This window comes from Aquarana catesbeiana, linkage group LG01, assembly GCF_042186555.1.
Source record: "Aquarana catesbeiana isolate 2022-GZ linkage group LG01, ASM4218655v1, whole genome shotgun sequence".
Classification (NCBI taxonomy): Eukaryota; Metazoa; Chordata; class Amphibia; order Anura; family Ranidae; genus Aquarana; species Aquarana catesbeiana.
The window spans coordinates 641,682,012-641,826,190 of record NC_133324.1 but is presented as its reverse complement, the minus strand read 5'-3'; the positions used below and the strand labels follow the sequence as shown (position 1 = coordinate 641,826,190).

Genomic DNA, 144,179 nt, shown 5'->3' with positions numbered 1-144,179 from the left:
CAACAAGGAGAGGGATGTGGCAGCAGCAGGTGAGTGGATGTCCGCTAACAGGAGCTGCCATGATGGATCTGAACTGATTTGGTGCTCTTTAAATGTAAGGAGTCAGTCTTGTTGGTAGTTAGAATCTTTAATATTTGCAAACAAAATGAAGGTTTCCTATTTAGAATAATAAGCTGTCAGGTTAGTAAAACAGCGATATCAGAACCGATTCAATCATACAGTTTGTAGTGTACATAGATTTGAAAAACAATTGGATAAAGGAATATTCCTGAACTTTGTCTTATCTCATGGTTACTGTAAAATTGCAGTGCACTGCATCAGTGCAGTGCATGTTCTCTCAGCTTGCAGAGCTTGGATTCATTGAATGAGTTTACCAAAAGTGTAAATGTTGCAGAATTTACAGCCTCATGCTACATAACTAAGCTCCATTTCATGCTGAACATACTAAATTATTAATGTATCTTGAATAGAAAACTATCTTTAGATAGATTTTTACTTCAAAAGCATTTCATTAAAATAAATTTGCTTTAAAAAAAAAAAAATCGATTTAAATTAAAAAAAAATCTGATTTTTTTTTTTTCCTAATAAAAGCATCGTTTTTTTTTTTTTTTTTTTTTTTTTTTTTTTTATCCACCCTGGTGTGCACTTAAAACAATGCCCAGTATTCTGTACTTTTGTTATTCCACAGCGTGGTGCAAGAAAATCTATATTGCGCCACACTGTAGCCAGCAGAATTAAATGAAATATCACTTTGTGACATTTCAATATAGCTCTCACAAAATGAGGTTTCAGTGCATCAGCACCCTCTCCTTACACGCTGCTGGTATGAATGAGCCTTAAGCCTAGGTTCACACTGACGTTCATTCCTGCATCTCAGCCCCGACTTGCAGGGCAATTTCAGAGATATCTGTGCGGGTTTCTGCACAGATGTCTATTGAAATCTCACCCCGAAGTCGCCAAAAGTAGTACAGAAACTACTTTTTGGAATCGGTGCAGTGCCGCAAAGTCGGCGTCACACTGATTTGGACAGTGCCATTGCCGGCAATAGCCGCTGATTTGGCATGTGATTTTGACATGTTAAATCGCATGCCAAATTGCTGCAATCATAACCAGGGCTCAATGTAATTTTGAAACTTTTAAAATCTACAGCTCTCGATAAATAACACCTGGTGATTCTATTATGAAGGATGTTGTGAAGGCATTTCCTATTATAGGGTAACAAGCATCTCCCAATTGAGCTTCAGCACTGTCACCTGTTGAATGCACTCCTGGTGGACACAACATGCTCAAACACTGATGCTGGAGCAAGAGCATGCAGACAAGTAGGTGAAAGAGGCTGGAGGAGAAAAGCCACACTGAGATGTAAAAAAAAAAAAAAAAAAGAGACAAAACCAAGGTGAAAACTGAATTTTAAGAAAAAATAGAAATTAGTTAAAACAGCAATGCTTTGATAAACTACATGTCGCATAGTTAAAATTTAGATGTGCTTTAAAAACATATTGGCTTGTTTTTGAAAAACGTTCAACCACAGGTTTTTCTAGTAATAAGGGCCGGTTCACATCTGTTTAGTGTGATTTAAAGAGGAGTTCCACCCAGGGTCGGGTAAAAAAGAAAAAATTAAAAGTCAGCAGCTACAAATACTGCAGCTGCTGACTTTTAATTTGATACTTGCTTGTCCCAGGGTCCAGCGATGTGGGGGATCGAAGCCCCGCTCATCTCCCCCTCCGTTCAGTGGCGCCGGCATTGCAACTGTGGGCACCGGGCTGTGGCTTCACAGCCTGGCACCCACTGCGCATGCGCGAACGGCGCCGCACGCCGTGATTGGCCGCTCAGTCTCCTGGGACCTGTAATGGGTCCCAGATGATTGACAGCGGCGAGGGAGCAGAGCGGAGCCCTTCCTGTGCTGAGAGGGAAGTGATGTCACCAGCCCAGGCACTGGAAGGGGCAGACTACGAGGGACCCCCTAGCAACAGGCATTTAGAGGTAAGTTTTTTTAGGATTTTTCAAGTATTTTTGTTTTTTTGGGTGGAACCCCACTTTAAGGTGTGTTTTTACAAGTATTTTAAGCATTTTACTATTGAAAATGTGTGTTTTTATGAAAGCTCAACGATGCAGCAAGCAGACTTTTTTTAATGCACTGCACCTAAAAATGCATTGGTGTAAAAGAGAACTAAATGTACACATCTGAAATGGTACTTAACCACCTCAATACAGTGCACTTACACCCCCTTCCTGCCCAAGCCAATTTTCAGCTTTCAGCGCTGTCGCTGTTTAAATGACAATTGCGCGGTCATGCTACGCTGTACCCAAAGAGGATTTTTATAATTTTTTCCCAAATAGAGATTTCTTTTGGTGGTATTTGATCACCTCTGGGGTTTTTATTCTTTTCTAAACAAATAAAAAAAGACCTAAAATTTTGAAAAAAAAAAAAAAGTTTTTCTTTTGTTTCTGTTATAAAATTTTGTAAATAAGTACGTTTTCTCCTTAACTGATGGACACTGATGAGGTGGCATTAACCACTTGACAACTGGGCACTTAAACCCCCTTCCTAACCAGACCAATTTTCAGCTTTTGGTGCTCTCACATTTTGAATGACAATTACTCAGTCATGCAACACTGTATCTTTATGAAATTTTTGTCCTTTTTTTCACACAAATAGAGCTTTCTTTTGGTGGTATTTAATCACCGCTGGGTTCTTTATTTTTTGCGCCGTAAAAGAAAAAAGACCGAAAAATCTGTAAAAAAAATACATTTTACTTCATTTCTGTTATAATATTTTGCAAATTAGTAATTTTTCTTCATATATTTTGGCCAAAATTTATACCGCTACATATCTTTGGTAAAAATAACCCAAATCGGTGGATATTATTTGGTCTTTTTGAAAGTTATAGAGTCCAAAAGCTATGGTGCGCATATCTAAAAATTGATCACACCTGAATTACTGACGGCCTATCTAATTTCTTGAGACCCTAACATGCCAGAAAAGTACAAATACCCCCCAAATGACCCCTTTTTGGAAAGAAGGCATTCCAAGGTATTTAGAAAGATGCATGGTGAGTTTTTTGAAGTTGTCATTTTTTCCCACAATTCTTTGCAAAATCAAGGTTTTTTTTTTACTTTTTTTTTTTTTCCACAAAATTGTCATATTAGCAGGGTATTTCTCACAGACCGCATATGCATACCACAAATTACACCCCAAAACACATTCTGCTATTACTCCCGAGTATGGCGATACCACATGTGTGAGACTTTTACACAGCGTGGCCACATACAGAGGCCCAACATGCAGGGGAGCACCTTCAGGCGTTCTGGAGCACCCAGGCCAATTCTGACATTTCTCTCCTACATGTAAAAATCATCATTTATTAGCTAGAAAATTACTTAGAACCCCAAAACATTATATATGTTTTTTTAGCAAAGACCCTAGAGAATACAATGGCGGTCGTTGCAACTTTTTATCTCGCACGGTATTTGCGCAGCAATTTTTTTAACGCGTTTTTTTTGGAAAAAAAAATGTTTTGTGCTTTACAAAAACCAAAACAGTAAAGTTAGCCCAATGTTTTTGCATAATGTGAAAGATGAAGTTACGCCGAGTAAATAGATACCCAACATGTCACCCTTCAAAATTGCACGCGCTTGTGGAATGGCGCCAAACTTTGCTACTCAAAAATCCCCATAGGCGACGCTTTAAAATTTTTTACTGGTTACATGTTTTGAGTTACAGAGGAGGTCTAGGGCCAAAATTATTGCTCTCGCTCTACCAATCGCAGCGATACCTCACATGTGTGGTTTGAACACCGTTTTCATATGTGGGCGGGACTTACGTATGCGTTCGCTTCTGCATGCGAGCACACAGGGACAGGGGCGCTTTAAAAAATTTTTTTTTTTTTTTTTATTGTTCATTTTACTTTATTTATTTTAGTTTGATGCTTTTTTCCAAAAAAAAAAATTTTTGACCACTTTTATTCCTATTACAAGGAATATAAACATCCTTGTAATAGGAATATGGCATGACAGGTCCTCTTTACAGTGAGATATGGGGTCAATAAGACCCCACATCTCACCTCTAGGCTGGGAAGCCTGAAATAAAAAAAAAAAAAAAAAGACCCTGGCTTCGATCGTAGCGGTGAGTCGGTAGAAGCACCGCAAGGCGGCGGGAAGGGGGGACGTCCCCTCTCGCCTCCCGTAAGAACGATCAAGCAGTGGAACAGCTGCTATGATCATTCTCATGGTGTTGGGAATCGCCGGCTGAAAAAGCTGATATCTGAATGATGCCTGTAGCTGCAACCATCATTCAGATATCTCCGCACAAAGTCAAGGACGTTGTATGACGGCCGGCGGGCGGGAAGTGGTTAAAACGCTTTTTTTTTTTTTTTTTTAACACAAAGTTGTCCATTTATACAATATTTCTACCACATAACATGTACATACCAAAAATGACACCCCGAAATAGATTCTCCTACTCCTCCTGAGTATGGCGATACCCCATGTGTGAGACTTCCACAGCCTGGCCACATACAGAGGCCGAGTACAGCTGAGCATGGCTCAGCATGGCGGGGTATTGCGGAGTATGGCAGGGTATTGCGGAGTATGGCGGGGTATGGCGGAGTATGGCGGGGTATGGCGGGGTATGGCGGGGTATGGCGGAGTATGGCGGGGTATGGCGGAGTATGGCGGGGTATGGCGGGGGGCATTGCAGAGTATTGTGGGGGCATTGCAGAGTATTGCACAGCATTGCAGAGTATTGTGGGGGTATTGCAGAGTATTGTGGGGTATTGCAGAGTATTGCACAGCATTGCAGAGTATTGTGGGGGCATTGCAGAGTATTGTGGGGGTATTGCAGAGTATTGCACAGCATTGCAGAGTATTGTGCTGGTATTGCAGAGTATTGCACAGCATTGCAGAGTATTGTGCTGGTATTGCAGAGTATTGCACAGCATTAGTAGTGAGGGATGGCTGAGCATGGATGGATGGATGTCTCTGTGCAGCGCTGTGGGCACTACACATCCAGCCCACAGCGCTGCAGACATCCATCCATCCCCCTCCCCGCTCACTGTGTACCGATCGGTACACAGGAGGGGAGGAGAGGAACCGGCGTCATCAGATGACGCCGGTCTGTTTACATGTGATCGCGCCGTCATTTGACGGCTCGATCACATGGTAAACGGCCGCGATCAGCGGCCATTCACCGGGATCCGTGATGCGCCGGGTCCCCTGGACCCGGCGGTCACGGATGTGTTCGGGTGCGCGCCCCAGGGGGCGCGCGAGAGGGGAATTCTGGGAGGACGTCATAGTACGTCCACCCAGAGTTATCCAACCGCCCTGCAGCCGTCATTCGGCTATGGGCCGGTTGGTAAGTGGTTAATGAGGTGGCACTGACGATGGGCACTAATAGGCGGTACTGATGGGCACTGGTAGGCAGCACTGATGGGCACTGATAGGCTGCATTGATGGGTACTTATGGGTGGCACTGATATGCGGCACTGATAGATGGCATTGATAGGCATCACTGATTGCACTGGCAGGTATTTGGGATGGGCACTGATTGGCCTGGTGGTCTAGGGTGGTCCGGGGTGGTGCCAATCCCTAATGGTCCTGGCGGCATCCTGGTGGTCTTGGGCGGGCATCCGGGGGCATCTCCTCTACTCGCGTCTGTCAGACGCAAGTGAGGAAAAGCCGATCAACGACTCTTCCTGTTTACATCGTGATCCGCCGTGATCGGACGTGGTAAAGAGCCTCCGTCAGAGGCTCTTTACCGAGATCGGTGTAGCGGTGTTTCTGACTGACACACCGCACCACCGATTGCCGCGATGCGTGCCCCCAGGGGTGCGCGAGAGTGGTCGTTCTGGGAGGATGTCATATGACGCCCGCCCAGAACGAGAGCTGCGCCGCCTGGCCATCATTTGACGGCCGGCAGGCGCGAGGTGGTTAAAGGCTAATTCTATCTTTCGCAGTGTAGTACCTACCCTGATTTTCTGGGTGTAGGGATGGCTGACATACATTCTCTGGGTGCAGGTTTGTGGGTATGGTGGTGGGTGATGAACAAGAAAGAACATTGGGTGCCAGTCACTGTTATGCTTTAAACAAGAGAGAAGTTTATTTCTCAAACAGGATCGGGCACAGGACACCCTTACTAAGGATCAGCAACAGGCAGGTTGGCAGACTCCTTAGACAAAAATAGGTGAGGTAAGGTAGACAGCAGTACAGGAACAAGAGCCTTTAAGCTGAACGAGCACATCTGTACTTTGTAGGACAGACTGGCTCCTCTAGTAACTGAACTTTACTCACTTCTTCATTCACGCAGATTCCCTTGGATGAGTTCTCTCTAAAAATCCTCCATAGCCCCCAGCTCATGAAGAGTCCCCTCTGGTGTTTCCTTAGAACTCCATCCCTCTAGAATCAATTCCGGATCTTTGGCAGGCTTTCCTCTGCATACACCTGGATAGGCCTCGGACAAGCCTGGCAGCCACCTGGATAGGCCTCATGCTTCAGGCCTAGCAGCCAGGAGCTGGACACACATCCACCCATGCTGAAGTCCTGGACGGGAAGACTGGCTCTGATCACCTGACTTCTTTTCATTAAATAGCTTTCACCAGCATGCTTAGTCGCAAATGTGATTGGCAGGGAAAAGTATGTTTATCCATAACTTAAGTATACTGTAGCTCATTATACTAATGTCAAAGGCAACAGTGCCACCTACTGACAAAAGGGAGAAGCCACAATTGAATAGAACTGGAACATAAATCATTTGACACTTAAACACTACAAACTAGCCAGGCTGGCTACCACCCAGCATAACTAAATTTACCTGTAGCCCTATTCTAGGGACAAGGGTGCTACATGTGATTAAGATTGGAGTGCATTAATACTTGGATTACCACATTGTGCAGGGGGAGGGATGGGGGGGAGTCGAGGAGAAGCAAGAGAGAGCACAGGAAGGCACTGCGCCACAGTGCCGGCCTGACCCCGGAATCCTCACTGGTGCAGTTAGAGCAGAGCACCCAGAAGAGCACTGGCTCCATTCCAGGGCCAGAATTAGATTTACTTGAATTTGTCCCAGGATGGTTGGACTGTACTGGAGGTATGTATGTCTGGGTTTCAGGTGGACTGAAACCTTGACACAATAGTCAAACCCGGAAAGAGGATAACCCTACACTTCCCAGCCCCCAAACTGCCCCCACCCACTCCACCATTACCTGAATTGTGGGGTGCTTCTCCTTGCAGGCTTATACTTATTTTGGAATTTGGCATGGCTCCATCATCCATTCACAGAGATCTGTAAATGTAGACACTAAAATTCCCATCTTCCACTGCGACAGAGGGACCCTTGGTTCTCATTGGTGATATCACCACACTGGTAGTCCATTGATAGTTCCTCCAGCTCCATAACTAATGTTTACCATTCTAGTAGTGATGGACTCAGGTGTGTTCGGGATAGTAATCCCAACCCACCTGAGCAATCCCGCCAGGAAGCCGACCCTGCACACCGCCAATCATAGACAGGGAGGCATTTCCCAGTCCACAGACTGGGAAATGCCTCCCTGACTATGATTGGCGGTGTTCAGGGTCGGCTTCCTGGTGCAATTGCTCTGGTGGGCTGGGACTGTGATCCCAAACCTGCCTGAGTCCATCACTACCTTGTTATAGACCTGAGGCTAAAAGAAGTCTGCACAAGGCTGTGCATTAAACCAACCATACACTGATCACAGCTGCAGCGCTTTGCAAGCTTCAAAAATGATACTACTAAAACTGATAACTACATATTTATTTATTTATTTATTTATTTTTAAAATGTGAACTTAGCTTTTAAAGCCCCCTCTGGGCAACAGCAAAAAAATATGCTTGTATTGAGGCCTCCCTGCACTGCAAGGGTTAAATACATGTTAAGTCTAGGAGTAGAGGAATACTTTGTAATACTTACCTTATTCCCCTACTTTATTCCTCCCTTCTGTTAAATCTCAGGTTTTCTGGAGAAGACTCTCGAATGTATGACTATGTAGGTGTCACGAGCCAATGCCTCCCTCTCACCTTGACTGTCAGTTAAATGCAGGTTCAGGTTCAATGTAATAAAGAGGCCCTAACTGGCTGCCTCTACCTGTGCAACATATAAGGCCCCATTCACACTTGGCTACTCTGAAAATGCAGGCAGAATCACACATTTCTGCGTGCGTTTTCAGAAATGTGGCAAAACGCGCAACACGCTTGTGGTGCCATTGAAATGCCACCTCAAATTAGGTGCGATATACAGTGTTTGTCATGCAACGAAACATGCAAAAATCGTGTCTTTGGCATGTTTGTTGCACATAGGCAGTTCGTTAAAGTGAATCATCTGCCTTATGCATGATGTGTGGAAATGTGTAAAAAAACACACAAAAAAAATGCAAGCGGGAATGCATTGCACACGCATTTCACTGATCATGGTTGCAATGGTTTGCAGGCACATTTGCAAAAAAAAAAATATTAAATGCAATAGTTTTTTTGTTTTTTTGTTTTTTTTTTGCAGGGTGGAGGTGGAGTTGGCCTTTAGTTATTAGTCCTGCTGCTGAGAGATTTAACTGTTCTCTTTAGTTTCACTTTGATTTTAGTATACAGCTAGCAAGAAGTGGTTGTAAACCCTTACCTATGCCCAGTGAAGTGACTACCCTTCAGGTCTGGTATGGACCCCCACACCAAAATAAAAAAAAATGGTGTGGGGTCCCCCCCAATATCCATACCAGACCCTTATCCGAGCATGCAGCCCGACCGGTCAAGAAACAAGCAAGCGCCCCCCCCCCCCTCCCCTTTTGAACCATACCAGGCCGCATGACCTCAACATGGTGGGGACAAGGGCCTCTTCCCCACAACCCTGGGCTAACAACCATGGGCCCACAACCCTAGGCTGTGGTTGTGGGGGCTTATCAGAATCTGGAAGCCCCCTTCAACAAGGGGGTCCCCAGATCCCCCCCCCCATGTGAATGAGTAGGGAGTACATTGTACCTACTCATTCACCAAAAAAGTGTCAAACCACAGACAGTTTTTGACAATTTCTTTATTAAAAAAAAAAAAATAATGTCCTCTAATGTAATCCATCATCGATCACGTCGCCTGCCACACCCAAAAAAAAGGGTCCGCACTCGTCAAAGCCGCACTGCCTGTTAAATTTCGAGTGCGGAGCTTTTTTTTTCGGGTTCGGTGGTGTGGCGGGCGGCTTGATCGATCTACATTGAGGGACAATATTTTTTGATTAAGGGGGGGGCAGGATCTGGGAGCCCCCTTGTTAACCACTTGCCGACCGCCTAACGTAGATATACGTCGGCAGAGTGGCACGGGCAGGCAGAATCACGTATATATACGTGATCTGCCTCCCGCGGGCGGGGGGTCCAATCGGACCCCCCCCCCGGTGCCAGCGGCGGTCGGCATCTGACTGGGAGAGTCGGGAGGCGAGGGGGAGACCATCCGATCGTGGCCCCCCCCTCGCGATCGCTCCCAGCCAATGGGAATCCTCCTCTGCCTGTGTGTAGTTTCACACAGGCAGAGGATGTGATGTCATCTCTCCTCGGTCTGGCAGTTTCCGTCCAGCGCCGAGGAGAGAAGACATGTAAGTGCACACAACACAAACACACACAGTAGAACATGCCAGGCATACTTTACACCCCCGATCCCCCCCCGATCGCCCCCCGATCCCCCCCCAATCACCCCCCCCCCCCCTGTCACAAACTGACATTAGCAGTATTTTTTTTTTTTTTTTTTTTTTTTTTCTGATTACTGCATAGTGTCAGTTTGTGACAGTTACAGTGTTAGTGCAGTGAGTGTTAGGCCCCCTTTAGGTCTAGGACACCCCCCTAACCCCCCCTAATAAAGTTTTAACCCCTTGATCACCCCCTGTCACCAGTGTCACTAAGCGATCATTTTTCTGATCGCTGTATTAGTGTCGCTGGTGACGCTAGTTAGTGAGGTAAATATTTAGGTTCGCCGTCAGCGTTTTATAGCGACAGGGACCCCCATATACTACCTAATAAATGTTTTAACCCCTTGATTGCCCCCTAGTTAACCCTTTCACCACTGATCACCGTATAACCGTTACGGGTGACGCTGGTTAGTTCGTTTATTTTTTATAGTGTCAGGGCACCCGCCGTTTATTACCGAATAAAAGTTTAGCCCCCTGATCGCCCGGCGGTGATATGCGTCGCCCCAGGCAGCGTCAGATTAGCGCCAGTACCGCTAACACCCACGCACGCAGCATACGCCTCCCTTAGTGGTATAGTATCTGTACGGATCAATATCTGATCCGATCAGATCTATACTAGCGTCCCCAGCAGTTTAGGGTTCCCAAAAACGCAGTGTTAGCGGGATCAGCCCAGATACCTGCTAGCACCTGCGTTTTGCCCCTCCGCCCGGCCCAGCCCAGCCCACCCAAGTGCAGTATCGATCGATCACTGTCACTTACAAAACACTAAACGCATAACTGCAGCGTTCGCAGAGTCAGGCCTGATCCCTGCGATCGCTAACAGTTTTTTTGGTAGCGTTTTGGTGAACTGGCAAGCACCAGCCCCAAGCAGTGTCAGGTTAGCGCCAGTACCGCTAACACCCACGCACGCAGCATACGCCTCCCTTAGTGGTATAGTATCTGATCGGATCAATATCTGATCCGATCAGATCTATACTAGCGTCCCCAGCAGTTTAGGGTTCCCACAAACGCAGTGTTAGCGGGATCAGCCCAGATACCTGCTAGCACCTGCGTTTTGCCCCTCCGCCCGGCCCAGCCCAGCCCACCCAAGTGCAGTATCGATCGATCACTGACACTTACAAAACACTAAACGCATAACTGCAGCGTTCGCAGAGTCAGGCCTGATCCCTGCGATCGCTAACAGTTTTTTTGGTAGCGTTTTGGTGAACTGGCAAGCACCAGCGGCCTAGTACACCCCGGTCGTAGTCAAACCAGCACTGCAGTAACACTTGGTGACGTGGCGAGTCCCATAAGTGCAGTTCAAGCTGGTGAGGTGGCAAGCACAAGTAGTGTCCCGCTGCCACCAAGAAGACAAACACAGACCCGTCGTGCCCATAGTGCCCTTCCTGCTGCATTCGCCAATCCTAATTGGGAACCCACCGCTTCTGCAGCGCCCGTACCTCCCCCATTCACATCCCCAACCAAATGCAGTCGGCTGCATGAGAGGCATTTTCTTTATGTCCTCCCGAGTACCCCTACCCAACGAACCCCCAAAAAAGATGTCGTGTCTGCAGCAAGCGCGGATATAGGCGTGACACCCTCTATTATTGTCCCTCCTGTCCTGACAATCCTGGTCTTTGCATTGGTGAATGTTTTGAACGCTACCATTCACTAGTTGAGTATTAGCGTAGGGTACAGCATTGCACAGACTAGGCACACTTTCACAGGGTCTCCCAAGATGCCATCGCATTTTGAGAGACCCGAACCTGGAACCGGTTACAGTTATAAAAGTTAGTTACAAAAAAAAGTGTAAAAAAAAAAAAAAAAAAAAACACATACAAAAATATAAAATAAAAAAAAATAGTTGTCGTTTTATTGTTCTCTCTCTCTCTCTCTCTCTATTCTCTCTCTATTGTTCTGTTTTTTTTTACTGTATTCTATTCTGCAATGTTTTATTGTTATTATGTTTTATCAAGTTTGCTTTTCAGGTATGCAATTTTTTATACCTTACCGTTTACTGTGCTTTATTGTTAACCATTTTTTTGTCTTCAGGTACGCCATTCACGACTTTGAGTGGTTATACCAGAATGATGCCTGCAGGTTTAGGTATCATCTTGGTATCATTCTTTTCAGCCAGCGGTCGGCTTTCATGTAAAAGCAATCCTAGCGGCTAATTAGCCTCTAGACTGCTTTTACAAGCAGTGGGAGGGAATGCCCCTCCCCCCCAACGTCTTCCGTGTTTTTCTCTGGCTCTCCTGTCTCAACAGGGAACCTGAAAATGCAGCCGGTGATTCAGCCAGCTGACCATAGAGCTGATCAGAGACCAGAGTGGCTCCAAACATCTCTATGGCCTAAGAAACCGGAAGCTACGAGCATTTTATGACTTAGATTTCGCCGGATGTAAACAGCGCCATTGGGAAATTGGGAAAGCATTTTATCACACCGATCTTGGTGTGGTCAGATGCTTTGAGGGCAGAGGAGAAATCTAGGGTCTAATAGACCCCAATTTTTGCAAAAAAGAGTACCTGTCACTACCTATTGCTATGATAGGGGATATTTACATTCCCTGAGATAACAATAAAAATGATTAAAAAAAAAAAAAAATGAAAGGAACAGTTTAAAAATAAGATAAAAAAATAATAATAATAAAGAAAAAAAAAAAAAAAAAAAAAAAAGCACCCCTGTCCCCCCTGCTCTCGCGCTAAGGCGAACGCAAGCGTCGGTCTGGCGTCAAATGTAAACAGCAATTGCACCATGCATGTGAGGTATCGCCGCGAAGGTCAGATCGAGGGCAGTAAGTTTAGCAGTAGACCTCCTCTGTAAATCTAAAGTGGTAACCTGTAAAGGCTTTTAAAGGCTTTTAAAAATGTATTTAGTTTGTCGCCACTGCACGTTTGTGCGCAATTTTAAAGCATGTCATGTTTGGTATCCATGTACTCGGCCTAAGATCATCTTTTTTATTTCATCAAACATTTGGGCAATATAGTGTGTTTTAGTGCATTAAAATGTAAAAAAGTGTGTTTTTTCCCCAAAAAATGCGTTTGAAAAATCGCTGCGCAAATACTGTGTGAAAAAAAAAAATGAAACACCCACCATTTTAATCTGTAGGGCATTTGCTTTAAAAAAAATATATAATGTTTGGGGGTTCAAAGTAATTTTCTTGCAAAAAAAAATTATTTTTTTATGTAAACAATAAGTGTCAGAAAGGGCTTTGTCTTCAAGTGGTTAGAAGTGTGGGTGATGTGTGACATAAGCTTCTAGATGTTGTGCATAAAATGCCAGGACAGCTCAAAACCCCCCCAAATGACCCCATTTTGGAAAGTAGACACCCCAAGCTATTTGCTGAGAGTCATGTTGAGTCCATGGAATAATTTATATTGTGACACAAGTTGCGGGAAAGAGACAATTTTTTATTTTTTTTATTTTTTTTTGCGCAAAGTTGTCACTAAATGATATATTGCTCAAACATGCCATGGGAATATGTGAAATTACAGCCCAAAATACATTCTGCTGCTTCTCCTGAGTATGGGGATACCACATGTGTGAGACTTTTTGGGAGCCTAGCCGCGTACGGGACCCCGAAAACCAAGCACCGCCTTCAGGCTTTCTAAGGCCGTAAATTTTTGATTTCACTCTTCACTGCCTATCACAGTTTCGGAGGCCATGGAATGCCCAGGTGGCAAAAAAAACCCCCAAATGACCCCATTTTGGAAAGTAGACACCCCAAGCTATTTGATGAGAGGTATAGTGAGTATTTTGCAGACCTCACTTTTTGTCACAAAGTTTTGAAAATTGAAAAAAGAAAAAAAAAAAATTTTTTTTCTCGTCTTTCTTTATTTTCAAAAACAAATGAGAGCTGCAAAATACTCACCATGCCTCTCAGCAAATAGCTTGGGGTGTCTACTTTCCAAAATGGGGTCATTTGGGGGGGGTTTGTGCCACCTGGGCATTCCATGGCCTCCGAAACTGTGATAGGCAGTGAGGAGTAAAATCAAAAATGTACGCCCTTAGAAATCCTGAAGGCAGTGCTTGGTTTTCGGGGCCCCGTACGCGGCTAGGCTCCCAAAAAGTCCCACACATGTGGTATCCCCATACTCAGGAGAAGCAGCTAAATGTATTTTGGGGTGCAATTCCACATATGCCCATGGCCTGTGTGAGCAATATATCATTTAGTGACAACTTTGTGCAAAAAAAAAAAAAAAAAAAAAAAAATTGTCACTTTCCCGCAACTTGTGTCAAAATATAAAACATTCCATGGACTCAACATGCCTCAAAGCAAATAGCTTGGGGTGTCTACTTTCCAAAATGGGGTCATTTGGGGGGGTTTTATGTCATCTGGGCATTTTATGGCCTTCAAAACTGTGATAGGTAGTGAGGAGTAAAATCAAAAATGTACGCCCTTAGAAATCCTGAAGGCAGTGATTGGTTTTCGGGGCCCCGTACGCGGCTAGGCTCCCAAAAAGTCCCACACATGTGGTATCCCCATACTCAGGAGAAGCAGCTAAATGTATTTTGGGGTGCAATTCCACATATGCCCATGGCCTGTGTGAGCAATATATCATTTAGTGACAACTTTTTGTAATTTTTTTTTTTTTTTTTGTCATTGTTCAATCACTTGGGACAAAAAAAATGAATATTCAATGGGCTCAACATGCCTCTCAGCAAATTCCTTGGGGTGTCTACTTTCCAAAATGGGGTCATTTGTGGGGGTTTTGTACTGCCCTGCCATTTTAGCACCTCAAGAAACGACATAGGCAGTCATAAATTAAAGGCTGTGTAAATTCCAGAAAATGTACCCTAGTTTGTAGACGCTATAACTTTTGCGCAAACCAATAAATATACACTTATTGACATTTTTTTTACCAAAGACATGTGGCCGAATACATTTTGGCCTAAATGTATGACTAAAATTGAGTTTATTGGATTTTTTTTAGAACAAAAAGTAGAAAATATCATTTTTTTTCAAAATTTTCGGTCTTTTTCCGTGTATAGCGCAAAAAATAAAAATGGCAGAGGTGATCAAATACTATCAAAAGAAAGCTCTATTTGTGGGAAGAAAAGGACGCAAATTTCGTTTGGGTACAGCATTGCATGACCGCGCAATTAGCAGTTAAAGCGACGCAGTGCCGAATTGTAAAAAGTGCTCTGGTCAGGAAGGGGGTAAAACCTTCCGGGGCTGAAGTGGTTAAAAGGGGGCTTCCAGGTTCTGACAAGCCCTCCACCCGCAGACCCCCACAACCATAACCCAGGGTTGTGGGGAAGAGGCCCTTGTCCCTATCTACATGGGGACAGGGTGCTTTGGGGTGGGGAAGAAGAGCCCCCCCGCTGCAAAGCACCCCCCCATATTGAGCGAATGCAGCCTGGTATTTTTTGGGGGGAGCGCTCGCTTGTCTCCTCACTTTCCTGACCTGCTGGGCTGCATGCTCAGATAAGGGCCTGGTGTTGATTTGGGGGGGCACACGCCAATTTTTTTATTTCGGCGTGGGGGTCCCCTCCAAATCCATACTAGACCCCAAGGGCCTGGTATGGATTTGGGTGGGACCCCACGCTGTGATAAGAAGGTTGGGGTGGGATTATAACGGTGCCAACAGATCCTAATAGAAACAAGGAGTATTTAAAACATCACATTTATTGTAGACATGGCATAGCAGAATGACGGCAGCAAAGTGGTTGTGCTATCCTGATCAGAACGTCATATGACATAAGGATAACAGATCCAGCGCGCGCCCGCAGCACGGTAATCAGAGGTGATGTGTGTCAGTCTGACACACTGCAACTCCGAACGTGGTATGAAGCCTCTGACAGAGGCTTCTTACCACGTGATCAGCTGTGACCGATCACAGCTGATCATCGCGTAAACCAGGAAGTGCCAGTAAACGTCTTTCCTTGGTTCGTGCTGACAGGGGGAGCCGATTGGCGGCTCTCCCTGTCAGAGGGGTCTGTGCTGATACTCAGCACATTGATTATCAGCACAGCCCCCATCAAAAGGTGTCCATCAGCTGCCATTCAGTGCCCAACACCTGCCAGCCTGTCCCCATAATAAATGGATGTCGGTGCTAATCCCTGCCCACAACAGTGACCAAAAAAGTGCTAATCAGTGCCATTCAGTAATGCCTGTCAGTAGCTCCTCATCAGTGCTGCCTATCCATCCAGTGCCACCTATCAGTGCTGCCTATAAGTGCCCATCAGATTTTTTTTTTTTTTTTTTTTTTTTATGAATTGTCGGTCTTTTTTCGTTTATAGTGCAAAAATGAAAAACCCCAGAGGTGATCAAACACCACCAAAAGAAAGCTCTATTTGTGGGAAGAAAATTATAAAAATTTAGTTTGGGTACAGTGTCGCATGACCGCGCAATTGTCATTCAAAGTGCGACAGTGCTGAAAGCTAAAAATTGTCCTGGGCAGGAAAGGGGGGGGGGGGGGGGGAGTGCCTGGTATTGAAGTGGTTATACATCTCCATTTTGGTGGTCAAAGTGAGATTCCGTTTATATGGTGGCTAAGGGTTCATGTGTTCACATTATAGAGGGATATGCTTTGTTCATATTTGATGTCTGAGGTAAAATCTCTCAGCAGAAAAGAGATTCAAGTAATAAGGGTACTTTCAAAATGAACTTATCCTTTTTGATATCCCCTGCCCCCTTTCTTTACTTGCTCAGCTAAGCTACCTCCCTCAGGAGCATACTTCTTGAAATTATGCCCACAGCCCCCTGAAATGAATGGGATGCCAATGCACCCTAATGTGCTAAAGATTGGACATGTGCCATTTTTAGCAAAGGAACTCACCGCACAGCACTGGCGCTGCAAATGGCCCCTTAATGTTTGCTTTCTTGTAATTAAGTTTTCTTGGTAAAATTACACTTAAATAGGCCATTTTTCCCTATTTGTGATGTGGATATCCCAGAAGGCTTTGGGCAAGGTGGGGAATACATTGGCTGCACTCTCCAATGAAAAAAAAAAAAATTTCCTGAAAGGAGGGGGGGAGGAGTAGTAATCATTAACCACTTCCTTACTGGGCACCTAAACCCTCCTCCTGCCCAGACTAATTTTCAGCTTTTAGCGCTGTCACTCTTTGAATGACAATTGTGTGGTCATACAACACTGTACCCAAATTAAATTTTTATCATTTTTTCCGTACAAATAGAGCTTTCTTTTGGTGGTATTTGATCACCTCTGTGTTTTTTGTTTAAAAAAATTTAGAAAGACAGAATTTTTTATAAAAAAAAAAATACAAAACCGTTTTATATTTTGTTAATAAATTTTGCAAACAGGTAATTTTTTTCTCCTTCATTGATGTACGCTGATGAGGCTGCACTGATAGGCTGCACTGATAGGCTGCACTAAAGGACACTGATAAGCTGCACTGATGAGGGGACATTGATAGGTGGCATTGGCGGACACTGAGAGGTGGCATTGATGGGTGGCACTGATGGGCACTGGTAGGTGACACTGATAGGCAGCACTGCTAGGTGGCACTGATTGGCACCACTGGTGGGCATAGGTGGCACTCGTGGGCATTGATAGGTGGCACTGATTTCTGGCACTTATGTACTGGTAGGCACTGATTGGTGGGCACTGTGGGCATTGATTTGTGGCACTGGCAGGTACATATGAGGCAGCTTCGCCTGTTCCTCTTTGGGACCGATCTCCCTTCAGCAGAAGCTGGTGATCGACTTTTTTTTTCTCCTCACGCTGTCAGCGTAAGGAGAAAAAAAAAACGATTACCAATCTTCTGTTTACATCACGTGATCGGCTGTCATTGGCTGACAGCTGATCACATGGTAAGGGGTCGGGATCGACCCCTTACTCCGATCTGTGATCACCCGAGTCTCGTTGACTCGGCTTGATCACAACAAGCGCCGTGCGCACCCTTCAGGGGAGGCGTGGCAAGCATGCAAAGGGGAGGCCGTCTATTGACGGCCTCCCGGCAAAGCAGATCCACGCTGTAGCCGTCATTCGACTATAGCACGGATCTGAAGGAGTTAAAGTGCAAATTGGAGCGAAGGTCCACTTTCATTTTATTTTTTTATCAGTGAATCACAAACATGCTTTAGTTACATTACTTACCTGTAACGATGAATGTCCCAGGTGCGCCAGCTGCTGAATTCTGTAGAAATCTTCACTTCAGGGCTGCCCTGTCCTCTTCCTGCTGCTGAACATCTGATTCTATGGGGGGTAGCCACTTCAGGTCTCCATGCTAAGCTGCACTAAAGATGATCCTCCATTGAGAAAAGTTCTTCAATGATTACACTGCCTGTAACATAATCTGTGAATGGAGGAGAGTCTGTTCAGTCACAGGATTCTCTCCTCCATTCAAAGACCATGCTACTGGCAGAGTAATCAGTGAAAGAACTTATCTCATTGGAGTAGGGGCCAGGAGGGGGCGTGTCCCCATTGGATTATTTTTACCGCAACTGAGCCCAAAGACCCGAAACTGTTAACCCCCAGAGTGATGGAAGAATCCCTGCAATGAAGATTTCTACAGATCCAGCATCCTGCATGACATCAGACATACTTACAGGTATATAATGTAACTAAAGCTGTAGAAAAAAAACATTTTAACCAAAACTTCAGCTTTTATTCACACCACAAAGCATGCATTAATGCATGTGCGTTGCTTTGCATTTTTTTTGTACCACTGTGCCCATCAAACACAGCCACTGTGCCCATCAAACACAGCCACTGTGCCCATCAAACACAGCCACTGTGCCCATCACACGCTGCCACTGTGCCCATCACACTCTGCCACTGTGCCCATCACACTCTGCCACTGTGCCCATCACACTCTGCCACTGTGCCCATCAAACTTGTATTATATTGTCCAAACGTTGTGTTAATGTTTAAACACTGATTTTTTGGAAGTACCAACAAATATAGCCTTATTGATAATTAGTATTTTTATTCTCGTGCGTGATTGTGTAGACAGGGCCCCAGTGCACTGTATTGCCCGGGGGCCTATAATGCTCTTAAGATGGCCCTGACCATCCCTTCTGAAGAAAGGCATGAAGTTATTTGCAGAATACAGATCTGGGCACTACCCAGCGGAGTCGCCACAGGCAACCCAGAATGAGCCAACTCCTGATCAGAGAAACCATTGTTGCTGTATCCCCAGGTCTGGTAAGAGGGCTGGTCGGCCATTATCTATTGCCATCTATAGGAACTGCCCACCCTGTTATTTTTTGGCCCTAATACTGCCCGCAGGCCTTATTAGAGCGATTAGAGATGAAGATTTAGGATTTAGTGCTAGTTCACACTGCAGCGATGTTCAACATCGGATGTGATTTGTACCACTCTGTGTGATGCTATTTCAGAGATACAGATTGTATGGCTGAATTCGTATTGCATTCGGACCAAACTCGCACAGGACCTCTTTTCTGATCGGCAGCAGAATCGGAACGCATGGGTGTTCACACCCATGTGATCCGATTCCAGTCCGAATTTGCAGTTCACACTGCGATATGCAAACTGATTTGGGGGTGTCATTAACTTTGTATTGACACTCTCAGCAGTTCGCATAGGGCAGTGTGAACTTCCCCCGGAAGCCATGCGATGAGGGAACCCGCAGTGGATTCACAGAGTTCCCACATCGCTGCAGTGTGAACCAACACTTTTTTTTTTTTAGGCTCGGTTCACACTGGTGCGATGCGAAAGCCCTGCAAATCCACTGCGGGTTCCTGCATCGCACCTGACTCGCAGGAAGTTCACACTGCCTTCTGCGAACCACTGGAAGTGTCAATACAGTGATACTGTCAATACAGTGTAAACTGTCAATTCAGACATGAATCGGATCACATGGGTGCGAACACCTTTGCAATCCGATTCTGGGTGGACCAAAAAAGGGTCCTGCATGACCTTGGTCCAAATGCGATGCAAATTCAGCCATACTACTACACTCCCAGCCCCCATAGCAGCTGGGAGTGTGTGTACTTTAGTAAAGCTGACTGTTGCCTTTCATCTGGAAGTGTTACAAGTGGCTGGGAAGCCGCCTATCACTTCCACCACTGACACGATGTGCAATTCCCTTCACCATGTTTACCGGGCACCACTGTCCCACCTGCAGGCCCGGTGCTGTCATGGTGGGTGGCACTGGGAAGGGCAACGGGAGCTCAGCAGACCTTTGTCCACTCAGCCACCCTCTTGTACACAGACCGGCAAACCTCTGCCTTTTTTTTTTTTTCTTCTGTAGGAAGTTGGGCTGGCGGCCCAGCCAGCCACTGTTGCATTCCGGAAGTTGTAGTCCGCGCTCAAACTCCCGAGCAGGGCAGAGGAAACTACAACTCTGGTGAGCCTGCATTGATGGACACTGGTGAGCCTGCATTGATGGACACTGGTGAGCCTGCATTGATGGACACTGGTGAGCCTGCATTGATGGACACTGGTGAGCCTGCATTGATGGACACTGGTGAGCCTGCATTGATGGGCACTGATGAAGCTACATTGATGGGCACTGATGAGGCTGCATTGAAAAACCAGGTGGGCATCGAAGAGCTGATTCAGTGGTTCAGTGGGCCACTTGACTGGACTGGCTGCCAGCCCTCCCCGGTATGACATCACTTCTTGGACCAGGGATAAGTAAACAAAAATCCTTGCACCGGCCCTGCGCAGTTTGTTGTTGCCATTTAAAGGGGGACCCCACCTTCTCTCTTGTTTTCGAGTGCACTCGAAAACCACTAGGAAACCTCTATTCCATTAGACACGTTGTGGCAGACCTATCCGGGACAGAGGCTGTTGGAGAGGACTGAATGCAAGGCTCTTGCCTTTTGATTATGGGCCCTGGATTTTCAAGGGAACGATACTCTTTGTGAGGTGAATTAGAAATCTGGTCTGATCTGTACTGGTCATACTCAATCTTGTATATATCGTATATTGTCTCATTCTGTTGTGGACTCTTTGCTGTGATCATTTGGGATGTGTGTCCCTGTAGAGGGAGGGGGGATTCCTACAGCAGCCCCCCTGCTGATAAGACTGAGGAGAAGTTTGAACACACCTGACCTGTGTGTCCATTGTCTTTGGACAGTTTAACCCGCTCTCTTTTCCAAGGGTGGGGGGGAGTCTCTGAGTTATTTTATCTGTTGTGTCCATGTGTGATGATAAAACAGTCCATGTTAGCAGTGAAGCAAGTGTCGCCTTGTTTTGTGCTCAGAGCGGTTGGAATATCTAATATTTGTATCCAGACTGGGAGGCAGTGGTATATGACGGAAGCACTCACGTGGAGTGTGGGACGTTCCGTGACATTGGTGGCAAGCAGCGGGACGCTTCCTGCAGTCTGGGACATCCAAACTTCCACCTGGATCCAAGGTCTGGATAGCAGGAGAGGAGAAGAGAGGTACAGATACCAGCCGCCATGGAGGAGGAATTCAGAAGGAGGTTGAGAGAGTTGCAAATACAGCACAGAGGACCAGTATCAGAGCAGGTCCTGCTGGGATGGTGTGATTCTATTCGCTGCGAACTCTGGAAAGAAGCACTAGCCCGTGAGCAGCGACACCAGGGAAAAGTTCTCCCCTCCATGCAGGAAAGGTACTGGTCGCAGTACGGATTGCGGGTGCAGTTTTTGGGAGAAAAACCGCACAAGGAGCAGACAGCTGAATTAAGCAGGCTGGTCTGGCCAGAGATGAAGCTGGATGAGAGCTACAGAGCCCTCCGGTGGCATGTATCCCAAGCATGTCCCTGGATAGTGGATGACAGCCCAACAGAAGTCTTAAGCTTGGGACTGTTGTATGTGAAGCTGACAGGGGACCCTAACTTTGGGAGTGATTTGGAGTGGCGGGTGGACGAAATCATGGATTTCAGAGAAGGGCTACTGAACATTTCGGAAGTGCACTGGGCACAGGAAGATTTGGAGTTTCTGGCCTTTCAGGAATGGGAGCTGGAGATCGCCTACAGACGGCTGCTAGACATTGCTCAGTGCCAGGACTGGGCTCCCTTTGCCTGGGACTATCAGGAAATACCAATTGACAACCCTGAAATCCTGGCTGAGGAGTCGGCAATATGGCAGAGTAATAGTGTGCCTTGCCAACCTGCCCCCACAGCTATGGAGGCGGAGGTCTTATGGCGGATGCAGCAAGTGCTGACTGACCTTGATGATCCTGTTTCTGCATGGGATGATCTTGGATGGAGGAATGTGCCTGTCCAGCAGCATGCCAGAGAATCAGCAGTGGAAAACCTGGAGATTGCCATCCCCAAAGCTGAAGTTCTGACAACAGGGCAGAGCTCTGCTAACCTCTGCTCAGCACCGATAGCATCTTCTGGGTTTCATGGACAGGAGATGGTGAACCTCTATCCCCAGACACCAGTTGCAGAGACAGGGGATTTGATAGACTTTTCTGCTGAGAAAGAACAATCGGGTGAGCCCCCAGCAGAAGAGCTGGTATTGGGGCCAAACTTCACTGTGCTCTGCCCAGCACCAACCGTGGCTTCGGCCTTCTTGAGAGAAGAGATAGTCGGCCTTTCTCCCACAACACTGACAGGGACATGTGATTTTCTGCCAGCAGCATCTATGTAGTTACAACAAACTTCTCCAGCTGAAGATCTGGTAAACGAACAGAGTGTCCAAGACCTCTGTCCCACACTTTTAGCAATTCCAGAGACTGGGGATTTAAGACGTTTCTGTAGAGGAGGAACCACCTAGCAAACCCTCAGCAGAAGTGCTGGCAACCGAACAGAGGGTCCAAGACCTCTGCCCCATACCTGCAGCAATTCTGAATGCCCAGGGTGAGGAGGTGGCAGTCTATCGCGAGCTGCAGATCAGGATCCAAGGAGAGAATGCAGTCATCACCTCACAACTGCAGCTTGATCTGGTGTCAGTGGATGGGTCTTCAGTCCCCACCTGTATATCCCAGGGATGTTGGGCAGTCGGCCCAGATCCCCAACAGCATGATGGAGTGAGCCCAGTCCCCCTGACTTCTCTCCAGCGGCAGAAAGGACTCCAGGGAGAAGGGCCAGTCCAGGCCTCTCCCCAGCGGCGGATATGTTCTCTGAGAGAGGCAGAGGTTGGCTGGGTGAGTAATAATCTGTTTGGAACAATTTGTTTGGGGTACTGTGTGGGTACAGGCAGTAGAGGACTGGAACTATGGACTAACTTCGGACTCAACCCATCTGGGGTCTCCTCCTATGTTAGTCTCCTGCCGAATGGGGAGAAATGTGGCAGACCTAGCCGGGACAGAGGCTGTTGAGGACTGAATGCAAGGCTCTTGCCTTTTTGATTATGGGCCCTGGATTTTCAAGGGAACAATACTCTTTGTGAGGTGAATTAGAAATCCGGTCTGATCTGTACTGGTCATACTCAATCTTGTATATATTGTATATTGTCTCATTCTGTTGTGGACACTTTGCTGTGATCATTTGGGATGTGTGTCCCTGGAGAGGGAGGGGGATTCCTACAGCAGTCCCCCTGCTGATAAGACTGTTTACTGAGGAGAAGTTTGAACACACCTGACCTGTGTGTCCGTTGTCTTTGGACAGTTTAACCCGCTCTTTTTCCAAGGGTGGGGGGGGGGGGTCTCTGAGTTATTTTATCTGTTGTGTCCATGTGTGATAATAAAACAGTCCATGTTAGCAGTGAAGCAAGTGTCGCCTTGTTTTGTGCTCAGAGCGGTTGGAATATCTGATATTTGTATCCAGACTGGGAGGCAGTGGTATATGACGGAAGCACTCAAGTAGAGTGTGGGACGTTCCGTGACACATGTTTAGATTACAGTTGTGTTGCTAAATATTGATTTACCTATTCTCTTGTCTTATTGATTTTTTTTTTTTCTATTGATCTAGAGCTGCTTTTATAGATGTATTTGTTTACCTTTATTACCTGAGGGCAGTTCTACTCTGCTTTGTGAACTGCACTTTTTGTCATTTATGCAAGTTCCTAATTCTAGACAGTGTCTACCACTAAGCACGTGTCTAATTGTTTATTGCCTATATCCTACAGTAAGGTGAAAGGTACTATATGCTACATGTGTCTGTAGTGATTCAATCAACTAGGTGTGTCAGAGGGGCTGAGGGTGTTCTTGGAGTTAAGGCGCAGAACAGGGAACCCAAAATTACCAAGCGGCTCCTTCAGAGGTAGTGCGACACACATTACCCCAGTTTTGATTAACAGGGGACCTTAACACTGCTGTGCTCAGGCAGCGTTAAGAGCCCTCTCTCACTTAAGCATGCCAAACATCTGCAGCACTTTATTTTAGAGATGACAGGACATCTTAATGCCGCTGTGTGCAGGCAATGTTAAGAGCCCTCTAACACTCACTTCTCGCGTAACCTCCTGATGTTCTGCCAGCCAGCCTATGAGGAGTGATGTTGCGTCAGCGCACATCACTTTTCCCATCCACCGCACGAGGATCTCAATCTGGGAAGGCCTGCTGCGTATCTCAAGGGCATCAGTGAGGTCTCATGTCTAAGTTTTGCCTAAGGCCTCACAAAACCTAGAGCCGCCTCTGATCCCAGTTCCAGGGCAGAATAAAACAATACTGAAATTGTATTTTTTTTTTTTTTTTTTTAACTTATACGGCTGTTGCTTCGTAGGCAGCAGTGAGAAACCAGTACAGGTATCTGGACATTGATAGGCTCAGAAGAAATGTGTTGGTAAATTAGTGAACTTGTATACATTTCTTGGTGACGGAGACCCTTTGAGAACACTAAGGCTCTATATACATAGACTCCAGGTATAATGTTTCTGCTCTGTTCATTTGGTTTTTCTGCATGACTTGGGATCATTCAGGCGCTTTCACAAACAGAATGTTTGCCACCATAGATGACTTGTAGTAAACTTTCAAACCTATGACCTCTGCTCAATGCTACATTGTGTCTAAAGGTCCTGTGGGGATTTCACACTTCCTGTGCAGACTAGTACACAGAGATACAAAGATCCCTTCAGTGCTGCAGCAGCAATGATAATGTATATAACAAGCATTACATGGTAAGTTTTGTCCATAAGGTTAGCCTGGTTTTAGTTTTATAAATGTCCCTCTGGGCTTTATTTACTAAAGCTGAAGAGTGCAAAATCTAGTTCTGCATAGAAACCAATCGGCTTCCAGGTTTTATTGTCAAAGCTTTATTGAACAAGCTGAAGTTAGAAGCTGATTGGCTACCATGCACAGCTGCACCAGATTTTGCCCTCTCCAGTTTTAGTAAATTAACCCCATTATGTCTGCTGCAAACAATATAGCGATTAACCACTTCAATACAGGGCATTTTCACCCACTTCCTGGCCAGGCCAATTTTCAGCTTTCAGTGCTGTCACACTTTGAATGACAGTTGTGCAGTCATGCGATGTTGTACCCAAATTAAATTTTGTTAATTTTTTTCCCCACAAATAGAGCTTTCTTTTGGTGGTATTTGATCACCTCTGCGTTTTTTCTATTTTTTTGCACTATAAACAAAAAACTAGCATCAATTTTGAAAAAAACACAATATTTTTTTACTTTTTGCTATAATAAATATCCCAATTTAAAAAAAAAAAAATTTCCTCAGTTTAGGCAGATATGTATTCTTCTACATATTTTTGATTAAAAAAAAATCGCAATAAGCGTATATTGATTGGTTTGCGCAAAAGTTATAGCGTCTACAAAATAGGGGATAGATTTATGTCATTTTTATTATTATTATTATTTATTTATTTTTTTTTTTACTACTAATGGCGGCGATCTGCGATTTATTGATTTATTTATTTTATCATGACTGTGACATTGCGGTGGACATATCGGATACTTTTGACACTATTTTGGGACCACTATTTTGGGATCAGTGCTATAAAAATGCACTGATTGCTATATAAATGTCACTGGCAGGGAAGGGGTTAACACTAGGAGGCGATCAAGGGGTTAAATGTGTGTCCTAGGGAGTGATTCTAACTGTGGGGGGAGAGGACTGATGAGAGGAGGAGACCGATCGGTGTTCCTATATACAAGGAACATACGATCAGTTCACCTCTCCCCTGACAGGACGTGGATCTGTGTGCTTACACACACAGATCCACGTCCCTGCTCTGTGATGAGCAATCGCGGGTGCCTGGCGGACATTGCAGGGGGCCGGGCACGCGCATCGGGTCCCCAGTGATGCGGCGAGCACACGCTTTCCACAATGCCTGGAAGCCGAGGATGTCATATGACGGCCGCCCGGAGGGACGAAGGGTTCCTGCGGGCGTCCTATTACAATACGGCGGTAGGCAAGTGGTTAAAATGATACTAAATACACAGTTTGATCTGCATTATCCCTTCTTTTTGTGTACTGTATATGGATGATGGCACTCTATTTCAATAATCAATATACAGCTGTCATATGACCGAGCTCTTTCCCAGCCCATCTGCAGGGAAACATCTGCGGGAGGAGCTTCTAGTCCTCCATTAATGTAGCACCCTCTACCATAAGTAAGTGCTAGAGTGAGGATTTATGGTAGGTTCTGTCAGTACAGGTAAATTTAAGCAGGCCTATTCTGTAAGCTAGGCCTGTTTGTTTTTGATCTGAGGGCAGGGAGTGGTTAGTGTAGCAGTGGGTGTGACCACCTGTACTTTAGTTCTGAGGCGCCTCCCCTGCTTCCAGTGAGAATGTTCTGGAAGAGGGGCAGGGCCTGGAACTGGAGTGGCAGGCAGCTCATGTGAGGAGCTCTGATCAATCCCCAACTGGAATTGGCAGGGGGCAGGCCTCCCATATAAGCTGAGGTAACAGGCCACTGGGTGGAGTTGTCAGCCGGGAGAAGTGGAAATTGGAGTACTAGACAGCAGCAGGGGGGGAGGGGGGTGCGCCGATCGCAGGAGAAGGCCCAGGAGAGCTGTGAGGGAACTTCACCCTTACATGGTCATGGGTGAAGTCCTCATCATTACACGGTCATTGATGAGGAATTCCTGGAGAATGGACAGGAGAAACTGTCGGTACGTATGGTCCGGTTAAGTTCTTCACCATGGACTCAGGGCAGAAGAAGGTCGGTGAGTGTACCACAGTGGAGGGCTGGATGTGGAGACATGCCAGGAAGTCTGTGAGGGAACTTCGTCCTTACACGGTCATGGATGAAGTCCTCATCATTACACGGTCATTGATGAGGAGTCCTGGAGCAGAAGAGAGACTGTTGGGAATAGTGTCAAATAGATGCAGCCCGAGGGTACAGGATTTGCAAGCTGGGCTAGCTGGGAACAGTAGTCTACCATTCCGCACATGCTATTAAACTACTAGGCCCCTGGGGAGAGGTGCTGCAGACCTCTGGCCTAGTAGCAGCAATTAATCAGAGTCCGCATTAGAGACTATTCAGAGTGGGATCTTTTGCATATAGAAGAGGATGTGACAGAAAATGTAATGTAAAACAGAATAAGTTTGTGCAGGAGGGAAGGATTCCTGAAAGCAATAGTCTGCAGGAGTTACGCAGAGGAGGAGCAATAATCTGCATGGAGATGCAGGGAAGAGACTGTAGATGTTATACATGTGCATCATTTCTTCAAGGCTCAAACAAAGTTCTAAATTGAGAAACATGATGGCAAAGTAATTTGATCTATGGGCATCCCATATACCCCTTTACCTCAACCAAGTTATATCCCCCCCAATAAACAAAAACAAAGCAAATGACTAAAGGTCAGAATGCAGCGCTTAAATAAAATAAATGTCCAAATATAAATAATAGTCCATGGAACTCAATCGGCAATAAGGATGACATGGAAACCTCCACCAGACTTCAGTGTGTAAAAGAAAAGCACAACTAAATAATAAGAGGACTAGTGCGCAAAAAACCACACTGGTAAAGAGAATATAAAACTAAAACACAATAGTGAGGTACTGAGTAGAGAGCTGCCAGCATAGATAGGGTCCCCTCAGTTCCCCCAGGAAAGCAATAAATAACTGTAAAATATGTAGCGCTACTCTAACAAACAGCACCAAACTAGCATAAAACTGACCAGGATCAATAAGAACAATGATCAGACTGCCAAACACTCTAATCTTCATATCTCCATGTAGGAATGCATCCCAACATAAGTGCCACAACAGGACATAAATAAAATAGAATACCAATCAAACTCGCCAAAGTGAAGTGAAGTGAATAGTATAAAAGCCACTCTGTTTAAAAGGAACGTGACAATATTTCAAACTAAAAATAATGATGCTAATCTAAAAGCACATAATCCCTGGTGCACACCAAAATAACAATATTACCTACCATAAAAACGCATCAAATCGCAAATGAATTCAAATGAATCCCTAGTGCTAATACTTGTAAAGTATACCAAATATACTATTTGTATACCACAAATGGATGTGCAATAAAGTGATTAAACTAAACTATACCGTGCATGAAAATTCCACATAAATATTTTTAAAGCATAATCAAAAAATGTGATAATAATAATAGCAGTGCAGTCAAAAACTAATAATGCATGCACTGATGTACTAAAGTGGATAGCTCAAACTGTAATGATATATGGACAAACAATCCCACAACAGAGATGCTGTCCCAAAGTGCTGATAGTGCAAAACAGTCCAAAAAGTGTATAACTGTGCAACAGTGATGGGTAATGTCCACAGGGAATGAGCTGTGAATAAGGTGCCAAATGTGCAGTAGCTGGTGATAATCTTCATATAAATTCTAGTGCACCCATCAAGCGTTTCCCCCAGCCTCTCACCTCCAACAGCGGCCCCCAATGGGCCTAGTAGAACTGATATGTGATCCTGGAGGGGACGGATTCCCTGGAGTGTTGTCAGTGGGTCTGGCTCTTTCGGTCTCCTCCCGCCGCTCACTCCAACAGCGGCCCCCCGTGGGCCAGGTAGAGCAGATGTATGATCCCAGAACGGATGGATTCCCTGGAGTGGGTCTGGCTCTCTGGATCTCCTCCCGCCGTTCCCAGTGATCCCAGTAGTAGTGATTAGGGACAAAGGAAAGGTCTCATAGTGTAGTAGTTTAGCATAAAATTTTATTGAAAACGTAGTAACTTACATCTAAAATGCGAACGAACAATGGATGTAGTGTGCTTCCGGGTTCGGCCGTACCCTGGAAGTGTCGGCACCTGACTCCTCCTACCCTGACGCGTTGCGTCACACCACATCTGAAATATTGGGTGCTACTTGTAGTTTAAGGGGGGGAACACCTCTAAAAATAACTTGTGGCCGATCAGGAAGTACCGGACCCAAAATCTTATCATTTTTAAGAACTCCCCAATGTTTGGTTAAAATCTTTTTAATATCAGAGTGTTGCTGAGAGTAAGTCGTGACCATTGAAAAATTATAATCAATCTCTCTTGACATTGATTTATCTTTAACTTGTAAGATGGAAGCTCGATCAATGGCACCTACTTCCTTGATAACTGTACTCAAATCGTTAGATGAATACCCTTTTTGCATGAACCTTTCTTTCAGAGTAGCAGCCTGTATAAAAAAGTCCTCTCTAAGAGTACAATTCCGCCGTAGGCGGAGGAATTGGCTCCTAGGTACCGATTTGAGCCATGAAGGGTGATGACAGCTACCCTGCCCAATATAACCGTTCCTATCGGTACTCTTAAAGAAGGTAGACATGTTAAATGCACCATCTTTAACTTGTATAGTTAGATCCAAGAAATTAATTCTACTAGTGCTGCTCTCAAACTGCAAAACAATACCCAATAGGTTATTATTGAGTTGATGCATGAAGGTAGTAAATGACATCATGTCGCCATCCCACAGGAGGAGGATGTCGTCTATATACCTCCCCCAGAAAACCAATTCCGGTCGTCTGTTGGAATAGACGACATCCTCCTCCCATTTGGCCATGAACAAGTTAGCCATACTAGGTGCAAATTTTGCACCCATGGCAACACCTCTGTTCTGGAGGTAATGAACCCCCCCAAACCAGAAATAGTTATGGGTCATAGCGTATCTCAATAGATCCAGAATAAAATCCCGTTGGGCAGGGATCAGTTCAGCATCTCTATTTAAGAACTGTTCTACCGCTTCTAATCCGTCTACATGAGAAATGATGGTGTAGAGGGATGACACATCGGCAGTGGCCATAATGTATCCCTCTTTCCACTCTAGATTTTCAAAAGTACGAACCACTTGTGCAGAGTCCTTGATATAGGAAGGGGTGCCAGATACAAGGGGTTGTAAAAAACCATCAATATATTTACCGATTCTGGAGGTAATAGAATCCAACCCACTAATAATGGGCCTTCCCGGGGGGTTAACCAAACATTTATGTACCTTCGGCAAAAAATATATAATTGGTTTTCTAGGTGCTAATGGGATTAAAAAATCCTTTTCTTTCTTATTGAGCAAATTATTACGAAAGCCAGATTCAATAAGACTAGTGAGTTACTTCTTATACTTAAAAATGGGGTCATGGCCAAGTGGTATATAGGTCTCAGTGTCAGACAAGATTCTATTCATTTCAGAAACATATGAACTCTTGTCCATCACTACTATCCCCCCCCTTTGTCCGCAGGCCGGATAATAATGTAATTCCTCTGTTTCAAAGATTCTAATCCTTTCTGAAACCTCATATCTTTGTAGTACTTCCTTATCTTTAACTTATCCAGATCTTTTAAAACTAATTCCTTAAACACAGATATAGAAGGTGGCATAAACCCTGGCGGGTTGAAGAGAGAAGCATTACTAAGGCCAGAGTGTCTAACTCCATCCGTCTCCTTAAGAGAGGTGGTGGTGACTTGGGATAAAAAGTATCTTTTAATACTAACCTTTCTGATGTATTTTTGTACATCAATAAAGGCTCCAAATTTGCTCAGGGGTTTATACGGGGCAAACTTGAGTCCATGGTCAAGCACAAAACTCTCATTCTCTGTGAGTGTACTACTGCTGAGAGTGAAAATCCCGGCATCTCTTACACTCTTCGCCTTTTTCGATCGGTTCCTCCTCCCTCCTGACCTTTTGTTTTATGTTTGATGAAATCTACAAACTATGCCAGCTGCTTTTTGATGCTTTCTTTTAGTTAGCGCAGATATTTATTTTTTGTTTTTTTCAAAGCAAATGACTGTTCATTGTCTCAGAGGTGATAAATGGAGGTCTGGCAGCACGGTGATATGGTGGATGTTAGTAACTAGTGGCAACGCACTGCTACATTTGGAGGTCCCACCGAGATCCGCCTTCACTGTTAACCTGCTGGCGGTCGCCCCTAGCAACCACTAAAAGCCAGGGGGTATAACGAGGAAAAGGACTGTGTTTTGCCTTCAAAATTGACTTTTGCCACATGCTGTTGCCCATAGCAACCGCCCAGGATCATCGCTGCCATCGTGCCCCTGCACCCAGTTGTTTCAATGGACACTCACTGCAACCAATGACTGTAACCATGTGCTATCAACCGTGGCAACCATGGCGAGCGATTGCGCTCTGGATTAGAAATATGTCCAGCACTCCGTATGGCACGGGCATTACCCACTGCATTGCAGAAAATTCAAGTAACCTTATTAATCCTGCTTAACACAGTAGAAGGATTTTGTGAATGTCTGCTGTTGCCCCTAGTAACGGAATGCAATGAGGGAGTGTCTATGACGGGATGCTGCACGGTCAGTCCCACACAGTAGGATGTTACAGGAGAGACTTTATTATGTTACTGGTGATCGCTGTATAATTTGCCTGCCTAAAGTTTTCAGCCTCGGTGATGCAGTTTTTAAAATTACATGCCTGGGCAGTGCCTGCAATTTATCAGCGCCTGCCACCAGGTATCACTCCAGCACACACTGCCTGAAGCCTGCTTACAGTTTCTCGCATGCTGAACCAACGAGTGTGTGGGCAGAGTCATGCCCCAGCGGAAAACAGTGAAGGAGACCAGCGTGCTGCGCACACAATGAGGCAGATGAAGGTGGCGGAGGGTGGTCGGATGATACCCATGTGCAGCGGTCACCTGAATTGCAGAATCGCGTGCTGGTCGACACCGGCATCCGGCTGAAGCTCTGTGGAGGACTTGCCTTGGGAGTGATCGGAGGATTGGAGCGATTGTGTGTGCTATGCCCCAGGTGCCATATACCCACAATCGGGGTTAATGCCTGGGCCCTGTGCGGCCATTGACCCACTTAGGGCCAGTGCAGCGGGAATTGAGATACTATTCTATTCACCTGCTCACAGGACTATGCATACCGCAACCACAGGAAGCTCGGAGGGCCGAGGACCACCTGCCAGTGATGGAGGAGAGCTGCCATCAGGTATGTCCATCTCAGAGGTCCGGGACATATTGGGAAAAAAGACTGCAAGGAGACGCGAGGCCTGGCCAGGGGCCTGGAGGCTGCAGGAGTCCGTGTGCAACCTCCGGTTGATCTCCCTGAAGAGCTGGCTCCAAGTAAGACCCTTGCTGTGCCCATCCGGAAGGAGCCCATGCTGCGGGAGGAGAGAGAACCCTCAGGTGAGCTGGATGAGGTGAGCGAGGGACGGGTCATAGACTGGGGTTAGCCCAGAGTGCTGGAACAGTTTGGGTCAGTGGAGAGACTATTCTCTTGGTCTTTCCCAGAAGAGGACTCCAGTGAGGAGGAGTGGGAGACAGGAGATTCCCCATCTGCAGATACCCCATCTGAGACAATGGAGGAACCACAATCCCCAGCATGGACCCAGTACAAACCAGCAGACTTTTTGTTAATCAGCCCACCACTACCCAGACCAGGGCACCCACATATAGGCAGTGGGTCATCAAGGCCCCAGATACCTATTCTTGCCTGGAAAAGGAAAACTTAAAGAGCTGCCCGTCACTCCCGTTTCCAGCGGGAGGTACAACGAAGGGTTCCCTTGGAGTGGGGCTTAGATTACCCATATGTTCCAGCCTAAACCATGGACATCATTGAAGACTCACGGGGACAGCGGGAGGATGACTTGGTTTGGGACTATTTGCAAGTGCCCAAGCCACTCCAGGTGCCAGAAAGTGAAGTCTGGGCCCGGTTTAAAGACATTCAACAAGAATGGAAGCTGGGCCGTGCCATAGACCGAGTCCTGGTTGTAAAGGCGGGTCGCCCTACCAGGAGCCACTCGGTCTCCATCAGAGGAGAAGGGGATAGTGGTTTTCTCCACTGACAGTTTAAATTCTTGCAGGGACAGTCCTTTGCCTGCCACCCAGGGTGCCTGATGGGAGGACAAGTGCATCATGGACACTAGGGTGTACTGTCCCTACCAACCTCTTTGCTACCTGCTACTTTGGAAGGGGCCTCTTCACTCAGGAGCAAGGAGGGGTTATCTCACATGTATGCATGTCTGTTGCTCTACAGGAGGTTCCCCTAGATCCCTCCTGGTGGAGTGACAGCTGGCGGCTAAATACATGATAGAAGTGTAAATTGATGTTTCACCACAGGGAGGATTATAACCATCTCTCAGTGGTGAATTACTTGTAAAGTTAGCTTGTATAGATAGGTTGTATGTTTGTTTGTGTCTTCTTTTAGGAATTCCAGGGATGTGACGGCTGTCCATCTCCACCGCAGGAAGAGATGAAGACCTGTGATAGGCAGAGTATTCTTCCCAAGGGAGCAGTGCTCTGGCTTCACTTGTATGTACCTAAGCTGCAGGGACCTGTAGTTAGGATGTCTATGCTCAAGCTGTATAGTGTGAATATGTGAACAGATTGTACTTATTATATTTTGGTATTTAATTTATTTGTGCATAGTCCCGTCCAAGTTTTCACCCTTTCCCCATTCAACCAATTGATATGGGATGCCTTTACTCCTGGGTCCAGGAGGTAATTTTTGGAATTTTTTTTTTCCACAGCTGGGGACCAGCTGTAAATTGGTGGGGGTGAATGTAGCACCCTCTACCATAGGTAGGTGCTAAAGTGAGGATTTTTGGTAGGTTCTGTCAGTACAGGTAAATTTAAGCAGGCCTATGCTGCAACCTAGGCCTGTTTGTTTTTGATCCGAGGGCAGGGAGTGGTTAGTGTAGCAGTGGATATGACCACCAGTACTTTAGTTCTGAGGCGCCTCCCCTGCTTCAAGTGAGAATGTTCTGGAAGAGGGGCAGGGCCTGGAACTGGAGTGACAGGCAACTCATGTGAGGAGCCCTGACCAATCCCCAACTGGAATTGGCAGGGGGCAGGCCTCCCATATAAGCTGAGGTAACAGGCCTCTGGGAGGAGTTCTCGGCTGGGAGAAGTAGAGAATGGAGTACTAGACAGCAGCAGGAGGGCACCCCCATCTGGGGGGTGCACCGATCGCAGGAGGAGGCCTGGGAGAGCTGTGTTTAAATCCAATTTAGGAGTCTCCAAACAAGACAGATTATGAGATGGTGAGTCCAGATCTTAAGATAATATAAATAAGTGCTTTATTATATACACTGCAGTGGAGAGACACAACACACACACACACACACACACACATATATATACTTTATGAATATGCACAAGCAATAGGCGTGTTATAGGTGTGATCACTTAGTTTAGTCCAATCAGAGTCCTATATATCTAATCTTTCTCTATATCAACATTATCTGACCCCTATAATTCTACTCATTTCCCTCCTCTTGACCCCTATGGAGGGGTCACTACCATATCTTCCCTACCCAGTATGATACCAGAGGGTCCACAGTACTACTTCACATCTATGTGGTGTAAAGTTCTTCTTAGGGAGTATGTGGATACATATTTTTTACTCATTCGTATCACCCATCTTGGCATCATATGAATCTGCTAATCTGACTATCTGATAACATTCTATCTCTTCCTTGGGGTCATCTTCCTTAGCTCTAACTGCCATTGTAGTAATGCTTGTATTTCACATTTAGCACACCTTAAAAAAAAAAGCAAACAAGCAATCCTATAACGATGATACCTATGAGGACAAAAAATATTTGTTGAATCCATGAAAATTTACCATTTCTAAACAAAGTGTAATCTGGGTTTGTCATATTTCCTATCATAATGTCACATTGTATACCGCTTTCCCTTACTAAACAAGGGGATATTCCCAAAGGCCTTAAGTTATATTTTGCATAAAATGTATTTTCACAATAATAGAACATTTGTTGTATTTCTAGACATACTGGTATTTTGGGCAGCTTTGTATGGCTTAAACTCAAAATGAAAGTAAATGGGTACCAGGTGTGTGCCTTTTTTTTTTTTTTTTAACTGTCTGGCCTATGTGAACATATCTAGCAATTACTCAAATTACTCCTTATGCCTGTTAGCATGTGTAATTTGTACAGGTGATTTTCCTCTATAGCTTTGACTGCTAAGATCAAGAAAAGGTATAACAGTAGTTTACTCATCTTTTGAAATTAGCTGTAATTTCTTGCAATGGCTGGCATGTATCAGCATCACTTTACAGCTGTAGCAGTTGTTGGGAACACTTGGTAGGGTCCTTCAAAGTTTGGTCCCGAAGATACTTTCACATGTTCTTTTAGTAGGACCCAATCACCTGGCTGTAAATCATGTATTCCAGTTACTTGATCTGGAATTGAATCAAAAACAGACTTGTGCATCGCAGTTAGTTGCTTGTATTAGACAATTACATAACAAAACATATACATTACAGCAGTCTGATGTGGAAAATACAACCCTATCTTAGGTGGGCCTAAGATAGGGTTGTATAGGGTTATAACCCTATCTATAGGTTCTCTGACCTATAAGTAGGGGTAGTCCTGATGCTGTAAAGAACCAGAGGCAACAGTTCTGGCCACTGTTTCTTTACTGACCCTTCCTCCCGTTACTGCATTTATTTAGCTAGCCTTTCTTTAATGATTCCACTATATTTTTCTACCTTCCCTGATTTCTGTGGATGATAGGGGCATGGAAGGCCTGCTCAATTGCCAAGTCCTTGCATATAATTTGCATGATCTGTCCAGTGAAATGTGTTCCTCTGTCACTCTCTATGGTTTCAGGGACTCCAAAGCAGCATATTACTTCGGAAAGGAGCTTCTTTGCTGTTGTCTCGGCATTTGTTTTAGCCATCAGTCAGGCTTCTATTCAGATTGAAAACATGTTTAAGCACAACAAAACCTAATGATATTGGCCTGATATGGGCAATTGGATGTAATCAATCTGAAGTCTTTGTAAAGGGAATAGTGGCTTGGCCAAATGTCTTTTTGTTACTCTGGTCAGTTTTCCTGGGTTGTTTTTAGCACAGATTATGCATCCCTCAACAAAGTCTTGACATGCATTTCTGGTGATCGAATAAACCATCCAGCCTTGATCATGTTTCTCTCCATTGCCTTAGGGCCTACATTACTCGGGCCATGGGCTAGTTGCATGATCATCTTCTCCATATGAGGTGGGACACATATTCCATTTTCCTTGCACAAGAGTCCTTCTTGGTTCTTCTTCTTTGCTCTGTCCCTTTCCATGATTTCATTCCAATCATCAGGTGCAGATTCTTGCAATTTCTTAATCAGTTCTTTTACTTTGAGGACTTGTTCTCTTCTTTTTCTTCAATCAGTTACGGGCTTCTTATTCTTTTGCAAAATCAGTGATTAGGGTCATGATTGCTTCCACTGGTGCTTCAGCAGTCTTCCTGGCAGAAGGATCAGCCAATTAGTTTCCTTTTTCTTACATGGGTTGTCCTCCAGTATGTGCCTTGACCTTCAGGATGGCTACTTCCTTTGGGAGGGTGACTGCTTCAAAAAGCTCTTGAACGTATTTCCAGTTTTGAATTAGTTCTTCTGCAGCAGTTGTGAATCTTCTGTTCTTCCTTTATGGGTCCATAATCATGGACTACTTTGAGAGCATACTTGCTATCGGTGTAGATGTTGGCTGTTTGATCCTTTGCGGTCTCACAGGCTCTTGTGAGTGCTACCACTTTGGCAACCTGCGTTGAAAGTGATGAAGGGAGTAGTTGGGTCTCAATCACTTCCTCCAATGTTGTCACCACATATGCCATTCTTGGGACTTCATCTTTGTACAGTCGTGAACCCTCTGCAAACAGGATCAGACCAGAATTTTCAAGAGGAGTGTCCTTTACTGGGGAGATTTGCTGCATTTCTTCTTCCATAAGTTTTAAGCAGATGTCCTCACCCTCCTCTTCGAGGTCTTCTTCTTTCTCTAGAAAAAAGCTGGCAGGATTGATTGAAGTACATCTTTTCACTTCTATTTCTCCTAATTCAAGCAGGATTGCATCATACTCGCTCAGTGTTGCTGATGACAAATGTTTTGTCCTTGCTCTTTTCAAGATTTCATTTGCATATTTATTCATAACATCCATTCTAAAACATATCTTCCCTTTTGTACACCACCACTGGCACAGGTTGCAGCTGCAGTTTTCTTTGTGTTCTTACCACAACATGGATCTTGGTGCATCCACCAACCACATCTATTTCATACACGGTTTGAAAGGGTTTGTGGTCAACAGGGCATTATAAGGAGGTTTTGCACCATTTAAAAATACAGGATATACAGAAAACGTGACAACATATTTCTGGAAAGCCAGCCTCCAGGGAAACACTGTTCAGACAAATTGGACACCTCTCAGTTTAACTTAATGCTAAAGTACTGGCACCAGTCCCATCTTTGCCTTCGTCACCATCTTTTTCTTCACGTTGCTGGTCTCTAGCATCAGATGAGCATAAACATTTGCTCCTTCAAACTGGAAAACAAAGAGTTCTTGACTCTCTTCATCCAAGACACTGAAGAAGGCATTTGCCAGTTCTATTACGGTGTATACCCGTGTTCCTGTAGGTATGTCATTGAGCAAAGTACTGGGATTTGGGACAGCAGGAGTGCCTTACTTCTTGATTTGATTGATGGCCCTTAAATCACGTACCATACAATATACTGGTTTTTCTCCCTTTTTGACCTTTTTCTTTACAGGTAACAATGGCATCTGTGCCCTACTTTCTGTTTTCTTTATGACACCCGCTTCAAGTAATTCTTTCAATTTGTACTCGTACACCAGTGAATTGATCTATTGACAGTGAATACTGTGGTATGCGTGGGGATTTGAGCTCCTGCTTTTATTTTGACTTTAACCAGAAGGACTTGTAGAAGTCCTACATCATATTTTCCCTTGGCCCAGAGAATATCAGGTATTTGAGGAACAATTTCAGGTGGAATATTACCTCCAATCTCTTGCTCTAATTTATTTGCTGTCAATCCACATATAATTTCTTTATCTAATTCTCCAACATGTACTTCTACTCCGTTGGGTGTATATTGTACACAGGCTTGTAAGTAACACAGTAGGTCTCTTCCCAATAGGTTGCATGGCACATTGTCAGAGACAAGCAGCTTATGAAACATTTTGTGGCTTCCAAATCCAATTTGTATGGGGGGTGTTTCCTTGAGAGGGGGATGTCTTTTGGTAGGTGGACTTTTGAATTATAGTCCCGGCAGAGCCAGAATCAACTAAGGATTTCCTGATTTCTGAGAAACAGCTTCTTGACCATCATTTTGGGCTATAAAAACATCAAGTCTGTTGTATTCTCTTTTCTCTCCTCTCTCTGGGCTTCAATGCTACTGTACACTTCTCTTAGCATAGCCCATTCAAATCTATGTTTCCTTCTTGATTTTGCTGCCATCAACCGTTTCCTTATTGCTTCTCTGAGTCCCATCACAACAGCATCCTTACAACCTATGGCAGTAACGTTAGTGTGGTCAGCCAGATCCACTCCTACTGTCTCTGCCATGGACACGTTTAAAGTAATCAAAAACATCATCAGTCTTTTCTTGTCTCACATCCATCAAGCCACTTGATAATAATTCTACAACATTCTGTCCACTTTCTTCTGGTGCAATTCACTTTCATATTTCCTATCTACTTCTTTAAACCATCAATAACCTTCTGATTTCTCTCTTCTGTACTGTTCAATTTTCTCATTTACAATTTTCTATAGTACTTAGATTTTAAAAAATCTCTGGCTTTAGACGGGCACAATCTTATAAGAAAATATCTGCAAGGGGATACCTCACTCCTTTATTACACAGAAATACAAACGAGGAGAGGAGGGGAGGAAACTGCAAAGACGAACAGTCTTTAATCTCCCAAAATGATTTCTCGCACTTATTTATTTATTTATTTTTTCAACCCAGCCATACTTGGCTATCTTTCTGCTTCTCAAACACTTGTTAAACATTTAAATAACACTTGCATTGTCTGGTCTAATTCTCTTTTGCTAGACCCATCAGTGATATGCATTATAAAAACTTTGACAGGCTCATAACTAGTTAAAGTTTCATCATATTTCATACTTTCAAAAATCCAATATTGTACACATTTAATCACCTTGTCCAACTCTGTCAATCTGCCATAAAATTTAACATACACAGAAACCCAAATTGATCATAACTCCTTCTGGTATTAGATCAGCTCTGTTTTGTCATTTCTTAACCACTGTCCATATCTTTCTGTCTGTCATGTCAGTCATAGGACTTACTTGTGCCACATCTACCTTTCCCGGCTTGAAAGGTCAATGGGAGCGCCGTACTCCCAATCTAGAGTGCTCACTTTCAAGTCTCTAACAATTTGTGGATCATAAAAAATGTATATATATTTCTCACACAGTAGCCGTCAAATGGCACTTATTACACTTGGCTACACAGGCCTGTACACTTGCCACATAGGCATTACTCGCCACACAGGCTCACTACTACAGTCCTCTGGTCAGACTTTCTCACAAGTCTGTCTCATAAACCTATTGACACCCCAAGCATAGAAACAAAACATCAACATTGATAATTTATTATCAGCTCTATTATTTCTGCAACAGGTAAAGTAAAGGAGTTATTTGGGTCAAACTGTAACATCAACATTACTCTAATTTACACTTAATTTTTACCTTAATCTCACCATCTCAAAAGCATAAGACTCCTTCAGCCAATGGACCCCAGACACCAACTAATTACTCCCCATGGAGAGCAGAATAATTAAGAATAACTGTTTCTTACCGTGGCCACTTGTCTGCTTAGTGTGAGTTTCTTGTCTCTCTGGCCGGGAGCCCACTGGACTGTATCCAAGCTCAGGCACCAGCTGTTAAATCCGATTTAGGGGTCTCCAAACAAGCAGATGATGAGATAGTGAGTCCAGATCTTAAAGTGGAGTTCCACCCACTTTTACTACTCTTCAGCATCCCTCACTAAACTGTGCACTGTAATTGGATATTTTTTTATTTTTTTTCTCAGCACCTACTGTATATCTGCTGTATTCATTTTTCACTTCCTCCTCCCTGGCCGTGGCCCATCGCATCATTCCCTGTTTGCAATGCCTTCTGGGAAGGGGCAGTAACTTCCTCTGACACTGCCGTTGCTATGGAAAACTGACCTGAAACCAATTACACTGCTTGTGCTGCACTGAGCATGTGCAAGATCTGCAAGGATGAGATCCAGGAAGAAATACAGTCTGGCTTCAGATGCCCACACTTAAGATGGCCACGGCCTGCTGTAAGTTTATAAAATAACAAACTACTGCTATAAACTAACAAAACCGACCTTAGTTTACAGACTAACTTTACTAGAATACATTAAGCTTGTGTATTATAGGGGTATTTTTATTTAAAAAGTATAATTTCGGCCGGAACCCCACTTTAAGATAGGATAAATAGGTGCTTTATTATATACACTGCAGTGGAGTGTCTCTGCCTTAAAAACATCAAGTTTAATAATATATACTTTATGAATATGCATAAGCACTAGGCGTGTTATAGGTGTGATCGTATAGTTTAGTCCAATCAGCATTCATGTCTTTATAGTAGCAAGGGAACAGATAAATGGGTGGTTATATCACGTGACTGGCGAAAAAATAGAATTCAGCAGTATCTGATCAGTTCAGACTGGTTTTGGCACAAAAGCCTATTTTGAGCAGCTTTCTGGGTTCTTATCAGTAGTTGTGTCGTCACATATCCAACAGTTTTGTTGAAACAAATTAGGCATAATATAAATTCTTAAAGCGACAGTCTCTCTATCTATGTATAAACTCAACATTATCTAACCCCTATAATTCTTATCAGCTATGAGGAGGGAACTTCACCCTTACACGGTCATGGGTGAAGTCCTCATCATTACACGGTTATTATTAGCAGCAATTAGAGTCAGCATTAAAGACTATTCAGATTGGGATATTTTGCATATAGAAGAGGATGTGACAGGAAACGTAATGTGCTACAGGGAAAAGTTTGTGCAGGAGGGAAGGATTCCTGGAAGCAGGAGTTACGCAGAGGAGGAGCAATAATCTGCATGGAGATGCAGGGAAGAGACTGTAGATGTTATACTTGTGCATAATTTCTTCAAGGCTCAAACAAAGTTCTAAATTGATTAAATATGGCAAAGTAATTTGCTCTATTGGCATCCCATATACCCCTTTACCCCAACCAAGTTATATCCCCCAATAAACAAAAACAAAACAAAGCAAATGACTGTTCTTTGTCTCAGAGGTGATATATGGTGGTCTGGCATCAGGGTGATATGGTGGATGTTAGTAATTAGTGGCAACACACCGCTACATTAAACATTTTATTTTTCAAATACCATGCTTGCCACTTTCTGAGACGAGAAGGGATACCAAAGTGTGTTGGTATCCCTCTGTTACATTGACCATGAAGAATAACAATGCACAAAATAGTTTGTTTAAAGCAGAAAGCCTGCTAAAAATACCAAGATAAAAATGAATAGCCAATAATTCAGGGAAAACAGTTTTTCTGCAATATTTTTCTCCAGAGTTTTCCAATACATATATTCAGCGTTCTCAACTAAACGTCATCTAGTTGATGTCCAATGTCATTCAACTTACTTTTTCTGAGCCCAGGCCCTCCTGGACTCCCCCCAGAAAGGGACTGGACAGTGAAAGAAGAAGCAGCACAGTGATGAGTTCTAATTTTTTTCTTATCAGAATGCTTCTTACCAGCACAGGAACTATTGGCTGTTTTGTGCTCATTCCTCTCACACTCCAACTCTGCTGTATAGGGACTGCAAGAAGCTGATATTGGGTCAAATTAAGGGTTTTACACTTTTTTCTGTGTTTTTATATATAACTTTGTATTAATGGTTACCAGGGGACGGGAACGTGGGGGAACGCAGTACCAGTACCTCCAGCATTTAATGCATATAATGGCAAGGAGTGCTGGGGGGGGGGGTCTATTGTTGCTGTCTGCTAAGGGATATATTGTTGCAGGGAAGGATCTATTGTTTTTGGGGTGTCTCTGCTGCTAAAGCACAATCTATGCTTGATCAGCTTAGCTGGAGTTCATAAGAGACATCGGGGTCTAAGAGATCCTTGATAAGAGGGCCTGTCACCTGAAATATGCTATCATTTTGGTCTCCTATGTCAGGATCTGGATCTGAACCCAGGAACTCCTGTTTTTTTTAGGGTTTTTTTTGTTTATTGAGATAAGGAACAACATGTTAAAGGTGCATTTACATCCGGTGCAACAACATTTCACCAACAACATGCCCAGGACCTCTGTTGCATCTGGCTTTAGCTCTTGTTACTGTGCCACCTGAGATGCTGGATAGTGCCTTTCCTGATCCATTGGACAGCCTCACTTTCTATACTGTTTCCAGTGAACCTTGAACTCCTTGCTCCTCCTATTTAAGCCATGTCTTTGCACTTCCTGTTTGCCAGATCATTGTGCACATCTCCAGCCAATATCTTGCTCCTTTCACTCCTGCTACCACCCGTATATTCACTACCCCTCATTACCATTCATGAGTTGTTCCTCGACTACACTTCTACTTGATCCCAACCTGCAACCACTTGTTATAAACCTTCGGCTTGTTTGCAGACTGCTTCTGCATCTGTTACCAGAACCTTGCTTGCTCACCTCCTGATGGATTGATCCTGAGGACTGTGGCTTGGCATTAGTATGCAGTGAAACCCATCTCCACCATCAGGAGATCTGGTGAAAACCAGTTAGTGCTTAGACCCTGCACCTCAAATGAGCCAGTGTCATCCGCCAGGGTGACCTGCTTGTGTATTAATTCTGCTGGTTACTATGTGAACATTAACACTGCTATAGTTTCTATCCCCTGAGTCTAACCCCCTGATCGTGACACCCTATTTGATAGCAATAAAGTAAAAAAGACAAAAAGTTGAAAAAATGAAAGTATCAAATTAAACCAAAAACGTAAAACCCTCTGCCCCCTCGTACATAAGCATACAAACGTAAATGCGTGCATCAGGTATGGCTGCATACGAAATCGACAACTGCACAAGTTACATATATTGCTGCATTTGTTGGAGTGAGAAATAATTCTAAGGTCATTACCTACAGCCAGAGGCGTATCTAGGGTATGGCAGGCATGGCAAGTGCCATGGGTGCCATGGGGGGGGGCGGCAAAAAAGCCACCCCTGCACACAAAAAAAAGTCCCACCCGTCCTCTCGCGGCCACCTCCCGCACAATCTAGTCCCCAGCGCCACGGCCGGCCTGCAGGAGCGCGGCGCTGGTACAGCACTTCATTAGCTAGTGAGGAGGAAAGCGACAGGCGCCCCCATTGCGGCCGTTGAGTTGGCTCTGGTCAGAGTGAACGCCCGTAGCCATAGGGTAACTGGCGGAGGCGGAGCCTAAAGCTCCGCCTACCTTCCTCTGCGCAACTGCTGTCTGCTTCATCTTCTTATCTTGGGGGTCTCCCGGATCTGTGTGACGTGCCGTGACGTGGTCGGTGAAGCCGGAACCTGAACGGAGGCTGGAGACTAGGAGGAGAGAGACGTCACTAGAGAGAAGAAAAGTAATTGAAACCCCCCCCAGGCTGCAGCAGGTATTAGTACAGACAGTAATTGTCACCACGATCTTGATCATCATGTGCATGCAGCATTTGTACAGTGTACCAGTAACTTGTAACCAGTGCCAACTGCAAAGCAAGCAATCAAATCTAGTGCTCAAACTATTTGGATTAAATAAATATGCTTAGCCATAGATATCATAAATAAAGTGAAATAAAGTGATTTGTGTTAGTAGTACCTGCTGTTGCACAAATCACTTTATTACACTTTATTTATGATATCAATGGCTAAGCATATTTATTTAATCCATATTAAGCACTATATTTGATTGACTGCTTGCTTCTGCTTGGGCCTGGCACACAATCGCACATGATGATGACTTGGACCCCTTTCACACTGAGCCTGCCCCGGGCATCAGCGGTAAAGCGGCACTATTTTTAGCGCCGCTTTACCATCGTTTTAGCGGCACTATTCGGCCGCTAGCGGGGCGGTTTTAACCCCCGCTAGCGGTAGAAAAGCGGTTAAAACCGCCCGCAAAACACCGCTGCAGCAGTGCTTTTCCGGTGGTATGGCAGCGCTGCCCCATTGATTTCAATGGGCGGGAGCTGTGTAGGAGTGGTGTATTCACCGCTCCTACAGCGCTGCAAAGAAGCTGCTGGCAGGACTTTTTTGTGACGCCCTGCCAGCGCAGCGCCCCAGTGTGAAAGCACTCGAGCTTTCACGTTGGGTTTGCAGCTGAGGCTTTTTTTCAAGCGCTATGCAGGCGCTATTTTTAGCGCTGTAGCGCCTGAAAAACGCCCCCAGTGTGAAAGGGGTCTTAAAGTCATCATGTGTGATTCTGCGTGTGTGCCAAGCAGACGGGGCTGGCGCTACCACTAGGCAAACTAGGCAGCCTAGAGCACCCGGCCGCTGGTGATCCTACTCCCTCTCTACCTCTGTACAGTGTCAGAGGTGCTGGCGCAGCATTTTTGGGTGCTGGTGTTAGTGAATTTATGGGTGCTGGTGAGGCCGCATTTATGGGTGCTGATGTTACTGCATTTATGGGTGCTGGTGAGGCCTCGTTTTTAGGTGCTGATGTTACTGCACCTTTGGGTGCTGGTGAGGCCGCATTTATGGGTGCTGATGTTACTGCACCTTTGGGTGCTGGTGAGGCCGCATTTATGGGTGCTGATGTTACTGTATTTTTGGGTGCTGGTGAGGCCGCATTTATGGGTGCTGATGTTACTGTATTTTTGGGTGCTGGTGAGGCCTCATTTTTAGGTGCTGATGTTACTGCACTTTTGGGTGCTGGTGAGGCCGCATTTATGGGTGCTGATGATACTGCACTTTTGGGTGCTGGTGAGGCCCCATTTATGGGTGCTGATGTTACTGCATTTATGGATGCTGGTAATGCCGCATTTATGGGTGCTGATGTTACTGCATTTATGGGTGCTGGTGAGGCCACATTTTTAGGTGCTGATGTTACTGCATTTTTGGGTACTGGTAATGCCGCATTTATGGGTGGTGATGTTGTAGTTTTGTTAGCTGTTTTTTTTTTTTGTTAAGGTTATCTGAAAGCTGGGTTTCGAATGTTTTGACAGGGGCGCAGTTTTAGTGCTTGCCATAGGCGCCATTTTCACTAGATACGCCTCTGCCTACAGCTAACTCTAAACTGATGACTTGTAAAGGCCTTTAAAGTCTTGCTTTTGGACAATTTTGGGTACTAAAGTTTTTTTTTTTTTTTTTTTTTGTTTTTTTGTTTTTGCCATTTCACTGGCTTGTGCAGTTTTAAGACTTGATATGTTGGGTATCTATTTAATGCAACCTCATCAAAAAATTGGTAAGATATTGTGTTTGTGTGGCATAATATGAACTTTTTATTTTTACTAAAAATATGCATTTGATAAAAGATTAAAAAATACTGTAATATTTCCTGTAGCTTTCGGAAGACTGCATATCTTACATTCCTACTAGGACACATGAAATAGCAATGAAAAATATTTCTTGGAATTATTGTTGTGCTTGTATATCCTTGAAGTAGTGTTGACAGGAGTAGGAATCCATTATTCCCCCCTTGAACTGAAAGCTTGTTCTTCTTTGCCAGAAACAGATAATTCATGTGTCCTTGCTAACAGTCTATTGTTATGTTATCTACTTGGAAGTTGATATGCCTTCCTGCTCAGCTTGTGGATCATGACAAATCAGAAGTTAAGCCAGCCATGAATGGGCACCTTGACTTGTGTACAACCATTCTATCGACATACAGCTGTGGGGTGAACAAAAAAAAAAGAACCTAACAGATTCCTCTTTTTAATTTCGATCGATGCAGATCAAGAAATCTCTGCCAGAAAAAGAAAAAAAAAACGTATATGCTGAGCATAGGAGCTACCGCAAGTTGGCCACCCTACACGCCTCATGTTGGGCATACATGTGTGTTTTTTTTGTTTTTGTTTTTGTTTTTAACTGCAGATGGAGAGCAGCTCCCTGTTGCTTTCAGCATGCACAGATCAGTGCTGCAGCTGATTAGGGTCCTTGCAAAGCAAGCAGCAACAGTTAACAATAACACACAGTAATAATATTACATTAGCTCAAAGTTTTTTGTGTTTTTTGTTTTTTACTTTATTTGTAACTTAACTTTTCAGAACTATAACTATTGCAGCCTTTGATTTTATTTTCTCTCAAAATGTGATGGACAGTTTTCTGACTATCTAACCTCTTTAGAGACCCTTCTTGTATAGAGTTATGTGCTGGAAGCAGTCATTGAGGCAGAGGTCAGGTTGGCCAGGACAGGAGGGTCAAAAAAGAGTGTCACACCTTATTCTGCATTTACCACAGACACGACATCCTTTTTGGGATGCCTTGGAGGATATCTAGAAAATGGCTCTCATGCAGCCGACTAACTGCATCTGGATTTGGGCTTTGGACCACAACACCCTCTGAATACAAAAGGGCTGTGATGATTGCTTCCTAAAATATACCCAGTTCTTCCAGTAGCTTTGTAAATTACAATAGCGTTATATACAGCCAATTGAAATAGGTACTTTTTTGTACCAGCATCTAACTCTGAGGGAGTCTAAATATGACTTCATCATTTGATCGTTGAAGTTTACTCCTTCCATATGTAGATTATAGTCATAGGCACAGAGAGGCTTTTCAACGTCACCAGGCACTGTGGTAATTTGGACCTACATGCCTGCATGAATTGAAGAAAGGATGAATACATGACGTTTGGCTTTCCATTATATGGCTAGTAGTTCTTCAATGTGAAAGCAAGCTTTGTCCCCCCTTTCTAAGGAGGTGTTAACCAGCTGTTGGGAAAGCCCCTGGAATTAGGTTGCACCGTGCCACAGAAGCCATTTTCCTTAATGAACAAATGTGTAAAAAGTGGCATGTTTTTATAAAAGTTGTTCTCGTAAAAATGGTAGCCCTTACGGAACAAGATGACGACAACAAGTTCCACTTTATCCTGCCACTGCTCCCCATGTAGTATGGGCATCCAGGGGGCTCCACTTGACTGTCCTTTCCCTTAAAAATGCTAAAGCAATGTGTGCAGCCTGTGGCCCTCTCACAGAGCTTATACATTTTGCCCCCATTGGGGGCATATACAATGTGTAAATTTCTGGGACAGGTAATTTGAGGGGCCAAATTTTGTGAAGCCCTCCATAGTCAGGGTCACCCCGCGACGACAGTGGGTATTGTCACTGAAATGCATAAAACACATTATTTTCTCAGATTTTTTTCCTGCCCTTTGCAGCAGAGAACATGGGCATATGATGAATCAGGTCTGTGCACCAATACGACCACAATTCATTCTTTTTTTGTAATGCCCATGTTAGGGGTTAGGCCTAAAAATGTATTTTAAATGCGGAAACCGTGATAGCTTTCCACTCAAATGGTCTGGCAAGGTTTGAATTTTGGTTGGCGATTATGTACTGTTGGGTATAAAGGTTATTTCGGTCCACAATCAGATCATAGAAGTCTTCAATGAAAAACAGCTCAAAAAAGTCAACGGGTGTTTTTTAGTTCTCTGTTTCCACCTGAACCCTGGGCTAGTCTGTGAATGGGCGGATAATGTTGTTGAATCTAGGGGCAGTCAATTGGGCTTTGCAAGCACCTCTGGAAGGCTACTATGGGCTCTACGGGCCTGTGCTTGAAATTCTTGTTGGCTGCTTTGCATTACGCTATGAGTGCTAGCCACCTCATCAGCTTGTACTGCACTGCTGGTGCTCACCACTTCACCATGAAATACTGCAGTGCTGATGTCTAAAAGGCCAGGATGTACTAGGCTGCTGGTGCTTGCCAGATTACCAAAAATTAGTGCAGTGCTACTACTTGTGCCATGCTGCATATGAGCATTATTATAAATTTTTAGCACTTCAGAAACATGGGGTCAGATTTTAACAGGGACTTCTTCACCATCATTTGAGCTAGCTGTCAGGGTGCCGCTGTTTTCTACAGGTTCATACTTTTAGCCTGATTCTGACAGTGAGGCTTCCCCTTCGCTCTCATCTGTCATGCTCAGAATCCTGTAGGCCTCCTCACTAGTATACCTTTTTTGGGACATTTTGGGCAATAAATTTACAGGTACAGTACCTAGTGGCTACTATGGGGGAAAAGGGCTCCTGGATAGCAATTGGGGACTGCTTGCGAACTAGAAATGAACTGCTGGTGCTAGCAGAGCTAGGCCTGATCCTGCTAACACTGCTGTTATGTGGACAATGTATCAGAGGTGGGAGTGATCAGAAAAATTATACTGACACTGCACTTGTTGGGGGGCGGCTAAATGAAACTGCTGGCAGTGATCGGGACTGATTCTGCTAACTCTGCATATTTGGGGACACTTGTATAGTTCTGTTTGTGATCAAGATACTGATCTGTACAGGCTCTATACTAGCAACGGTGGTGATCAGCGACTTATAGTGTGACGGGAAATCCAGTGCTAACTGATATCAACAGTGACGCTAATACAGCGATCAGTGATAAATACTGTACCCTGAAACTGCACTAATGGCTTTGGCTGGGTGACAGGAGAATCAACAGGTTTACTGGAGGGCAATCAAAGGGTTATATGTGCCTAACAGGTGTATGCAATTGTAAATAAACTGGTTCTACTCACTCAGGTCTTGTCTTGTTTTTTTCTTTGCCTGAACCTAAAGGGGCTCATTTAGAGAAGAACTGCCCAGATTCTGTGTCTACAAGATCTTGTTTACAAACAGGACACAGGACCATGCTCTGATTGGCTACAGCCAACAGGTTCATGGCCAAAATCATTGGCTGAAACCTGCTGACAAACTCGTGCTGTAGCCAATCATGGCCCAGGTTAATAGAAGGCTTGTGAATGCGTGCTGCCGCACCAGGAAGTACACCACGATGTACGGGTATGTCGCAGTGCCTGGCTGTGCCGCCTGCTTGCAGTACATTTACTGTGAGCAGGTCAACAATAGGTTAAATGACAGCTGATCGCTGGCTAAAAGAAACAAAAGCTCATGACTTCTTCCATGACGTTTGTAAGGACATTTCTAAACGTACCTTGGTAGACAAGTGGTTAATCACCACAGTTGTTTCATATGACGAAATCCACAATCTTTTCAGAAATGTATTTGATATCTATATAGTGAGTATTATGTACTGTATTGAAATACAAAGAGTATTAAAAGGTAAATGCTTTCCACTTGTTTATAGTGCAGGGTTCCCTTATGATTTTAAATTTGTCATTAAGATTGTTCTAATTTTTACAAACATTTATAGATCACCAAAATGATTAAACTTTTATTCAATTCCCTAAGGAAGTGCATGTAGCACTTGATCCTGTTCAGATCTGTCCAGCTGTTGTTAAGCAGTGTTGGACATTTACCCGCCTGTTTTTGACCAAGCCGCTAGTAAGGAAACAGAATTGTGAGCGACCGCTTTGGTCTCAGGCAGCCAAGTCACTCTGGTCAGTGCTGCCTTTACAACAGATCATTCAATGCTGTCTTACTGTGGGGCTGTGTGATCTATCTGCCAGGGCTCTGTCTATAAGCAGCTGCTTGTAAACATACAAACAGCCTGCATGATCTTACATCATTATGAATGAGCAATCAGCACTGCCTGTTTATTCAGTCAGTGGTGAATTCATTGTATGTCATACAGCTTGATGGCAATCTGTCTCTTTGGTTACATGTTAAAGCTGCACTCCAGACATCATAAAACTTACCCATGGCTTTACAGCCTCACAAACCAAAGCTGGCCATACGTTTATTTTTTTTTCTTTCATCATATGAGCAGAACAAAAGAAATCTAATGTTCTCCTTGTGCCTGTGTACTTTCCTTTGGGTACTCCAGGTTCCTCCCACACTTCAAAGACATGCTAATAGGTTAATTGACTCCTGTCTAAATTGACCCTATGTGTGTTAGGGACTTTAGATTGTAGACTCCTTGAGGGCAAGGACTGATGTGAATGTTCAATATATACAGTATTTAAAGCACTGCGTAAATTGTCGACACTATACAGTGAGGGAATAATTCTTTGATCCCCTGTAGATGTTGTACATTTGCCCACTTACTAAGAAGGGTCTATAATTTTTACCATAGGTGTATTTTACATGATAGAGACAAAGCCAACCAAAAATCTAGAAAAACACATAAAACAAGTGCTATAAATTAAGTTGCCGTTCAATGAGTAAAATCAGTATTTGATTCCCAAGCAAAACATGACTTAGTACTTGGTGGAGAGCACAGAGGTGTGTTGGCAAGCACAGAGGCAAGACATTTCTTGTAGTTAGTGACCAGGTTTGCACACATTTCAGAAGGGATTTTGGTCCACTCTTTACAGATCTTCTCTAAATCCTTAAGATTTCTTAGCTGTCTCTTGGCAACTCAAAGTTTCAGCTCCCTCCATACATTTTCTATAGGATTAGGGTCTGGAGACAGACTAGGCCACTCCATGACCTTAACCACTTCAGCCCTGGAAGATTTGGCTGCTGAATGACCGGGTCATTTTTTGCGATTCGGCACTGCGTCGCTTTAACAATTGCGTGGGACTGCGACGGCTCCTGCAATCAAGGGGTTAACCGTGTTCCCTGTGTGTGTTTCTAACTATAGGGGGAGGGGACTGACCTAGAGGAAGTGATAGATCGTGGTTCCTAGCGAATAGGAACTCACGATCTGTCACACCTCATAGAACAGGGATTGGTGTGTTTACACACACACTGCTCTGTTCTGCCTCTCATGCCCGCGATTGCTCGTGGCCGGTGGTCATCGTGACCACTGGCCACGAGCATCGGCACCCCCGCTGTGCAGCGGGCGTCTGCTATCCCGATCCTGTGAGCCGACGTATAGCTACGTCGGCTCGTGGGATCGTGCCAACCTGCTGCAGTAAAATGATGGTGGCTGGTCGGCAAGGGGTTGATTTGCTTTTTGTTGAGCCACTCCTTTGTTGTCTTGGAGGTATGTTTTGGGTCATTGTCATGCTGGAAGACCCATCCACTACCCATCTCCAGTGTTCTGGCTGAGGGAAGGAGGTTCTTTTCTAACACTTTACAATACATGGCCCCGTCCATTAGCCCCTCAAAGCGGAAAAGTCGGCCTGTACCTTTTAGCAGAGAAACAGCTCCAAAGCATCATGTTTCCACCTCCATGCTTGATTGTAGGAATAGTGTTCTTGGGGTCCTAGTCAGCATATTTCTTCCTCCAAACACAGCGAGTCGAGTTATTGCCAAAAAAGATGAATTTTGGTCTCATCTGACCACAGCACTTTCTCCGAATCCTTCTCTGAATCATTTAGATGTTGATTGGCATGACTGTACATGTGCCTTCTTGAGGAGGGGGACTTGCTTTGTTTCGAGGAAGAAATATGCTGCTGGCAGAGGCTGTGCTGCACCAGCCTATAAAATGCCAGGAGCTGAGCAGGAGGAATGGAGGAGCCTCGTGGTGGAGAGTGGTCAGCTGTAGTGATAATTACGGGGGATAGAAAAGCTGTTTCACTCACTGTATAAAAAGACTGAGTGCCTTAATAAAATCAAAAGTTGCTTCAACAAAGTATTAGGTTAAGGGTGTGCACACTTTAGTTTTTTATTTTTACTTTCCTCTGCCTAAAAGATTTCAGTTTGTTTTTCAACTAGTTGTACAGTTTATAGGTCACAGTAAAGGTGGAAAAGGTTCTGAAATGATTTATCTTTGTCAATTTTTTTTACATCACAGAAACCTGACATTTTAGCAGGGGTGGGTAGACTTTTTATATCCACTGTATAAAGCCAATATAGCAATGAAAGGAGGTGCTAGCCCTTTAAGTGTTATTTGTTATTTATAACTGTCAGAAGTTTTTTCACCTTAATGCATAGGATGCATTAAGGTGAAAAAAACACAAGGGTTTATAACCGAAAAGTTTTGGTTTTATATAGACTTGGGGCATTAACATAAATAAATTACTTTTGGTGACAATTATGCTTTAATGATCATCACTTAAAGCAATTTTAGGGCCTCATACACACTGGATGTTTGGCTATCTCTCCTTGACACCTTTCCTCCTGGCAGTAGCATTTTGGCAGAAAAAAACGCTTGGTGCTTGTAATGCCTTTAGACTCGGCAAGTGCTTGGGTGTTTCATTGGCTAGAATAATCATTTATTCTGGCCACTGAAATACATTAACACTGAAGCGCCTAGCGTCAACGCATGTTCAGATGCATTTACATGCTTCAAGCATTATTTCTGCAAAAATGCCGCTGCTCCTTGACGCGCTGGCATCGGGATTTTCTTTCTGCCTTAAACCGCTTAAGGACCACCCGCCGCAGTTGTACTGCGGCAGGTTGGTTCCCCTGCGCGAATCACCGCCGTATGTCGGCTCACGCAAGCGACGCGCTCTCACGCACGCTGCGGGAGCGTGCCCATGGGTCGGGCAAGCTCAATCTCTGCCATTGTAGCAAAGTGTCATTTCTTCAGTGTTATCACATGAAAATATATAATAAAATATTTACAAAAATGTGAGGGGTGTACTCACATTTGTGTATATCATATCTATGCTGCCATGGAGTATGAGGAAAGGAAAATGACGGTAAGTATTTAATACAAATTTCCTTTTTCCAGCTAACCGCGGGGAGTGATTTATTTAATAAATACTTCTTTTTCAGGAATAAATCATGTCAACATACAAGCTCACCTATTTCACTTTCAGAGGAAAGGCAGAGCTCATTCGCTACCTGTTTGCCTATATGAATACAGAGTATGAAGACTGCAAAATTGATATGAAAGACTGGCCTGAACACAAGTCTTGTAAGTGGCAAGATATTCTATTGGTTTTTCAACAGATTATTGTGCTGAGCTAAACCTCATCCTTCATCCTTTTCACATAGTGTGCATTTTAATTTGAGCAGTGTCACAATAGTTTAAATAGCTAGTGCCACTTTAGAAAAAAAAATGACAAAGTAGTGCCCATAGGCACAAGCCTACTATGCCTACTGTAAAATGTGATCCTGTTTGAATCCAACCAATGGTATAGAAAAAGTAGAGAAGTGTTATATTTTATTGCTTAACTGTGCTTTTTTTCTTCTCCAACAGCTTATCCATTTGGAAAACTCCCGGTTTTAGAAATTGATGGGATTGTTTATTATCAGAGCCTTGCTATAGGCAGATACTTGGCCAGAAAAGCAGGTAAAACGGTTGTCATATGATAAATAATTTAATGGGGCATATCGGTTAACATAAATATATAAAAATATATTTATATATTCTATACCCCATTAAAAATGTATATAGTGGGTGTCTTTTATATTGTGTGTGACTACCTGTATAAAAAAGTATAGAGGCCACCATTGTTGACCCATCATTCTAAAAGTACTAGTTCCACTTCCCGGGCTGTCATTCTGGCCCAAAGGCTTCAATACTTTCGGAGCTCAAGAAATGTATTTGGGTTAAAGCCTTTGACTTTAGTCTAACTGTTTAGATACAAATTCTTGATTAGTTTCAGAGAAAACGGACTCTTTCAAATATATCAAAAAGCATAGACTGGCTTCTGGTTTATGCAGATCTTTTTTTTTCCTTCCTGTTTATCGTCAGGTCTGACAGGGAAGACGGAGCTGGATGACCTTCATCTTGATGCCATATTAGACACCATTGATGATTTTGTGTCACAATTGCCCTGGTACACGGAAGACAAAGTAGGGTACTTTTATTGTACTATAATATGTTTTATATGCAATATATTCCTTCAATGCTTTCAGACCCAACTGTTTATGTGATTTTCCTGCAAAATAAATATGCAATGTCCCCCATATCAAATATTACTTTTGTTTCCCTACATATGCATTTTATATTATTAATTCAGGGAAATATAATCTGTGATTGGTAGGTACTAAACAGAGTTGCATACATGCTGGTGTAGCGCACCCCACATAGGAGCCGCTGGTGAATAGGAGTCCCCCACCCTGCACAGCCAGGCACACTGAATCTTCACAGGCTCCCAGAGTCAAGAAACAGTCCAGTGCTTGTTTTTGTATGTTATTGAGGGAATAAAACTTAAATAGGCATATTATGGGATGCCCACTTGACTTTAAAGAACTCTTCAAGGACAACTCTTCTATATACAGTCTATATACACACTCCTCAGCTTCCGTCAGCACACTTGCTTGCAGAATCCTAGCCTGCACACTGATAGTTTATCTGGCAAAAAGGCACCAGTGAGATCTTGTAGCAAAAGCCCTTTTACATATAGGGACCTTGGGACCCTTTGGTTGTGTAGCAAAAATACAGTGTCCAGTTTACATCCCTGTGGCTACTGATCCCAGCACCACCTCTTCAGGCACTGCCTGCCGACCCTTTCACTAACCCACCTGGCTACTTCTCCACAGTCCTCCCCGACTGCACACTCACCAACCACTCGGCTGACTTCTCCCTGGAGATCTCCAGGATGTGCTGACTCTCTCCCACTGTCTTCACACCATCTCCCATGCATCCAGGACAGGACTCCTGGACCCCTCCTGGAGTCACTCACCCTGACCCTGATTCAACCCAGCCTGACTCTCAGCCAGGCTAAATTTTCCTACACTACAAAACTAACTATGTACAGCTAGCACTCCACCTAGAGGGTGCTACACTAGTAATACCCATACATTATATATAAAAAAAAATTATACTGAAAATGTCTTGGTGCAGGGTGTTTATCTATTAGACAGCTATTGTATTCCTTTTTGTTCAAAATAAACATGTGCTTTGCCTATACAGTGCAACAGACTTATTTTAATCCCCTCTTCCCAACAGTACATGCTCATCTTTCCTTTACCTCTCCACTTCACTGTTCATCTAGCAGGAGCAGAAAAAGCTGGCATGTGTAAGCTTTGAGAAGCTCAAGGTATAGCGAACAGAGGGTTATGGAATCCTCCCATGTGGCAGCGCTGGTTCCCATGCTTTGCTATATCCAAAACTACCTGGTATTTTCTTTGCTTCCTGCCCTTGAACAGACCAACATGGGAGGAAAGCAAAGGTAGGCCTTAACAGGGAGTGTGGATAAAAGAAAACGTGTTGCTTTCCCTTGCATAGGCAAAGCATGAGTTTGCTTTAAATTGTATCTGCTATTCTGCTTTGTAATTTGGTAATCTGTTCATCACATAAAAGCAGACACCTCCCAGTTCCATCTTCCTGAACTTCTAGCTCTTACTGAAGTGGAATTTGCCAGTTTCATTTGAAAGCCTGATTCCTACCATCTCCTACAGCAGTGGTCTCCAAACTGTGGCCCTCTGACCGGATGTGGCCCTTTACTTGCCCCTGTCCAGCTCTTGGGAGACTATTCCATCCATGACTGACACTAATGATGAGGCACCATTCCTCCCACTGACACCAGTGGTGGGGCCAGGGTTAGGACAAGGGGTAGGCAGAAGGGGAGACTGCCCTGGGCGTAGCGTGTATTGTAGGGATGGGGGCGCCCTAAGTTCCTTCTACTATAAGGCCGATAGTGGTAGTGACAGCAGCATCACTACTTCTGTCAGCCCAGCACTGGAAGTGTCAGAGAAAGGAGGAGAGAGCCGGGAGGAGGTGCGGGCTGTGCTCTCTCTCCTCCTCAGAAGCTCACACGTAATGAAGGGGGGGTGTGCAAATTTGGCGTCTTTGCCCTGAGCACTGAATGTTCTTGTCCCAGCACTGGGTGGGGCAGTATTCCTCCCACAGACATCAATGATGGAGTGCTATTTATCCCAATGATATCAACAATGGGGCATCATTCCTTCCACTGATGCCAACAACGGGGCACTATTACTCCCACTAAAACCAATGATGGGGCATTGTTTACTTTCACTGATGCTGGGGCATTTTCTATTCCCACTGGCCATAGTCCAGCCGACCTAAAGTCTGAAGGATAGTAAACTGGCCTTTTGTTTAGAAAGATTGGAGACCCCTGTCCTACAGCTACTCATAGCCACCCATCACTTGACCAATAAGGTGGACGGGGGGCAGTTGGCAACTTCCTTGGCTAAAGCAAGATATACATACTTTTAGAACTGGCATATTTTGAAATTAGTATATGATTCATTGTACATATTTGTGACATAAATGTCTAAATGTAATCAGTCTGATTTGTTTATTTAGATGAAGGACTATGTGGATAAAAATAGTCCTGCAATCCTGTCTGGTTTAGAGAAGGAATTGGGGGAAAAGAATTGGTTTGCGGGTGATTATGTAAGTATACTGTACTATGGTCTCACAGGCCTCAGGCATGGGTATATAAATCCTCAGTACACATCCATGCACCAAAAGAAAAATACCTGACCCATTTTTTCCCCAACTTGATGCTATACATATTTTTTCCATTAAAAATTAATGGGAGTATCCCCAAAATATACACAACATATGTATGGGTCCAAGATTGACATGCATTACAACATGTACACATAGGCATGTTCGACATTTACATAATTGCCACTGTTTTCACCCCAAAATTGCATTGGTTGAGAAAGTGGCTCTACATTTCAGGGGAAGAATACTCAACATCTTTGATATTTTTATTGATTTGTTACAACAATGTTGGTTGTTTTTTTTTTGTTTTTTTGTTTTTTTCTAAAAACACAAATTTATATTACAATTTAAAATGTTATTTTGCTTCAAAAACCATCATGAGAAAATGTGTTTTAAGAATTGCTACTAAAAGCACAAACAAGCCCATAATTTTACATTTCATTTCCGTGACAGCGTGGCGATTGCTGTGTTGTTGAGCCTTGACTTATCAGGACAAATAACTAAATTGTATCAACATAATTCTGCCGAGGTCTCCAAAGCAAAGAATTATCAGGGGGTTCATTCCTTCAGAACTAACATAACTTCCCAATTCCTGAATAAAATCTCCCATGTATTACGCCTAGGAAAAATTATACTTTTTTCTTTAGTGCGATAACAAGTTATATCCTTGAAACAGAAAGAAAAAGATATAATTATGTGCAGGCCTCGGGCCAAAGATATCATCTGTACAAAGAATGGTTTGTTTGAACCCATGACACCAAAGGAACAATAAGTAACAAATCTTTTAAATCTGTGTAGGCTGCATTTACTGAAATGCCAGCAATACAGTAGAAGATAATGCTTATTAATAATGTTCTTCCTTTTTTTTTTTTTTCTTTTTTTTTTTTTTTTGGTCAGGACCAAAAAAAGATACATAAAAAAGCGGTTTTAATTTTTTTAGTAAGATCACTTGCCCTCCAGAAGGTTTACCCCCCTTCATGACCAGACCATTTATTGCGATACGACACTGCGTTACTTTAACTGACAATTGTGCGGCCGTGCAACGCTGTACCCAAATAAAATGTATATCCTTTTTTTTCCCACAAATAGAGCTTTCTTTTGGTTGTATTTGATCACCTCTGCGGTTTTAATTTTTTTGCGCTATAAACAAAAAACAATATTTCTTACTTTCTGCTAATAAAACGTATCCAATAAAAAAAAAAAAATGGAAAAAAAATCGAATCAGTTTAGGCCAATATGTATTCTGCTACAGGTTTTTGGTAGAAAAAATCCCAATGAGGGTATGTGGCCTGGTATAGTTCAGGAGGCAGGGGAGCGTTCACCTTCTCCCCCTCCCCCCCCTTCATCCTGGCCTGTATGCTCGGATAAGGGTTTCATATGGATTTTGGGGGGTTCCCCTTAAAATCCATACCAAACTAAAGGGCATGGTATGAATTAATTTTGGAGGGGACCCCACACTTTTTTTTTTTTTTAACTCCTCATTGTTAGGATGCCAGTGGGTGCAGGCTCCTTAACAACTGATGACTCATACCTGCTGCTGACAACAGAAATAAATTACTGGTTGTTAGGACGCTGGTGGGTGCCAGTACCTTAGCAACCAATGACTCATCCCTGCTGGCTGACAGCAAGGATGAGTCCCAGTGGTAAACGGTATTAAAAAAATTAAAGATACATTAAATTAGTCAGGTGTCTTAAAGGAAACACTTATAAGAAAAGGAAGCATGGTGCTGCATAGCACCTTAAGATGGTTGCTCTTACCTTTTACCTTTCTTTAATCTGATGTCATGGCTTACTGTGCACACCAAGTACATTATTTTGGGTATGGAGCAAACATCTGTAGCCTCCCTGCTTCCCACAATGCAGTGCTCCATGTCAGAGCAGCCAATTGCTAGACTTGAATACTGTTATGTGGGTGGGGATGGTGGGAGGAGGAGCTGGCTTAACTGGTTACAAGTTTTACAAGAAAGTTGAAATTTGTATTAAAATTTTGCCAGCTTCACCCGTGGTAAGGGAGTTAAAAATAAGAGCAGGAATTTTACGAAGCCTGCTTTGCAATGCCATGCTTAGTTTGATTTTTCCCTATAGGATCACTTTAACTAAAAGAATATTCAGATATATGTGGCATAGGGTGCTTACTCAGCTGAAACTGGTCTGCTAACATAAAAGGTTTTAATCTTCCATAGTCTTTGAGACTGTAAATATTGTACAGAAAATTCCCAAAGCAGGTTGGCCAGTACTGTTTACTGCTAAATTCCCTGTGAGTGGATCCTAAAACCTTACTTGTTGGAGCAATATCCCTGCTTTTATGTTATTTGAATCTGGTACGGGTTTTAAAAGTCAGAAACTGGACTCGCAGCTATCATTTTTTTTTGTGACATTCTGGTTGACACTGCAGTTGTTTCATTCTCAACATATTCAGTGACGTGTGTGTGGGTTTAGGTCAGGGCATTCCTTGCAACTATTATTCTAAATTCTAGGTTCAGTAAGCATATCTGTTTTACACCAGTATTTTCCAGGTTCTGATTATTTGTGTATCACCTTTATGACAACTAAGCTAATAAAGGGTCTGGAGGATATTAGTTATGAAGAAAGGTTGCGAGCACTGAACTTATTCTCTCTGGAGAAGAGACGCTTGAGAGGGGATATGATTTCAATATGCAAATACTGTACTGGTGACTCCACAATAGGGATAAACCTTTTTCATGAAAGAGAGTTAAAAAAGACACATGGCCACTCATTAAAATTAGAAGCAAAGAGGTTTAACCATAAACTACGTAGAGGGTTCTTTACTGTAAGAGCAGCAAGGATGGGGAATTCCCTTCCACAGGCGGTGGTCTAAGCAGGGGGCATCGATAGTTTCAAAAAACTATTAGATAATCACCTGAACTACCACAACATACAGGTATATACAATGTAATACTGACATCTAATCATTTGCCTTCTAACATCTGCTTATTCATTATCCATGTAAAATTTTCATGGACAAATGAAAGCATTCTATAGTTATAGGTTGAGGTCCATGCTTGCAGAACCATTTTCTCTCTAGGAATCCATGACAAACTATTCTCAATGTAATGAGTATTACCTCAGTACCAATACTGCTCGGGCAATTGTGTGGGAGTGCAATGCTGTACACAAATAAAATGGATGTCCCTTTTTCCCACAAATAAAGCTTTCTTTTGGTGGTATTTGATCACCTCTGCAGTTTTTATTTTTTTGCCCTGTAAACAAAAAAAGAGCGACAATTATGAAGAAAAAACTATATTTTTTACTTTCTGCTATAAAATGCATACAATAAAAAAATGTAAAAAATTAAATTTCTGCATCAGTTTAGGCCAATGTGTATTCTGCTACATATTTTTTGTAAAAAAACCCAAAAAACTCCCAATAAGCTTATAATGATTGGTTTGCGCAAAAGTTATATCGTCTACATACTTTGAGATATTTTTATGGAATTTTTAAATTTTTTTACTAGTAATTACAGTGATCAGCGTCTTATAGAGGGACTGCAATACTGTGGTGGACAAATTGAACACTAAGTGACACTTCTGGGGACCAGTGACACTAATACAGTGATCAGTGCTAAAAAATATGCACTGTCTCTGTACTAATGACACTGGCTGGGAAGGGGGCTAACAGGGGCGATCAACAGTGTTAAATGTGTCTCTAGGGAGTGCTTTCTAACTGTGTGGGAGGTGCTTTAACTGTGGAAAGATAGAGATCTGTGTTCCTGCTTAGCAGAAACACAAGATCTCTATCTTCCCCTGTCACAGAATGGTGCCTTGTTTACATAGGCAGACCGCTGTTCTGCCTCTCTCGGGAATGATTGGCGGGTCCCAGCGGACTTCGGGTCCATTGGACCTGCTGATTGGCTCAAGCTGTGTCCAATAACAGCGGAAGCTGGTCACCGGCAGCGCGCATGTGCACCACAGATTCGAAGAGTTAATTCACGTACAGGTACGTGATTTCGTACAGGAAAGCCGCCGCACACAGTACATATACATGGGGTGGTCGGCAAGTGTTTATGCTTGCCTAAAAAAAATGTTAAAAATATCCCTATGATTAAGGCCCGGTATGGGGGTAAAACATGTCAGGGGGCATGGCCCAAGGAGCATCCATACTAGGATCAGCTAAGGCGAGTGGTGGTTTCAAGCTAAAATGTTTAAAATAGTATTTTATATTCCTCGTAAATAATTAAAAATAATATAGATCTGTTTTCTCGACAGGTAACATGGGCTGACTTTTTCTGGGATATCTGCAGTGATAGTGTTGACTTTTATGTACCTGGCTTTGCAAAAGATTACCCAAAGCTGATGGCTCTTAAAGGAAAAGTAAAAGAAATCCCAGCAATTGCAGAATGGATAAAGAGACGCCTGTAGACACCCACAAAAATATGCTTGTTACAAAATAACATAAAATCCACAGAAATTGTATATTTAAAAGCTGAAAGTGTTTGATCAAGCTTTTTATTTTCATGTAGATCAACATCCAACAAATGATTAAAAATACATTCCACATTCTTAAAGGAAATACATAGTGGTACTGTACATTATTTTATTATGGATTAAAAATAAAGCAGTAAAGTGTGTTGTATAAACGGACAGCGTTAAAGTGGTTGTAACCCTCTGACCCAATAAAAAATTACCAAAGCATATTCCTCAATAGTATGTGCTAGCCTCTATCCAAAGCACATAGTGCCCCCCCTTCAGCACACAGCAGGTGATTGACAACATCAGCTGTGCATGGTTTTCCCATTGAGACTGTGTAGAGGAAGTCCTTTCCCTCCACTTACACTCAGCTCTGTGCTCTTTGCTGTGCATTGTTTTATATCAGATCCCTGCCCCCCTATCTTCTGTAGAAGAGAAATCCTGTGTGCTTTAGGAGGCTGCATATAAACAGGTACAACCTATGTAAGAGGACTTGATTACTCTTTGTGTATCACCTGAGGCTATGAAAGCACACATCTATGAATGCACACAACTCAGCTCGGATACTGGCTGGGCCATTTGGCCAGCTACAACGCCAATTCCAATTAAGTTGGGACGCTGTGTAAAATATACATAAAAACAGAAAGCAATGATTTGCAAATCTCATAAACCCATATTTTATTCACAATAGAAAATAGAAAACATATCAAATGTTTAAACTGAGAAAATATACCATTTTAGGGGAAAAGAAAAAAAAGATTTAAAATTGATGTTAGCAAAGTTGGGACAGGGCAACAAAAAGCTGTCGCAAAAATGGTCAAAATCAGAATAATGTTACTTAATGTCAAATTGCAAAGACTTTAATTATATCATCATCTACCATACATAATATCATCAAAAGATTCTGAGAATCTGGAGAAACCTCTAGGGACAAGGAAGAAACGCAATATTGGATGCCCGTGATCTTTGGGCCTTCAGAAGGCACTGCATTAAAACAGGCAAGATTCTGTGATGGACAATAGTGCATGGGCTCAGGAATACTTCCAAACACAGTTTGTGAACACAGTTCACTGTGCTATTGAAAAATGCAAGGTAAAGCTCTATCATGCAAAGAGCAAGTCATATCTGAACATGATCCAGAAATGCTGCCATCTTCACGGCCAAAGCTCATTTATGTGATGTGTTCCTGCCATCAAATTCAAAATTACCTTATTTTCTCAGATTAAACATTTACTATGTTTTCTATTGTAAATAAAATATGGGTTTATGAGATTTGCAAATTATCCACTTCCAAGTGGAATCTAAGCCATTTAAACTAAGAAGGATTGAAGCCAAACTGGCTATTTACAGTTTGATGTAACTAGTTTTTTTTACCAAAACATACCATTGTCCTGTATTTTATCACTCTGCCACAAGATGGTGATATCAAGAATGTATTTCTCTTTGTGAATGCCCTCTAACTTATAGGCATATGTTGGGTCTATTGAGCACACTCTTGAGTGAGGGGTATGCCTCACCGTTTTTTTACCAAAATATACTATTGGCTTATATTCTATCACTCTAACACACAATGGTGATATTGAGCATTTATTTCCATTTGTGAATGTCCTCTAACTCTAGTGGTTCTCAATCTCGGTCCTCAAGTACCCCCAACAGGCCATGTTTTGGGAATTTCTCTTAGATAAAATAGCTGTCCAAATTACCAAGCCATTGACACTGATTTAAAGCACCCGTGCAAGATCAAGAAAAACCTGAAAACATGGCCTGTTAGGGGTATTTGAGGACCGAGGTTAAGAACCACTGCTATAACTTATAGACATATGTTGGGTTTTAAAGCACACTCTTGAGTGAGGGATATGCTTGGTTAAGTGCTTCCTAGTATATTTGTTGGCCCTGAATAGCATTGGTCTAGATTTTATTGTTTGACATCTGTCTTATCCAATGAACATGATCCGTCTTGGTTGGATGTGTCTATATAATCTGTGCTGTTAAGGTGTGTGGCTGTCCCCCTGATGACATCTGTGATAAAAACAGTAGGGCTGAGCCCAACACCTGCTACTGCACATACGCGAGGGAATGGTGGCCATAGTTGTTGCTGGAATCCCATACCACAGTGTTCAGAGACATATTGTGGCACCTCTTGGCATTTGTAATTTTTTTACGCCTTAATAAATGTCTTTTTATGAGCAGGTTTACACTATGTGGAGCATTATTTCTATTATATGCACACCGGTCCTGCTGAGTATATTCCCAGTAGATTAGTGGTTCCTTTGTATGCTGTGAATGCATGTGATGATAGCTAACCAGCTAAATTCCTGACATTTCCTGTGAAGGAGGGAAGGTTGGAAGAGTGTCTTTTTCCGTGGGGGAATTCCAAATTACCAGTCATAAAATCTGGTAAGCATGTGTGTGACTATAGACCCCTGGGAGACCTTTAAATTGTTACTAAACCCAGGACCCTGCATTCGCTATATCTGATCTCCCACATTACACAGAACATGGAAATGCATTTATGTTAGTAAATATAAACTGTTAATACCTTTTCTCATCAGCAGTATATAGCAGTCTTGTGACTTCTTCTATCAGTGTCCGGTCAAACACTGTTTAAAGTGTGTAGGAGTTTTCATTCTCCTCTGACCATCCTATGGGGCTTCATAACCCCTGGCACTCTGTCTGGACAGTGCTGATTGGCCCTGTGCTGATCACATGCACCCTCCCAAAAAAAAAAAAAAACTCTCTAGCAATACACACCACACTGAGCATGTGCAGAGTGCCTCCACAGCTCTGTGCTATCAGGAGATGGATTAGGGACAGTAAAAGAAGGGGAGGATCAGAGAAGACGGGGTCAAACAACCTTTTTACATAATGTGGAGGATTAACTCCTTAAGTTCCACAGTGAGTATAACAAGAATGCCTTACTGCATATACAGACTGATTTTACTGTTGTAGGTTTAGTAACACTTTATACATTTGAAGGTGATGGCTTGAGAAGTCCTTCCTATATTTTTATCATTGCCTGTGGGACTTTGTTCTCCTTTTTTACCCTGCTTTAGGATTATACACCTTCATATGAACTCCTCTTATTTTATCAAATCAAATTTTCTGTTTTCAATATAGTGCATTTGTTAATTATCACATTTTTTGGGAGTTTTTTGCACTTACATTGCAACAGCATTGGATTTATGCTTATTGATTGTCTTACACACTTGTCACAGTATTTAATGTGTAGTTTGTGTATTGTTTATGTGTATTTTGTGTTTGATTTATACTACTTTAGAGCTGTCTGGATGAGATCAGTGGCGTGTTTTTTTTTTTTTGTTTTTTTTTTGGGGGGGTGGCAAACAATGCACCCACAGCCACCCCCCCGGTTGGGTCTCCTGCACCCCCCACCCCCCCCCCCGGTGGGTGGATGGGTTTCAGGTCAGTTGCACCCACCCCCGGTCGGTCGGGTTAACATCCCCACACTTACCCCATCTATGGCGTGGGCAGTGCTTTCCTCCGGGCTCCGGCTTTCCCTGTATCACGGAGGGCGTGCGTCTCCTCCCTCCTCCTTGGCCAGTAAGATTGCTTCTTTTTTTCGGCCAATCAGGAAACAGGTCTCAAGACCCACTTCCTGATTGTCCGGGAGGAGAATCAGTGTTACAATAGCGAATATTCATTCGCTATTGTCACACAACTGGGTGGGCTCTGCGCCCCAAGCCCACCCTTTTTTTATTAGAGACTCTGGCTTTAATCACGTGCTTCAAAAAAAAAAAACCCATTGGAATCCATGTGTCTGCATTATGGGCCACCATTGGATGAGATCCTGATTTATATTATAAGTGTGCTCAATCAATCAATGTGACTTTCTTATGCCATTGGGATCCCACAGGATCTTTTGAGTCATTAGGACAAGGTTTTCCACTGCACTGTATGCATGTTTGTTTGCAATTATTAATAGTCTAGTCTCCTAGGACATTTTCTGCTGCAGGTTACCTTCTCCTGAGCTCTCAGCCCAGTAGGTCAGGCAGTGTGGCGCTGATCCCATTTCTCCCCTTTTTTCTTTCATTGTGGTTGCAAAGGGGGTGGGGACTGCACCCTTGTGACATCCACCAGTGGTGGCCACGAACTGACTGTTCGGTGACAGGGGAGCAAAGCAGAAGCAGGAGGCGGCGATGGCTGCAGCTTCCAATCCCAGAAGTAGCCTAAATGGCTGAGACACAGCAGCGGTGCCATTGGCTCCTGCAGTTGTCCATCAAAATCAGTTATCCAAGCAGGAGAGAGAGGGCGTGGGGCCGAACCACAGCTCCATATCTGAATGGACACATGGAGCTGCAGCTTGGCTTGGGTGCCCCCATAGCACGCTGCTTGCTGTGGGTGCACTCAACAGGAGGGAGGGACCAAGATCACAGAAGAGGGACCTGAGAAGAGGAGGATCTGGGCTTCTCTGTGCAAATCCACTACAACAGAGCAGGTAAGTATAACTTGTTTGTTATTTTTGTTGTAGAAAAAAAACGAGACTTTGCAATCACTTTAACTTACCCAATAAACCATAAAAATGTACTGTATGTTCTCTGTCGAGGTTTTCTGTATTTTTTTTCTACTACAGTAGTCACAATTACTATGGACACAAGCTGACATACATTGGCTAATGAAGAGATGGTGAGAAATAGATTCATATATACAGAGAAATACTAACAGAACATCTGTCAGACAGCCTAAAAGAGATACTTAACATAACAATTGTAGCACTACCCCTGCATGAGCCACTGGTTGTATTGGGTCCTCTGTTCTTGCCTTGACCTCTACAAAGATCATTGTACCTCTGATACACATCAATAGACAAAGACTGGTAGCTTTTGGTTAGTACCTTAGGGTCATCCTGAAATGAGACTCGAGATTTTGGAGTGGAAGCACAAAATATATGGAGAAATTGAATATTCCCAAAAAAACAGGATTTTGCAATGTGGAACACTTTTTGACATATACAGTTCTAATTATCAAACAATATAGTAGCTGTCCACTTTAAACTCTGGTAAGGTCAGCATAAACTATAGCTTTTCCCACTTAAAATGGACAGCCTAAAGGCCCGTACACAAGATAAGAAAATCGGATTTAAAAATTTGTACGACGAGCTGTCTGCCGATTTTCGGATCGTTAGTACGGTGCTTTCGATGGCCGATTTCGCTTTTTATTCAAACTAAAGCTGGATGTGCAGACTATAAAATTTTTGTCAGCTGTGAACTCAACGTCCGATTTTCATTTCATTAGTACGGTTTTCGTACGAAAAAATCGTAAGAGCAAGACTACGCATGCTCAGAAATGAAAGAATACATACAAAACTATTCAACACATTACATCACTTCTGACGTTGTAAAAAAATGTTTGTATTGTTAATAACCTCTTCACTTTCAACATGAGACTAGCATGCCACAAAAAAACGGACTTTCTGTCACCTGAAAATCTAAGCGTGTGTACGAGGCTTAAGATGACAGTAAAATTGGTATTAAGAAAATAATGGCCTAGAGTCACTTGTGGTTAGGAAGCTAGGCCTAGGCTTGAATTAAATTGTAGAAAGGTAATAATAAACTCTTGGCTATGCGGGATAACAGGTACTCTAGCACAGTCCTTAAAGGAGAAGTCCAGCCAAAGCGTTTGGCTGTACTTCTCCTATGGATCACAGGAGTTTGTACTCCTGTGACCTATTTTCAGCAGAGAGTTGGCTGATGTCCTCTCTCTGCTGATGTCACCAATGTCAGTCCAGGCACCACGTCATCACGACCACAGAGTCTGGATCCGCCAGGTGCCTGGACTGACACCAGGCTCAGCCTCTCAGCAAGCCCCTGAGAGCCTGAGACAGCCGCTCCGCCCCCTCCACAGTTCAGCGCTCCAATGAGCGAGGAGGGGGGAGGGCAGAGAGCTGTGACTGACAGTCTACAGCTCTCTACTCACGGAGCTCTGAAAACCGAGCAATCGGCAATGTTCGATCGCTCGGTTCTCAGTGTGGAGGCGCCGGGGACAGATGCTGCATCCACCTAGGTAAGTATGATTGTGGGGAAAAAAATCCTTTTAAATTAAGTCTTCTGCTGGCCGTTGGAGCTCTTAACAACTTCAGCCCCAAAAGATTTTACCCCCTTCCTGACCAGAGCACTTTTTACAATTTGGCACTGCGTCGCTTTAACCAACAATTGCGCAGTCATGCAATGCTGTACCCAAATGAAATTTGCATCCTTTTTTTTCCCACAAATAGAGCTTCCTTTTGGTGGTATTTGATCACTTCTGCGGTTTTTATTTTTTGTGTTATAAACAAAAAAAGAGCGACAACTTTGAAAAAAAAAACAATATTTTTTACTTTTTGCTATAATATCCCCAGAAAATGTTTTTAAAAAACGAAATTTCTTCATCAGTTTAGGCCAATATATATTCTACATATTTTTGGTAAACAAAAATCGCAGTAAGCATATATTGATTGATTTGCGCAAAAGTTATAGCGTCTACAAACTATGGGAAAGATTTATGGTATTTTTATACTAGTAATGACGGTAATCTGCGACATTGCGACGGACAGATCGGACACTTTTGACACATTTTTGGGATCATTGACATTTATACAGCAATAAGTGCCATGAAAATACACTGATTACAGTGTAAATGTCACTGACAGGGAAGGGTTTAACACTAGGGGACGACCAAGGAGTTAAATGTGTGTTCCCTCAGTGTGTTCTAACTGTATGGGGATAGGACTGACTGGGGGAGGAGACATATCGTTGTTCCTACTTAGTAGGAACAAACAATATGTCTCCTCTCCCCTGACAGAACAGGTATTTGTGTGTTCACACACACAAATCCCTGTGCTGGCTCTCGTGCACGTCCGACAGTGATCATGCCCACCAGCCACATGCATCGGGTCCCCGCTGTGCAGCGGGCGTGCGCCCCTCTGGTGGATTCTAAAGGGAAAGCTGTAATCATATGGGTTTCCTCCAGGACAGCCATTGTGCCACAGTATATCTACGTGAGCCGGTCAGGAACCAGTTAAAGAAGTGGGCACACTAGAGGGAATAGTTTCTGCAACAAAGGAATGGGTTGTAGTACACTCATTTCCTAACGGCACTGAGTGGAGAAGTGTCCAGAAGGGGTTAATTACCAGAGGTACAGTGTATCCGGAAAGTATTCACAGCGCTTCACTTTTTCCACATTTTTATATGTCACAGCCTTATTCCAAAATGGATTAAATTCATTATTTTCCTCAAAATTCTACAAACAATACCCCATAATGAAAAGTGAAAGAAGTTTGTTTGAAATCTTTTCAAATTTATTAAAAATAAAAAATGAAAAAAAAATCACATGTACATAAGTATTCACAGTCTTTGCCATGACACTCAAAATTGATCTCAGGTGCATCCTGTTTCCACTGATCATCCTTGAGATGTTTCTTCAACTTGATTGGTGTCCACCTCTGGTAAATTCAGTTGATTGGACATGATTTGGAAAGGCACACAACTGTTTACCCTGTTTCCCCGAAAATAAGACTTAGCGTGATTGTCGGTGATGGCTGCAATATAAGCCCTACCCCCCCAAATAAGCCCTAAAGTCCTTGTAGGTCTTATTTTCAGGGTAGAGCTTATTTTTGGGGAAACAGGGTAGGGCTTATTTGGGGGGTAGGGCTTATATTGCAGCCATCATCGACAATCACGCTAGGTCTTATTTTCAGGGAAACAGGGTATATAAGGTCCAAAAGTTAACAGTGCATAGAGTACAAACCAAGCCATGAAGTCCAAGGAGTTGCCTTTAGACCGCCTAGACAGGATTGTAGCAAGGCACAGATCTGCGGAAGGGTAAAGAAAAATGTCTGCAGCATTGAAGCTTCCAATGAGCACAGTAGCCTCCATCATTCATAAATGGAAGAAGTTTGGAACCACCAGGACTCTTCTTATGCCGCGTACACACGATCGGACATTCCGACAACAAAATCCATTTTCCAACGGATGTTGGCTCAAACTTGTCTTGCATACACATGGTCACACAAATCTTGTTGGAAATTCCGAACGTAAAGAACGCGGTGACGTACAACATGTACGACGAGCCGAGAAAAATGAAGTTCAATAGCCATTGCGACTCTTCTGCTTGATTCCGAGCATGCGTGGAACTTTGTGCGTCGGAATTATGTACACACGATCGGAATTTACGATAACGGATTTTGAGATCCAGATTTCAAATTTTGTGTGACGGAAATTCCGATGGAAAATGTCCGATGGAGCCTACACATGGTCGGAATTTCTGACAACAAGCTCCCATTGAAAATTTTCCATTGGAAAATCCAACCGTGTTCGGGGCATTAGAGCGGGCCGTCCAGCCAAACTGAGCGATCAGGAGAGAAGGGCCATAGTCACAGAGGTGACCAAGAACCCAATGGTCACTCTGACAGAGCTCCGGCGTTTCTCTGTAAAAGAGAAGAGTATTCAGAGATTTCAAACAAACTTCTTTCACTTGTCATTATGGGGTATTGTTTGTAGAATTTTGAGGAAAATAATGAATTTATTCCATTTTGGAATAAGGCTGTAACATAACAAAATGTGGAAAAAGTGAAGCACTGTGAATACTATCTGGATGCACTGTATAATGTCAGAGATATCTCAGATGTTTAGGGTTACAATTCTGACACAGACTCACTTGACTTGGAAGATTGCAGCAGCTTTACCAGTTCTCCAGAACTGACAGACACTTGGGTTGATTTACTAAAACTGGAGAGTGCAAAATCTGGTGCAGCTCTTCATAGAAATCAATCAGCTTCTAGTTTTTTTTTTTTTGTCAAAGCTTAACTTAACAAGCTGAAGTTAGAAGCTGATTGGCTACCATGCACTGCACAGCTGCACCAGATTTTGCACTCTACAGTTTTAGTAAATCAACCCCAATGTCTCTACTATAAAACATTCTTTTCCTGTATCTTCCTCCCTTTTCTTTATCCCATCTCTTTCTCAGACTTCCCTCTAGTTTCTTCAGCTTTCTAATTTATGACCCCTCCTGCACACAGCCACGCTGGAATTTGAAGTTTCCTGTGTCTGTTTAGTAATGGAGTTCCTTTTGTTTGGGACCACAATTCCTAGAGTGCAATGCTCTTTAAGTGGGGTTCCACCCAAAAAAACAAAAATACATAAAAAATCATTTGGATATATATATATATATATATATATATATATATATATATATATATATATATATATATATATATATTGCTCTGCTCCCTCCCTCCTTTCAATCATCTGGGACCCATTACAGGTCCCAGGTGACTGAGAGGCCAATCACGGTGCGCGGCACCACTTGAGCATGCGCAGTGGGTGCCAGGCTGTGAAGCCACAGCCCGGCGCCCACAGTTGTAATGCCAGTGCCGCTGAACGGAGGGGGAGACGAGCGGGGCTTCGATCCCCCACATCGCTGGACCCAGGGACAGGTAAGTGTCCAATTAAAAGTCAGCAGCTGCAGTATTTGTAGCTGCTGACTTTTAATTTTTTTTTTTTTTTTTTAACCGGCCCCCTGGGTGGAACTCCTCTTTAACTGAAGATGAATCGGAATCCGCCAAGCTCCATCTTGTGGCAGAAAAAGGGAACTTCTTGCAAGAAGTATTACCTATGATAATGTATTAATTAAGCGTGCACATTGCAGCTAGAATGAGCCTTGTTACACAATGTAAAATGTAAATGGAGTGCCAAACAAATCTTTACCATCCTATATGAGGAAATGTCTGCTGGCAAGTGTATTTTTAATCCATAAGAAACTTTATTAGTACTTTACCAACTCATCATTCAAGACATAGAAACAGCAGTAGGAAATACAAGAGAGAGCACAATACATTTACAATAGCATTGGAACATTACTTTGTTACATTTAAAAGCAAAAGAACCACATAAACGCAGATAAGTAACATTACAATAGGGGTTAGACTGCCCAATATGGTTGCCCCGGGTGTCTTGAGATCCACCCCAGTGTCCCTCATCATTCAGGCTGGATAAATGTACCCCGGTGACATGAGGCAGTTTCTCTGCTGGGATCGAATGATGAGTGAGCTTTGCAAGTGTGTTTTTATTACACCTTAGAGAGGACATAAGTTCAATCCCACACCTTTAAAGTGGTGGGGGATTGTTCATTCAGCACTCCTGTGACCCATTTTCAGTAGACAGCGGGCTGACGTCACAGAGTTGGACCAGGTTCGGGCAAGATCGCGACAATGAAGTTGAGATCTGCCCACATGCCTGGACCTGCACCCGGATCAGGCTCTCAGCAAGCCACTGAGAGCCTGTGGCGGCCGCCCCTGCACCCTCCACAGCCCAGCACTCAAGTGAGCGCAGGGGGGCAGAGCAGAGAGCTGGTGGCTGACAGTTACTAGCTCTCTGCTCAGGGAGCTCTGAGATTCAAGCATTAGGCAATGTTTGATCACTCAGTTCTCAGTGTTAGAGCCGATGGGGGACAGATGCAACATCGGACCGATGATGCATTCACCTAGGTAAGTATTTTTCAGAAAAAGCAAGCAAACCCCATATTTCTCTTTTAATAATCAAATACCCAAATAAAGTGATACAGGGCGAGTGATTGAAAGGGGGTAGTATAATATTAGAATATTTTCAATAGGCACTGCTGAAGAGCATGCACCTATGCTAATGCTCCTTAGGTTGGTAACCTACACAAGTGGTTCTCAACCCTGTCCTCATGTACCCCCAACAGGCCATATTTTGGGAATTTCTCTTAGATAAAATAGCTGTCCAAAAGACCAAGCCATTGACTCTGATTTGAAACCCTTGTGGAAGATAAAGGAAAACCTGCAAACATGGCCTGTTGGGGGTACTTGAGGACAGGGTTGAGAACCACTGACCTACACTTTTGTTTCCATACTGCATGCTAATGCATTACACATGACTGGTGCAAAATCTTACCCCTTTATTTTTGGGATGTTCAAATAATATCCAACAATAATATTCCATAATGAAAGGGGTCCTAAAGTGACCCCTTCATTAGGTGTTTGGTTGCATCTGCAACTTCTGAAAACCTTGTGCCTACACCACTAATAATAACCATGAAGTATCTCTGAGTACACAATTTGGAATGCTACTTTAAAAAGACATTCTGTGTCCAAGGGAATAAGAGAAAGACAATGCTCTAAATCTTCCAAATGTCTATTCTGACAAACATATGTATTTTGATATTTTATGACCCATCCAAACAAGCTGATACATCCAAACTTAGTTCATATTTCCAGTACAGTTAACACCAAAAAATCTGGAGATAATGGCAAGGATCATCTGGACGAGTATTCTCCATGTACTCTACTGAACAAAGATGTTCTGAACTTACACACCTGAGTAGAAGGAACAAATACTGTAAAAACACAATTAAAACTGCACTGCATAATGGTGGTGTAACAGAATAAAACACCTCCTAATCTAAAGCTTTTAAGACCACTTGGTCATTCACTCTTGGTAACCAAATAGACCAGCCAGGCAAAATGACAAGTGACATGCCTGGACCATTACAGCACAAGCTAACCATGCATTCTTTCTGTGGGCCATATTTCAAACATCCCAAAGTTCTTGAATTACCAGATAAAACATCTTGCGCTGTTGTTGCAAACTCAAGTCAAGTGAATATCTGAGATGTGGTGTTGCAAGGAAAATAGTTTCAGAGAGCATACCTTTTTCCAAACTGAGATACTGTATAAATACTACTGAATCAGAGTGGGGAGGTCAGCATTTCAGTTCTGGATACATTGGTTGAAAGAATGATTCAGACCCTAAAGCTGGTTTCCCATAGGCTGTCCGATCGGGTCCGCCTGTCAGTTTTTCAGCCATCCATAGCTCTCCATCCACATTTCTCTGGGTTGATGCATTGCAAAAAGTCAAGCGCATCAACACTTGTTATGCTGCAAGATAACATGCATTGCAATAATGGGATGCCAACAAACAGTAATAGTCTGTAAATCCAAAATGACTCTTTTTCTTAACTCGGCGCACCGCAGCACAGGGCATGATGTGCACTGTTGTGTAGAGAGACTTATTCTTCCAATCCCTAGTAACACATATTTGTAGACAGCTGTAGTTTATTCTCCATGCTGTAGGTGGTGCTGTATTGATTTGCTGCTGTGCATGTGGAAGTGGAGGCTTGGAGGAACACAGTTCTTCTGCAGACTTCATAGGGGGCATCAATGGAACTGTGGTCTGATTGGACACTGCAGCCCTGAGTGACCTTTGATGGCCATCTTTAGTGTGGGCAGCACTACTAACCTCTTCCTGCCCATGCTATAGCTTAAAGACAGCTACAGTGCGCGCCTAAATTGCTGGGAGGGCATCCATGTACGTCCTCCCGTGTATGTGCTGCGGGGCGCGCAGACGCTGGCAGCAAGGGCAGCTCGCTCTGTGATCAGCGAATCCATGAGACTCGGCTGATCACAAATCGGAGTAAGGGTCCGATCCCAGCCCTTTACCACGTGATCAGCTGTCAGCCAATGAGAGCTGATCACATGATGTAAACAGAAGTCGGCAATCAAAAAAAAAGCAGATTACTGCCTTGTGTAAACGGGACATCTGTCCCGCACACCGACACCCACTGCTGCTAAGCAGTGCCCACCTGTGCCAGTGCTACATATCAATGCCCACCAGTGTCACCTATCAGTTCTGCCAATCAGTGCCACCTATCAGTGCTGCCTATCAGTGTCACCTACCAGTACCTATCAGTGCTGCCTATCAGTGCCCATCAGTGCCACCTATCAGTGTCCTTCAGTGCAGCCTCATCAGCGCCCACCAGTGCTGCCTCATCAATGCAGCCTCATCAGTGCACATCAGTGAAGGAGAAAAATTAATTTGTTTTTTTTTCTAATTATCGGTCTTTTGTTTGTTTAGCAAAAAAATTAAAAACCCCAGTAGTGATTAAATACCACCAAAAGAAAGCTCTATTTGTGTGAAAAAATAATAAAAATGTTATATGGGTACAGTGTTGTATGACCGCGCAATTGTCATTCAAAGAGTGACAGTGCTAAAAACTGAAAATTGGTCTGGGCAGAAAGGGGGTTTAAGTGCTCAGTAAGCAAGTGGATAAATAGCAGTGCCCTGCTGGGGTTGGCAAACATTCTGTGAGTGGCAAGACTAGGGAGAGAGACCAAGTTTGTCAGGGACAGTGATTTAGCCTTAGGGAAAGTTTTTTACATTAGGAGGGAATAGCTTAGGGACATCACTGTATTCTCTTCTGTCCACCATCCGGAAAAATCACCACATAGGTTCTGTTCATTATCCTCAAGAGCCAATGTGCTGCGACTCCGCCAGTCAGCCTTCCCTCTTGCGGATGCAGCACCCGCTAATGTAGGTCGTATGCCCAGGGCCGTCTTTAAGGCAGGGCAAAAGGGGCTGCTGCCCCGGGCCCAGTCATTGTTGTGGGGCCCAAGGCAGCTGCCCCTTGAGCCTACACTGCCTGAAAATAGTTGACAAGTGGATTCGGGAGTCACCAAGAAAATGTTTGCCCAGGGTCCAATCAATATTTAAGATGGCCCTGCTTATGTCTGTTTGATAAATGCAGTACTGAGAGATACTGTGGGCAGCCAACGTTACTTTAATTTTACCTGTACCACTAATGTTACTGAGTTTGCTAGTTCAAGAGTATCTAGAACGGTTACCTCAAGTGTGTGCCACAGTTACTATAGCTATTTATTAGTGCTAGTGATTGCAGATTCCCACTTGTCTTGTCTTGTTAAGAGCTTTGGACCTACTTCTCCTTTAAATAAAACATTTTTGATGTTGAAAAAAATATACTCGGTTTTCTTTGTAGGAATATAATATAATGTAAAAACATACATAACAGACATTTAAAACAATGTAGAAGTGATCCACCAGGGGGCGATATTGAATGACTATAATCAGATCCCTGTTTGTCTTTTTTCCTGGTTAGGTTCAAAGGTTTAAAGCTACTTTTGTCTAAGAGGCAGATCACAGTGCAGCTCATTAGATCAGAAGACTCTGGACTGCTAAGGTAATACTGAAAACACACTACCTGAGCATAAGCTATGAAAGGATAGGAATATCATTATAGATTCTTTTTACAAATGTACATGTTTGTATAAAAGGAACAATGTAAAAACTATATCGTATAACAAAAGAGCTAGCAGCTACTGCATAGAGAAGAGGAAGATAGAGCATTAACAATAGATATTAGATTTAACTTTCTAGGTTAGGTTAAATATAGGAAAGTTTCTGTATTGTAATGTGGGACTCTGTGCAAATATATTTAGTGCAATGTTTATAGGCTGATTATAATACTTGTATTATTATTTAAATGTTTTGTTTTATAGAGTATTTAAAAGCACAAGAAGGCATTATGCCGGCCAAAGATGGTTTGAATCTCAGCCGGTTCAGCAGGGTACAGACAAGATTCAAACCATCTATGGGCAGGCTGATTGTACCCAAGTCGATCCATTGATCGACTTAGGCACAAGCAGCATGTTGGATTTTCGGGAGGCAGTTATTACCAGTGGTGCAATAATCACTGTTCCCCCTACAGGGATGGCTCAGTGCTACCACAACACCAACCCTACCGGGTGAACGCAATAGCTCCGCAGGAGGGATTTCCTCATTAACACTGACTGTGTTGGTGGGGGGAATCAAGCGATTTTCTTTCCTGCAACCACGCATCATCTATGGCCTGCCTAATAAAGACAATACAAATGTCTAATGCATTTCCATTGGCAAATATATAGAGATGTATTACAAACCCATACAAACCACTAACAAGATTAAATAGTGAGAAGGACAGCCATGTCCCCACAAGTCTACAGCAGGGTTTCTCAACCGGGTGTTCAGACGCGGGATGTGGCAAAGAATGTTGTGTAGAAAGCCATTTGTACAGGAGAAGGTAATGACGAGGCTGGCAAGGATGAATATAGTAGGGAGTATACAATAGGGAATATGCAGGTAGCTGGCAGTACAGTGAGATCAGTGACTTCCTCCCAGGAGGCGGGCCATGGGAAGGACAACAACGAGGAATTGGCTGCCTTTATCACACATTATTATAATATATAATAATATATAATGCTCAACCTTAAATTATGGCAGCTGTGGTGGTCAGTGCTCCTTTGAAGTGGGTAAGGAGTTTGAAACTAGGATATAATAGAAAGGCAGAGCTCTGCGCTATTATATGTCTAATGAACAGCCCTACCTATCACTCTCAGCACAGGGTTTAAAGGATAGATAAGAGAGCAGGATGACAATAATAATGGTAGTATGAGGTTTTCTTTATGGTGGGTTACTTGACAACAAGTGAACAGAATTGCCCTGTTGTCATGTAATGTGCTCTACTCCCGTGTAATGTGCCCTGCTCCTACTTATTGTGCCCTTCTCCTATGTAATGTGCCCTGCTGTCATGTAATGAGCTCTGCTCTCCTGTAATGTGCCCTGTTGTCATGTAATGTTCCCTGATCCCATGTAACGTTCTCTGTTGTCATGTAATGCGACCTGCTCTTCTGTAATGTGCTCTGTCCCCATGTAATGTGCCCAACTCTCATGTAATGTGCCCTGCTCTCATGTAATGTGCCCCGATGTGCTCTGCTCCCATGTAATGTACCCTGCTCTCATGTAATGTGCCCTGCTCTTATGTAATGTGCCCTGATGTGCTCTGCTCCCATGTAATGTACCCTGCTCCCATATAATGTGCCCTGCTCTCATGTAATGTGCCCCGATGTGCTCTCTCCCATGTAATGTACCCTGCTCCCATGTAATGTGCCCTGCTCTCATGTAATGTGCCCTGATGTGCTGTGCTCCCATGTAATGTTCCCTGCTCCCATTTAATGTGCCCTGCTCTCATGTTCATGTAATGTGCCCTGATGTGGGGGGGGGGCGTGGTCGAGCTGGCGGCCTGAGCAGATGTGTTCAAGCGGAGCTCCGCTCCCACTTGACTTAAAAATCCAGAAATTTGGGATATGCTCTGATATTCAACCCTACAGGCACCTGGGGACGATAGGGCATGAGAAGGGGCAAATCCGGTTCGGGAAGGAAGGGTGGACCAGTTACTAAAACATCTCCACAGCTGCAGAAACAGCCCACATGCACATGGCGTCTCAAACCAATATGGCGGATCCAGCGACGGCGGAGGAGGATCGCTTTCAGGCATTGATGCAGGCGATCTCTGGATGCCAAATGACCCTGGCGGCAAAAATTGACACCCTCCAAATGGATTTCGGGCTGTTGCGGAGGGACATGGACAAGATGCGGGGGCGGATGGGAGAGGCTGAGCGCAGAGTGGGGGACGCGGAAGACTCCATCTGGGACCACAGAGCATCCATCCATTCCCTGCAAGTTAAGGTGAAGGCCCTGGAATCTAGAGCGGAGGACAGCGAGAACAGGAGCCGACGAAATAATTTGAGGGTCGTGGGGCTGCCAGAGGGTGCTGAAGGTCAGGACCCCATGGCCTTCACGGAGCACCTACTCCGCACCCTCCTTCCGCAGGCCCAGTTCTCCCCGCATTTTGTTGTTGATAGAGCCCACAGAATGCCACCTGTGTGAGGCCAACCTGGAGCCCCCCCACGCACCTTCATATTCTGGCTTCTGAACTTCCGGGACCGGGACCTGGCACTCCGTGAAGCCCGCAAAGTTGGGGAACTGCGTTTCGACAACGCAAAACTTATGCTGTTCCCTGATTACTCCATTGATACACAGAGACTTAGAAGAACCTTTGGTCATGTCAAGGCACAACTTCGTACTAAAGGGCTGAAATATAGTATGTTGTTCCCAGCCCGGCTTCGGGTGATTGATGGAGAATCCACCCGCTATTTCACTTCACCGGAAGACACCTCACAGTGGCTGGACGGTCTTCCCCAGGCCCGGTAACGTATGTGCACCCTGATTAATACTTCAGCTTGGACGGGCTTCCCCCCCCCTCTTCGCCCCCCCTCCTTTAATTCTGCTCCGTTACACTGGGGAATCTCAACCACATGACTGTTTGTTTGCAGCATTCCTCTCCTCTTCTGGCTGAGATATCCCTCACCTGTCTAACCAGGAGACACTGGCCTGAATTGAGCCACCGTGCTGGAAGACCTGGTCACTTGTTCGCTTTTGGCGCCCTTGTACTAGATAATGCATCATTATCTTTACCCTACTTAGAGGAGACATTCACGGGCGGGAAGTGAACCTCCTGGTAATGACACAGTTGTTTTTTTTCTTTTATTATCCGTGTACAATAAAGGGGCTGTGGAGGGACTCATGCCCGTTGAACTGACAAGAATATATAAAATTTCCCTCTTTTCTGACAGAGAAAATTGAGTACTGTCCGTGATACTTTTTTTATTTGCACTAACATACAATTTTTCAGGACAAGCTTTCGGGGTATGTCCCCTTCTTCAAGGTCCAAGCAGTACTGATTCACAAATTTTTAAGCAGAATGTTAAAGAAGAAAGAAAAAAAAAAAAAAAGGGGAAACCAAACACATACAAATCAATGGTAATAAAGATAGCAGCAGAGTTAGTGAGATAAGACAGAGGGAGAGCTAGGGGGGAATGCAGGGGGGGATACTAGTCACAGAGCGGTCGTAAAACTTTAGCATAATGTGTAAGGAAACCAATATCTAAATTCAGGCCATTATTCTTCGTGTCAAAAAGAAGTATCATTCTTAGTTCAAACGTTTTCCTTTCCTGGATAGTTCTGAAATTCCCTTTAAGAACTAAGACATTGAGGCCTTTTATGGTGTGGTCCGATTGTGAGAAATGATGTCCCACAGGTGTGCATAAACTGTCTTCTTTATGTTCTTTGATGGTATGTCTGTGCAAATTCATCCTCGCTTGCAACTTCTGTCCTGTTTCACCAACATAAGATCCTTTGCTGCACCTTTTGCATTGGATGAGGTACACAACATTACTTGAGGTACAGCTGTAAGATCCCATGATATTGAAGGTCCCATTTGTGTGTGTAACACTTTTGGATAGATTTATCTGGTTGCATAGTTTGCAGCGTTTTTTATTGCAGGGTTTGCTACCATTATTTGTGACTTCATAATCAGAGTGAAGTTTCCTGCTGATTAGTTTGTGTCTGAGGTTGGGTGGTTGTCTGAAAGCCAATAATGGGGGTTGTTGGAATATTCCTTTTCTGAGGAAGTTAACTGTTGAACGTTCTAAGTGTGTGCCCCTAGCTAGTACTAGGTGTTTTTTTATTTTTTCTACATGCACATCAGCTAACCCTAATTGACTTTTATTTTTTTCTGCACTATGCTATAGGCTTGGGAGCGGAGACCTCCGGTCCTATGTGAAATTGTAGTCTGCCTGTGCTTAGGAGGGCCGCCTGCCTCTCCATTTGCTCCCACAGGAGACTTTCCTATGATTTAATGGGTTTGGTTATGAGTAAAGGCACTCCGAGTTCCCCAACGGACGTGCAGGGTGGGGGGGATTGGGTTTTCAAATTTTGGTTGTTTCCCTTTTTTCTTTCCTTTTGTTACTGTTTTTCCCAGTTTGATAAGGTCATATGCAGTGGTCTCTTTTGGTCATCTCTTTCAGCCCTTGGCTTATCTGAGGACTGGATGACCAATGTATTACAAGTGGATGATTGTGTATTCAGAGGTGTGCGCCCTGTGCTGGGTCAGTCCTATCGATGTCCCCCTTATATTAATTTGCAGGTTCTACAAATATGGCTCCTCTGAGACTTATTTCCTGGAACGTTAGGGACTAAATGACTAACTCAAGAGGTCCCTCGTTATGACATACTTGAAGAAATACAGCCCACATATTTGTATATTGCAGGAGACCCACTTAATGGGCAGCAGGGTCCTCAGCCTTAAAAAACCGTGGGTGGGGCACTATTATCATTCCACTTACTCAGGATACGCTAGGGGGGTTAGTGTCCTAATCCATAAGACCTTATCCTTCACCCTACTTAATGTTAGGACTGACCCGGAGGGCAGATTTGTCTTGCTACATGCTGTGATAGATACTGTTGAGCTGCTGATTCTGGGTTTGTACATACTCCCCCCCCCCCCCCGGCTACTATATCTCTCCTTAAATACTTGACTCATATACTGGCTACCTACCCTACAGACAACCTCATTATAGCTGGGGACTTTAATATGGCCCCGAATCCATCATTGGATAGGTTGGCTCTGGGGGTGGGTTCTTATTCCCCCCTTAACAAATGGGCAACTCTCTATGGTTTAACTGATGTTTGGAGGTGGCGATTTCCGACTGATAGAGCCTATACTTGCCAGTCTGCTTCCTACCGCACACTGTCCAGGATAGACTTAGTGTATGCCAGTGGGGGGCTGCTTTCCCGTGTAAGGGAGGTGACTATACTCCCCAGGGGCATATCAAATCATGCCCCCATGCTTCTTACCCTACAAACTCAGACTCCCCCTTCAGAGAGAATATGGAGACTGTCCTGCTATTGGGTCTCTGAGGAAAGTATAGAAGCAGATATGGCTAAATCTATAAATGATTTTTGGATATCTAATGCAGACTCTTCCGTGCTACATACTAGATGGGACGCCTTCAAGGCATACATCCGGGGTTGCTACCAAACCTCAATCTCTCTCGCAAGACATAATGCCAGGGTTTCCATTGAAGATGCTGAGGCTAGGGCACAAGCCCTTGAATCCCAGTATGTTCAGACTCAAAATCCAATTACCCTACTTGATATGCAGGCTGCCCATCGTGAGATGATGCTACTGCGAGTGGCGGGGGGCCAAAAAACAACTAACACAGACACAGCGCATCTTTGAGCAGGGGGAAAAGACAGGACACTTGTTAGCATGGCTGGCAAATGAACAACAACCAACGACTACTATTGCCCGTATCAAAACTGCGGTTGGGACTCTGGTGCATGATCTGGTGGACATCAACGCATGCTTTGCATCATATTATGGCTCCCTCTACTCCTCTAAGGTAGACTACTCTGAGAAGGAGCTGGACTCCTTCCTTAATCAACTTACCTTCCCTACACTTAGCGAGGAGGCCCGAAATCACTTAGACAGACCCATCTCTGTAGAGGAGGTGAAACAAGCCCTGGGCGAACTCCAGGCACGGAAGACTCCGGGTGTGGATGGTCTTCCCCCTGAGTTTTACAAACATTACGGGGAACAGTTAATACCCAGATTACATGAGATGATCGTAGGGACTCTGGAGGACACCACCCTCCCGATCTGTATGGCGGAATCAATTATCGTGGTCATTCCTAAGCCAGGTAAGGATCCGATCTCTGCACCTCCTACCGCCCCATCTCCCTACTTAATGCAGATGCCAAAATCCTTACCAAGATTCTAGCTAGAAGACTTAATGAAGTCATACTCACTCTAATTCATGAGGACCAAACAGGTTTTATGCCAGGTAAGGGGACAGATATAAATCTTTGCAGGCTATATACAGTCATAGGTGCCAAGGGTTACCTTACCGAGTTCGACGCAGTGGCCTCCCTAGATGCTGAAAAAGCATTTGATTCAGTGGAATGGAATTATCTGTGGGAGGTCCTGCGTTGATTTGCAGCAGAAAGGGCTACCCAACCGCATGTTCTTCAGATACTTGCAACTTTGGCACGCCTATCGCTCCCAGTTCTCCACGCCACTGGTGCTGGGAACCACTGGGATTGAACAGTTGTTGAGCGAGGAAGGGGAAAAAAGAATCTTGTCTACTTTATACACTGCTCTGGTGGGCCTGGACACCTCTAAGGTCTCACAGTTGTTCTCGGTTTGGCAGGGCGATATACCCTTGCTGGCTGATGATGACTGGGAGGAAGGTATTCAGCAATATCTCCCTTTGATGATATCTGCCAGAGATAGATTCATTCAACTAAAATTCTTGCATAGACCCCACTTCTCCCCACAGCGTCTTGCAAAAATATACTCTATTAACAACCCAGTTCGTACCAAATGTACAGCGGAGGAGGGCTCCTTCTTCCATGTGGTTTGGTCCTGCCAGTAAATACAAACCTTCTGGAGAGGGGTAGTTAGCACGATAAATCTAGTTGGCAAATTAAAAGTCCCATGTGATCCGATTCCCTTGTTGCTTGGAATTGTGGATACATTAGATGCTCCCCAGGTCAAGAAACTGTTTGTATTTTATGCAGCATTTTATACCAGGAAGGCAATCCTGCTGCATTGGAAGGGTTCCACTCCCCCAACAATACGCTTTTGGAAGAATCTCATTAATAAGGCCCTTCTGCTGTATTAGTTAACTTCTCTTGGCCATAATTGCCCTAAAAAGTTTGCAAAAATATGGGACCCCTGGGTATGTGAGGAGCAGTTGGCCCTAGAGTAGGGAATAGAATATAAGGGACATCACTTTGCACCTTGTGGCTGCAGTGGCAGTGACACTAGGCCATACATGCTGAAACTCTGCTATGATGACACTACCTGGTTCGCTCTGGGATCCCACTAAAAAACGGTGACTTACCCCCCCTCCCCTCCCTTCCATACTGGGGATTTCCCGGGAACAACACCCCCTGCAACTTCTCTCTACCAGACCCCATATGGGCAAATATTGAAGACCGAGACTCTCACTCATAGATCCATATTGATAAATCCCACTGAGGATGGTGATGTTGATGTTCTGCTCCCCATGATAAGATGATAATGCTGTAAATGGGATGCAGCCGGATTGATATCTTCTCACTCTGTTCCCCCCTTTCCCCCTATCTTCCCCTGCTGGTTATTTAAGGGAATTATTGATGGATATGTAACATCTACCTCAATATCTATATATGTTGTACATTATGACCACTGCTCAAAGTTTTTAATTGTTTTTTCTTTCTGTTTTATTGAAATAAAAAACTTTATGTTAAAAAAAATGTGCCCTGATGTGCTCTGCTCCCATGTAATGTGCCCTGCTCTCATGTAATTTTGCTCTGCTCCCATGTAATGCGCCCTGCTCCCATGTAATGTACCCTGCTCCCATGCAATGTGCCCTGCTCCCATGTAATGTGCCCTGATGTGCTCTGTTCCCATGTAATGTACCCTGCTCCCATGTAATGTGCCCTGCTCTCATGTAATTTTGCTCTGCTCCTATGTAATGTGCACTGATGTGCTCTGCTCCCAAATAATGTGCTCTGCTCCCATGTAATGTACCCTGCTCTCATGTAATGTGCCCTGATGTGCTCTGCTGCCATGTAATGTCCCCTGCTCTCATATACTGTAATGGGCCTTGAGCTCATCATCATGTAATGTGCCCTGCTCCTATGTAATGTGCCCTGCTATCATGTAATGTGCTCTGCTCCCAACTAATGTGCCATGTTGTCATGTAATGTGCCCTTCTCCCATGTAATGTGCCCTGCCCCGACTTATTGTGCCCTTCTCCTATGTAATGTGCCCTGCTGTCATGTAATGAGCTCTGCTCTCCTGTAATCTGCCCTGTTGTTATGTAATGTGCTCTGATCCCATGTAATGTTCTCTGTTGTCATGTAATGTGACCTGCTCTTCTGTAATGTGCTCTGTCCCCATGTAATGTACCCAACTCTCATGTAATGTGCCCTGCTCTCATGTAATATGCCCCGATGTGCTCTGCTCCCATGTAATGTACCCTGCTCCCATGTAATGTGCCCTGCTGTGCTCTGCTCCCATGTAATGTACCCTGCTCCCATATAATGTGCCCTGCTCTCATGTAATGTGCCCTGATGTGCTCTGCTCCCATGTAATGTGCCCTGCTCCCATGTAATGTGCCCTGCTCCCATGTAATGCGCCCTGCTCCCATGCAATGTACCCTGCTCCCATGCAATGTGCCCTGCTCCCATGTAATGTGCCCTGATGTGCTCTGTTCCCATGTAATGTACCCTGCTCCCATGTAATGTGCCCTGCTCTCATGTAATTTTGCTCTGCTCCTATGTAATGTGCACTGATGTGCTCTGCTCCCAAATAATGTGCTCTGCTCCCATGTAATGTACCCTGCTCTCATGTAATGTGCCCTGATGTGCTCTGCTGCCATGTAATGTCCCCTGCTCTCATATACTGTAATGGGCCTTGAGCTCATCATCATGTAATGTGCCCTGCTCCTATGTAATGTGCCCTGCTATCATGTAATGTGCTCTGCTCCCAACTAATGTGCCATGTTGTCATGTAATGTGCCCTTCTCCCATGTAATGTGCCCTTCTCCCATGTAATGTGCCCTGCCCCGACTTATTGTGCCCTTCTCCTATGTAATGTGCCCTGCTGTCATGTAATGAGCTCTGCTCTCCTGTAATCTGCCCTGTTGTTATGTAATGTGCTCTGATCCCATGTAATGTTCTCTGTTGTCATGTAATGTGACCTGCTCTTCTGTAATGTGCTCTGTCCCCATGTAATGTACCCAACTCTCATGTAATGTGCCCTGCTCTCATGTAATATGCCCCGATGTGCTCTGCTCCCATGTAATGTACCCTGCTCCCATGTAATGTGCCCTGCTGTGCTCTGCTCCCATGTAATGTACCCTGCTCCCATATATTGTGCCCTGCTCTCATGTAATGTGCCCTGATGTGCTCTGCTCCCATGTAATGTGCCCTGCTCCCATGTAATGTGCCTTGCTCCCATGTAATGCGCCCTGCTCCCATGTAATGCGCCCTGCTCCCATGTAATGTACCCTGCTCCCATGCAATGTGCCCTGCTCCCATGTAATGTGCCCTGATGTGCTCTGTTCCCATGTAATGTACCCTGCTCCCATGTAATGTATCCTGCTCCCATGTAATGTGCCCTGCTCTCATGTAATGTGCCCTGCTCTCATGTAATTTTGTTCTGCTCCCATGTAATGTGCACTGATGTGCTCTGTTCCCATGTAATGTACCCTTCTCCCATGTAATGTACCCTGCTCCCATGTAATGTGCCCTGCTCTCATGTAATTTTGCTCTGCTCCAATGTAATGTGCACTGATGTGCTCTGCTCCCATGTAATGTTCCCTGCTCTCGTGTAATGTGCCCTGATGTGCTCTGCTCCCATGTAATGTTCCCTGCTCTCATGTAATGTGCCCTGATGTGCTCTGCTCCCATGTAATGTGTCCTGCTCTCATGTAATGTGCTCTGTTCCCATTTTAATGTGCTCTGTTCCCATGTAATGTGTCCTGCTCCTATGTAATGCTCCCTTCTCTCCTGTAAAGTGCCCTGCTCCTACGTATTTTTCCTTCCCCCATTTAATGTACCCTCCCCCACGTAATGTGCCCTGCTCCCACGCAATGTGCCCTGCTCCCATTAACGTACTCTACTCCTACGTAACGTACACTACTCCCGTGTAAAGTGCCCTGCAACCCAGAATTAAGCATCTTTGTAGAAAAAAGCAAGCACAAGTTTGACATTAAATAAGTATGTTTTATGATTGATTCTATTATTTAATGCTATTTCTAAAAATAATTGTTATATCCACAGCTTGCTGACCACACCGGTGTTCTGTTGATGTGAACATTATTTCAAGGTAAAGGTAAAAAGGTTGATCTAGAGAGATAAGGAGTAGAAAAAGAGGTAAGCATGTAGGAAGAGAAGGAGAGCCCACAGCTGTCCTAGCATAATACCATTTTATTGGTTAAAATTCAAAGGTAGAAAATGTTTCAATTACTAACAAGGCAGGAAACCCTTCCTCCATATCCCACTCCTCGTTGGGCGCCAAGTGTGCATCACATAGGAGGCCTACCCCAGAGTGGTTTTTTCTAGGCTATGCTAGGCACCTTGAATAGGGTCTCTGCCATACACATGGGGTACCATTACTTGTACTGTGTTCACTGATGTTCTGGGACAGGGTGGAGGTCGCTTTCAGGAAAAGCTCAACCTTAAGGCAGACCTCTAACTTAAAGATGGCCGTACACAATGTGTATTTGAACAGATGACTGAACTGCATTTATCTCTCTTGGTGTTAAAGAGGAAGTAAACCCTAATGGGTTTTACTTCCTCTTTTTTCCCCTGCAAAGTAAAAGCATAATGGGCTAGTATGCATTGCATACTATCCCATTATGTTGCACTTACCTGAAAACAAAGGCCACAATGTCCCCGAGGTCCCCGCTGGTGGCTACGTCCATCTTCACCCCTCTTCCTTCCGGGGCCGTGGACTCTGGCTCTGTGACTGGCCGGAGTTGCGCGGGAGCCGGCGGTCACCACTTACCTGTAGGGAAAAGTGGTGTGTGTAAGGGTTTACAACCACTTTAATATACATCACTATTGTCACTGTTGCATTTAGGAGGGACATGCAGAGCTGATACCCTCTCCACCTGTCCAGCGTATCTCCGCTATCTCACTCCCAGAAATGAAATGGGGTCTCGCCATGAGCCTAGTGTGCACTCACTTAACTCTTCTTCTTTTATACCTGTGCACAGGCTGGTGCTGATCTTCTCCCATTACTATGGGAGACAGACTGCTCTCAAAGAGAGTGCTGACAACTCCCTCCTGCAAGAGGCTGTCCCACCTGCCACAGGCACACACTTTATGACAGGCTGCTTGTGAAACCTCTGTTACCCTTGGTAACTTGTACTCCACACTGTGTTACTTCCTACAATGATGTTTTGATACCCCAATGTGATTTAACTGACCCACACTGTAAACTATGTGTGCCGGTTACTTGCATTGCATGGCTTTTGTAACCTCAGACCAGCAAAGGCAAAGTTTCAAAAGCTTTAGTAAAAATAAATTAGGCATGATAGTCAAACAAAGGCAACAGTCTTTCCTTAAACGAATCCCTAACTCAGGCTTGTGGCTGCTCCAGCATATCTGCACACATAAGAGTCCATTTTTGGCAAAGTCCATGGTGGCATTATCCAGGGTTGGTATCTTCAGGGCAGTCTGCATGTCCCAGCAATTCCCCTATGCTGTGGGAGGCTCCAAAAGCCAAATGTTCATCAGCAGGAAATCCGGACTCAGCATGGTACAGCAGGCTGGCAGGACAGCCTCCGGCAATGACATCAGCAGTGTAGACGACAGCAGCAGCAACAATTCCTGTGGGATTTAGACCCCTGTCCCTATTATAATGACACAGGACCATTGAGTCAGACCCAAAAAGCCAGCCATGAAAAACTCTGGAAACATAGTTAACTCTAAATGGCAAGAAAGAACACTAAACAGGCACTCCAGTTTAAAAAAAAACACAGAAAACTGTTGTATTAATGGGAAATGTAATAGTTGGACTCAAAGCATTTGCACACAGTCTTGGACTAAAGGAAGTTCCACAAAAAACAAGAAAGATGCCAAGTTTATTGAAGTAATCAAATAGATCTTACATGGTGCTGCGCAGTAATCCCGACAGTGATGTAAAGTTAACAGGCTGAGAGCAGATGTAGTGTGCCGATCTTCAGTTTTAAAAATCCAGCAAAGACAGGGAGATAAATGGCTGCCAGCCACGATGGGGCTTCTTTAGTTAGGTGCTGCCCCAGCCAGGAGGGTTAGAGTTAACTGAACTCTAACAAGCAACCTGCCTACAAGCACTTTAGATATAAAGTGACACCATGTGCCATATTATGGTGGTCACACACACTTTGATAAGATCTTTTGATGTCTCTCCCAATGGGAAAATAAATCTGTAGTTGACAACCCAAATGATCAATATGCCACACACAGGGAAGTGTATTTCTTCTAATAGTTGGAAAATATGATCGAAAGTTATTGATTGAAAGAGATTACATGGTGGAAACTCAGATGCAAATTATTTTATTTTCATAAAATATAGAACAGAGTAACATTTGAAGTACAATATTATCAAAATGAACTCGTGGTACGAGAAGGTAGGCGGGATACAATCTCTGTCGGTATAATACAGTCAAATAAGATGGTGAAAAGAGTACAAACCAGACAATATAATATTTATATTACCCGACCCCTATTGGGGGAGTTGATGTTAAGTGGGAGTAGCCTCCCGGCCCACCATTTATCTGTGACCGAGAGGCCTCTCAGGCCCAACTAGGTCAAAGGGAGAGGGTCCCATTGCCCCGGCACCCCCGACGGGATCATACTGTACCCAGGAGTGGGACCTCCCCACCCCATGGACAGCCTCTACCTGAGACCTGCTGTCTCTAGAGCGGAACCCTGAAAATGTATCAAGCGTATAAAACAGGAACCCTGTAGTAGAAAGGGACAGCCCCCGAAGAAGAAAGAGGGGGAAAAGAACATAAGAAGGAGGGGGGGAGGGGAGGTAAGTAAGGTTTATGTCTCTCAATTTTTGTCCTGACTTTGGCTCGGTAGCAACCCTGGGGAAATGGCTATACCCATGAGTTTAGCCCACGGTTCCCATATCATCTCCAATTTCTGTTTTGTATCATTGAGGATGCTCGCCATTTTCTCCTGGGCCATGATCCAGGAGATCTTCCTGATAGCAGCCCTTGTAGAGACTGAGACCAAAAAAGAGAGAATGCCCCCCTTAGTGGGACTTTAATAGATGATGAAAAATGATAAAAAAATATATTTTATTATGGTATACTATAAAAAGACGTGAAAACGTCTATAACATACAAAAATACAAAAATTGCATTCCATACAGAATCAGAACAAGAGGTATACAAATTATAATATTAGATGTACTCTCCTAGGGGTGGCATCGGGGGTATAACCACCCAGGAGAGTACATCTAATATTATCATTTGTATACCTCTTGTTCTGATTCTGTATGGAATGCAATTTTTGTATTTCTGTATGTTATAGACGTTTTCACGTCTTTTTATAGTATACCATAATAAGATATATTTTTTTATCATAAGAGTTGGTGGTCTATTAAAGTCCCACTAAGGGGGGCATTCTCTCTTTTTTGGTCTCTAACGCAAGGGATGGGACCACCACACTCTACATTTGTAATGATGGAAGCCTCTTTCTTTCTTGCTTGTAGAGACTGAGGGTTGCTTTCCAAGCCCTAGCCAGTGTCATCTTAACTTCTAAAAATATAAAGTGAATCATTTTGCGATTGTATTTGGAAAGGCAAGGAACGTGTGCATTCCACCATGTAATTTCATGATCTGATCAACCAAAATAGGTTTGGATTCATGACCAAAGTATTTCAGTGCTGCCGATTGATAAAATACGATCAATAATTTTCTGCCCTGGCCCATTGATTGATCAGAAGGGGAGTTTCAGCTATTTGATTATTTTCTGATTCGATCATTTGATTGAATCCCAAATCAGTCAGATAATAATATTGAAGAGTCCTGTAAAAAGCTGCGCTAAAATTATTAAAAGTTCATATAAATGACATCAAGGGGATTTCTCCAAGTCCTTATTTCAAAGTGAAAACACCACCACCGTGCACTTCTAAGCAGTAGTGACAATCCACCCTAGTAGTAGAGCCTGCTTACCAGATGGCAAGCATAAAAGGGCAAGTGGCTTTAGCCTAGCCAAGGCCTTTTAGCTTGCTGACGCTCCCGGTGTTCCTATGGGGGGTAAATCTCCAGGCTCCCTTAGGTCATCCTCATGTCGCCATTCAACACGAAAAACTGGTGGGATGTCTGTGTTCCAGATCTTCTGATGGGGCCTCTCTGCTCCTAGAGGTTTAATATTGAAGCACGTATGGCCACTATTAGAGTAGAATGCATAGATCTAAATAGAATATCTCAGGTCTGGTTATCTGCCCATTATATGCTATATTTTACAGATATTTTAGCTACATTACACACCATTAAAACTGTAGAGCGCATATCTATTATTATGAATGTTCTTTCCTCATAATACTATTATTAAGACATTATGATAGCTTGTCAAAATGGAACGTCATTATGAGATTATTCACATTTAACATTCAACAATCACTGAAAGCAGACCATTGTTCATTTTGTAGTTATGAAATAATGTGATAAAGACTGCTGTTTAAAATAAACTCTGGTGTATTACATTCAGGCAAAACAAAAGGGAAGTATGTACCAAATGTGCCTAATAATGAAACACCTTGCCTAATATATGAAAATCAGTAGATGAACATGATCCAAGGTGTCACATCTACAGAACTTGTAACAATGTACAAGTGATAGATTATTTTCAACCCTAGACAGAAAACATAAAGATATAAAAATGACAATATTCCTGCAGTTAGCATAAGGCTCCATTCACATCTCCGTGTCCCAAATCACAGGCGGAATCGCCACGATTCTGCCCACAATTTGCAATAGTGGCAAAACGCCCGTGCGTTGCTTGTCAATTTCAATAGAACCTCAAATGTGGCGCGATTTTCCCATACATGAGCTTCTTTTGGGCGACAGGTGTTCCACGATTCTATTTGCGCAATTTTACCGCGATTGTCGACCCCATACACCAAGATGTGAATGGAGCCTTAAGCTAAACTCTAAGCAGACATAAAAAAACACAAATTCTAGCAGCTCTGTAATAATTAATACAGCAGTAAATGCATGTGTTTAAATGCAAGCAGTATCGTACAAGTACCTTTAATATATGACCTGATATCAGCTTCGTGCAGTCTCTGTACAGCAGAATTATGGGAGGAAAAAGCAGCACAATGAGCCAATCAGTTTATGTAAAGACAAGAAGCATGTTGTTAGGGGAAAAAGCTGAGTGACAGACTGAGAAAGATGAGCTCATCATTTTGCTGCTTCTCCTTTCACTGTCTAATCACAGGCTGGGGTGGATCCAACCTGGGCTCAGAGGAAGTGGGTTGAATGATGCTGGTCATGAGACTGAGGAAATCTAGTGATATAAATCTCAGGATTCAGGTTTATTATTGTAACAGGAGTTGGATTTGCTAGATTATCTTTTAACAGGCTATTGATTTTTATCTTGCTATGTTTAGCTGGAGTTCTGCTGTAACGTCTAGACATATCCCGTATGCAGGGCCGTCTTTTAATATTGACTGGACCCCGGGCAAACATTTTCTTGGGCCCCTCTTCCGTGTAATTTCACTCTCCACATGCTTTGAAACATACAATAAATAGCAGCTAGACTCAAAATCAGTTTACTGAATCAGATCAGGCAGGGATTGCGATTGGTTGCCAGAGGTTACAGTGTATCATTACCGCTCTCTGACTGGCTGCTAGAGGTTACAGCACACATTATGGCTCACTGTTTATTTTCTAGAGGCTACAGCACATGACTTCTGCTTGTTGATTGGTTGCTAGAGATTACTGTACATTGATACTGCTCACTGATTGATTGCTAGAGGTTACTGGACATCTATACCACTCACTAAATGTTTCCTAGAGGTTACTGCATATTCTTACTGCTCAGTGATTGGTTGCAAGAGGTTAGTGCACAGCATTAGTGTTCACTGATTTTTTGTCAAAGGTTACAGTACATCATCTCCTCACTGCTTGAACACCATGGACTGGGGAGGTGAGGGGCCCATCAATAGACAGAAAACTCCTAGGAGTCCTAGAACTCCTGGGACCAGTGGCTATGTTGGGGGGTTGATGGGATCAGTAACAGTGGTGGGGGGATGGGATTAGTTAGGAGGCAATACACTGTGGCAAATTCTGAATCTTGTAGAGCAAAGCTGGAGATCTTTGGCAAGTATATAGTGGAGGATTATACCAATGTAATGGAGAATTTACAATGACCACCAATATGAGGGGGGATTTACACTGACCATCAATGTGAGGGGGATTTTGCATTGACCACCATTGTCGAGGAGATTTGCACTGACCACCAATGTAAGGTGACACTTCTACACCGACCACCAATGTTAGGGGGGATTTACACTGACTACCAATGTAAAAGGGGATTTAGACTGACCACCAGTATAAGGACAATTCTGCACTTACCACCAATATAAAGGGACATGTACACTGATCACCAATGTTATGAAGAATTTACACTGACAACCAATGTAATAGGGGATTTTACATCAACAGCCAATAAAGGGGGGTTTATACACTAGCCACCAATGTAAGGGGGATTTACACTCACCAGCAATTTAAAGGGGGTTTCTACATGGAACACCAATGTAAGGGAGGATTAAAAACTGACCAAAAATGCAAGTTTGGATTTTTTTTTAACAATTACCAATATAAAGAGGAGTTTCTACACTGGCCACCAATGTAATAGGGGTTTTCACTGACCCCTAATGTAATAGGAGCATTCACAGTAAACACCAATGTAAAGAGGGATTTACACTGACCACCAATGTAAGGGGGGACCTTCACACTGGTCACTAGTGTGAATGAAAGGATTGTAAAGCAAGCCCAAATGTAATGAGAAGATTTACACTGGCCACCATTGTAACTGAGACATTTAGCCTGTTTTCACATTTGTGTGTGTCGGGAACACATGCAAAATCGCTCTCCTTACACCACAGAAACATGCTGCCCTTTAGCAGATACACAGCAGTGCCATTAATTGTTAATGATATCCCCACGCATCAGCTGAGATGTGCGTAATCACATGCACCAAAATTCAGTGTGCTGTAGCACCATTTTATTTTGAAGAAGGGTTCCACCTTCAATTTGCTTACCTTTGCTGAACAGGCTAATGTTAGGCTTAAAGCAGAGCTCCACCGAAAAATGGAATTTTCGCTTTAAGTGCAGGTGACCCCCTGACATGCCGCATTTGCCATGTGATTTTTTTGGGGGGGTAGCGGATACCCTCTTTTTAGAGGGATCCGGCTGTCACTTCCTCCCGGGGCACCACAGCACCGGAAGCAAGTTCATCTCTCCCCCCTCCCTCTCGCCAATCATCTGGGACAAGTCACAGGTCCCAGATGATTACCTGGCCAGTCACAGCCGGGTGCACACAGAGACAATGCCGGTGTTCTGCCGAGAAAGCTCCCCCGTCGGATAGTGTCCTCCCTGTACTGGACAGGTGCATCGCTTTCGCAGTACAGAGGACAAAGGAGACGCCAAAAGTCTCAGAACATGAACAGCTGTTGATGAGCTGTACACGGCGCCTGTGCAATTAAGACTACATTGTGCCACACGCTGCCGCACGCTCCCGATGCTCGTGCAAGGGGCAGGTGTAGGGGTGGATGCATACAGAAGAGGCCAAATGATGGGCAGAGCTCATACGATGGGGGAGCATTACTCAAAGGGGCAGATGTGTTATTGAGAAGCGTGTAAGGGGCGGATGCCTACAGAAGAAGCCGTATTTTACAATGATGGGCAGAGCTGATAAGTTGGGGGTGGTTTTATCAATAAACAACACGTCTTTGCGGGGCATGTTTACACAACTGAAGGGTGGGTTTTGCATTGTTGATCGGACATTATCCGTCAGGGGACCTTTCTTGGCAGAACAGTTTTACAATGATGGCCAGAGCTGATAAGGGTGGGTAGTTCAATGTTGATGGGCGGGTAGGCAGCCGCCCCTTACACGCTTCTCAATAATACATCCTCCCCTTTGAGAAATCCACCCCCATCGTATGAGCTCTGCCCATCATTTGGCCTCTTCTGTATGCATCCGCCCTTACACCCGCCTCTTGCAGAGTAGCACGAGCATCGGGAGCGTGCAGCAGCGTGTGGCACAATGTAGTCTTATTTGCGCAGGCGCCGGGTACAGCTTATCAACAGCTGTTCATGTTCGGAGACTTTCGGTGTCTCCTTTGTCCTCCATACTGCACAAGCGCTGCGCCTACGCAGTACAGGGCGGACACTATCTGACAGGGGACCTTTCTCGGCAGAACACCAGCACCACAGAAAGGAGGGGGAGAGGAGCGGGGCTTAGTTCACCCGCATTGCTGGACCGTGGGACAGGTGAGTGTCCGATTAATAAAGGTCAGCAGCTACACTTTTTGTAGCTGCTGACTTTTATATGGGTGAGTCATTTGTACATGGCAAAAGGGCAGAGCTGGGCAGCAGCAACAGAACTTTACACTGAGATATCGGGACACAGTACGGGACTAAAACTTCAAGGGATGAGGGAATTTAAACTGGGATAGTTGGCAAGTATGAGGCAGCCAATATGGGGCCCAGGGCATCTGCCCCTTTTGCCCTGCCTTAAAAACGGTCCTGCTTGTATGAAATATAATGTATTAATGCCCTTCTAACTGCTAAATGTATACATGGGCCTATCACCAAGCAACAGCCCTATCACATAAGAGAAAAGGGAATAACTTGCATGTCCAACAAACCTTGTGTTTCTCTTCTTGCCTGTCACCAAAGAGAACAGTAGTGAAATGGAGGAAAACCAAGCATATGTGGGGGGAAGAAGTACATTGCTGCCATATGCAGGAGGGGTGGGGGAGTATATTGCTGCCATCAATTTCAAAATTACCTTATTTTTCATCTTAAAATTGTAAATTTCCTCAGTTTAAAAAATTGCTATGTTTTCTATTTGCTATTGTGAATAAAATATGGGTTTATAAGATTTTCAATCCGTTGCATTCTGTGTTTATGTAGACTTTACACAGTGTCCCAACTTTTTTGGAATTGGGGTTGTAGTTTACAACTGATAGTGAGATCTGCCAGCACATTAATGCCATGTGAATGGGGAAATGTAACAAATATAAATTAGGTGTTATCCTAAATTGGCTGAAAAAGCCAAAATACGCTTTAAAGTGACTGTAAACTATCAACTTGTAAAACAACCCATTCCGTTCAAAATAGAAATGAAAAGCAAAACATCTGTGTATGGATATAAAAAAAAAACATTATAAACACCCCCCCCCCCTTTTTTTATAAGTGATCACACTCCCTCTGTTCTCAGCTGCATAAGAGCTGGGGGGAGGTGAAGCAGCAGGACACTGATCTTCCCAGTGAATGACTGTGAAAGGGGGGGGCGTGTCAGGACAAGTCTGATTATTGGAGGAGAGCAGGCTGAGTTCCCTGCATAGCTAGAGAACTGACCATGGTATGTTTTCCTGCTTAGTGTGGTCAGTTTTCAATAGAACAGCAAGGGGGCTAGCAGGAACACCAGGGATTTCACATAAAAGAAGCAATACAAAGAGAACAGGATACTTTCTCATACAAGTACATGGTACAACTGATATCAGATATCAGGAATATGATGTGTTGGTGTAACAAGCACTTTAAGTGTAAACTTTAGACATAGGGTATTTTTGAGGTGCTAGGTTTAGCTTGTTGATTGTCCAGTTAGGAGAAATTTTAAGTTTTGAGGACACTTTTTAGTTTAGGGACTGGGACAGTAGAACATTGTGACTATTATTTGCTTTCACTAATAAAAACTCTGTGCCAAGCTTACAGCATTCCTCCCTGTAAAAACTAACATAGAATTTTCAATGTTAGTATTATTTCTTTCATCTGAAAAGGTTGTATATGTTATGGAACCTAAAATGTAACAATGGATTTTAGCTGGCATCTAATTTCTCAGCAACAAGCACAGTAGAGAGCGTAGGCACTACCACCCACCCTCCTTGTAAAATGGACATGAGATATTTTATCTATATAAAAACGGAGGAATTTCAGAGGCGGAATTCTGGCTCTGACAATTTCTGTTGTTCAGTCTTCCCTTTACACAAGTGAATTGTTGTTACTGTGCATTTAATATATGACGGGTTTCCTACAAAACATACAATATATAATTAAAGTAGTAAAGTTTGCATATGCAGTGTTTATTTTCAAACACTCCTAGAACATTGTATATGCAAACATATTTCTTTTCAGCATTCACATGTGTGAGCATGTGATCAAAACAGCCATGGCTATATTTAAATGATAGAGATACGCCTAGTAGGTATCCTAGGTTTTTATACTGTTTTTATATTGATTATTTTGTATCCAAATAATGTAAAGATAACCATCACAGCTCAAGGGAACAGAGGTCTACCCTACAAGTAGAAGTGTTTCCGTCAAAGTACAAAAAAGTTGCCCTAGGAGCAAATAGTTTGGAAGCTGAAACTTTATAGCTGGGAATCTATTCTGATACCAATCACAATAATGTCTTTATGTTCCTCAAAGATAAACTGAAGTTTTCTAGAGGTGCCATCAAGAACAGTAGGATCGTTTTTGAACTCAGAGAAGTAGCAGTGTCATCTAGACCAGTGGTTCTCAACCCTGTCCTCAAGTACCCCCAACAGGCCATGTTTTGGGAAATTCTCTTAGATAAAATAGCTGTCCAAAATACCAAGCCATTGACTCTGATTAAAAGCACCTGAGCAAGATAAAGGAAAACCTGCAAACATGGCCTGTTGGCGGTACTTGAGGACAGGGTTGAGAACCACAGATCTAGACCACTAACAACTTTGTGTATTAGGCCCCTTTCACACAGGTGCTCCGATCAGGTTCGCCTGTCAGTTTTTCAGGTGGACTTGATCGGACCCTCCATTCACCTCTATGGAGCGGCGGATGTCAACGGTGACATTCCTGCTGACACCCGCTGCTATCCGATCCTATCCTGTCTGCTAAATCCAGACAAATGTTGGTCCTATTTTCCATCTGTCTGGCGGATTGGATGGGATTGGGTGAAAACGGAAAAGGCGGTCCATTTTTATCCGATCTCCCCATAGAGGAGAGTGGGACTCTGTCCATTTCTGCCCTGCAAAGTGAGCAGAGACGGACCCATCATCTGCCTGCTCAGCGAGGATCAACAGAGCGATCCCCGCTGAGCAAGCATAGTCCATCAAATGGATTAACCCCATGTGAAAGGGGCCTTAATGTGTATCTGAAACTTCATGATCCTGCAAATAAACTTTCTGTCTACATTTCTCCATTGTATCTATGGATAGTTATCACACTGGCTGGACCAACATGAACCTTTTGTTCATCTCCACCACATTAGGAGTGATGAGACTAGTTGTTTGTGCTTTCTGTGAAGCTCACAGGAAGTGACAAGGTCCCTGCACTTCTGGCAACATCAACAGGTATTTTCTGTACTAGCTGAAAATGTTCTTAGGCTGAAAAATGAAAACAAATGCAACCACAACATTTTTTATAGGTTTAGATAGGCCTTAAATAAAGAATTCCTGTAAAGTGAAGGCATAATTGATGACCCCGACTAGGATTTCAATCTTTATTGACGTACTTGACTCAGCGGCTCTGTGTGAAGGACTGTGCACAGCACCCAACCCCCCCCCCCTCCCCCAATGCCCTCCCCCCACATCACCTATCAACTTTATCCCCCCCCCTCTTCTTTGTCTGGGAGCTTGTCCCCCAACCTTGCTTCTTTTCTTATACTTACCTTTATAATGATCAGAATCACAATATATTGTACATTCCCAAAGCGGCTTCCCAGGGTTACTTAATCCTAGGAATATTTGATGTCTTATTTTGGAGTTGTACCTACCTCGCAACTAAGACGGAATAACTTTGTCTTCTGTAATGGATGTTTCTGACGCCGCACTCACATTTATACATTCTAATTGTTGTGTATGATCACAAAAATGAAACAAAGAATTAAAAAAAAAATGAAAGTGGTTGTAAAGACCAAAGGCTTTGTTTTTTTTACCTCAATGCATTCTCTGTATTATGGTATCTACCTGATCTCAACCCAGTGTCTCTCTCTCGTTCCTCACTGGACTCAGTGAGAGCAGCCTTAGCCATTGGCTCCCACTGCTGTCAATCAAATCCACTGACAGGAGAGTGGGGGCAGGTCTGAGCCACACTGTGTGTCAAAAAAAGCACTCACTGTGGTTCAGGAGGGGGCCCACACGGGTACCCCCCCAGCATGCGGCTTGCTGGGGGGGGTACTTAAAGGCAGGAGGACCCCGGAAGAGAAGGATTGGGGATGTTCTGTGCAAAGCCATTAATATCACTTAAACTCCAGGCAAACCACTAAATACACATTTAAAATAGCTATATACTTACCTCCCAAAAGAATTTCATTGCTGTGTCCCCAGTCCTAAATTAATAAAGCTTCCTGTCACCAGGCTGTAAGATAATGAAAGAGCATCAGAATACTAATAAGTGATCCCTCTGCTCTCCCTCTCTCTTTTTATCAGTGTATTCATGTCAGCACATGTGCATGTAGCACAACCTTTTATTCTCCAGGGTCTGTGCTTTCAGAAAACATAATATTTGGGTGTTTTGACAAATCCTTAGGCCCTAAATGTCAGTGGCGGTGTGTCCATAAAGGGCTCAGGAGTGCCGCCCCCTCTCTCCTGGCACCGCTCTATCACCATAGATAGATTCATGCAATGCATGAATCTATCTATGGTCGCCGCTGACACCCCCTATTCAGGTGTCCAGCCCCTTTTCGGGCGCCGGGCACCTGAATTACAGTGGCGGGGGTGTTTTTTGGAAGCACCTGATTAGAGCTGTAGGCTCTAATGGGTGCACAAAAAGGTGAACAGCAGGCGCAATGCTGGGCGTTCGCTGTTCACTCAGCTGTGTGTTAGAAAAGCGAAGGAATTCACTTTGCTAACACTGAACCGCCTCTCAGCCAATCAGGTGCTCGGGTCTGTTACCTGTCACCTGATTGACTGAAACATCAGGCGATGTGATTGGACGCTTGATAGAGAGAATGGAAGAAGACATCGAGGAGCGTGCAGGACACCGCCGCCGACCTGCTGCGAGACAGGTAATTGCCAGCCGATGCACACTGGCAGCATTTGATCTGGCACTGTCGGCATTTGATGGGGCACAGTAGCGGAAATTGATGGGCACACTGGCAGCATTTGATGAGGCACAGTAGCGGCAATTGATGGGCACACTGGCAGCAATTGATGGGACAGTAGCTGTGTTTGATGGCACAGTGGCTGCGCTTGATGGGCACAGTGGCTGCATTTGATGGGCACAGTGGCTGCGTTTGATGGGCACAGTGACTGCGTTTGGCACAGTGGCTGCGTTTGGCGCAGTGGCAGCATTTGATGGGCACAGTGGCTGCGTTTGATGGGCACAGTGGCTGCGCTTGATGGGCACAGTGGCTGCATTTCATGGGCACAGTGGCTGCGTTTGATGGGCACAGTGGCTGCATTTGGCACAGTGGCAGCGTTTGGCACAGTAGCAGCATTTGATGGGCACAGTGGCTGCGTTTGATGGGTACAGTGGCTGCGCTTGATGGGTACAGTGGCTGCGCTTGATGGGCACAGTGGCTGTGTTTGATGGCACAGTGGCACCAATTGATGGGCACAGTAGCTGCATTTGATGCTCTCAAAGAGGTTGAGTGCATGTGCTCAGCGTCATATCCAGAAGTTATCTTTGGGAAATAGACATAAGAGTGCTGCTAGCATTGCTGCAGAGGTTGAAGGGGTGGATTACTGGAACCATGTCCTGTGGTCTAATGAGACCAAGATAAACTTATTTGGTTCAGATGGTGTCAAGCATGTGTGGCGGCAACCAGGTGAGGAGTACAAAGACAAGTGTGTCTTGCCTACAGTCCAGCATGGTGGTGGAAGTGTCATGGTCTGGGGCTGCCGGCACTGGGGAGCTACAGTTCATTGAGGGAACCATGAATGCCAACATGTACTGTGACATACTGAAGCAGAGCATGATCCCCTCCCTTTGGAAACTGAGCCGCAGGGCAGTATTCCAACATGATACTAACCCCAAACAGACCTCCAAGAAGACCACTGTTTTGCTAAAGAAGCTGAGGGTAAAGGTGATGGACTCGCCAAGCATGTCTCCAGACCTAAACCCTATTGAGCATCTGTGGGGCATCCTCAAACAGAAGGTGGAGGAGCGCAAGGTCTCTAACATCCACAAGCTCTGTAATGTCATCATGGAGGAGTGGAAGAGGACTCCAGTGGTAACCTGTGAAGCTCTGATGAACTCCATGCCCAAGAGGGTTAAGGCAGTGCTGGAAAATAATTATGGCCACACAAAATATTGACACTTTGGGCCCAATTTGGACATTTTCACTTAGGGGTGTACTCACTTTTGTTGCCAGCGGTTTAGACATTGATGGCTGTGTTTTGAGTTATTTTGAGGGGACAGCAAATTTACACTGTTATACAAGCTGTACACCCACTACTTTACATTGTAGAAAAGTGTCATTTCTTCAGTGTTGTCACATGAAAAGATATAATTAAATATTTACAAAAATTAGTGTAATCACTTTTGTGAGATACTGTATATATTGTATAGTATATGTATATTTGCTGATTAACCACTTAAGTTCCGGAAGGATTTACCCCCTTACTAACCAGGCCATTTTTTGCGATACGGCACTACATCACTTTACCTGACAATTGCGTGAACATGCGACGATGTACTCAAACAAAATTTATGTCCTTTTTTCCCCACAAATAGAGCTTTATTTTGGTGGTATTTGATCACTTCTGTGGTTTCTATTTTTGCGCAATAAGCAAAAAAAGTGCATCAATTTTGAAAAAAAGCAATATTTTTAACTTTTTGCTACAATAAATATCCCCAAAAAATATATATAAAAATAAATTTCTTCCTCAGTTTAGGCCGATATATATTCTTCTGCATATTTTTTTTTTTTTTTTTTTTACTAGTAATGGCGGTGATCTGCGATTTTTAGCGGGAACATTGTGGCAGACAGATCAGACACCTGACATTTTTTACACTTTTTGGGGAACCAGGGACATTATTACAGTAATCAGTGCTAAAAATATGCACTGTTATTGTACTAATGACACTGGCAGGGAAGAGGTTAACATCAGGGACGATCAAGGCGTTAAATGTGTTCCCTGCAGGTGTGTTCTAACTGTATGAGGGATGGGCTGCCTGGGGAAACACACAGATCCGTCTTCCTGCATAGTAGAAAGACAGGATCTGTGTGATCCCTGTTCTGTCACTGCAGGGAACGATCGCGGGTGGCCAGTGGACATTGAGACCGCTCCACCCGCTGAATGGCTCCCCTGATGGCCAGTGGGCGCGCGTGTGCATTCACAACATAGGGTTCTCAAGCCGACATAGAATGAAGGCGATTCAAGGGGAATGAGCCGAGCTGCCACAGTACAATGGTAGCAGCTGGTCGGCAAGTGGTTAAATATATTTAAAGGGTAACTCCACTTTCGTGGGGAAAAAAAGAGCAAATAAAGAAAAAAAATATTGCATATACAATTGCGACACACGTCATATTGTAATTGAATGTTATTAAAAATGACCTTTCCTTTGCAATCTGCAGCCGCTGTCATTTTCTGGAAATGCAATGCAATATGGTTACCTGGTGTTTTTCTGTACACAGAAAGTGTACTGAACACCCCTCGGAAACATAATTTGCTGCTTGTGTGATTGGCTCACTAATTTTCCCAGAAATCTACACTAAGATACAAGTCAGATTTTAGGCATCCCCTGCAAAAAAAATGTCATTTTTGGTGAGATACTCCTAATAGGAACACATATAAAGGGATGCAGACCTTGCCACTTTCCTCATTAGTGCCCTGCAGGTGCACAGCTGATTGATAATTATGAAACCACTCCCATTAGACTCACTCAGGACAGGGGCACAGAGGAACAAACGGGGATCTCTTCAGAATTGCAAAAGGTAGGAATCTGCAACTAAGGTTGTTATAAACTTTGCAATGTACAAAGAATTCCCAGGGGGGAATGTTTTTTTCTCAACAAAAGTGGAGCTACGCTTTAATAAAATAATACAATACACATATCACTATACTTTCCCTTTGTATTGCTAACATCATCGTAAGTGTAGCTATTAATTTTAGGCCCCTTTCACACTTATACGACTTCAAAGTAGCGCGATTTTACCGCAATTTCGTGGCTGCTATTTTACCGCGATTTGGGAGCAGTACTACTTTGTACTACTTTGCCACAACTTTGGCATTAACAAATGAAAACATACATGGTGTGAGGCTTGTGCTTACAAAGTCGTACTGAAATCGTGTCTATATTATTCAGGTACGATTTGCATGCTACTTGAGGGTTTAACATTGAGGTCTATGGAGTACAACTCACATGGAAGTTGGACCAAAGTAGTGCAGGGACTACTTTGAAGTTGGCACGACTTAAAGTCGTGCCAATATAAATGGTAGTCGTTGAAAATCATGGAGAATGACTTGTCATACGATTTTGCAGTACAAAATCGTGGGACAAGTTGTATAAGTGTGAAAGGGGCCTTAATTGTATGGTAGTGTATGTGAATTTAGTATAGGTAGTATGTATTACTTAATATATAGAAATTTACACATTTGATCCATGTTAATGTAACTGAAAGATGGGAATGATGTACAGAAAAAGCTACTGCATTGAAATGAGAGGAAATGGTGAAATTCCTTTTCTGCAAAGTGGGGAAATTGTGAAAAGGGATACATTTTAACATTGCGGTTAAACGAAATCTGTCAGTTTTTCGCAACACAGAGTGCCAATACTGATTTCCTTTGCAAAATGCTAGTTGCTTGACTGTTAGACATTATGCACATGGATGTTTGCATGATGAGCATAAAATCCTCAGAGCTACAGTAAACTGCACAGAGAGACTGCAGGTGCCACATACAGCTGCCAATACAAGAGAATAGCTGTACACGGCCGTGTAAATGCTGCTCATTTCTGCATCAGTGTTTATACTTGTCCTCTGGCTTCAAAAAACAGCTGATACAAACATCTGCAATGCTACTACAACTCCTACTGTAGCTGTTCTAGGTCAGTGAGTTAGTGTTAGGATCATTATGACAGCCAGGCAACAGACATTATAATAAGGTCAGTAACGGCAGCTTATACAATATTCTCTTGATAGGTTCCCATTAGGGCTCACTTACACTTAGGCATTCTGTTACAGTGTGTTAATGTGCATTATGGCCTTGGCCTAATGTGCATTGCATTAAGGCAGCCCATTCATTATTTATTATGGTAATGCATTTATAAAATTGCAACTCAGCCGGCTGAAAGGCGCAAAAGTGCAAGGGCCCATTCGTACTTGGTGTTTTGAGAATGTATGCACAGCAACACATTTTGTGTCATGCGTTAACGTGCGTTAGACGTAAAGGACAGACTAAAAAAAAACATTTTTTTCCGGCACATTGCACCACAATGGTAGCGTGTTACCATATGTTGTGTGCTGCAATCCATGTGCATCGAAGCTCTGTTGCCTTAGTGCATTGTTGAATGGCACCCCAACACACTTAGACCCCTTTCACACTGGGGCCGCGTTAGCGCTAAAGAGCCATTCATTTTAGCCGCGCTTTTCGCCCGCTAGCGGGGCGCTTTTAACCCCAAAGAAGTGGTTAAAAACACCAGTGTTGCAGCGCTTCCGAAGCACTTTTCAGGCGCTTTGGAAGCGCTGCCTATTCATTTCAATGGGCAGGGAATTTTGGGAGCACTGTATGCAGCGCTCCCAAACCACCCCAAAGATGCTGCTGGCAGGAATTTTCCGAACGTCCCGCAAGCGCACCGCCTGAGCGTGAAAAGACACGCTGAAATGAATGAGGAGGCAGTTTTCAGGTGCTATTTAGCCCCCTTTCATACTGAGGAACTTCTAAACTGGCAGTAAAACACTGAGCGTTTTTAAGAACTTTACAGGTGCTTTTGAAGAGCTTTCTATTCATTTCAATGTAGAGAGGAGCGTTTTTTTACCACCCTGCCAGCGCACTGCCCCAGTGTGAAAGCATTCATTGATTTTATTGGAAATAGGTTTTCGGGAGCTTTTCATGTGCTTTTTTAAGGCTACTTTCACACTGAGGCGCTAAAAAAATAGCGCCTGCATAGCACCTGTAAAGAGCCTCTCCTGTCTCTCCAGTGTGAAAGCCCGAGTGCTTTCACACTGGAGAGGTGCGCTTGCAGGACGGTAAAAAAAGTCCTGCAAGCTACATCTTTGCAGCGCTGTAGGAGCAGAGTATACACCGCTCCTAAAGCGCCCCTTCCCATTGATAACAATGGGGCAGTGCCGCCAAACCACCGGCATATGCACGCGGTTTTAAACCTTTTTCGCCCGCTAGCGGGGGTTAAAAGCGTCCTGCTAATGGCCGAATAGCGCCGCTAAAACGACGGTAAAGTGGCGCTAAAAATAGCGCCACTTTACCGTTGACACCCGCCCGCCCCAGTCTGAAAGTAGCCTTAGTGTGAAAGTGCCTGAAAAGCGCTTCAGTATGGAAGCGGTCTAAGAGGTTATTTCTAGCGCTAAAAGGCTGAAAACTGCCTCAGTGTGAAAGGGGTCTTAACAAGAGCATTATTATCTACAACAGTGTGTTTCAGCTCTTAATGTAGCCCAAATTTTGGAGGCTGGCTGGTTACTATTGACAATACAAAACTATTCTTGTTAACTTCTTTATTCATACATGTGGCCCATGACCCAGTGCCTATGAAATTGTTATCACATCAGCACTGGCTTAACAAATAGGAAAAATGTCATTTTTTTAAATCTTATCTTGCTTGGTGTCACCAACGCAAAGAGTATCAGGACTAAACCCTAGATAATGTTCTCTTTTTGTGTGCTTAAGGGTCAGATTCATTGCAATGTGATTGCATGGCATCTACGACACAGGTTTGTATCATAAAGGAGTAAGGAGAAAGAACCACAATGTTCTACCACTGTGCTATTAAATCGCAGACATAAAAATCACATGGTATTAGAAAGGGTGTCACTGAACCTCAATACTCAGCAGCAAATCCTTTATGGACTAGAGAACAACACTGTAATGTACTTGCACTGCAATTCTTACATTCTATGTTTTATAAAACCTGATTTCACATGGAACTTTGGCTTTTAGTAGAAGACTATTCTGCCACTGTTTTTTGTTGAACCCATAGTGCTACCCCGTAGGAGCCGCTGGTAATTGGGCCTATTTCCCCCACTCACAACATGCACAGCACAGGCACGCGGCATTTTCAGCATTCTTCCACTGGCTCAAGAATCAGGCTAGGGGTTTATTTTTAGGATATTTATTGAACAAGAACTTAGATAGGGATCGGGAGCATGGGATACCCTGAACTGTAGACTGCTAGGATTTCTAGCAGCTCTGTACAAAATGTTGGCTGTATAAAATGTACTGTCTCTTGGCTGAACTTGTACAACTCTCGGCTGTATTGCATAGCTCCTGGCTGCACTAAGCACAGTTAAGCAATATGGCAAGCTCCTGGCTGTCTTGCACAGCTCCTGGATGCACTGGGCACACTTAGGCAGTATAGCATGCTCCTGGTTGTCTTGTACAACTCTTGATTGCACTGCATTGGGCTGTAAGGTAAAACACCCAATGCTCACTCAGTCCTAGAATAATGGAGCTTCCTCACACCTGTTCTCCTGCTCTGTCCAGGCTCTGACCCAGGCTTTACTTGGTAGGCCTCCCCCCAGCTAAGTTTAGCTGAGACCTCGATGTCTCCATAAGGAATCATCAGACTTCTCCTCCTTTCCTTTCTCTCTGCCCTGGGGCAGAGCCCCCCAAGCACAGGGGTATCCTCCAGAAGGCTAGACCCTGAAACTCTGCACTCTTCTGCCAGGCCTCAGAACATTTATAGGCTCTCCAGCCACCTACTGGACACAGACAGATTGAGGACTGAAGTTAACGTTTGGAGGCATACAAGCTCGGCGCTCGTGGGTTGATGCCCGCACTCATTTTAAACAAGTGAGTGTAACTCCCCCTTCTCTGTGTCTTGCTACCCCTCCACTCTGGACGTCACGGAATTATACTATATACTGTCCGTTTTTTGTCTTTTTATATTCCACCTTGCATACTTAACCATCGTTACCAACTGTACAACTGGATTTCCATACTCGCTGGCTATTTACAACACAAGCTGTATACCTTACAGCAGTAAGGTAAGCAGCTTGCGAACACGGAGGTGCCCTCACTGAAGAACTCCTCCCTCTCCCTTCACTATTGGAATTGAGCAGCGTAAAGTACAATCCATTGTTGACTCCCATAGGTTCCGTGGGCACATACAGTACCTGGTGCATTGGAAGAGGTACGGTCCGGAGAAACGCTCTTGGGTCTCATCCTCGGATGTACATGCCCCTGTCCTCCTCCGTGATTTCCATAGATGTTTTCCCCTCAACCCCGGTGGTCCTCTGAGGGGGAGGGGTCGTTGAGGAGGGGGTACTGTCAGGGCTGAGCTCAGCCCTTCCTTCTCTGAGCTGGTCGCTCAGCTGTCGGCTAATTGCCAGCTAATTTCTTTCCACAGTGACTCAGCTGTTTATGATCTGCTCATCAGTCCTCGTTACTTAAAGCCATCAAGCTCACTTCATCCCTGCCTTCGCCTTTGGTCACATCTCAGAGACTTTCTTCTGCGTTCCTGTTGAAGACTTGCTCGGCTGACGTCCCTTCTGGCTCCTGATCCTACTTGCTGTACTACTACGTTGATCTCTGGCTCTCTGACATTGGCATTGGCTAACTACCCGATCTGGTTACTGAACTCTGGCTATGAATTGACTACGCTTACTCTGTTTACCTTTTCATTATTATTAAACAAGTGTGATTAACTGTACTTCTGTCTCGGTCTGATTCATGGTTTCTGACAGCTACAAACCCTTTTACTGCCAGAATACCCTTTCACCAAGAGGTTATGTTTTACATTAAAATTAGATTTACCCTCCAGATCTAACCTCCCCCCCCTTCTTCGACACTAACCAACTCTTCTTCTTTTGTGAGCTGGGGACTTTCATGATCTCCCTGATTTGACTGGAGCTTTCATCACCTCTAATCCTCTCCTCATTCCAACGCTGGAGGTCCTCGACTCATTGCCCTCTTTTTGGAGCTCAGGACCTCCATCACTGTAGTCAGGATGCTGAGGGAAAGAAGATCAATAAACTGCTGCTCACTAATCTCCTCTGCAAAAGATTAGACGTAGATCAGAAACTCTTTGCTCCTGTATATACAAAACAAACACCCCTATGTCTCATGCAAATTAAAATTAAATTAACAAAAAAAGATCAAACTTGCAGCTACTGTTTATTCCCTCTAAGCAAAGGTCAAGATAATTAAAAGCTAATATTAAACAGCGCTTGCTATCCTCCTTGCATATCAAACAATATCATGCATGTGCTTGTAACATTTCAGTGCCTTATTACGTGCCATAAAAACGTAAATAATATATAATACCAAATATTGATTACTTGGGTAATGAAACAAAGTCCACACATAAAAGAAAAAACAAAGTCCACACATGAAAGAAAAAAGCAAAGTCCACACATAAAAAAATCCCTAAAGATGTGAAGAAAAAAACAAAGTCCTTAAAGATATGAAGAAAATGTGCTTGTGCCAAAACAACCCTCTTAGTAGTATTCCACCTTGTGCTCATGTGATATCATCTGCACTCACCAGATTCCAATGGCCCCCTTACTGTACAGCAAGAGGAGTCAATAGTGCTTGTGGTCACTATGGGACCTATCTGGATTGGTCTCCAATGGCCTCTGTCTTAGATGTTATCCCCTCCTTGTATAGCTTCTTGTCCTTATCCTCTTTGTTCAATGGGCAGGAGTGATTTTATGAAATAAGAAAGGAGAGGATTCCTCTCATAGTGAAAAAACACTTATTATTATTAAAAATTAGGGTTAAAAATCACTACAAAACTCATATAGATATAAAGGATCGGTCTGCTGTGTTTTGAGCAAGATGGATGCCATCTAGTCCCTGGCATGCATTTCAGTTACAGACCGGAAGTGACACACCAGAAGTTCCGCTTGGCGCGTTTCATCATTAAAACGTGACCTCCTGTTCCCTATTTGATGGACATAGAGAAAATGTCAAGGGTTTAGTATACTACTGAATATTGCTATAACTGTAACTATCCACTAAACAAGTCACGTAGGTTGCTGTGACAGCTATTGATGGCATCAGTTTGAGAAGCTTTTGAGATCATTCAGAATTCAAAGGCAGGGGAATTTGATCTGCAGTTGACCATCTTCCAACCTGCTTTGACCTGCCTAATGCAGGGATTTCATTACTATAGGCTTATAAGGGAATACAACCCCCCACCCCAAAAGTAAACAAAAGCCTTAAAATGACTTACCTGTTTTGGAAAATATAGCAGGAGTGTTACATGCTTACTTGCAGGTACTTTAGATGTTGAGGTGTAGTAGTTTACTTTCTCTTAAAATTCATATGTTAGAAGATCTGTGCAAATTATGCTCTGTTGCATTTTATGTGTATTGATGTGTTGCCCACTTCTCTTTTTATTAAAGTTGAGTTTTCTGCTCTGCACATCAAACGGAATGGCTCTTTTTTGCATATCTATATTTGGAATCACAAATTCCCAGCTAATACCAGATCAGATGTAACAGGTGCTGACACCTTTATATTATACCACCCAACATTTTTTAAAAATCAACACCCTGCATTTAGTAAGATTTGCATACAAGCTTATAGAAAACTTTAAAAACTGAAACTGTTATTGATGTTGACATCTCTTTGCTTATTGCCAGTGCTTATATGCATTTTTATGTTCTTTAAAGGTTGTAGCCATTTCAAAAGTAAACCATGCCAAACTACAAGCTGACCTATTTCAATTTCAAAGGGAGAGGAGAGATTTTACGCTACATATTTGCTTACAAAAATACTCCATACGAAGATAACAGAATTGAATATAGTGAATGGCCTGCCCACAAAGCTTGTAAGTATGAATCTATTGCAGAGATTGTGTTTTATCATGCATTCATATTTATAATGTATATGTATAATGGAAGTAGCAGTAATTTGGAATAGACTACTAAATACACTGCACTGCTTTTTTTTAAATATTTATATAGGTTTGCTTTGCTTCGTTTACTTTTAGATTGATAGGTATAAGGTATGGACACCTATATATACAATGATGTGTGCGGCAAAATGGTGTATTGGGTTCCATTTACCTGATGTTTTGGTTGAGGGAATGCAACTTCTGGCTAAGTGAAGCATTAATTCTGGTTAAAAATGGAAGACACTTTTGGTCTCTGCCTCCACATGCACCATCTTTTGATGCTGGATAGTATAGCTTTTTAGCACAGCTATGACTTATGAAAATTATGCTACACCCCTCTGAGAAAGTCCAGTACATGGATGAAATGTGTGAGGCTCAATGAATGGCTTCTCTGTGCAGACTCTGCCATATCACGACTGTCTTGGGGTTGTACTGCCATTAGATGGGGACCACAAGGCGGCTGGTGACAGTAATATAGTGCTCACCTGATCTGTGCATTTTTTAAGGAAATATCCCTCTATCTAGACTAGATGGCTGTACCATTTGGCTTCCATTTACACTAGCTGGTGTTTATCACCAGTGGTTTAAGTTTATCTACTTGACTAATACACAGCAAGACTTCCTCTGTGTTTATACATCCTATCATTATCACTATTATAAAGGTTTTGGGCTATATGATTTTGGTCGAATGATGTGTATTAGGAACTCATTTGTGCCTACATTGTGTGCAAAGTACTGCCTGCTCTGCCAAGAAATCCTTTTATTGTCACCACATTGCAGCCAGCAGACTCCATTTGATATTAGATGTTTGTTTTCCACTGGAATAATGGGATTTTGCAAGAGTCATGTATACTAACTGATCACCGGTAACATTGCTTCCTCCATTTGTTCATCACAAAGACATGGAATAGGTCAACTGGGAAGTCATGGCATCCTGTTACGTCACAGAACAGGATGATGTAGCACATGCATCTTCTATATTCAAGTTGTGTTCCAATTTATGGATATACAATTTTGCATATTATCCTGCTATCCACGTGAATATATTTGGGACATCGCTATTGGGCACATTGGTATAAACCTTGTAATCTAGAGTGAATTAGAATTCCGCACTCCTATTGTAACAACAAGTATAATTAACAATACTACATTAGTTATGGGCCCCTGTGTGTTGAATTTTTTGAGAGAACTACACTGCTATCTGTAAGAAGACAAATCTGTATTTTTGTTGGTGCATATTCTGGGACAGGTGTTAGGCCCCTTTCACACGTGCGTATGTCCGTATTTCATCCATCCGTTTTCGGATGAAATACGGACATACATGCATCCCTATGGATAGCGGGTGTCAGCGGATGAACATCCGCTGACACCCGATATCATCCTTCCCCGCTCTCGTCCGATTCCAGAGCGGATCGGATGAACACGGACAGACGGTCCGTGCTCATCCGATCCCCCATAGGGGAGAGCGGAGATCTGACAGGGCGGTCCCTGCACAGTGTGCGGGTCCCGCCCTGTCATCAGCCGGCTCAGCTGGGAAAAACGGAGAGATCCCCGCTGAGCAGCAGATGTTCACGGGTCGGATCAACACGGATCCGTCCCATGTGAAAGGGGCCTTAGTGATATGCTGAGGTTTTTCTTTACGGTATCATTACGCTGGATGATCATTGCTGTTTTACTCTAAAAGATTCTGATTTTTGCAGGGCCCTGTATTAAAGGGTAACTCAATTTTCATGGGGAGAAAAAATAGCAAATAAAGAAAAAAAATAATATAGCATGTACAATTGCAATACAAGTTGTATTGTAATTGAATATTATTAAAAATTACCTTTCCTTTTCAGTCTGCCGCCACTGTAATTTTCTATAAATGAAATATGGCTACATGGAGTTGTTCTGTACACAGAATGTGTACTGACCACTCCCCAGTCAGATTTCAGGCATTCCCTGCAACAAAAATGTCATTTTTGGTCATATATTTTCAATAGGAAAACGTCTAAAGGGATGTAGGCCCAGCAGCTTTCATCATTAGTGCCCTGCATCTGCCACAGCTGACTGATAATTATGAAACCACTCCCATTAGACTTACTGTGCACAGAGGCACAGAGAAACACACATGGATTTCTTCAGAATATCAAAAGGTAGGAATTTGCAACAAAGGTTGTTATAATACATGCAATGTACATAGATCACCCAGAGGGGAATGTTTTTTTCCCCACAAAAGTGGAGTTACACTTTAAGTATTTTTAAGGCCCCGGCTGGACACTGTACCTAGTGGTACTAACATTTAGGGCTGTACGCCCCCATAGACAAATGGCCGGAATGCAGTATTCTTTCATTCTGGGCATTTGTTCATTAGCCCAAAACATTTCTACCACTTGGTACAATGAATGCTGAATGTGTCAGCTTTAGTGCCAGAGTCCATATTCTCATCGCACATGTTCCTGGAATGAGTTCTTAAGGTACTGGGTGCTGTAGCGGTCTCCAGCTGCACAATGGAACCTGTGCGATAATTAAATATTCGCCAGCACACCAAAGATCATCAATTTTGTCCAAAATGTTGCACTACACCATTTTGTGATGTGATCTTTCTTGAATAAAAACCGATTGGACGAAATTGATGATCGTTGATATTCTGGGGAATATCTACGTATAGCTTTAGTGCCAAGTCACACCAGAATCGCAGAGCACATTCCTGTGTGATTCCCGTGCAATTCAGTGTGATGTGATTTTCAGCCCATTCATTTGAATAGGCTGAAAATGCACTGGATTACACCAAAAGTGGTGCATGCACTACCTTAAAAAAAAGCACTGTAACTGAATACTGGTACTGCGGTACCATGCAATCTGGTGTAGGCAAACACATTGCATTTGTGATCTGCATTCAGCGTGTTATTAGGATTACACTGACACCCGCAGCAGATCGCACACCTGGTGCCTTTTAAATGCTGTGTGGGAAACATGCACAGAATCCAGGTTTCCTGCACCAGTCTAGTGTGAATTTGGTCCTGAAGGAAAGTTGTGTTAATCAGCAAATATGAGTATTCACAGTAATTTAATGCAAGCAACATAATGCAAACAGCCTGAGCCTGAACTGCACATGAGTCAAAAAGATGCAAAACTATTTCATACATAAAAGGAAACCATGCCAAAGAATAAAAATGCTAATTCCTCTGTCATTCATGTTGATACTATGGTTTTAATGCCACTACCCCAAAACAACTATAGATAAAGTATTTAGAATTCTCTATTTGTGGTTCTATGGTAAGAAGCATTAAGGCTACACTAGCATTTTCAGAAGAAGGTACTTTTGTACCATGCGATCCGGTGTCGGCAAACGTACTGCGTTTGTGACCTGCGTTTGGGGTGTCACTAACTTTGCACTGACCCCCCGCAGCAGATCGCAAGGGCAGTGTGAATGGAATCCTGTGCAGGAAGCCGCATGGGAATGCGGCTTTCCCACACTGCATTCTAGTGTGAAGCGGACATCAGATTAGGCCTGAACGTCCACCTAGTAAAACTTAGAAACCTTGCAAACTGTAGACCAGGTGGAAGCAAATCTGAAAAACAGTTGCCTGATGCCAAAAAGCTCAAGAAACACTTGCAGATCTAGCAGAGTGAGCTTTGATAGGAAAGGCTGGAACCTGATCCTTAATACCATAAGATTGGGAAGCCTGATCTGTCTGAGCTACTGAGAAAAGGCATAATGGGAAGCCAGTTCCCTTTTATGGGGACCATCAAGGATGAAGAAAATAGAGTTATTCTTTCTAATGGAAACAGAGGCTGCAAATTAAACCCACGCAACACACCAGACTTTGAAAAGAAATGTATTTCTGATATACTGGCATTGGACAGAGAGAGACAAGAAAATAGTGTCCTGATTTTGGTGAAAGGCTGAAACTACCGAAGGAAGAAGGCTCTTGTGTAGAACACAGACACTTACTTTTGTGTAAGACCAGAAAAGGATCTCTACAAGACTCAGACACATGCCTAACAAAGATGATGGTGACAAGGAAAACAACCTTGTGAGTAAGGGTGGTAAGGGGAACTACCCTGAAGGCAGTCTTTGAAGTGCTGACAGAATCAAATTCAAATCCCATGGTGTTACAGTTGGTTAGTGTTTTTTTGGTCGGGATTGCAAGGCCCAAAATTTGCCCCTGAAATGGTACTTAGAGCCAAATGTTGAACTAGGCTGATTGTAAAAAGGTGAGTATTTGTCCCACAGAGTATTTCCTGAGGTAAAAGCTCCAGTCCCCACACCACAGCAGCATGCCTTCCATCCTGTGTCATGGTAGACCTTGTCGGATGTAGACTTTCTTGCTTTTAACAATGTGGGAATTATTAAATCAGAGAGGTGACTGTCTATTAAAACCTGTGCTTCAACAGCCATGCTGCTAAAGCTGCCAACTGTGAAGAAAGATGATAAATTGGTCCTTGGGATGAAAGATTCAGTCGATTCCACTGGCTGTCTGCTAGCAGCTCACCCAGGTCAGAGTACCATATCCCCTTGGACTAGTTTGAAACTATGAGTATCACTGGAATGCCTTCCATCTCAATCTTGCGAAGTAGATGGGGAAAGGAATAGATCATGTTATACTTATCCTGTAGAGCCAACAAAGGACCTCTGCACCTGAAGAAAAAAAACTGTCCACTTTGTTGTTGAACCTTGAGGCCAGGTCCTGAAACACCTTTGGGAATATGGACCATTCATCTGGATCCAGCCCCTTCCGGCTAGGGTAGTCTGCTTGCCTATTGTCTATGCCTGGGATATGAACAGCTGATGAGGCTGGAACATGAAGTTCAGCCCAGGATAGAATCATTTCTACTCCTCTTGTCTGGGCAGACCCCTGGTTCCTATTTGATGGTTGATGTACACCACTGCCATAGCATTGTCTGACTGAATCCAGATCGAATGACCCTCTGGTCTGGAGGTCCAGTATTGCAGGGACAAAATTCCAAAATGTTGACTGAGAGATGAGATGCCTACACTGTCCAAGTCCCCTGCATCAAAAAGATATCTAAAATTCATCCCCAGCCCTTCAGGCTGTCATTTTCTAGGACACTAGCAAAAAAGTGAGGCATGCTGGGAGTGTCATGGATTATACCAAACTAGTAACTGTTTGTTGTTGCCAGTGTCCAAATCCTCCTGCAGGGGGCAGTATAACTCAGTTGTCCTAAAATCCTGCATCCATTAATGAATGAAAAAGAATACATGTAATCGTTAGATTTCTATTTAGATTAATGGTATTTGCTATCAGCCATTAAAACAAGAGATTGTTTTTTGCTATATATTAATAGATTTCACATTAGCAACATTTGAAGTTTGTTCTCAACCATGATCACAGTCCCAGTTTTTTTTTTTTTCTGGAACAAAAACTGAGAGTTGTTTAAAGTGTATGTTTACAGTCTGGGCAGTATTTCAAATATTTCAAAATGCAACAAAATATACATCAAAGCGATGGTATCCTTTCAAGGTTAGTAACGATTTAGGGATGTAGCATTCCCTTGAGAAGAAGATGTGTCATGCATTTTAGCACATTTGTATAAAAAAGGTGTTTGCTTTAATGCAATCGATAATTTCACATTCACTTCATAAGCGAAGAAAGAAGTAAAAGTAAAGTCATTTAGCAGCAACCTGTAGCAGTCAGTTAAGATATTAACTTACATTGAGAGCATTCAGAACAGAAACAACTGAATGTTGGCTACAGATAGCTGCAGTCCGCATATGGCTCTAATAACGTTAATCTGTAACTCAGCCCTCGGTTGCTTAACTATATTTCATCATGGTTACATAGATTAAAATAATCAAAGGGTATAAAGTTCATGCTTGGGACAGCATGACATGGTAGTAAATGGCTTCTCAATTTTCATGCTTGGAAAACAACACAACTATTAGAACTAGAACATTCAGTTGTCATTTTTCCAGTGCAATTCAGGAGATCAATTAAGAAACTACCTTGTTTTATGAGTATTTTTCTCCAGCTTTTTTAAAGCAGACCTGCATTCATAAATTCTAGTTTTGCAAGTGAATTGTAAAGACCTTTTTATGGAAGATTTGCTGGAACAGGGTTACATTCCAAGCTAGAGAAGTTAATAAAAACCTAACTACAGCCAAAACATTTTTAAAATTCTACATATATTGAGGAAGAGTAGGAGCTCTGTCAGGGTATTGCGCTCTGTGACCCCCCATTTATAGAAAGAGTAAGAGCTCTGTCAGCTTTGTATTGCGCCCTGTGACAAACAATATTAACCACTTAAGCCCTGGACCATTTGGCTGCCCAAAGACCAGAGCACTTTTTGCGATTCGGCACTGCGTTGCTTTAACTGACAATTGTGCGGTCGTGCGACGTTGCTCCCAAACAAAATTGACATCCTTTTTTTCCCACAAATAGAGCTTTCTGTTGGTGGTATCTGATCACCTCTGCGTTTTTTATTTTTTGCACTATAAATAAAAAAATAGCGACAATTTAGAAAAAAAACGCTTTATTTTTTTACTTTTTGCTATAATAAATATCCCCAAAAAATATATAAAAAAAATTTTTTTCCTCAGTTTAGGCCGATACGTATTCTTCTACATATTTTTGGTAAAAAAAAACGCAATAAGCATTTATTGATTGGTTTATGCAAAAGTTATAACGTTTATAAAATAGGGGATAGTTTTATGGCATTTTTATAAAAATTTTTTTTTTTTTTACTAGTAATGGTGGTGATCAGCGATTTTTATCATGACTGCGACATTATGGCGGACACATCGGACACTATTGGCACGATTTTGGGACCATTCACATTTATACAGCGATCAGTGCAATTAAAAATGCATTGATTACTGTGTAAATGTGACTGGCAGTGAAGGGGTTAACCACTAGGTGGCGCTGTAGGGGTTAAGTGTGTCCTAGGGAGTGATTCTAACTGTGGGGGGGAGGGGCTGTGTGTGACATAACACTGATCACCACTCCCGATTACAGGGAGCGATGATCAGTGACAGTGTCACTAGGCAGAACGGGGAAATGCTTGTTTACATTAGCATTTCCCCGTTCTTCCTCTCTGTGAGACGATCGCGGGTATCCCCGCGGACATCGAGTCCACGGGACCCGCAATCATGCTCACGAAGCTCCTGGCGGGCACGCCCGCAAATCGCCTCTTAAAGGGCAACGTACAGGTACGTGTGATTCTGCCTGTACATGCCCTTCTGCCGATGTATATCGTCGTGAGGCGGTCGGGAAGCAGTTAATAAATGTCAATAACTAGAGCATGTGATAAATTGATAACAACAATGGTAATAGGTAAAAAGGATGAATAAGTATGGACATAGTCCCGGTTTAAAAATTGGTCCATAAAATGATAAACAGCACTAGTGGCAGCTTCCTTAATAGCGAAGTCTCTGGAAAACAGGATAAAAGAAAACAAGGTCCGCCAAACTAAGTGCAATATCTTTAAAAAACTGAATTTATTAAATAACAGCCAAATAGCTACTCACATGGGGTCTGTGAGATTCAGGCTTGTATGTCTCTATGGAATATCTGTGGTTACTCGGGAGTCCAAAGCTTGTTCAGGGAGGCGTTCCAGTGGGCAGCAGCGATGTAAGAGCATGGAGGTGCAGGGAGATGGCACGGACCCCCCATTAATAGAAAGAATAGGAGCTCTGATAGGTTTGTATTGCGCTCTGTTACCCCCCATTAATAGAAAGAGAAGATGCTCTGTCAAGTTTGTATTGCGCTCTGTGACCCCCGTTGCTAGAAAGAGTAGGAGCTCTGTCAGGTTTGTATTGTGCTCTGTGACCCCCCATTAATAGAAAGAGTAGGAGCTCTGTCAGGTTTGTATTGCGCTCTGTGACCCCCCCCATTAATAGAAAGAGTAGGAGCTCTGTCAGGTTTGTATTGCTCTCTGTGACCCAGTCTTCATCCTCTATTGCACCAACATCCTCCAACCAGCGGGATTTCAGTTGATAAGCTAGGGCAGTGGCAGCGGGAAGCACCAGATGGTTGTAAAAAATCGAGAGAGGTTTCTTGGGGTCTTGACCCATGATCAGCTCAACTAAAAAGAGTGTTTCAAGGCTTGGGATGGAGTCCCGGAATTGAATACTAAGTGCCTGGCGCAGTTGTAAATAATGGAAAAACGTGGTTTGATAGTCTAAATCCAGCCTTGAGGTCCTGAACTGATTTGATCCCACTATCTGTCAGAACACCGGAGGGTAAGATGACCCCGTGATCAATCCAGAGTTCAAGTTCATAATCTGGTATTGTGATTAGTTCAGGAAGCTGTAGATTGTACCACAGAGGTGTATGGTTGTGGAATGGGGGAGCTTTCGTGTAATGAAAGGCCAGTTGCCAGACCTTTTGGAGATGGAAAAGCATGCTGCCCTTGTCACCCACTTGGGGCACTGCCCGGGTACCAGAAAGAAGGACTTGGAGGGGATGGCCCTGTGGGGCAAGAGTTTCAAGGACACACTAAGGTGATGTATCTGTCTTTGTCATCTTTATTGAAGTAGAAAAAAATGGGAGCATTGGGAGGCAACATACTATAGAGCAAGATCGGGTAGGGTGGTGCCGCCTAGTGTTGAGGGGCTTTTCAGAGTTCACCAGGATAGCTTGTGACAAGAGGCAGCACATACAAATGTGTTTAATATGGATTCCATACACTTAAAAAAAGTAAATATAGGAGGGTATGCCAAAAGATATAGAGAAGCTTGGGGAGTAGGATCATTTTCACTAAGTTGATGCGGCCCATAACTCTGATGGGGAGTCGAGACCACGTTTGTGTTTTATCTTTTAGAACTGAGTAAAGGGGTTCAAGGTTAAGGCTAATGTGATCTGTAAGGGCACGGGATACTTGAATGCCTAAATATCTGATTTGACTTGCTCTCACTAGCAGAAGGGCTGCTTGATCAACTGTAGGGGCAGTTATGTCCAGAATTTGGGATTTGGCTCAATTAATTAGCAGACCTGAGAACTCCCCCAAAACATTGAATGAGTTGCAGGGCATCAGATAACGTTGGTCCGGAATCCTCTAAATATAGTAGCATATCATCTACATATAGACTTATAGTTTCAGTAATCTCCCCTATATCTGGGTGTGCCATAATGGCAATGGATAGGGCAGCCCTGACTGGTGCCCCGGGAAAGAGGGAAGGGGTCTGAGATTTTACCGTTGACTTGAATCCTGGCCGTGGGAGGTTGGTAAAATAATTGAAGTAATTTAATACATTTGGGGCCAAACCCAAATCTGTGAAGACACTCCCATAGATACATCCACTCTACAGAATCAAATGCTTTATCTGCGTCTAAACTAACCACCACCCTAGAGCCTGCATTGTCTAGGTGAATCAAACGCAGGATAATCTTGTTTCGGCGTAATGAAAGAATGTTAGCAAGTATTTTTTACGTCCAGTTGTAGAAGGGATATGGGGCGGTATGATTCAGGCAGTGAGGGATCTTTAGGGAGCATTAATTTTAACCACTTCAATACCGGGCACTTTCACCCCCTTCCTGCCCAGGTAATTTTTCAGCTTTTAGTGCTATCACACTTTAAATGACAAATGCGCGGTAATTCAGCACTGTACCCATATGAATTTTTTATCATGTTTTTTCACACAAATAGAGCTTTCTTTTGGTGGTATTTAATCACTGCTTTTTTTTTCATTTTTTGATATATAAATGAAAAAATACCAGAAATTTTGAAAAAACATGTTTTTCTTTGTTTCTGTTATAAAATTTTGCAAGAAATCTTTCTTCATGAATTTAGGCCAAACTACATTCTGCCACACTTTGATGAAAATAACCCAAATCAGCGTTTATTATTTAGTCTGTAGGAAAGTTATAGAGACCACAAACTATGGTGTATATATATCTGAAAATGTGTCAACCCTGAAGTACTTACTCATTCCTTGAAAACACCAGGACAGTACAAATATCCCCCAAAGGACCCTTTTTAGGAAAGTAGACAGTCCAAGGTATTTAGTAAGAGGCATGGCGTGTTTTTTTAAGTTGTATTTTTTTGGAAAATGAAGAAATTAAAATAAAATGTTTTTCTCACAATTTTTTTATGTACTGCCACCAGTGCAGCACAGTGTCCACATATAACTGGTGTGACAGTGATCAGGGACACTGACTGGTTACAGTATGTAAAAAAAATATATATATATATTTTTTCTATTCTTTATTACATTTTTTATTACACTTTACTACACTGAAGAAAGGGTCAGGATTATTTTTACACATTATTTTGGCTTATACCAGTGAATTTTACTTGTATAAGTAATCATTTTTACTGAATGAAATTGATTAATTCAGTATGTATTGTTGTGATTAGCTGTGATTGGCTGCATTAAATCACATGGTACAAATGGGCTGTGATTGGCCCTGTCTGTACTATGTGATAACTGTGACCAATCACAGCTAGCAACACAATTGTAAGAATTGCATGAAAGGAAGCCATTCGTTGTGTACAATGGTCAAGTGATCTGCTGTGATTGGTCACAGCGATCACATGGTACTAGCAGCAGGCGGTACACTGATCATTCACTGGCTGTGTTTGGTCATATGGAAACCACCCGGAACAATGATTGTCCCACCCAGACGTCATTTGACAATAGGCTGGGCGGGAAGTGGTTAAAAATGCTTCAAGTGAAACAATAAAAATGCTCTATTGCTTTAAATATTATGTCTTGGGACTGCCCTAAAACTGCCCATGAAGTGGCACATCTGTACGATGTAAACAACCGACTACAGCAAAACTGACATTTATGAAGAAAAAATGTGTTTTTAATTTGCCAGCCAAATGGCAGCTCCTGGCTGCTTCCTTTTGTTTGTTAACAAAGTGGTTAGAGATTCCCTTTATCTATACCAGACCCTTATCCTAGATGAGGGCCCCCACACAAAAAAAATATGATGTAGGATTCTCCATAAAAATACATACCAGATGCTTATCCTTACATACACAGTTAAAAAAAAAGTGATCCACGATAAACTGTAAAACCAGTGTCAATCGTGTAGTCCAGCAACGCAGATCCTCAATCATAATGAGCGATGCCCACCAACCCACTGTCATGTTCACTCTAGTTGCTCACCCGCCACAAATGACTGCTCCTGGACCCTGCATGCAATTGTAGGCAAAGGGGTGGGGTCTCCCTGGTGACACTATGGACCAAACATGGACACGACCATTCTTGGTGACATCATGGGAGATCCAGGCTTTATAGAACCAAACTGTAAGCTTATTCCTACTTTATTTCATGTAATTCATACAGGTGATACCATTGTTTATTTAGTACTTTTGAATTCTTGCATCATGTACACCCAGATGTAGTACATTACATTGTTATATTCTTTTGATATTAGCTTTGTATATAAAGCATTTGAAAGTAAATAAAGTTTAAAACGTTTTAAAGAAATGTATATCTATGTTTATGTGGTGAAAATATGGCCCCAACAGTGCTCACTGCAACAATAAGGTTGCAAAGATCTTAAGAGAGAGCTCTTTGCTTTTACCCATCATGAGATGTTTCTTATGAGACACCTTTTTATAGGCCATCAGTTGAGACTAAACCAGCTAATTTGCACTGACAAGGATTGCTTTCTAATTACTTATAGATTTCAGCTGGTGTCTTGGCTTTCCATGTCTTTTTACACCTCCCTTTCTTCATGTGTTCAATACTTTTTCAGTGTCATTCCATTTTATTACACATAATTTAACCACTTCAGACCCGGAAGGATTTACCCCCTTCCTGACCAGAGCACTTTTTGCGATTCGGCACTACGTCGCTTTAACTGACAATTGTGCGGTTGTGCGACGTTGAACCCTAACAAAATCGATGTCTTTTTATTCCCACAAATAGAGCTTTCTTTTGGTGGTATTTGATCGTCTCTGCGTTTTTTTTTTTTTTTGAGCTATAAACAAAAAAGAGCGACAATTTTGAAAAAAAAAGCAATATTTTTTACTTTTTATTATAATAAATATCCCCCAAAAATATATAAAAAAACAATTTTTTTCCCTCAGTTTAGGCCGATATGTATTCTTCTACATATTTTTGGTAAAAAAAATCCCAATAAGCGTATATTGATTGGTTTGTGCAAAGGGGGAGGGGCTACACCTCACATGTCAGCGATCACTGCTCTCGATGACAGAGCAGTGATCTCTGTCCTGTCACTAGGCAGAACGGGGAAATGCTTTGTTTACAAAAGCCTCTCCCCATTCTACCTCTCTGTGACACAATCGTGGGCACCCGGCGGACATCGCTTCTTAGAGGGGACGTACCTGTATGCCCTTTTGTTCACCAGTGCCATTCTGCCGTCGTAAATCGGCATGCGCTGGTCGGCAAGTGATTAAAGTGATTGTAAAGGCTCGTTTTTTCCCTATAAAAATAATAAACATGTTATACTTACCTGCAGTGGATTCTAACATCACCTGACACTTCAACAGAGTCTGATGTGGCTGCACACCCCAAAGTAAATGTTACCAAAAGAATTGTTGAAAATTCCCCGTGGGGTTTTTTAGCTGCAATCATTGAAAAGAAATTGAAAGAATTTTCAATGATTGCTGCTAAAAAACCCCACGGGAATTTTCAACATTCTTTTGGTAACACCTGCAGTGGATTTGCACAGAGCGCCCCAGATCATCCTCTTCTCGGGTCCCTCTTCTGTGTTCCTGGCCTCTCCCTCCTGTTCAGTTCCCCCACAGCAAGCACTGAACAGGAGGGAGAGGCCATAGAATGCGTTAAGATAAAAAAACTTTCTGCCTTTACAACTTCTTTAATTTCTGAATTTATTTGTTTTGGTTTCTTTGTATGTATGGATTGCATGGGTTGTTACTGACGTGTGGTGAAAATTTTATGTCAATAGCACCTTTAGAAATATATTTACCTAGAAAAATGGTGACATGTTCAATACTTTTTTTTACCCGCTGTATACACGTCTTCCTTTCACAGGGTAGATAGAATAGAGTTTAGAAGGGGTGAGAGCAGAGCTTATTTAGGAAAAGGCTAAACTTTCACTTTAAATCTGAGCTCATGCAGGACTTTTTTTTTTCTGGGTAGAAAGAACAAGTGTAAAATGTGTATTTTTCTTTTTTTTTATGAGGCCACGAACAGGCACAGACAAAGACAGGAACACATTAGTAAAGAAGGATTTGTAGGTCAGGTTTCTATGGCTTTCTCCATCTCTGCTGGGGGGATTTCCATCACTTCCTGTCCCACCTTCCTGTCCCACCTAGATCAATGCGGTAAGGAAAGCACCCATCTGACTTTGCCCTTTGTTTGCAAAACCTAAGGACTTTCACCTAAATGTACATGTTTTATGTTATGAAAAATAACTCAGCGGAGTTATAGCCACATGATCACTGTTTGGTAATGTCCTGGCAGGTGAAAAACTGTCTAGTGAGCTGATAACTGAGGTCTCGTCCAGGAATTTTTGCATCCTGTCATTAGGCTCTGAATGATGACACAGTGGATGTTATGCTACTTGTTTTAGTGGAAAGATAAATATTCTGACTACAATTTCCTGACTTTAGATAAATAGAAAATAGTAGGGACACTCATGGGTTTTAGTATGTGTCCAAACAAGAGGAGTTTAATCGGTTAACCATTTTGATGAATCATAGTCCATTCCATAGCGCTCTTCAATACCTGACTATCTTTCCACCCTTAAAAGCTAAAATTCACCTTTTTTTTTCTTCTAAATTCCAGCTCCCCTATGAACCAGTATTGCATTATTGTACCTCTTTTGCAGAAAAGAAAAAGCTTTCTATTCGTCCTACACCTAGCCTCTACCTCAGTGTCCAGATTGTTGTATAAAAAACGTCTCCATTACTTCCTGGATGGCCCTTAGGTTGGGAAAACCATTAAGATTTAGGAAGGAGGCGACTAGCTGACCCTATTAACACACACCCTGCACTTACCTTCTTCGAGATTGCCCCCACCCACCTCTGCAGGTGCATGGTTTTCCAATGCAATCAGCGATCACTGATTTTACTAAACACACAGCTGTCAATTTTTTTCTACCTTACCCCCATCTTGCATAGATCATTCATTTGGCTGAGTGTGCAGGAGCTGAGCAATCAGACAACAGCCAATGTGGAGCAGAGCTTTTGTACTGAAAACAGGAGAAATGTGTCATGGAAGTCTGTAAAGTTCACTATATAAATCTGTGTGCACTGCGCTTAAAACACCAAAATGATAAATAATAGTGCTGCTACTTATATCAATGAATACACACCAACAGGTGATAAATAAAGATATAATTATATAATTTTTCACAGTAGCGCTCAAAAAATATATAAATTAATTAACATATATAAATGTGTCCATAAAGCATAAAACATATATTAATGTTCATAAATTGAAATTAAAAAAGTGTGAGAATATTTTGCAATTCCCCACAGAACAGGAAGGACAGTTAACTTTAATGTGAAAAGTTGAGTGCAAAAAATTGATGTTAAAACACCAATGCCTCCACCACAGTGATAAGTGCTACTTCCACTCCCTTAGAAAACACGCCAAACATGAGAGTGAATGCAGGACTGGTGCAAGGATTTTTGTCACCCTAGGCAAAACCTCATTTTGCTGCCCCATTGGCTCCACCCCGGACTCCACCCCCTTTGCCCTGTCATGTGACAGAAGGCGTCACTATACAGGAAGCATTGGCTCTGCTTCCTCTAGCACTGGCTCCAGTGCTGCACCTCTAATTACACTCTGGTCAGACTGAGTTAGTTACATGCTGCAGCCTGCAGAGCACGCAGACGCAGAGGGAAACCAGCGGCCGGGTGCCCCTAGGCAGCAGTGCGCCCTAGGCGGCTGCCTAGTTTGCCTAGTGGTAGCACCGGCCCTGAGTGAATGCTAACAACACTCAGGAGTTAAATTGAAGAGCCTCTAATAGACGCCACACTCCATCCAAATGCTTGACTTCACACTCCACATGTAGGAATAAAAAGTGAAGACAGGGAAGGTGATCTGATGCGTAGTGAGTGAAGGAGCGGTGAGATCGCAGCACAGTGCCACCCGGCATGACTTGTATAAGATAACATGAAGGTTTGTCTGATTTGTATCTGATGCACGTGCAATATCATTTTTTAAAAATGAATTACGTCAAATGTGTGGCATCTGTAAGCGGCTCTTCAATTTAACTCCCAAGTGTATTTGCCAAACACGAGAGTGAATAGCAACATCATCTGGCTTGTTTTCTAAGGGAGTGGAAGTAGCACTTTTCACTGTGGTGGAGGCATTGGTGTTTTAACATCGTTTTTTTGCACTCAACTGTTCACATTCTGCATGTCATTCATGTTCTGTGGGGAATTGCAAGAAAGCTCACCATACACTATACAATCTGATTGTACAATCTCCTTCAGACATACCATTAACTATGTAGTGAGAGAACCTGACTGGTGTAGATGGTGTGTCCTCTTATTATATAGTTTTGGTAAATCTAGATTGTATAATGTATAGCCACCTTTATACACCTAAAATGAACTAGTTGCATTTTTGGTGCCACTAATTGTTAACAGTATCCCAAATGCAGAAGCAAACACACATTTTGCCATGTGAAAACGAGCGACAAATGCAGCAAAATGCACAGTAAACAATGTGCAAACCGCAACATGCCAAAATGTCCCATGAGCTACTTTGCCAAGTGTAGGACAGCCTATTAAAATTACCACAATGCTGGGTGTAAATGGGGCCTGAAAGTGAAATTTTTGTGTTTACACAAGAACAACGAGGCTCCATTCACATTTGTGTGTTTCTGAACGCAGGGCAAACTGCACAGAAAACCCGTGCATTGCCATGCGTTCCAGAAACATGCTGCAAATGCGCAGCGTGCTTGCATTACCATGTAATGGCACCCCGAGTGTGAGTGACAGGCATGCATTTGCCGTGGAACAAATGTGCTGCAAATGCACCAAAAAGTGTGATAAAAAAACGTACCACTCTCCGCTCCAAAAAAAGCTCTGGAGCTTCTTTGGGGCGATTGTTGCATGTAGGGCAACCCATTCATATGAATAGACTGGCCTATGCATGATAAGTAAAAGCACTCCAAAACGCCCAAAAAAACCACATGCAGAAATGTGAGTTCCCGCTACGTGGAGATGTGAACGGGACCAAGAAACTGATGGCTGAGACAGAAAAGACATTAGAAAATGCTTGTATTTATTATGAAAAGTGAAATTCTACCCAAAAAAGTTGAACTTAGCCTTTAATTACTATCTGTCTTGTTTTTTTTCAGAGCCTGGTACTCTAAGGGTACTTTTACACTGGGGCGGTGCCAGCGTTAGCAGTAAAGCGCAGCTAGTTTTAGCGGAGCTTTACCGCTGTTATAGTGCGCTTTCCAGCTGCTAGCAGGGTGCTTTTAACGCCCGCTAGCGGCCGAAGAAAGGGTGAGAAGCGCTTGTGTTTTGTGGCACTGCCAAAGCGCTTTGCAGGCGCTTCAGCAGCACTGCCCATTTATTTCAACGGGCAGGGTGTTTTGGGAGCGGTGTATACACCACTCCCGCACCGCCCCAAAGATGCTGCTTGCAGGACTTTTTTTCCCCTCCTGCAAGCGCACCGCCCCAGTGTGAAAGCACTGGGGAGGCTTGAGAGGCGCTTTTCAGGTGCTATTTTTAGCGCTAAAATTCCTGACAAGCACCCCAGTGTGAAAGGGGTCTTAAAGTGGTAGTAAACTTGGTAAACAAACAATAAAATTCCTCCTGCAAGGCAATGTTATATTGATCTAGTATGCATCGCATACTAGCACATTATGTGAAACTTTCCTTAAAATGAAGCCCTCTAGCAGCATGCTGTCACTGCTGACAGGGCTTCCATTTTCACCCAGTCTTCTTCCGGGTACGCGGGCTCCTGTCCTTTGAAGGGACGATCTGCAAAGATGTCACTCCCACGCATGCGCGTGGGAGTTGCTGTTCTTGGCACAGGGCTAATGCACTCTAAAGGAAGGCATACCCATGCCATTCCTTCAGAGTGCATTCATCGTTGAAATCACTGGCAGCTTCACAAGTAAATATCTCCTAAACAGTGCACATTTAGGAGATATTTACTGTACCTATAGGTAAGTCTTATAATAGCCAATGAACCAAGGGAGTTTACTCCCACTTTAACATTTTGCTAATGCTTTATATATGAGTACTGCTTGAATTATAGAAGGAGGGAATATATGCCAAATGCTGGTCTACAAAATGTAACTGTTAGTGCAAATGACAGTTCTCTGCTTTGCTGTTGCAAGAGCGCATGAATACAGCTACAATCGCCTAAAGTCCATCTTTTTCAAACCTGGATAGATATGCGCTATGATCCATCAAAATGTTGGAAAAAAAAAACTCCATATTTGGACACATACTCCTGCTCAACTTGTGAGTGACTCTACTACTTTTTATCTACTGTTGCTGCTTTGCTGCAGTTCACCTGGGAAGATACTCACTGGACAGTGTGCAATGACTTCCAATGGATTTTATGTTATGATTTCCACTTTTTTTTTGCAGCCTACCCATTTGGAAAGCTCCCAGTTTTAGAAATTGATGGAGTCATCTATAATCAGAGCCTTGCTATTAGCAGATACTTGGCCAAACAAGCAGGTAAGGTAATTTATTATAGCAACCTACTGTTGCAAATTGCCATAGTTAAAGGTTTAGTTCTTAAAGTGGTTGTTAAAGCTTTTTACCTTCATGCGTTAAGGTAAAAAACCTGTGTGCAGCTTCCCCTGCAGCCCCTCTTGATAATTACTCGAGTCTGATTTCGATTCAGCGATGTGCATGAGAGCAGGGGCTCTCCTGGGTCTCTGCATCCTCATTGGCTGAGACACAGCAGCAGGAACCATTGGCTCCAGCAGCTGTTAATCACAACCAGTGAGGATGGAGTGGGTGGGGCCGAGTCTCGGCAGCGAGCAAGCAAGAGTACCCCAATAGCAATTGGCATGTCAGGAGCGCCAGCAGGGGATCAGAGAGAAGGAGGATTGGGTCTGCTCTGTGCAAAAAAAAAGAGCAAAAAAAAAAAAGAAGCAAAAAAAAAAAAATACACCCCCACAAGACCTTACTATCACCTTAAATCTTGCTGCAGTTTAAAAGTAGCTTTCAAATAATAGAGAGATGTGATACATCACTTAAATCACTAGTGACACTGTGTGAGGAAATGGAAAAGTGACAAGTGCAGCGCAGAGATTTCTGTAACAACTTTGTTTAAGCATTAAAGCAGACAAGTAGAAAATGTCTGCTTAATGGTGAGGGAAGGATGTGTAAGAACTAGGATGTTTGAAGCAGATTATTCATTTCAAGGTCAAGGATGTGACATATTCAAAGAGGTTTTCCACATTATGTAAAGAGCTGACCCAAAAAGAAATAATACCCACTCTTCACTAAATGGATATATATATATATATATATATATATATATATATATATCTATATCCATTTAGTAAAGAGTGGGTATTATTTCTTTATATATATATATATATATATATATATATATATATATCTCCTCCTAATGAACTAAATGATAATCATAAAATATGTAAAGCTCCAACAGCCAAAATCGCCGCTGCAATTAACGCCAAAAAGTATAAAATAAATGTAGTCTATAATACCTCATACAGTGCAGTGATATATACTTGACAATAAAAAACATTTGTTATACTGTATATCACTGTGCTGTATTATATGAGGCATTAAAGACTTCATAAAGAGCTAACCTATGTTCTAAATTCTGCACATTGCTTTATGTTTTTATCTCCCGATCTCCATGTTCCCTTCCTGCTTTTGTCCATGTTTTGCTCTTTCAGATTTCACCTGCAGTTTATCTAAGCTGGCTATACTTGTTGGGTTCCTTGCAACCTACAGAGTGTATGTTTTCCTGTATAGACAGGTGGTATGTGTCAGCATCGGAAACAAGTCAGAGGGATAATCGTCAATTGTATCTGTGTGCAAACAAGGCTAGGGCACTCATCTGACACGCCCTTGTACTTGACTGTCATTCCACGACTGTTTTCAATAGAGTTTATGTGGACGGGAACCATAACGTGGAAAAGCTCTTTTAAGTTTATGTTGTTCTATGTGCTGACAGTGAGAGTTCTCTGCCCAGCTAATTGCAAGTGATACATTTGTTAATACCCAGCATTACAGAGACCCTGTCACCACATTTGGCAGGGTCCACTAATTACATGAAATGTGCTACTCATGCTGCCTGGAGTAGTAGATAAATCATAAAAGTAACACATAGCAAACCCACTGTCTTAAAGGATAAGTTCATCTTTAGGAACCGTTTTTTAAGGTGAAACATGTAACATGTTTCCAATGCTACAGCCAGTGCGCGACCCCCCCCCCCGACAGCAGTATGGAGAGGAGTTTCCTGTACTAGCTGTCACTTTTTAAAATCAGCGTGGCCGCATCATTCATTCACACAGCTCTGTGTGTGTGAATGAACTACAAGTACTTTGCGGCTGTCAGATTGTATCTGCTTGCCCTTATGGGATGTACAGGCACTCAGATACTCTGAGAGATTTGAAGGAGACCTGCTTTGCATCAGAGATCTGCTGATCGCTGGTGCAATGCTTTACAGGCTACAAAAAAACTATAATAATAAATGCACATTTTTTTACCTGCAAAAAAATGTGCATTGATTATTTTTTTCTAAAAAGTGTACTTATCCTTTAATTGTAGGTCAGCAGCTTTGACTTCCAGGCTTTGGAGATTTTACTCATACAGAATAAATTTAGTACAGCACAATCATCAGTAAAGTAGTAATATAACATACATAAAACATAATATGTGTACCAAAAAGAAAAAGTCTCTTAATATCCATGTATATCAAACACAATTCACCACTTCTTCCCAGAAACGTAAAAGAAAAACCAAAACATTTCAAACCTATAAATAAATCCTTAGATCAAATACTCTTGCCACCTCTGTGTGCAACGATCACAATGCCCATACGTCTGCTGCTTCGTTCCTTCGAAGACCTACGCCCCACACTGCATCCAGGGAGGGAAGGGGAGAATTTACTTACAGTAGAGACTGCAGGTAAGGCTCCCATGACAGAGCCTCCTCTCCACCAAAGTGGGGGCGGTGGGCCAGGGTAACACTTTGACATGGACTCCACCATTTGGTCATATATCTCCCCTCGAGATGTTTAACTCGCTGGCTGCCCTGGTCCAGGATGGGGCTGTCGTAGCCAACTCAGCGTGTATCTAAAGGTCTGCGTGTGCTTGTTGGCCTGACTGGGGTGACCATTGGATCTAGATTTTCCACCCTGGCTGTTAATTGAAGATCTCCGCAGGAAAAAAACTGAAAAAAGCAAGAGAAAACAAAAAAGGCTTATGGAACTATAGGTCCCAGTAGGGAACCAGGTTCTAACTCCTGAACACTAGGCAGAATAACTGGCTTTGAACCATATATCCCCTAGATACAAGGGATGACAGTTTAAATGTTTATCTGTTTGGAAAGCGCTGTCATCCCTTATATATAGGGGATATATGGTTCATGGTCTATGGTGATTTGTAGTTCATGATTTTTACAAATATGGTTTCTTGTTTCTATTTTACAGGTCTGACAGGAAAATCAGCGCTGGATGACCTTAACATTGATATCATAATTGCTAATTTGGATGACTTGGTGACATTATTTCCTTGGGAAGGTGAAAAACAGGTATGGTATTTACTGTAGGTTCTTTAGAAGAGTTTACAACTACAGACCAACATTTTTTTTACTGTATTTCCTAGGAATAGGGACTGCACAATGACAGGGACTGAAGCCAGGTGCACAATTCTACCCTCTTGAGCTTTATAGACCTTTTTGTTTGTTCCACTAGGAAATACTGGTGTTTCAGCACCTGGCTTCTGAATTTTTTTGCATGTACCAGGTAACTATGTTGAGGGTGGAATTGGTGTCTTACATAAGGCAAGTATGCCAGATATCATTGGGAAGCTATGTTTTGCCAGGAAATCAGATATGAAGGCATTTTTGGCAAAAAAAACAGCAACAAACAAAATTAATCAAGATATTTATATTTTATTAACTTTTCAAACATTCTTCAAATGATTGCAGAAAGAATACATAAACCCCATAAACTGTCCCTCATTTGGAACAGATTCCCTCTGTTCCTCATTTCTCCTCAAATGCCTATTTTATTAAACTCCAAGTGTATTAAAGTGATTAGAAACGATCACCTTGTAAAAAAACATAATAAGTTTAAAATAGAAATTAAAAATGAAAGGCAAACATGTTTGTATAGATATACAAAAAAACATTATAAATACCCTTTTTCCTTTTTTTTTAAAATAAGTGATCGCATTCCCTTTGTTCTTAGCTGCATAAGAGCTGGGGGAGGAGAAACAGCAGAACATTGAGTTTCACAGTGAATGGCCGTGCAGCACAGGTGTCAAAACAAGTCTGATCATTAGAGGAGAGCACAATGAGTTCCCAGCATAGCTAGAGAACTGACCATGGTGTGTCCTCCTGCTTAGTGTGGTCAGTTTTTAATAGAAAAGCTAGGGGACTGGCAGGAACACTGGGGATTTCACACAAAGGAAGCAATACAAAGAGAACAGGAGATTTTTTCATACAAGTACATGGTACAGCAGGCACATATCATGAATATGAAGTGTTGGAGGTAACAAACACTTTAATCTGTGTAAATACTTGTCCTATTTAACTGCCAAGGTTATTACATTTTTCAAATTATTGCATTTTTTGTTTTAGTACACTGCATTCAGGGCTGTGCAGCTGTCCCTGTGTACTTGTCAAACTCAGATGTGTGGGTGTGTCCATACAGCCACTGTGTCCCAATTTACTAATATAGGCTGTCAGTAAGTAGCTCCAGGTGTGTAAGGAAACGCCTCATTCATGTTGTATGTGCCTCAGGGCCTGTATAAATGAGGCCTTAAACACTAAAAATCCTTAGTTTTTTTGTATGACTTGCAAAACTCAATAAGAATATAAAAAAAAAAAAAAAACACTAAAATAATGGAAATGTAGCAATGCAAAAAAGCTGAAATGTATGTTATGTCACTTTAATCATGATCCACAAGATCAGGGGTGTGTATTTTGCCTAAATATTCTGTGTTATTATTTTATTTATTGAAAAGGTTTTTTTTTCTGACAAATACATACAACACAGACAAAAACCCCATCAAAATACAGAATAAACCACATTCACAAAAGAAAAATGCCAAACCTAACCTAACTTTACATATTTAAAACATAGTACATTCTGATCTATCTATCCAATCCCATCGGTCCATTTGCTTTAAAATTCCCAAGTGTGTAGTGTATTTTAACCAATTTGGTACCCAAACCCATTTTGCCCAAATCTTTTAAAATTTGTTTAAAACACCCCTATGCGGATGACTCAATTGTTCTATCTTCAAATTGAAATTGACTGTTGATATCCATTCCATAGCTGTCGGTGAATGTAGCAAAATCCACTTTTGTGCAATTCATTTTATGGCAAGAAACATAAGTGCTGTCTAAATATTTGTTTACTCTAGGGTGTTCTTATACATCTTACTAATAGCAGCGGCACCTTCACATACACCTAGAAGTGTTGAGTGGTGCGTGGCGCAGACTAGTTTATTATCATTGTTCTGCTTTAAGCCCCAATATCAGATTAACTTGGTTTCTGTAATAGTTGTTCATCTTTCCAATATTAGCGCTTGGAAGATATGTGATTATGAACATTTCTATTTTAATTCAAGCAAAAAGAAAAGGGGGGCAGTGCCTACTTTCACCAAAGTAACATTTCTCACAGTGGAAAACTGTCATAAGAGAAAAGTTAGCCGACATATTCTTCTGTAAATGCTGATTATGTGGCTGTCAATCTGATGCAGTGGCTTCAATATATCCGAGTTACAGACCTGGAACAAGAATAGCTTTTTGAGTTGCCCAGGAATAAATGTCTACCAAAACTTCTCACAACTGCTGTACATTTTAGAAGACCTGAGAAAGTATGGATGCTGCTATTGGCAATGTCTTCTGAAAATGCTAGTTCCTCAAACTATCATGCAGATCCATTGCTTTTATTAGTTTCTGACTTGCTGATCTGGAACATTAGTGACTTAACTCTGCCCTGTTCTTTATTTTTTGTCATGAGGCAGTGTCTCTAAAAGCACTGAAGTCAGATTCAGCAAGCGACTTAACACTGAAGGTAGTCAGTTCTGCATTCATTTAATTAGTGCTCAGACCCAGGTACAGATTTAACCAATCCCATTCAGTGGAGCAAACTAGAAAAGTTCCCGGTCAAGCTACAGACCAAGCTGACCCATGGAGCCCTATATCACCAGGAAGAAAAAGTGTTGTTGGCTGTACTATAAACAATCCCAAAATACACTGAGGATTTCTTCAATTGCAGGTAAAGGAACATTTTAAAATGTTACAATTGAGCAGGAAAACTTTACTCACATAACCCCATTTTGTACCCTAGAAAATAAATGAGTACATGGAAAAGAACTGTCATCCAGTCCTGTCTGGCTTGGAGAAGGCTTTGGGTGACAAGAAATGGTTTGCTGGAGACTACGTAAGTATCCTTTTTTAAAATGGATAGTTGCATGGCAAAGGCAGCACAATCTTCGTTTTATGTGAAAATAAAGCTATAAAAAGTTTACCATGTCTTAATAAGCCACAGAAACTATTTTATAAATGAGATGCACACAGGCAAAGGTTAAAGTGTAACTTCACCTAAAAGTGTTTGTGTTTGCCTCCTCACCACCTCCTCTTTAGAATATGGCACTCAGTTTTTTTTTGGAGGGGGGGAGCAGGTACCTGGTTATAACAGGTACTTGCTCCCACTTCCGCCCAGGTCACCTAGGGAGAGTTCACCCCCCTCTTCACCTGCAGCCTTCTGGGACACATCACAGGTCCCCAGAAGACTGCGGGACCATTCACAAAGCACAGCACGGCTGGCTTACTCAGGATGCTGGTGCTAGGGGCCCAAAGCCTAGTAAAGAACAGGCTCGAGTGAGGACAGCACTGGACTCCTGAACAGGTAAATGTCCTTATATTAATAGTCAGCAGCTACAGTATTTGTAGTTGCTGACTTTCAGTTTTTTGGGGGGGAGTCTGAAGCTCCTCTTTAAATAAAATGTGTTAGGTTTTTTGAAGTATGAAAGCACTGCTGAGTTGCAGTCGCAACAGGGTGTCTGCAAAATCTGTCCTTAAAGTCTACGTTTTTTTTACTAAGTGCCCTGGAAGACACCTAGAAAGGTGTGCTCTGCCCTTGAACAAACATCACTTCGGGTAATTGGGCACAATGTTTTTTTCCATGTTTGTGTGGTTTGTTTGTGGTTCTTCAGTCTTTTCACAAATCAACAACATACAGGTATGTAGGCCTCCTCCTCAACTGGCTCAAGTTAGTGACAGTAGTAGGAATTATGTGAATGGAAGAGGAATTTGAACTTACCTTCCGGTGATTAGACAATGGCAAGCGATTGAGGATACACCCCTTAGGCACCTCCCTTATAACCCTTCCCTACTCCTTGAGTGCCTAGTTTTGTAGCAATCAATGCAGGGTAACCAAGGAAAGAAAGGGAGAGTGACCTGTGTCCTGTATTTTACTCCAAGATATATAATTTACTACTAGCAAGTCAAAATTTCTCTTAATCGTACAGTACAGGACACAGGCTTTTTCATAGACCCTGGGAGGTCCTCAAGCAATGAATAAGAAGGGAGGGCAACAAATAGGTAAACAGAACTGTGCCAACAGGCCCAACAACAAGGATCAACAGACCCAGCCAGAGTGCTGCTGGAAAAACCTTGCGGCCAAAAACTGCATCCTCAGAAAGTTGGACATCCACCTGGTAGACCTTTGCAAAGGTTAGTTAGGACCTTTCAAATCTAGGCTACGGACGCTTGGTGCCTAGAATGCCCAGGAAACCTACACTGGCCTGGTGACATGGGCACGTAAAAGCTCTGGAGGAGATTTTTCCTTGAAAGCTCTAGTGATTAGATGTCTTTTTCATCGAGCATTGGTGGAGTTCGAGGCAGGAAGTCCCTTTAGAGCTGCCGAGGAAAGGACAAACAGGGAATCCATCTTCCTAATCAAAGCTGTGGCTTTGAGGTAGATTCTTATGGTCCAGACAATGGAAAGCAATTTCCTTTGGGTGCTTTGAAGCAGGGCATAATAATAGTAGGACAAGGGGGGTTATTTACTAAAGGCAAATCCACTTTACACAAGTGCAAAGTGCACTTGAAATTGCACTTGGAAGTGCAGTCACTGTAGATCCGAGGGGGACATACAAGGAGGATAAAAAACAGCATTTTAGCTTGCACGTGATTGGATGATAAAATCAGAAGAGCTTCCCTTCATTTCAGATCTACCCCTCAGATTTACAGTGACTGCACTTCCAAGTGCACTTTCAAGTGCACTTTGCACATGTAGTTTGCACTTGTAGTGCAAAGTGGATTTGCCTTTTGTAAATAACCCCCTATGTCTTCATTGACGTGAAAGACTGATACCACTTTAGGTAGAAACTATGGATCTTGGGCACAATACTACCTTGCCATTGTGAAGAATTAGGAACAATTCCTTACAATAGAGAGCTGCCAACTCAGAGACACATTTGACAAATGTAATAGCAACCAAAAATGCTACTTGGCAAGAGATGTAATCTAAGAGGATATTGTTTTTTATATAGATGTAATCTATATAGGATGTGTTTTTTACAGGGCAGTGACAAGTTAAAAACCAAGGAAGCACAGGGTGCTGCAAGGGGGGGATTAATGCAAGATACACCTTGAATAAAGGTTTTGACGAGGGAGAACTGGGCCATATATTTTTGAAAAATAATTAACAAGGCCAAAACCTGTCCTATTGCAGTGCTTAAGGCCAAGTTTTGGTCAAGACATGATTGCAGAAAGGCCAGAATGCGCAGAGTAATCTCTAGGGTTGAAGCGTCTGTGTTTTCACTAGGCAAAGAAGGATTTCCAAGTACAATGGTAGAAGCTTCTGGAAGTGGCTTTTCCTGCTGTTAGCAAGGTAGGAATGACAGACTCAGAGACTTTCTGTCTCCAAAAAACATTTTGACCTGAATTAAGACCAGGAAACTATCAAGGTATCTAATGCCAGCTCTAGGGGGTCCTTGGACCTGGCCACAGAGATAGTTTGTTGTTGTATCTAGAGGCCTGGATGTCCTCATCATGGGTCCCCCATTTCTGATATATCAAGTTGGAGATGAGTAGGTTAAGAACAGTGTCAGCTGATATAATCCACTTTCAAGTTGTCCAGTCCTTGGATGTGGACAGCAAAGATCACCTCACAGCAAGTCTTTGTCTATGAGATTATTATTATTACTTTCTTCAGGACTGCTCCTTTGATGGTTGTTGTAGGCCAGAGCCATGGCATTGTCTGATTGAACCCTGATTGGGTGACCTTGGAGAAGGTGGGCCCAGTGATGCAGAGCCAACTGTAAGGACTGCAACAGACTGGGACACTGTTCCCCATCTTAAAAAAATGGCATCTGTAATCACTTTTCAGCATTAAGGAAGGAAGACTTCCCTATTGTTAAGGCTGGGCTGAAAAGCCACCAAGTAAGGGAATAACTTGTTGGGCTGGACAGGAGCATCCAGGTTCCAGGTCATTAAAATGCTGTGTTGTAGAGGGTAGGAATAAAATTTGGCTAATGGTACAGCCTCGAAGGAGGCTACCATGAGGACTAGAATTGTTTATGAAGAATCTCATTGTGGGATGTCTCTTTTGGCCTTAATTCTCAAGCTCTGGGAGACAGAATTTTTATCTTTGAAAAGAAACCCTTTGTTTGGGATGTGCCCAGCACCAGACCTAAGTATTCCAGGTGAAGAGAAGGCTGGAGAGCAAATTTTTGGAAATAATCCAGAGAGTCTGGAGCAATTGTCTTGTGGACAGCTGGAGGGAGATGAGACCTTCAGGACAAGGTCATCCAGATTACCTGTGACCTGATGCCCTGAGTTCTGAGGGGGCAAGAAGATGTTAGGACTTCTGTGAATGCTCTGGGAACAGAGAATAGCTCAAAAGGCAGGGCAAAAAAATGGAAATGATTCTCTACAGTGAATCTACATAAAATGCTGATAAGGTGGATAAATGAGAATATGATGATATGCCAGACATTCCCCTTGTTTCAGAGAGGCAATGACTGACCTTGTAGATTCCGTGAGAAAGTTAGGAATATGAATGTATTTGTTGAGGAATTTTAGGTCCAGAATAGAACAAAAAACGCAGTTGAGCTTTGGTATCGTGAACAGGTTTAAACCTGTCTTGTGGAGGTACTGGCAAAACTATTTCCTGGGACAAGAGATGGTTCAGATCATTCTGCAAATCTGACTGTCCTTGGCAGTTTTTGGTTGATTTGAGAGACCAAAGGGGTAAAGGAGTATAATTTTTAAACTATTTTGCACCCCTTTGAGTGGGACCCACAGTTCTGAGGCGTTTGTTCCCAAGAAAGAAAAAATTGTAACAGATGCCCCCCCCCCCCGCTCTTAAGAGTGAGGGTGCCCCTTCAGTGGTGGGCTTTTTGGCCAAATTTTTCACTGACATAATGGGCTAAACTTAGGTTTTATACAGTGTCTTGAAAAAAGTATTCATACCCCTTAACATTTTCCACATATTGTCATGTTACAACCAAAAATGGAAATGTATTTTATGTGATAGACCAACACAAAGTGGCACAAAATTGTGAAGTGGATAGAAAATGAGAAATGGTTTTGAAAGTTTGTTACAAATAAATATGTCAAAAGTGTGGCGTGCATATGTATTCAGCCCCCGAGTTAATACTTTGTAGAACCACCTTTCACTGCAATTACAGCTGCAAGTCTTTTTGGGTATGTCTCCACCAGCTTTGCACATCTAGTGAAAATGTTGCCAATTCTTCTTTGCAAAATAGCTCAAGCTCTGTCGGATTGGAAGGAGACCGTCTGTGAACAGCAATTTTCTTGCTCAGTCTAAGTCTTGCCACAGATTCCCAATTAGATTTAGGTCTGGAATTTGACTGGGCCATTCTAACACATGAATATGCTTTGATCTAAAACATTCCATTGTAGCTCTGGTTGTATGTTTAGGGTTGTTGTCCTGCTGAAAGGTGAACCTCCACCCCAGTATCAAGTCTTTTGCAGACTAACAGGTTTTCTTCTAAGATTGCCCTGTATTTGGCTCCATCCATCTTCCCATCAACTCTGACCAGCTTCCCTGTCCTTGCTGAAGAAAAGCATCCCCACAACATGATGCTGCCACCACCATGTGGGGATGGTGTGTTTAGGGTGATGTGAAGTGTTTTCCACCACACATATCGTTTTGCTTTTAGGCCAAGAAGTTAAATTTTGGTCTCATCTGACCAGAGCACCTTCTTCCACATTTGCTGTGTCCCCCACATGACTTCTCGCAAACTGCAAACAGGACTTTGGCTTTTATTCAACTGTAGCTTTCTTCTTGCTACTCTTCCATAAAGGCCAGATTTGTGGACTGCACGACTAATAGTTGTCCTGTGGAAAGACTCTCTCACCTGAGCTGTGGATCTCTGCAGCTCCTCCAGAGTTACCATGGGCCTCTTGGCTGCTTCTCTGATTAATGCTCTCCTTGCCCAGCCTGTCAGTTTAGGTGGACGGCCATGCCTTGGTAGGTTGCTTCATACTCTTTCCATTTTCGGATGATGGATTGAACAGTGCTCTGTGAGATGTTCAAAGCTTGGGATATTTTTTTATAACCTAACCCTGCTTTAAACTTCTCCACAACTTTATCCCTGACCTGTCTGGTGTGTTCCTTGGCCTTCATGATGTTCACTAAGGTTCTCTAACAAATGGGCTTCACAGAACAGCTGTATTTATATTGAGGTTAAATTACACACAGCAGGTGGACTCTATTTACTAATTAGGTGACTTCTGAAGGCAATTGATTCCACTAGGTTTTAGTTAGGGGTATCAAAGTGAAGGGGGCTGAATACAAATGCATGCTGCACTTTTCACATATTTGTAAAATATTTTTAAAACCATTTATCATTTTCCTTCCACTTCACAATTATGTGCCACTTTGTGTTGGTCTATCGCATACAATCCCAATAAAATACACTTACGTTTTAGGTTGTAACATGATGGAATGTGGAAAATTTCAAGGGGTATGAATACTTTTTTAAGGCACTGTAGACACTAAGCCTGGGTACAGTGATTAGGTGCACTGTATTTTGAAAAAGACAAAAGCTCCTGAGGAGCTAGGGCATCCACAGAAAAGAGACGAGCAGAGTAGAAGGTAATTGCTTTGTTAGGGCACATTCCTGGAACACAGGATCACATTGGTTATTCATTTCCCTAGTCCAATTAGTTTGAAACACAGTAATCACAGCAAAAACTAGTTGCAGGGCTGGGCCTGCAAGTGTAAAAGAAGCATTTGAAACTTCCTATCAGCAGAATCTTTGAATGAAGGAACATCTAGCAAGATGTGTGTTTAGGACAGACGGCAAGATCAATTGCCAGAACACACCTCTCATTCCACTGGATAGAGTTTGTCAAGGATTTTTGGAAAAGTGAAAATTTTTTTATCCGGTCATCATTGATCTCTCTTCTAGGCCAGATTTATCAGAACCTGGACAGAGGAGTTGGAGAAGGGCCTTGGGGGTTTTGGAGCCCTGTACAGGGATGGCTGGATGGTGACACAGATGCAGAAAAATCTGCCTTTGTTGGGAAGGGTTATTGTCGCTTGCCTGAAATTGAAATCAAATGCAGAAAATGGTGTTAAAAATGGGGTCATGCACCGATGCAATGGACACATTGCCTTCGGGAGAGCGAATCTACTTCTGGGATTTTTCAGTGGCTCCCTTTTGCTTGGTTTCTGTCATAAATAAGTGTGTGAGGGTATTCCCCTGTGGGGTTACCGAGGTGCAGATATATGGTAAGCTTATCTGGAAGGAGTATGCAGCAACTCGGGTGTAGCCCTTCCTGTAGCAAAGTCCAAAAAAGCGTTAGAACTGCGTGAGTACCTTATAAAATTTTCAGGCAGAATGGTACCTCTGTACAAGCTGCCATTGTAGAGCTGTAGGCAGTGTGGATGAACTACACTTGTGCTGTTCATTCAGACTGCAAGTAAGTCTACCTCTGTGGCTAACGGTGCCTGTAGTTTATTAATTCACAAGAAATTGCGAATAAATGAGGCAGTTGAATAGGCAGAGCCTCGCTTAGCCACACTACTATTAAAAGGGGGGGGGGGGGGGTCAGGGGAGAAGGTGCAGGAGCTGGAACATGTTACATGTTCTACCCTAATAACAGGTGGAATATGTAACATGTTCCAAAGGTGAAATTATCCTTTAATTAATACTGTTAACTAAGGGGCATTGAGGTCTCATTACAATGTGATTTTAGAGCTTATTGCACATTACATATTGTAGCATGATAAGAAGAGATGCAGTTAACATAATACAGAATGGACAAAAATAATGCTGTGCATCAAATGGCACAATCTACCTAATCATAAGAAGAAGGACAAAAAGTAGACAGGATAAAAGATCTTATCCACAAAGGTGAACAAAGACAGGCTGCTAACAAGACATAAAAGTAACTGGATTTACATTCAATAACTACAGGTATTTAGAAATTGCACAGGAATCCACTTAAAGTGGAGGGCCACCCCCAAAAAAAAAAAAAAAATGCTCCAAAAATTAAAAAAAAAATTTAAAAAAAAGTGAAAAAAAAAATTTTTACTCACCTGAAACCCTTGTTGCTATGCAGTCTTTCTAATCTGCCTCTTCCTATTCCGCGGCGTGTAATGCTCCTCGGTGAGCAGCCCCGTTGCCTTCTGGGAACTGTGTGTGTTCCCAGAAAACCACGGGGCCATTCACAGAGCGCTCGCGCGTGCGCAATAGGAGGCTCCACTGCCTGTTTCCCTTACTTAGGATGGCGGTGCCGGGACCCGAGAGCCGAGGGACGGGTTGGCCTCAGGTGGCCGACATCGCGGGCACCCAGGACAGGTAAGTCTTCTTTTTTAAAGTCAGCAGCTACAGGGTTTGTAGCTGCTGACCTAAAAAAAAATGTAGCCGTCCGGAATTCCACTTTAAAGGAATCCCGTGGCAAGAACATGGCCACTGCTGACTTTGTGAAAATGCTATTTTCTTACCGTCTTCAGAGATGTTGACCTGTAAAAAAAACACACAGATAAAAAGTTTCAATTTTCCTAACTCTTGAGTACTGAAAGCTATACTGAGTACAGCCTGGCAACTAGTATTTTTTTTGAAGGAGAGGTCACTTTTTTACTTCTTTGCTAGTTTTCTTTTAAACAAACTGTCATTATGAGAGCACTTATAGAAGAGTTAAAAGAAAAGTATAGCCAAAGCCATTTTGGCTGTACTTCTGGAGATCCCAAGAGTGCAGTTCATTCTGCACTCCTGTGACCCATTTTCAGCTGACAGTGGGCTAAAGCCGCTCTTGGCTGACCTCACTCAACCGGTTCAGGCTTGGAAAAGATCCCAACTTTACAGTCGGGATCCAGCCAGGAGCCAGCCACTCCTGCCTCCTGCACAGGCCAAAGCTCCAATGAGTACTGGAGGGCAGATCAGAGAGCTGGTGACTGACAGTCACCGTCTCTCTGTTCAGTGAAGACTGAGAACTAAGCGATCAGCGGTCTTTGATCGCTCAGTTCTTTGTCTTAGAAGCGGTTTAGCAGCATCAGATCGATGCTGCATATACCTAGATAAGTAGGTTTATTTTTTTAAAACCATACTTCTCTTTTAAAGGAATACTTGTGACTTGTTTTGGTATATCACATGAAAGAAAACAATAAAAAGGTCTACAGGGACATGGAAGCATCTCCAGCAATTTGCTTTAACGGAAGTACACTCTTTAGATGAACTTGTGATGGCCCAAGTCTGAGATTGTACTAGTGGCGATAAACTAACTCCCATTTGACACTACCCTAAGCACCTGGGGCATCGATTTTTTTTAAAGTTCTTATCCTTTATGTATTAGACTAAATTTGACTAAATACTTTTTACTACCTATAGGTAACATGGGCTGACTTTTTCTGGGATAACTGTGTTGACATGTTTGAGTACCATCAACCTGGTTTTGCAAAAGCCTATCCTCATTTACTGGCTCTAAGAAACAGAGTACAAGAAATCCCAGAGATTGCAGCATGGATAAAGAAACGACCAGTGTCACAATTCTAAATTGTCTTCTGTCATGTTGTGGTTATTAAAAATTAAAAGATTCTGCTTGATCTAAATAAAACTTGCAACTTCGGTGTCCAATTTGTGTAAAAGTGTTCTTAATGTACTGTGTTATTAGTGTCTAAATGTGGTATAGATTTCTTGTTGACAGAAACCTCTCTAATGCCCCGTACACACGGTCGGACTTTGTTCGGATATTCCGACAACAAAATCCTAGGATTTTTTCCGACGGATGTTGGCTCAAACTTGTCTTGCATACACACGGTCACACAAAGTTGTCGGAAAATCCGATCGTTCTAAACGCGGTGACGTAAAACACGTACGTCGGGACTATAAACGGGGCAGTAGCCAATAGCTTTCATCTCTTTATTTATTCTGAGCATGCGTGGCACTTTGTCCGTCGGATTTGTGTACACACGATCGGAATTTCCGACAACGGATTTTGTTGTCGGAAAATTTTATCTCCTACTCTCCAACTTTGTGTGTCGGAAAATCCGATGGAAAATGTCCGATGGAGCCCACACACGGTCGGAATTTCCGACAACACGCTCCGATCGGACATTTTCCATCGGAAAATCCGACCATGTGTACGGGACATAAGTATTTACATTGCTTTGAATAAAAAAAAACCTTTGGGTCAATTTACATTTGTGTGTTGTGGTGAGGCAGATTAGATGCATTATAAGCTAAATGAGGTCTATAGTAACTTACAGTTGTACTCATAAGTTTACATACCCTGGCAGAATTTATGATTTCTTCATTTTTTTCTTTCTTCATTTTTCAGAGAATATGAATAACACAAAAACATTTCTTTCAATAATGGTTAGTGTTTGGCTGAAGCCATTTATTATCAGTCAACTGTGTTTACTCTCTTTAAATCATAATGACAACAGAAACTACCCAAATGACCCTGATCAAAAGTTTACATACCCTGGTGATTTTGGCCTGATAACACGCACACAAGTTGACACAAAGGGGGTTGAATGGCTATTAACCATTTACGGACCACCCGCCGCAGTTTTACGTCGGCTGTTTGAAGGAGGATATTGTTGTTATGGCAGCAGCTAGCTGCCGTAACCACGGTATCCTCTTCTTCAGCGGGCGGTCTGCTACAAGATAAAAGTGGTCTCTGCGGCGAATTCGCAGCGAGATCACTTTTATCGGCGGCAGAAAGGGGCCCCCCCTCCCAGTGCCTTCCGCCGCTTACCAGAGCCGTCGCAGCGGCGGAGGCGATCGTGTGTTGTCTCCTGTTAGGTATGGAGATGAGTGAGGGGAAGATGGCCCCCCACCTGTCTGCATATAATTGCTGAGTTGAAGCAACGTCAAAACGTCACTTCCGCCCACAGCTCTTAAAGGGTAATTTTTTTTAAATGATTTTTTTAAATGACAATTTTTTTTTTGCATTTTTAGTGTAAATATGAGGTCTTTTTGACCCCAGATCTCATATTTAAGAGGTCCTGTCATGCTTTTTTCTATTACAAGGCATGTTTACATGCCTTGTAATAGGTATAAAAGTGAAGATTAAAAAAAAAAAAAAAAAGACAGTGTAAAAAGACAAAATAAAAGGTAAAATTAATTAAAAAAAACAAAAAACACATTTTTAAACGCACCCCATCCCGACGAGCTCGCGTGCAGAAGTGAACGCACACCTGAGTAGTGCCCACATATGAAAACGGTGTTCAAACCACACATGTGAGGTATCGCCGCAATCGGTAGAGCGAGAGCAATCATTCTAGCCCTAGTCCTCCTCTGTAACTCAAAACATGCAACCTGTAGAATTTTTTAAACGTTGCCTATGGAGATGTTTAAGGGTAAAAGTTTGTTGCCATTCCACGAGTGGGCGCAATTTTGAAGCGTAACACATAGGGTATCATTTAACCCGGCATAACATTATCTTTCACAATATAAAAAAAACTAACTTTACTGTTGTCTTGTTTTTTAATGAAAAAAAAGTGTATTTAAAAAAAAAAAAAGTGCGCTTGTAAGACCGCTGTGCAAATACAGTGTGACAGAAAGTATTGCAACGACCGCCATTTTATTCTCTAGGGTGTTAGAAAAATAATGTATAATGTTTGGGGGTTCTAAGTAATTTTCTAGCAAAAAAAAACTGTTTTTAACTTGTAAACAACAAATCTTAGAAAGAGGCTCGGTCCTTAAGTGGTTAAAGGTAACCATCCTCACCTGTGAACTGTTTACTTGTAATTAGTGTGTGTGTATAAAAAGTCAATGAGTTTCTGGACTCCTGACAGACCCTTGCATCTTTCATCCAGTGCTGCACTGACGTTTCTGGATTCTGAGTCATGGGGAAAGCAAAAGAATTGTCAAAGTATCTGTGGGAAAAGGTAGTTGAACTGTATAAAACAGGAACGGGATATAAAAAGTTATCCAAGAATTGAGAATGCCAATAAGCAGTGTTTAAACTCTAATCAAGAAGTAAAAAATGAGGGGTTCTGTTGAACTCAAACCACGGTCAGGTAGACCAACTAAAATTTCAGCCACAAATGCCAGGAAAATTGTTTGGGATACAAAGAAAAACCCACAAATAACTTAATTCAATTTAATGAAATACAGGACTCTCTGAAAACATGGGGTGTGGCAGTTTCAAAATGCACAATAAGGAGGCACTTGAAGAAAGATGGGCTGCATGGTAGAGTCGCCAGAAGAAAGCAATTACTACACAAATGTCACAAAGTATCCTGCTTACAATAAGCCAAACAGCACAGAGACAAGCCTCAAACCTTCTGGCACAAAGTTATTTGGAATGATGAGACCAAAATTGAGCTTTTTGGCCACAACCATAAATGCTACATTTGGAGAGGAGTTAACAAGGCCGTTGATGAAAGGTACACTATTCCTACTGTGAAACATGGAGGTGGATAGCTGATGTTTTGGGAATGGTCTGATGAAACCAAGGTTGAACTTTTTGGCCATAATTCCAAAAGATATGTTTGGCGCAAAAACAACACTGCACATCACCAAAAGAACACCATACCCACAGTGAAGCATGGTGGTGGCAGCATCATGCTTTGGGGCTGTTTTTCTTCAGATGTAACAGGGGTCTTAGTCAAAGTAAAGGGAATTATGAACAGTTCCAAATGCCAGTCAATATTGGCACAAAACCTTCAAGCTTCTGCTAGAAAGCTGAGCATGAAGAGGAACTTCATCTTTCAGCATGACAATGACCCAAAGCATACATCCAAATCAACAAAGGAATGGCTTCTCCATAAGAAGACTGAAGTTTTGGAATGACACAGCCAGAGCCCAGACCTGAATCTGATTGAAAATCTGTGGGGTGATTTGAAGAGGACTGTGCACAGGAGATGTCTTCGCAATCTGACATATTTTGAATGTTTTTGCAAAGAAGAGTGGACAAATATTGCCAAGTCAAGATGTGCCATGCTGATAGACTCATGCCCAAAAAGACTGAGTGCTGTAATAAAATCAAAAGGTGCTTCAACAAAAAAATAGTTTACCCACTGGGCACTCAGGCTCTGTTTCCACTAGTGCGACTTTTCATGCGACTTGGGACTGAAAAGTCGCATGACAAATTGTTTCCCATGATTTCCAATGAGTACCGTTCATATCTGTGCGACTTCAAGTCGCAGCGACTTCAAAGTAGTCCCTGCACTACTTTGGTCCCACTTTGATGCGACTTGAGGTCTATAGATACAGGCATTGCTTCAAATCGCGGTAAAAAGTCGCGGTAAAATCGCGGTAAAAAATCGCGGCAAAATCGCGCGACTTTGGGGACGCACTAGTGGAAACCTAGCCTTAAACCCCCTTCATAACCAGACCAATTTTCAGCTTTCGGTGCTCTCACATTTTGAATGACAATTAGTCATGCAACACTGTACCCATAGGAAATTTTTGTCCTTTTTTTCACACAAATAGAGCTTTCTTTTGGTAGCAATTGATCACCTCTGGGTTTTTTTTATTTTTTGCACTATAAATGAAAAAAGACCGAAAATTTTGTAAAAAAAAAAAAAAAAAAAAAAAAAAAAAAGCATTTTTCTTTGTTTCTGTATTAAAATTTAGCAAATTAGTAATTTTTCTTCAAAAATTCTGGCCCCAAATTTATACTGCTACATGTCTTTGGTAAAAATAACCCAAATCAGTGTATATTATTTGGTCTTTATGAAAGTTATAGAGTTTACAAGCTATGGTGCCAATCATTGAAAATTGATCACACCTGATGTGCTGAAGGCCTCTCTCATTTGAGACCCTAAGGGTCGGTTCACACATGGGCAACACGACTTTAGCGCGACTTTGTACCGCGACTTCAACGCGGCTTCAGCGCGACTTTAGCGCGACTTCAGCGCGACTTCGGCAAATTACGAGGCGACTTGAAGTCGCCTCCATGACAGGCGACTTTGCCTGTGGCCAATCACCTCTCTGGGAGGGAGGGGGGGAGGGAGGGGTTTTCTCTGCAAAGTCGCTTGACTTTACAGAGAGATCCGACTTGCAGGCGACTTACATTGAGTTGAATGGGTACAAGTCGCCTACAAGTCGGATAGAAGTAGTACAGGAACCTTTTCTGAAGTCGGAGCGACTTCAGTAGTGTCAATTAAGACGCTCCCATTGCCTACCATGTTAATCTAAATACAAAGCGACTTGGGGCGACTTGGGGCGACTTGAGGGCGTACAAGTCGGATCCCAAGTCGCCCCAGTGTGAACCGACCC

General features: G+C 43.0%; 2 protein-coding genes across 8 annotated transcripts in view; both read left to right on the top strand.

Moving 5' to 3' along the window:
- LOC141109787 (hematopoietic prostaglandin D synthase-like) overlaps window positions 1-60,348 on the top strand; it is a 64,554-nt gene extending 4,206 nt beyond the window's left edge. Inside the window, exons 2-7 of one of the 2 annotated variants that reach the window (XM_073601071.1) lie at window positions 1-29; window positions 52,227-52,368; window positions 52,654-52,746; window positions 53,152-53,252; window positions 55,672-55,761; window positions 60,045-60,348. The exon at window positions 1-29 is cut by the window's left edge and continues 80 nt beyond it. In XM_073601071.1, the coding sequence (XP_073457172.1) occupies window positions 52,236-52,368; window positions 52,654-52,746; window positions 53,152-53,252; window positions 55,672-55,761; window positions 60,045-60,197 (570 nt within the window). In that variant the 5' untranslated portion in view covers window positions 1-29; window positions 52,227-52,235 and the 3' untranslated portion in view covers window positions 60,198-60,348. The remainder of the gene's footprint in view (window positions 30-52,226; window positions 52,369-52,653; window positions 52,747-53,151; window positions 53,253-55,671; window positions 55,762-60,044) is intronic. The other variant, XM_073601069.1, reaches the window with a different exon arrangement.
- A 13,793-nt stretch (window positions 60,349-74,141) lies between these two features.
- Window positions 74,142-139,560, top strand: LOC141109728 (hematopoietic prostaglandin D synthase-like). 6 transcript variants are annotated; one of them, XM_073601050.1, is made up of 7 exons: window positions 74,150-74,228; window positions 84,542-84,587; window positions 107,210-107,367; window positions 124,885-124,977; window positions 127,937-128,037; window positions 130,811-130,903; window positions 139,335-139,560. In XM_073601050.1, the coding sequence occupies exons 3-7, from the start codon at window positions 107,235-107,237 to the stop codon at window positions 139,497-139,499; spliced, it is 585 nt and encodes a 194-aa protein (XP_073457151.1). In that variant the 5' UTR covers window positions 74,150-74,228; window positions 84,542-84,587; window positions 107,210-107,234; the 3' UTR covers window positions 139,500-139,560. The 6 variants fall into 6 exon arrangements, with proteins under 6 accessions (XP_073457157.1, XP_073457151.1, XP_073457152.1 ...); XM_073601051.1 differs by having other exon boundaries at window positions 74,173-74,228; window positions 84,542-84,634; XM_073601053.1 differs by lacking the exon at window positions 74,150-74,228 and adding an exon at window positions 75,263-75,336 and having other exon boundaries at window positions 84,542-84,634.
- Window positions 139,561-144,179: the final 4,619 nt, after the last annotated feature.

Coding starts and splice junctions, on each gene's coding strand:
- LOC141109728 (XM_073601056.1), top strand. CDS start 107,235: ATGCCAAACTACAAGCTGACCTATTTCAATTTCAAAGGGAGAGGAGAG. Junction 107,368..124,884: donor ATGGCCTGCCCACAAAGCTT/GTAAGTATGAAT, acceptor TTTTTTTTGCAG/CCTACCCATTTGGAAAGCTC. Junction 124,978..127,936: donor ATACTTGGCCAAACAAGCAG/GTAAGGTAATTT, acceptor TCTATTTTACAG/GTCTGACAGGAAAATCAGCG.